General features: G+C 37.7%; 1 long non-coding RNA gene across 1 annotated transcript; it reads right to left on the reverse strand.

Annotated features, from left to right (window-relative positions):
• Window positions 1–43,186: 43,186 nt before the first annotated feature.
• Window positions 43,187–44,089, reverse strand: LOC309654425. Its single transcript, XR_014260242.1, has 2 exons — window positions 43,624–44,089; window positions 43,187–43,296 (listed from the first exon to the last, which is right to left on the reverse strand). It is a non-coding gene; the product is annotated as an uncharacterized lncRNA (long non-coding RNA).
• Window positions 44,090–144,179: the final 100,090 nt, after the last annotated feature.

Consider the following 144,179-nt stretch of genomic DNA (forward strand, 5'->3'; position numbering starts at 1 on the left):
AATCCCTGAATATAAAACTTTGACCTAGAGTACGTGTGGTCTTAAAAAGTGACTTTCAAACCCCACTCTCCACAGCCCCTGGATGCCTCAATGACCCCTCTAGGTTGAGTGGGGTCATAGCCTCTTTAAGCAAAAGGATACCTCCATGAGTTGTCACTTCCAGGAAGCTGTCAGTTAAATATAATTTCTGGTAAAATACGTTTAGGGACCTGTGCGCTTGAAGTTCAGAGTAAGAGGATTCTGACATAGGAAGCTTCACAGAGAAAGGGACTTAGAAAGACATAGGTTTGATTTGAGTGAAGTTAGAGCCAAGGAGGGTACTTCAGAAAGGGAAGAAAACCATATGGAAAGGAACAGGGATGGACACATGCATGACTTCTTACAGAACAGTGAAAATACAGGTCTGGTTGGGGGAGAGGGGCAGAACTACATCCTCTACACATCTGTAAAAGGCAGTGATAATGAGACAGGCTGGGACCTAAAACCTGGGACCTGGGACCCTTTGCTACAGTGCTTGCACCTGGGCAAACATCTCCTCGAGCAAAAAGATACAAAGACACTAAAAGAGACTAAAAATAACTGCGTGCATGTGCATTTGGGGCAAATTCTGGACAACAAGATACAAAAAGACCAAAAAGCAACCCAGCTGCCACTTCTGAAGAGCCTGGAGCAAAGACAGGGTGTTGGGAGCAAAAGCAGGGTACTGCACATGCCCCCTGCACTCAACACCACCTAAGGGGTGGGCAATCTACCTAAGCCACCCCTCCAGCCCGAGCCCCTGGACACACCCCTACCTACCCTCACCCCATATAAGGAACCAGCTCGCCCCGCCTTGGGGAGTGAACAAGGGAAGCTGTTACTTGTTTTCCACACCCCTCCCCCACCGGCTGCAGCAGGGGCCCCAATAAAGCCTTGCCTGAAATTCTTATCTGGCCTCTAGTCAATTTCTAATGCCTGGGGAAGGCCAAGAGCCCTGGTGGGTAGTATCATTAACAGCGCCTTCCTCGCAGGCTCATTGAGAGGATTAAATGAGATCACGTTTGTGGTGCTCTTGGTGTGGGTGCACAATGAATGACACTTTCAAGAAAGCTTTCAACAAATGCCAGTTATGTGTTAATTACCTAGGTTCTTAAGCAAGAGATGAAAGCAAAAGACTTGGGAAAGAACTGTACCCATGGCCCTGTTCCCGGGAATGCTCCTTTCTTAGGAAAGCACTCATGTTCCTGGGGACCTGGAATAGGAGTGGCAGTGACAGTCGAAATGAATAGGACTTGATGACAACAGAGGATGTCAGGGTCTAAAGTCAAAATTAAAAAAAAATAAAATAAAACACATGTATATTTGAATCAGGGGGAAACTTATTGAAGGAAATGGGTTTCATGGGTGATGGAAATTTTGCAAAGCCAAAGAGGACTTGGAGCAACCCAGAATTGGTGACAAGACAGGCAGCAATGCCACCCCTGGCTGGAGAAGCAAAGAGAAGAGGTACTCCAGAGCGAGCAGCTGGGATTACCCAGTAGGGGGCTTGTAAAGAGGACGCTGACTCTCTGAGAGGTTGGAGAAAAGGTGGCTGCTGCTAATGGTGTTTCCCGGATGTGGAGCAGAGGCCACGATGCCCTGGCTTCCCGCTTTTCCCACGCGCCAATCTCCCCGGCCTTCCAGCTTTCCCAAGGGCTAGCCCAGTCTGGAGCCAGTTGGCAGAAGAGCCTGGAAAGTGCAGTACATGTACGAGACGAGGTTCAGGCAGCAGAGCAGAAAGAGGTTTCAAGGTAAGCATCAATAGAAATTGATGAATTCTAGAAGCGAAGGGTAAGGGAAAATGGGTACATCCAGCCTGACTCTTGTTTCAGGCACAGGTGATCAAGACAAGGTGTTTTGCCTTGAAGGGGAAGAGATGGTGGTGTGGGGTCTGGGGAGATGAGTGGTTGACGAGCTTCACTTTACATCCAGCCCCTCTCAAAGGATGTTCTTTGTCACAGTGCTTCCTATGACATCTCCCTAGGTTCCTGCTGGGAGATGAGTGGGATTTCACCCTTCAGGGATCGCTGTGAATGTGTGTGTGTGTATTTGGGTCTTACCACCCACCTACTTCAGTTGGCACCTTCTTTCTTTAGATATGTTCATGACATTGATTAGTCTGCTGTCAAGGGCTCTTCAGCTTTCAGCTTTTGTCTCCATCCTAACCTTAGATGTTTTATTAGTCAGACTCTTCAAGATCAGCGTCCTTTCTACGACTCCTCTGAGCCCAGTGCCACCTCATTGAGTCCAACAGGAAATTTGGGGAAAACAACTAACTTAGTAGGACAGAAAAGGAATGGGAAGAGAAGATGGTTAGAACCAGCACAAGCGGATGTTTTATTTTATTATTTTTATCAAGAGATGATTGATATATAACACTGTGTACATTTAAGGTGTACACTGTATTGAGTTGATACATTTTTATATTGCAGTATGATTACCACTGTGGTGTTAGCTAAAATCTGCATCATGTCACTTAATTATCATTTCTTTTTTGTGGTGAGAACATTTAAGATCTAGTCTCTTTGCAATCCTGAGTTATATAATACATTATTATTGACTATAATCCCTATGCTATGCATTAGATGCCCAGAACTTATTCATCTTCTAGTTGTAAATTTATACCCTTTGACCTAGATCTCCCCAATTCCCCCACCTTCCATCCTCTGGTAACCACCATTCCACTCTGTTTCTTTGAGCTCAGCTTTTTTAGATTCCACATATAAGTGATATCATATAGTATTTGTCTTTCTCTGTCTGACTTATCTCACTTAACATAATGCCCTCAAGGTCTAGCTATGTTGCAGCAAGTGACAGGATTCCCTTCTTTCTCTTGGCTGAATAATATTCCATATTTTATACATATACCACACCTTCTTTATCCATTCATTGACAGACATTTGTGTTGTTTCCATATCTTGGCTATTGTGAATAAAGCTGCAATAAACATGGGAGAGCAGGTATCTTTTCCTTACCCTGTTTCCATTCCTTTGGATACATACCCAGAAGTGGGATTGGTGGATCCCACGGTAGATCTATTTTAAATTTTTTTTGGCCACGCCCCACACAGCTTGCAGGATCTTAGTTCCCCAACCAGGGATCGAACCCGTGTCCCCTGCAGTGGAAGTGTGGAGTCCTAACCGCTGGACCGCCAGGTAATTCTCTATTTTTAATTTTTTGAGGAACCTCCATACTGTTTTCCATAATGGTACCAATTTACATTTCAATCAACAGTGCACAAGTGTTTTTTTTCTCCATATCCTCACCAACACTTGTTATCACTTGTCTTCTGGTTGACAGCCATTCTAATAGATGTAAGATAATCTATTTTAAAAGATTTTTTGTAGTAAGAATACATCAGGACAACTAACTAATTTTCCTTACTTAGTTTTATTTGGTAATTGAATTAACAATTTGCTGGATTGAATTAGACAGTTGATTTATTCATTGTGCTATCACAGTGTGGACATAACTAGAAAGCTTATCTTCCTTGGCTTATGTATAAATAGCTGGAACAAGGAACACAGTGGCCTGTGCCATTCTCAGGTAGGATGTATCTTTGCCAGGCTTATGACTTTTAGAGGCTTGGGTGAAGTGCACATCTGTGTCCATATACCCTGAAAACACATTTCCTGAACTTAATGATATATTGGAAGATGATCAACGTTTCCTTTATACTTATAGCAGGAGCTTGCTAAAGAAAGGAGCAGCTCTATTTACAATAGCCAGGACATGGAAGCAACCTAAGTGTCCATCGACAGATGAAGAGATAAAGAAGATGTGGCACATATATACGATGAAATATTACTCAGCCATAAAAAGAAATGAAATTGAGTTATTTGTAGTGAGGTGGATGGACCTAGAGTCTGTCATACAGAGTGAAGTAAGTCAGAAAGAGAAAAACAAATACCGTATGCTAACACATATATATGGAATCTAAGAAAAAAAAAAAAAAGGTCATGAAGAACCTAGGGGCAAGACGGGAATAAAGACACAGACCTACTAGAGAATGGACTTGAGGATATGGGGAGGGGGAAGGGTAAGCTATGACAAAGTGAGAGAGTGGCATGGACATATATACACTACCAAACGTAAAATAGATAGCTAGTGGGAAGCAGCCGCATAGCACAGGGAGATCAGCTCGGTGCTTTGTGACCACCTAGAGGGGTGGGATCGGGAGGGTGGGAGGGAGGGAGACGCAAGAGGGAAGAGATATGGGAACATATGTATATGTATAACTGATTCACTTTGTTATAAAGCAGAAACTAACACACCATTGTAAAGCAATTATACTCCAATAAAGATGTTAAAAAAAAAAAACAAAAAGGAGCATGAACCAAAATGGAGTGAATAATACAGAAGGAATAAGAGAGAAAGCTGTGTGTGTGTGTGTGTACAGGTGAAGCTGATTCATATTCAGATACTTGGGTGTTCCTTTATGGACATACAAGGGCGATTTGGGAAGAGGGTATCATTTCATCCTAAGAACTAGTTTTTCATCCCAAGGGTAAAGGGCATATATTTCCCTGGCTCAGAAGTTGAGCTAAACGATGTTGTATGTTCCTCTTAGCCACCAGTGCACCTACAAATTATGATTATCTGGCCTCAAGCTGGCCTGTCTCCATCATAATAATGGGAAAATTCTTCTCAATCATCTCCAAACCACAGGTCTCAAAAGTAGACCACAGGTCTTTTCAGGAATAGATCTCTCTCAATGATATTTATGTGAATATGAATGTGTGTGGGTGTTTGTATGTATGATTACATATATTCTCTAAAAACGTAAAATAGCTTCAGCAATAACCTTAAATTTGCTATGCCTACTTCAATCAAATTCAGGAAACAGAATGGCCTGGGAGAGAGAAGCAAACTCACCTTCACTGCCAGTTTAATATTTGAATCATCTTCCAAATCACCTTCTAACATAAAGATGCTCAAGTGGGTTTCATTGCTGCTGTCCCAGATAAACATCAAGTCTCTCATAGCTTAGTTAGTTCTCCCAGGTGCTTTGCATTGTAAACTATAGAAAGAACAGCATCTATATGCCGCTTCCATTTTCTCCGCAACTCAACAACAACAACAACAGGGAAACAACTTGCAACTACATTTAAGGAAGCACAACAAGACTGGTTCTGGTAGACTGTAAGTGGGCCAAAGCAGTTCAGTATTCCATCCTGGTGTTCTGTCTGTTTGAAGAGTTTCATGAGGATCTTGTTTATAATCCCGTTGAAAATAAAGTGCTCAAAAATAAAAGCTGTTTAGTCTTTTCAAGCTCACCATCCTTTGTTCATGGTACATTAATGGAGCAATTTTTAAATAATGACAATTTTTTTTTCCCGTATGAAAGATGCTTCTGCAATCAAAAGCCGGTTCTTTATTTTCTTGCTTGGCACTCACATTCATTAGAACTAGTTGCATCCAAGTAGTAGAGGTTTATTTGTTTAGCTGGAAATGGGACATTAACATTTTAAGAGGATGATGCATAAGCGTTTAGAAATAATATTCTCTCTGCCCTATTCTGTTGATGCTGTCTTAGAATATGCAAAATGCAACATATTTTTTTCCCTAAGAAATGATGAGTTTATGATAAGCAGTTTATCACAAGGGCATAATTTTTGCAACCCCTCTCATTTTCAAAAAATCAAAATTTGGGGAACAAATGCAAGGTTTGCACATAAGAGAGATGCTCAGACTTAAGCATGTGTCAAGCTTAGATCAACAATAACTCTCTCTCTGTATGTAAATATCTGGCACAATTTATCAACAGCTCTGCTCCGTCTTGGTTGGTATGCAACTGGGATGGCTAAGTCCCATCATGCTCTCATTTCCTTCTTTCTTCCTTTCAGCATTAAATGCTCCTCCTCTTATTGAAGGGGTTCCCCCTCTGCTGACCTTCTCAAATATTTCCTCTGTCAATGTTTCCCCTTCTCTCCCACATCATTACTTTCTCCTCTCATCTGCCTCTGGATGACTCCCATCAGCCTACAACTTTCAGTATCTCAGCGTAAAATTGCCTTATCCAAGGACCATCACTCTTCCCTGTCCAAGCCATTGCTTCATTTTTCCTCTCTTTTAATAGCCAGACTTGTTTATACAGGCTGTCTCCACTTCTTCCTTTCCCAGGCTTTTCGATGCTTCCTCATCTGACATCAGCCCCTACCACTCCATAAAATTTTATCTTGCCAAGGTCACCAAAGAGCTGGGTTTGGGCAAGTACTGAAATTATTTCTCCTTTTTCATTTTATTCCACTTGGCAGGGCCAGCAAAAACCAACCACTCTTCCCTATTGGTGAGCAGGACAAAGTTCCCCTCCGTGAAAGGCAGAGGAGAGGACAAGTTCCCCCAACAATTCTCATTATTCTTGGCTTTGACTCTTTTCCAAACCCTCTTGCTCTCAAGGTCCAGACCACGGCACAGTAAATGCTGTACAGTCTTAAACCGCACTCAGTCATAACTTTAGAAAGATAAAGAGAAACTGGCCAGGAGTTACTTTGTAAGACTTTCCATGTGAAACTACTGATACGTCTCCCAGTATAAAGCTGCCTTTGGGTCAGTGTCCTATTGGAGAGTCCTAATGTTTACCTTTTGAACATGACAAGAAAAGACAATGAAATCAACTTATTTTTCCCATAAGCCTGGTCTTTTTCTCCTATCTTATGTACTGGGAAAAAAATGGAAACTCAAAGCAAATTTTATCCTTGAAATATCTTTATTCTTCAGCTTTTACCCCTGCAGAGTATCCTATAAAGGCTACCCCAGGAATGAATTCTGGTCACTTATCACAGACCGGTTGCTCTGTTTCTTTGCTAATTTTATGGATTTAAGTTAACTTATTAATGAAACAGATGGAGTCGTGGGTGTTTGAAGGTACTTTGCAGAGAGCAATGGGGAATAAACCAATTCATCAGCTCTTAGCAGCAAACCATCTGAGGACTTAATTGAGAATTGTCTTTGGAACTCAGAGTTGTTTCACTAGGGTATGTTTTCATGGTGGGCTAATCGTCCCGCGGGGAATTCATTCTCTGTCACTGTTTTTTCTTCACTGCCTGTCAGTGTTCTTCACCAGCTCCCCTCCCACTTACAGCTTGCCAGCAGTGCCTGCCTGATGTTTCCACTTATTATATACTTGTCCATCCACCTATGGATTTCTACCCTGCGGAGCACCAGGAATGACTTACACTTCTGCAGCAGAGCCAAATTAGCATGAACAGTAAACACAGGGCACTGCAACTTCCTGGGATTCAGCAGTCTGCTACCCTCAGAAGGAATCAGCATGTTGTACCTTACATCCCTCATATTATTTATCTTATAACTAGAAATTTGTAATTAAAAAAAATATTTTATATTGGGGTATAGTTGAATATAGTTAACACTGCTGTATGGTATATAGGGAAGTTGTTAAGAAAGCAAATCCTAAGAGTTCTCATCACAAAGAGAAAAATGTTTTTCTTTTTGCACGTCTTCTTTCTTTTTTTGTATCTATACGAGATGATGAATGTTAGCTGAACCTATTTCTATAATCATTTCACAATATATGTGAATCAAACCATCAAGCTGTATGACTTAAACTTATACAGTAATGTATGTCAATTATTTCTCAATAAAACTGGAAAAAAATAAAGAACAAGGGAAAAAAAAACTGAAAAAAAAAAAAAAGAAGGAATCAGCAAAGAAAGAGTCAACAAGGAGAAACACCAAAATGGAATAGTACTGCAATGTCTCTGGAACCTGGAGCTTGGGAAGACCAGAGGAATTCAGGCCCCAGGGCATATGTGAAAACTTGAAACCTGGGGCATGTCCTGGCTAGAGGAGTTTTTATTTTCTTGCAGCCACTGCCCGAGGGATCTGTTTAAACACATCCCTGGAACAACAGACTTCTGCTTTTGATTGACTGCCAGTGGCACGTCTCCTCCATAAGGGGTTCACAATCCAACACAGCCAGCTGTGAAGTCTATTTAACCGCAGTGTGAAAACTTTCAGCCTCCAAACTAGCAGCAGGTAGGTCAATGAGTGCCTAACTCCATTAGTCAGTGCAGCTTTGCATGAATACTCCATTAAGGAGTATTAAGAGAGGCCTAAGTGATGCCCAGGTTCCCAGACCTCCTCAGTTCCATTCACAGTTGTCAGAGGGGAGCCCTGCACACTGAGTAAATCCACCCCTCCCTACCAGTGATCAAGACTGTTCTGGGTGCTGACAAACTAAGAGCACCTCAGGGGTCTCCATCCACAGAGATCTGGAAATCCCAGCCTACAAACCTGTCTACCCAATATTCACCATCACCTACCTTGATGGATTAATCCATTAGGATTAATCTCTTGTTGCCCCATATTCCTGTTTCTGTTAGAAGTAAATTATAGGTCACCCCACCCCTTCCCTCTAATCCCTATAAGGTTCTGCATGCCCCCTCTTCTATTCCCTGTTTTTACTACTCCCCAACTTCTAAAACCATCCCCCTGCACCCTTTAGAATTCTCAGTCCCTCAGCAACTCAATCTCCTCCACCTTCCAATTATTCTCTGAATTTCCTCTTGAACTTCTCACTCTAACTGAAACCAGAGTCTCCCCAAGAACTACTTCCTTGAAGCCCTCTCAGGTGGTAGTTGTGTTACTGCCACAGCCCTACAGCTACTGGGCGTAGAGGTGGCAAGGTGTCCTTGTTCCTCACTGCCCTTCGAGACTATTCTCAATCCATCCCTCACTTCTCCCTCTAAAGCCTCATTATTTGAATCCCTTGACATCAGATTAGATCACGAACAATTCTTCTGTTTTTCAGTCATGTCCTGTGTCATTCCCCTTAGTTTCTGGAAGATTTTTTTTTTTTCCTCCAGGCTGACCTTCTTTCCAGCACTACTCTTATTAGTTGATAATTCTTTTTTAAAAAAAATTAATTAATTATTTTTTAATTTTTGGCTGCATTGGGTCTTCACTGTGGTGCGTGGGCTTCTCACTGCAGTGGCTTCTCTTGCTGCGGAGCACGGGCTCTAGGGTGCAGGTTCAGTAGTTGTGGCGCACGGGCTTAGTTGCTCCGCGGCATGTGGGATCTTCCCTGACCAGGGCTCGAACCTGTGTCCCCTGCATTGACAAGTGGATTCTTAACCACTGCACACCAGGGAAGTCCTTGATAATTCTTATACACATGCAATGACCTATCCAACACCTTAGTATCTCAATTCATTGAGCCTTTTTTCCCTTTGATTACATCCTTCACTCTACCTTAGCCACCCACTTCCATGTTCATAATCCAGACCCAGTCATTACCAATAACCGCAACCCTTCCACAATCATAGTTCTATGCACCCCGCTGTCTGACCACCACTTCTTATCATTCCAGATAATTCTTTCTTTAGTCTGATTCCAATAAAATCTTGACTGAACTTTTTCACTGTCTCTCTTCCTGATGTTCTTTCTACTCCCCATCCCAGTTTAAATTCCATTGTATTTATTAAAAATCACTCCATACATATACCCTTAATTTCCTTGCTCATCTTCCCCTTCATCACACACAATTAGCAAAAGCAGAACCCTAGTTAAGTCCCACTCTCTGCCTACTTCATGCATGTACCCTAACTAAAGAGCATGGCAGTTGGAAAACACACAAACACTCTTGACTAGTGTCCCTTGAAATAAGTACACATGAACTTCAAGTGGGCTCTTAATAGTGTCCAGAAATCCAGTGCCAAATCCTTGGTCCACTCACTCTCTCACTTCCAGCAGAACAATTTTATACGTTTTGCTGTTTTATTCAAACCTCTAACATCTCCCTAACTCTTTCTTTCAGCTTGTATTCTTGATTCCTACTTCATTAAGAAAAGTGATGCAATCATTAGAGAACTTCTCCACCACCGTACTTAGCCACTCTAGCATTTACACGCTGCCTTCCCACCTCTTACTATAGCAGCAATGCTCTTTAAGAGTTGCCTGTACTCATGGTCTCAAATACCTCTTCTTCAACTATCTCTTAAAATAACTCTCTTAAATTCAGTGAAGTATCTGCCCCCATCACTCCGCCAAAACCATGCTTCTCCAGGCCACCAATAACCTCTACATTTTTAACTCCAATGGCTAATTGTCAGCCTCGGTTGACTTGTCAGCAGCATTTAGGGAAGCTGATCATTCTCTCCAAATTCTTACACTTTTCCCCCTTCACTTTGCATCCAGAACATTACTTTCTTGGTTTTCTTGCCATTATGCTGGCCGTTTCTCAGTTGCCTTGGCTGATTTCTCCTCTTTTTTAATTTGGGTGATCTAGGACTTCATTCTCGTTTTTCTTCCTTATCTACCCTCACTTCCTTTGTGCTCCCATACTGTCTCATAGCTTTAAATACCATCCATATGCAATGACTCCAAAATTTATATTTCCAACATGAGCTTCTCTATTGAACTCTAAACTCCTGCAGCTACCTTTCTATGTCTCCATTAAAGATTCCCAACACACCTCAAACTTTTGTTTTTTTTGGCTGCTTTGGGTCTTCATTGTGGTGCACAGGCTTCTCATTGCGGTGGCTTCTCTTGTTGGGGAGCACGGGTTCTAAGTGCACGGTCTGCAGTAGTTGTGACTCGTGGGTTCTAGAATGCAGGCTCAGTAGTTGTGGCACATGGGCTCAGTTCTCCACGGCACATGGGATCTTCCTGGACCAGGGATGGAACCCGTGTCCCCTGCACTGGCAGGTGGATTCTTAACCACTGCGCCACCAGGGAAGCCCCACACCTCAAACTTAATGTGTGCTCCTCATATTCCCCCATCATACACCTGCTGCACCCCAATTTCCTCATCTCATTCATTCATCCCTTTTTAGGGCAAAATCCTTCCAGCCATTGTTTTTTGTTTTTTGTTTTTTTTAATTATTAGCACCTTTAATTATTATTTATTTATTTATTTGTTTGTTTATTTATTATTTTTGGCTGTGTTGGGTCTTCGTTTCTGTGCGAGGGCTTTCTCTAGCTGCGGCAAGCGGGGGCCACTATTCATCGCGGTGCGCGGGCCTCTCACTATCGTGGCCTCTCTTGTTGCGGAGCACAGGCCCCAGACGCGCAGGCTCAGTAGTTGTGGCTCACGGGCCCAGTTGCTCCGCGGCATGTGGGATCTTCCCAGACCAGGGCTCGAACCTGTGTCCCCTGCATTAGCAGGCAGATTCTCAACCACTGCGCCACCAGGGAAGCCCCAGCCATTGTTGATACTTCCTTTTCTTTCATACCCCATGTCCATGCTATTATTCAAACATATCCAGCAGATTTGCTAAACAATACCTTCTTAGTGACTTCCCTGTTACAAACTGTATGACATCTCCTCTAAAACTTACTATGTCTTCCCTTGGTTAATTTTTCTCCACATTTATCAAACATTTATGTAGAACACACTTATATATTCCTTTAGGTACCATCATAGATATTAACTCATATAAGTTTTGAATGTCCCTATGAGATAGATAGTATTATTATCACCCCCATTCTAGAGATGAGAAAATGGAGGCACTGAGAAGTTAATAACTTGTCCAAGTCACACAGTCGGCAAGAGACAGAGCTGAGACTGAAATCAAGGAGTCTAACTTCATAGTCTGCACCCAGCCATTACAACGTGCTGCCTTTCCAAAGTATTTATAACCTTCTGGCATCATTCATTTACTTACTGTCTGGCTCCCTCCTCTAGAATGTTAGGTTTATTAGGGTAGGGGTGTTTTGATGTTTTTGTCACTGCTATGCTCCCAGAACTCACAATAGCCTCTAAGACTTAGTACCAACTCAATAAATATTTCTTCCATGAAAGAATGGTGGTCTGCATCAGCAGAAAGCAATGTGATTCCAAAGTGAACAGAATATTCATTCAAGAAGTCTATGTAGCACAAAGCACTCTAATAAAAGGGGGGGGGCTTGAATTATTTATTTTAACTGGCTATAATTATTAAAGCTTGTTTTTTCCAACTGTGATCAGCATGAATATAAATAAGTGGGTGATATCTCAGTCATTCAATCTACTGTTTGCTAGAAGTTTTAGCAAAGTATAAGTAAATTTCAGCTCCAAAGAGCAGGGTTCAAGGGCTGGAAATCAGATTAAGAGGCTGATGAGAGTAGGGAGAGATTGGATAATCATTGATAAGATCAAGGATAGTTATTGATAGGCTATGCCCATTTTAATTTGTATCAACTCTTCCTCTTTAAATATAAGACAACTTGCTCCTGCAGGATACCATCTCAAGGAAATGGGTGATTTGCCCTCCATTTAAAAACAAAATAAAATATAGTTATTAACCAACTCCTACAAGACCCACACCATGCCAGGTGCTTTGGGTACAATGTTTAGGATTTGGAGTCAGACTGCCTGGCATTGCCAGTGAGAAGCTGAGTGACCCCAAGCCAATTGCTCACTGTCTCCAAGCCTTAATTTCTTTGTCTAGGAAATGAAAATAATGAGTAGGTAGGATACAAATCTGAAGAGAGTGTTAACTTAGTAGACACAGTAAGGTTATCAGCACAGTACCTGGGAAGTCATAGCATCAGTAAATATGAGCAATTAATATTCATCACACACCTGGCCCACCAGTGAGGTAGAGAGCTAAGGCACTTGTGCTCAAATAACTCAAGGTATTTACTCAGTCACTTGTGATTGACAGAGCTGGGATTCAGGTCTCAGTTGGCCTGACTCCTTGTCTACCATACGACACTATTGCCCCTTGGGCTACTTTCTTGAATTTAATAATAACAATATTAATAATTAGATCTCTCATGTGCTTGGAAATTATGATGTACGAGGCTTATTCTGGGGGCTTCCCATGTATTAAATCATTTCAACTTCACAGCAGCCTCATGGAGTAGACCCTAACCTTAGTCACCAAAATAGACACAGAGAGAGCAGCACATGACCAAGGTTACACAGCTAGTATGGGACAAATCTGCGAGGCCAGCCATGCAGTTTATCTCTAAACCACACATCCCAAGAAACTACCATAAGGTAAACTTTTGATGGAAAACGGTGATTTCAATTCCAAGTTTTCTTGCCCGTAAACTTTTGATGGAAAACGGTGATTCCAATTCCAAGTTTTCCTGCTCATAAACTTTTGCTATAATTAAACCTCAATTTTTTCCCCCCAGTTTCAAGTCCAGTTGTCATATGTGCCCTGCAACACAGTAATTAATAGTAATAATAGTAATAACATCTTGTCCTATGCTGGAAAATCTGACACTCACTAAAGCAGCCAATCTAAATAATTTATATTAATTGCATGAGGTTTTTAAGAATAATCTGCCTGAAACAACTCTGAAATGGGAGGATTAAAAGGCAGAGATAATTCTCAGCAGCTGCTGAAAAGGCATTATGCAGAGGCGTGCCTGACACCAGCCTGTCAGCTTCAAGTCAAAGCATGCTTTTTCTTCAACTGTTTAGCCTACATTTTGTAGCCAGGACAGTCAGTTAGACCATTCATTGGTCATCGAACAAGTTATTTTGACCAAGAATCTCCCTTTGTGTTTCTAAACTCTAGACCCTTCATAATCTAAGTATTTCTGCTTTCTCCTCCTATAGCTGAGCTTAATTTTACAGTTACAGAAATATAGGCATGGGTTTATGGTTTTGTTAGTTTCCTAGGGCTGCTGTAACAAAGTCCCAGAGACCAAGTGGCTTAAACATCAGAAATTTATTTTCTCACAGTTCTGGAGGCCTCACTATTCCTCACAATTCTCACTTCTTTTGAGGCCTTTCCCCTTGGCTTGTAGATGGCTGTCTTTTCCCTGTGTCTTCACGTGGTCTTCCCTCTGTGCTTGTGCTTATCTGAGTTCTAATCTTCTCTCCCTAGAAGGACACCAGTCATGTTGGATCAGAGCCCAACCTAATGATCTCATTCTAAGTTAATTCCTCTTTCAAGACCTAATCTCCAAATACAGTCACATGCTGGAATACTGGGGGTTAGGACTTCAACATATGAATTTTCAGGGGATGCATTTCAGCCCCTAAGACTGGTAGATCTCAATGTACTGAAGCCAATTTTTTTTTTTTTTCAGTCACCTGCATCATTAGCACCCTCTCCCCTGTCCAGGGAAGTCTTTGGGGGACAGTGGGAGCATCTGTGCATGTGGACAATTCCCATTGAGTCACACTGATTCCTGTTCTACAAGAGTTGAAACATCAGGCCATAGATGTCCCCATCTGTAGTCTGCAGTATAACTTTTTGGAAGGGAGAAGTAAAAACTAATTCACATATGCTCAGTACCTGTGAAGCCTAAGAAAAATGCAAGGCTGTGTCTTTTACATAGTGTGTTTCATTTGAAACTCTCAATAGCCTATGAGAGAGGTTTTATTATCCCAGTTTTAGAGATCCAAAAAAATGAACCTCAGAGAATTTAATAAGCTTGTCAAAAAGTCACATAATTAGTAATGGCAGAACTAGTAGGTATAAATTCAAGCCAGAAGGACAGAGAGAAAGGGAGGGAGAGAGAGAGAGAGAAAAGGAAGGAAGGAAGGAAGGAGGGAGGGAGAAAGAAAGAAAGAAAGACGGAAAGAAAGACAGAAAGAAAGAAAGACAGACAGAAAGAAAGAAAGAAAGAAAGAGAAAGAAAGAGAAAGAAAGAAGGAAAGGAAAGAAAGAAAGAAATCTGGGGATGGAGGTCAAAAGGGTAAGAAGAAAAAGGAACAAATGAATTATGTTGAAAACCACTAGCACAACGTTTGATCTCAGCAGAAAAGTTTAAATGCACATTTTCCCCCCAAATGAGCCATTTTATAGCACAATAAAAGACAGTGATACAATCTAATGCTATCCGTTTGTTTAATCCTTACAGCCTCCCCAGACACCAATCATGTGGGCCCCAGAACACTTTACAGGCCCAATCAGTGGCCTTACTTTCACCTAACACTTCAGGGAAGCCAACTGTGTGGTGATACAGGCTCCTTATTCTCCTGGGTTTGTGTACTCCCAGGCCTGTACGTCTTAGTATCAACACTTTGGACCAATTAATTCTAACTGAAGATAAAGAAATTTGTGTAAGAATCTACTGGGAGGGAGACACTGGCAGGGGTAGAATAGCAAACATCAAGGATTTTTGTGGTGTACAAAGAAACCAACTGAAGAAGAGGAAAAACTCATATAAGGTCATTACTTTGTTAGCTTTTGACAGACAAGATGGGCAGGAGGTGGCTTATTATATTTGCTGGTGGGCATAAGGGTCATGGAAAAGGTAATTCTTAGGAATTTTGATAAGTTTCTGGGTCCATAGACTGCTTCTGGGTTTCACTGGGTATGGAAACATCTGTGGTTGAGAAATACTGACTACGTTGGTACCCAGGTTTCCTTCTACCTTCAGAATGACTAGCTCTCTACAACCAGTGAAGCCAGTTTCCCCAAGAACTTCTGGATTATACCTGCTTGGCACACATGGTCATGTGTATGGGAGGTGGGTACCAAAAGATGAAAAACAGATTAGTGGACGGTTGAAGAAGTTTCTAGGAGCAAAAGCTAGTTGAAGATCCTTTCCTAATGTTAAGAGGGGCTCATATTAAAGGTCAGCTTTACAAGGCTCCAGAGGGTTTATGAATAAAACAGATGAACCAAAGATTGGATCATAATGGGACACAGATATGGGTCCAAGAGGCAGCCTGTAAAGACAGGCACCCATTTCAGAGAAGAGCATCCCTTGTCCCCTGGGGAAAACAAAACAAAATAAAAAATACAAAACAGAAAGGAAAGAACTCCATCTTTCTTCAGGACCAACCAAGTTACTCTGGCTCTGTTTATTATTTGTTTTTCAAGTGAAGAGGGGGAAAGAGAGGACGGCATTATGAGGCCATAAGCTCTGGAAACTCAAGCTGGGCCATGTTTTGGCTTGCCCTAAATTTAATGCAATTTTTATATATGGACATAAAAAGTATACATTTTTGTAATTTCCTCAAGATAACTACGTGGTAATCCCCACTTTTGAATTCTGGCTGAACTATTATAATGCTGTTGTGAACTTTATTTCCTACCACACCAAGGAGGGAGACAGAGAGGAACTGCGAAGTTGGAGTATTCAGATATTACATGTAATAATAGGGTCATAAAATCTATGTAAAATTTAATGCAAAAGGGCTGTGGGCACCCAACCATTCAAGTCAGGAGATAATGCAGATGGAAAGTAGTGTTGAGTTTCCGGAAAGTAGTATATTTTCTCTAATTTTACTGAAAGGTATACAATAGCACTCCTTTTTGCCAATCCATGTGTGAGTTTTAAACATGCTTTTAGCCATGTTTTGTAAGCCATTTCCCATTTGAAGAAAATAACCACCATCATAATAAAAGTAAAAATAGCTCTTGTTGCATTTGTTCTATGCAGTAGGCATTGTGCTAGGCAGTACTATTATCTGAAAATTCTCATAACAATCCTGAATGTTTTACCGTTTCTGTCTCACTGATGAGAGTTCATAGAGGTTAAGCTCTTAACCCATGTTGTACACTGAATTCATGACTATTTGACTCCAGAAGCCATGATCTTTCCAAAATACACATCCAGAAACAGCTTTTACATACACAACACTGTTATGGGCACTCCCTTTCATTGACTTAATAAATCCTGTGAAGACAAAATCATGGTTTCTTCTTTGCAACCCTGGAGTAAAACTCAGAACACTTTCATCGGCTTTAATGGCCTCTCCTTGGTTAATATGAAACGATTTACCTCAACACCTAGATTCTTCTTCATGTGAGTCACACAGTGGTGACAACACAGAGACAACATTTGTACACATGAAGAAAAAATAAACCCAAATCAATTTACTTTGGGAAATTGGTGATTTTTTAAAAATTATTAGAGAAAAGTCTAGAAAGTCTACAGTAGTGATTGGTAAGATGATCTCTAATGCATTGTCTAGCTTTAAATCTCATTTTGTCATTTCCTGGCTAAATGACCTTGAACATGTTCCTTAATTTCTCTGCACTACATTTTTTTTTTTTTTTTTTTTCACTTCTCTCTCTCTTCAGTGGTATCTGCCTGGGCAAGGTGGTTGCAGGGATTATATGATACAATGCTTAAAACAGTCCATGGTACATAGTAGGTACTCAATATTTACAGTTATTATTACTACTGTTAATATCATTAGCGTCATTACTTCTCTTGACTTCAACTCTCCATTTCATCAGGTGCCTGGAACATGAAATGGGACCAGTTAACTAGAGGCCAACTGTGCAGTATATGGGTCTGGGATGCAGTCACCTCTAGCCTTGATTTGACATCTGGTCTCTGTGTGACAGAGTTTTGTCGCCAGTAGTTTCCTAGATTCCTAAAACACCATATGTTAAAAATTAAAAGCAGAATAAGTCACATTTACAGATAATTGATTTTTGATAAGAGTAACAAGATGACTCAATGGGGAAAGGAGAGTCTTTTCAACCAGTGGTGTTGGGTCGACTGCATATCCACATGTAAAAGAATAAAGTTGGACTCATACCTCACACCATAAACAAAAATTTATTCCAAACGGGTCATAGATGTAAGCCTAAGAGCTAAAACTATAAAACCCTTAGATGGAAGTTTATGAGTAAATTTTAGGAACTAGGGTTAGTCAAAGCCTTGCTAGACATGACAGCAACAAGACAAGCTATGAAAGAAACAAATAGATAAATTTGACTTAATAAGAATTGAAATATTTTGCCTTTCAAAGAACACCATCAAAACAGTGAAAAGACAACCCACAAAAGGGAAAAAATATTTGCAAATAATAGCTGTATCTGGAATATACAAATAACTTTTAAACTCAATAATAAAAAAAATAACACAATTAAAAATGGATAAAAGATCTGAATAGATAATTTTCCAAAGCAGATATACAAATGGACAATAAACTCATGAAAACATTCTCAGCATCGCTAGCCATTAGGGAAATGCAAACAAAACCACACTGAGACACCACTTCACACTCACTAGGATGGCTGTAATCAAAAAGACAGATAGTAACAAATGTTGGAGAGAAAGTGGAGAAATTGGAACACTTATATGGTGTTGATGAGACTGTAAAATAGTGCATCTCCTTTGGAAAACAGTCTGGCAGTTCCTCAGAGGTTAAACATAGAGTCACCACTTGCCCCAACATTTCTAAGTTATACCCAAGAAAAATTAGAAAACATATGTACACAACAAAATGTGCACACATATTTTTATAGCCGCTTTATGCGTAATAGTAAAAAAGAAAGAGAGGAAACAACCCAAATGACAATCAACTGATGAGTGAATAAGTAAATGTTATATAGCAATGCAATGCATATTATTTAGTCAGAAAAATAAAAAAGAAAAAACGAAGTACTGATACATGCTACAACATGAAATAACCTTGAAAACATTATGCTAAGTGAAAAAAGCAAGTCATGAAAGACCACATAGTGTATAATTCTATATTTGTATGAAACATTTAGAATAGGCAAATCCATAGAGACAGAATTATTGGGTTAGTGTTTGCCTAGGACTGTGGGGCTTGGGGGTCAGTGATTGCTAACAGTTATGTAGTTTTTATAAGGGCGATGACGATGTTCTAAAATTAATTGTGGTGATGGTTACACAACTGTATGAATATACTAAAAGCCACTGAATTGTACAAAAAAAAAAAAATGAGAGATTGTGGCTTTAAAAGAATTAACAGAACAAATGACATGGACCAAATCACCTCATCATGAGGGAGAGTCCTAAGACATTAATATTGGTAAAGATGAAGTAAGAATGATCTCAAAATTAATAACCTGAGAAATAGGTGCAGTTGAGCACATGTTTCAAATCAGAAATCAACATAGTCCTAAATCTTTATAGAGAAATAAATCCTGCCAGAATCCCTCTCTTCTGGGTGGTATTATGTGGTGAAACCTACAGATAAAATAAATGTCTTGTCACACAACATTAACATCTAGGATTATTCACCAACAGTCTACCCATATCAAAAAATAAGAAAACTACATGCATGGCAATTGAGTTATTGTCATTACAAAACCCTGGAATAACTCTCTTCCTTGGTCTAAGTTCCAGACCTAATAAGAGAGCAAAGTTCTGTCAATTCTTCATCAGTAATGTTTCTTTCTTTTTTTAATTAATTTTTATTGGAGTATAGTGGCTTTACAATGTTGTGTTAGTTTCTGCTGTACAGCAAAATGGATCAGCTATACATATACATATATCCCCTCTTTTTTGGATTTCCTTCCCATTTAGGTCACCACAGTGCATTAAGTAGAGTTCCCTGTGCTATATACAGCAGCTGTCCCCGACCTTTTTGGCACCAGGGACCGGTTTCATGGAAGACAATTTTTCCACGGACTGGGGGTGGGGGGGGTGATGGTTCAGGCGGTAATTCGAGCAATGGGGAGCGATGGGGAGCGGCAGATGAAGCTTCGCTCGCTTGCCCGCCACTCACCTCCTGCTCTGTGGCCCAGTTCCTAACAGGCCACAGACCGATATTGGTCCGTGACCCAGGGGTTGGGGACCCCTGCTATACAGTATGTTCTCATTAGTTGTCTATTTTACACATAGTATCAATAATGTATATGTGTCAATCCCTTACAATTGTCCTTTCTTACCACCACTAGCATCTCATTACCTCATATCTATTTTGTTTCCATAGCTACCCAAATATTCTCTGTTTTATCTAGTTTACTTGTTTTCAATCTATTCAATATGCTGCTGTCAGATAATCATCATACATGGTTGTTATCATTTAATTCAACTATCCAGAAATATTCAGACAATTACCTGTTACTCCCTCTAGAAAAAAAAAGTCCAAGTTTCTTATTTTGGCCCTCAAGGACATCCTTCTTTATGCGCCAAACTTCTTATCTAAACTTACCTTCTGATTCTTCTCAAGTACTCTTTTCCAGCTGGACTTTCCCTAAATGGAAGATCTGTTGGTATTTACCTTTCCATCCTGTCTTATTCTCAGTATATCCAAGTTCTACCAACCTTTAAAAATGCAGCATCTTCTTACTTTGTCACTTAATGCTAAGATCAAATTCTACCTTCGATGAAGTTTGACCTTTTTAAAGAAACATTCCCTGACCCAAGCTACCATGTTTTCTGACTCATCCTTAACACTCATCATGTTGCAATTCATCAAGTATTCGTCATATCCTGCCTTGTCTACCCAAGTGAATTTTAAGCATTTCAATAGTATCATGACTTCAACTTTTTGGGAAAGCTTCTATAGACATAGTGAGTGCTCAATAAAAATAGCTCATGAATATATAAAGAGAGATATCATCAACAGAACTGAATCACAGGGTTGTAGAAGAATAAAAAATGTTGAGAGAAGGCTTTATATATCATCTAGCATAATCATTTTGTTGTGTAATTGAGGATGTTGACGTCCAGAAATGGGAAGAGATAGGCACAAGACCTAACATATGTTCAATGGGAGAGCCAAGACTAGACTCTGGTTTTCTTATTCCTACTCTACTTTTCCCCACTAGAATAGAATGCTTAAATCTCAGATTCTTTTCATATAGAATCATCTTAGAAGTGACTGTTTCTTCAGTTTGTTCACAGGTGGGTATGCAGTGAAGAAAGAGGGGAGAACCATCCTGCTCTTATATTGAGGTTTAGAAAAAAGGCTCAAGAGAAGTGAACACGGTACTTGTCCTATTGCAGTAGTAATTGCTCCAAAAGGAAGCTTGCCTTACAGCAAATAGATTTTGTGTTATGTAGGATAGCTCCAGAGCTAGACAACTTCCATTAAACAGTTTGGATGAATTCAGAGGGTGTCTATATCCTGGGCACACCCCTGCTCTGGCTCTCCTTGCACTCAAATTGCTGTGTAAATTACAAATGGCCAGGAAAACCAAGGAGCCAGTGGCCAATCACCCACTTGGGTATTCTCTCCTACCTCACCTGTTCTCAGAGCAAAGTGGACATATTGCAGACAAAGGCACTCTCAGGTCCATCCCACATCTTCAGGCTCAGAGACCAGGTGTTTCCTGGGGAGAAAGGCTCACTGCTTTCCAGGATATCTTGGAAGTAGGAGAGGAAAGAGCTGATATGTAATGTCGTGTTGCAAACGAAGGGATGTGAAGATGTGTGATTTAGAAAGGGAGTTACATGAACTACTGTCTCTTCATTATTGATCCTACCCATCACCATGGCATTTTTCTTCTGAATCTGTTGTCAACTCACTGTGTGACCTTTAGCATCTATCTTAAGCTCTCTGAGTCTTGACTTTATGATTTTAGAAACAAAGATGTTGGAAAATATTAATACTGGGGTTCTTTCTGATTCTAAAGTTGTATGGTTTTAACATCTACCTTGTACATAGAGTTTATGAGTTTATAAGGCTTTTTACAACATCTCAGGCCATCCTTACTACCTGTAGCAGGTACCACATGTATTATTAGCCCCATTTCGGAGGTGAGATTATGGATAAGGGAAGACCATAACCTAATAAGTAGCAGAACTGAAACCCAAATCTTCTAGACAAGGAATCAGCAAATTACAGCCTACAGGCCAAATCTGCCTCCCTGTCTGTTTTTGTAAGTAAAGTTTCATTGGAACAAACCCACACTCATTCTTTTATATCTATGTATATGTCTCTGCCTGCTTTTGCACACACTACAACAGCAGAGTGGAGTTCTTATAACAGAGTTGTATGTCCCGCTTGGCCTTTACAGAAAAGGCATGTTAATCCTTATTCTAGAGCATCGGTTTGTGCTTTTCCACTATAATATCTAGCTCCTAACTCTGCAAGACCACTCCAAGCTTTTCTTGGCATCCTTATAACTAGATCTTTACCCCCCTTTTGTGCTCATCGATCTCCCAAGTCCTAATTGGGTTGGGAAAATCACTTGTGGAATGAAATGCAGGAACTAAATTCATCTGATTCAGAAATCAGCATGTACATTATACATTTCTATTTTAAATGCAGTGGTGGAAACACCAAAAAAGGGAAAAAAGAAATCTTTCATCACTTACACACCTGCTTGAGAAAAGAGAAATGCTACAGTACAAATATGCTGATTTCCTTATTATTATTAGGTTGTTTAGTACTAGCGGCAATGAAACACGTAAAGCCACAATCACTAGCTGAAAGCCTTTCACTGAAGCAAAGCACACAGCTTACAAACAGAAGCAAGCTCTAGAAAAAATGGTGAAATCTCTGAGGTGTGACTCAACTCTCAGTTGTAAGCATTGAATAAGGATGCTCATTCTGTGTCACAAGCCCCACTGTCACAGAAATAGTCAGTGACTGAGTATTACGGGGTTTTCTAATTTGGTGCACACATATGTGTGTGATATTTCAATTGTTACAACTTCATTGCTTTTGTAACTGTTTTTAATTACTCATGAGACCATTTCTCAGTTCAAACTGAACATATGGGCATTTTGAATTTTTAAAATCCTACTTTTGGAGTTACCCATGGGCTGAAAAACCTGAGCGTTTCTTTGCAAGGGTAAGCAAGGTATTTTGGAAGCCTTCACAACAGCAACACGAGGGATGCAGCCTGCTGAGTCTCCACTGGGTCACTACCGCGAGTGCCCTATTCTGGGCAACTTTTCAGGCAACAGCAGGTTTCTAGTTGCTGGAGGTTCTCCAGTCACTCACTTGACAAAGATGAACCACTGTGAATGCAACATTGGATGAGTACAAGAAATACATGAAAGAGGATCCTTGTTTCAAAAATATCTGCACATGATAAGGTTGTTTATTGAATCATTCATTCATTTTGCAACTGTTTTATAGAGAACCTATTATATGCCAAGCACTGTGTCTGACTCTGCAGAGAGAATGTTTTTTTTTCCAAAGATATTTTCCCCGTTCTTACTGAGCTTAAATACTTTTTAATGTATGTAAGAATTTACAACATATATAGCTAATAAGGGAATCATACCAAGATTATAAGAAATTTTAACTCAATAAGAAAAAAGATAGAAAATCCAATAGAAAAATGGGCAAACTATGTAAAAAGGCACTTTACAAGACAGGATATTCAAATGACTAATAAATCTAGAAATAGATATTCAACTCCATCACTCATTAGAGAATTGCAAATTGAAACTAAAATATGATATCACTAAATACCTGTTTTATTTTATTATTATTTTTTTGGCCATGCCGCTTGTGGGATCTTAGTTTCCTGACCAGGGGTTGAACCCGTGCCCTCACCAGTGAGGGCATGGAGTCCTAACCACTGGACCACCAGGGAATTCCCAAAATATCCATTTTAGAATGGCAAAAATTAAAAATCCAGAAATTACTAAGTGTTGACAAGGATATGGAACAACTGAAACTCTAGTTCACTGCTGGTAAGAGTGTTGACTGGTAAAACCACCTTGGAAAACTGCTAGCTATTATCAACTAAAATAGAAGACACCCCATGACCGAGTATTTCCAATGCAGACCTATGTTCACCAAAACACAGGAACTAGAATGTTCATAGCAGCACTGTTTGTAATAGTTCCAAATTGGAAACTATACCTGAACACCTTTCAGGAATAAAATGAGATAAATAGACTGTAGGATTTTCACCCAATGGAATATTCTATAGCAAAGAGAGTAAATGATCAATACAAGTGAATCTTTAAAACATAATGTTGAATCCAAAAGACAATAGGAAGAAAAGATTAATGACTGTGTGTTTCTACTTAAGATACAAAAACAAAACTAATTTGTGATGCTGGAAGTCAGGATGGTGGTTACCCTCTAAGTGGGTATAAACAGGTTATAACCAGAGGGAGGCATAAGAGGGCTACTGGGGGGTGCTAATGCTTTCTTTCTTCCTTTGTGTGCTGGTTGCATGGAGGTATTCACCTTATAAAAACCTATTGAGCTGTACACACATGAGTTGTCTCATTAAAACTGAATATAAGACATTTCACAATAAAGAGCTAAAATAAATTCTGAAGCCAGTTCATGGGAAGGGACTATCTCTTCCCTGCAGGAAGCAACCTTTGGGGGTGGTGTTTGCACTAAACTCTAAAGATGGGAATGGTTTCAACCCACAGAAAGGGGATGATGCGTTCCATGATGGGCAAAATAGTCCTTTGCAGGTGGGTAGACATGGGAAAATATGGAACAATCCATGGAACATGAGATTTATAGAAGAAGGGTAAATAAGGCTAGAAAGGTAGGCCTGAGTCAGAATGCAGGGCACCTTGATAGAGGCATTTGGCTTTTGTGAAATAGGCAGTGGGGAGCCATTGAAAATTTCTAAGCAGGCCAGAGATGATCATAGCTGTGTTCAGGGAAGATTAACTTAGCAGTTGTATTGTAGAATGAATTGCAAAGCAAAGAAACTGAGGGAAGGGAGACCAATTTGGATGTAATTGCAATTGTCTGGGTGGTACATAATTAGGTCTAAACTGGGGTGTTAGTGTGGGCTGAAAAGAGGAGCTGTTTGTAAGAGGCATTAGAGGAGACAAACTTATTGGATTTTTTTGTCGAGGGAGAGAGAAGCCTCCAAGGAGGCCAACCTGGGCGACTGGAAGATCAATCATGCCATTAACTGAAATAGATAAATTAGGATCTCTTCCTCTAGGGCAATGGCTGAGCATGGGTGTTTTTTTTTTGTAGCTCATACACCAGAGCTATTCCCTTGGACATAGTACCTCCGTGCAGATCAACGTGGCATTTCGGGCCCTTAAGGAAGATGCCAGGGCACTTTGCCAGCCATCTACATATAAAATAAAATCTGACTTTCTTATAGAATGGAAGCTGCCAAGCTAAAAAGTGCACTTTCCAACCTTCTTGATGAATGAGGCTGGCAAGAGGAGTGGGTCACAAGAAGAAGTAAACTGTATAACTTTGAGTCTGTACCTTCGGGGAAATAGAATGTTCCTCCCCTCTTCTTTCCCTCATCCTGTTGGCTGAAATACAGATGTGATGACAGTACCAACAGCAACTCTCTAGGACTATGAGTGGCAGCTGCAGGGCAAGTCTTAGAGCAACAAGACAGAGACAGCCTGAGTTCTTGATGATTATAGAACACTTCACTAGCCCGTGAATCTCCCTGGACCTTTATGTGGCAGAGAAATAAATTCTTTCTTCTTTATGTCCCTGTTAGTTTGAGTTTCTCTCTTTTACTGTAGTTAAATTGATATCCTAAATAATTCAGACCCCAAGCTTGTGGTTTTGATCCCTGAGATATTTTTCCTTATATTAAAGTATCATTTTCTGCGCAATTATTAGGTACTTGAGACTATACCAGGTTCCAGTGATAAAACAACTCATAAATGCAGAGCATACTCTGCCAACACCTAGGAACCTTCCTGAAAATATGTGGCAATGTCTCAAAAGGGCTTAACTATAACAAACAATTGCCATTTATGAAGTACTTTCAAAATACAAACACTGAGTTTCTATAAGCATCGCAAGAACACTGTAAGCTAGGTCCTATTTTTATCCCCAATTTACAGATGAGGAAACTGAGACACCCAGAAATTATAAAACATCCCCCAAGGTCATATTGCTAATGACCATGTTTCTGTCTTCAAAATCCACTATTAAAGACCTGACACTACAAACAGCCTCATTGAAAGAGCAAAGAGATAAATCAGTCTGTATTTATCTCTACCACTGGCAAACAGTTGAAGAGTTTGAGATCAAGTCACAAAAAAGATCAAAGACTCCTATTTCATGGAATGCAGGCATTTGCTTTGACTTCTCATGATAAAGGATGATGGCTCCAAAACCTCTCCCACTTGTGACCCTGATCAGAGAACTTGGTCCATTGACTGACTATTGGTAAACATGACCTGAGTGAAGCAAGGAATAAGGCGTGGCGAGAAAAAGCAAAGAAGGATGTGAATTTAGAAAGCAACATGTAAAAGGAGACTCTAAGATATTTCTGGGAATATTGGGTGTTGTTGGGATAAAAGCATAGCTCATGAAAGAGATGAACTTGAAAGTCATTTTCATGCAAAACTGTTGAAGTGTTTGTTCAAAAAACGATAACAATAACAATACATCTTTCCATCTCTAGTGAAACAATGTGTTCAATCATGCTATGTGTCTGATAAAAGAAGAGAAAGAAGTTTAACAGCTGATTTTTTGTTCATATCATAGGTCAAGGAGCATATTGTCCCTGGGGTGCAAGGGATTTTTGATGGGGTGCAAGGGATTTTTGATTGTGTGACTGTGGAAGAAGACTTGTGGATGGCTGGCTGCTTTGATGCTGGGCCACCATTCATGTCAACGTGTTGATGTATTTGACATTCTCACCTAACCACAGAGTGAAGGATGGAAGATTGATAAACTTGGAGCAAATCAGGACTGGTGCCAAACTCTAAAGGTGAAGATGATTTCTGTTGCAGAAGATACTGCAGGGGATAGCTGAAGAGGAGGTTCCCCAAGAAACCAGAAAGGATCATTAGAAGAAGCCAGATGTCTTGCTAGAGGAATACAAGGAAAGAGCTAAAACAAATAGCAGTGAAAGACACATCTCAGGTTTTTTTGTTTGTTTGTGCATTTGTTTTTGGCGAAGCCATCAAATGAGGCTGATGCCTCCTAAGAAGTGTCCTGGAAGTTAAGATATTCTTGGAGAAAACCTTCAGAACCGGGTCGAAGTGAACTTCACCTTCTTGTTTGTCATCAGAGTAAAATACAAAGACAACAAGGACTCTCTCAGTGTAAATTTGAAGGTTTTTATTCAGCTTTATAGAAATTAAAACAAATCTTCAAGTTAGTAAATAAAATACTGGTCCATATTTTTCTTGTAAAATAATGAAGTAGATTTGGGCATTCTGCTCACTGACCAGGAATATAATTCCAAGCTTTTACTGTATCCATGAAAAATCCAATTCAAATTACAGCATGTTTTCCTCTAACATTATATGCCATAAATGTCTGCGTGCCACTATCTAAATAATATCCATGATCTAACCTAAGAAAAAATACACAAATCAATAGTTGGGACGTGTAATTGCAAAAGGCTTATTATTTTATATGCTCTTTCAGGATTCTTGAGAAATGACCAGAGGAAATGGTACAGGGCCAAACCTTGCAAATGTAAGCAGAGACACGATGCTAAATTTTCCCCATCTTACTGCTCAGAAATTGACAACTTCAGCAACCAAAGAAGATTGCCTGTATACACATGATATGACACACATCACCTAGGCAAATCATCACCCACACAATCTGGAAAACAGGGAAGGGTTAGATGTTATGAGAGCTGGCATATGAGCAGCATTAGATTATTATAAAAATAATGTCACCTTCTATGTAAAGAGTGCCTTGCTCCTGCCGAGCTCTACAGTACAACCATATCTTATTGTGAATTCTATTAATACATGATGTTCAAAGTCATCTTTCATGCACAGATCATTATTGGTTTTCATTCTCACACAGTCCCAGTATGGGGCTACCTAAAATTAATCTTGTTTCAGAAGCAGAGATTCTGTGTATGAAATGCTATGGTCATGCAATGCTGCTCGTACTAGGAGAATAAAAAATAGATCCAGCCTTGCATTATATCACAACCATGCAATTCTCCCAGTGCATGCTTAGAGTAAGTAATCTGGTAGCCCCCACAGCTCTGACTCCAGAATGATAATGATTCTACCTGTCAATAGAAAACCTGTCCCACCTGCTTGCTCCATCACCCATGTCAAGTGAGATGCCAGTAAGTTGGATAGACCGAAGGATGTGCTGGGACATTGAGTGACCTTAACATACGAACTGGGAATGTTTCTGAACATTTATGAGCCATGGTTTACTCATTCTTAAAGTGAGCACACAGGACTTCCATGGTGGCGCAGTAGTTAAGAATCCACCTGCCAATGCAGGGGACATGTGTTCAGTCCCTGGTCCGGGAAGATCCCATATGCCGTGGAGCAACTAAGCTCACAACTACTGAGCCTGTGCTCTAGAGCCTGTGAACCACAACTACTGAGCCTGCGTGCCACAATTACTGAAGCCCGCAGGCCTAGAGCCCATGCTCCACAACAAGAGAAGCCACTGCAATGAGAAGCCCGCAACAAAGAGTAGCCCCCGCTCACCGCAACTGGAGAAAGCCCACGTGCAGCAACGAAGACCCAACACAGCCAAAAATAAATAAATAAATAAATTTATAAAAAAAAAAAAGTGAGAACAGATGTTTGTACTTCAATTAGACCATCAGCATGATTAGCAATAAGTGACTTTGAGTCAATCTAGCTCTTACTGTTATGGAAAAAATGAGATTTTGGACAACAATGAGGAATATTCGAACTCTTCTTGCAGTTTAGAAATGGGATAGATTTTACCATGGAGATAAAGCAATAAATGAGAGGCCTTCTATCATTATCACAATTCAAGTTCTCAAGGAAATTCTTCAAATTTACACTTTACTTTTCCTCATGAGTTTGCTGTCTCCATCAGAAAATACACCTTCTAATTGAAAAAAGAAAGAAAGAAAGAAAGAAAGGAAGAAAGAAAGAAAGGGAAAGAGGGAAGGAAGGAAGGAAGGAAGGAAGGAAGGAAGGGAGGGAGGGAGGAAGGAAGGAAGGAAGGAAGGAAGGAAGGGAGGAAGGAAGGAAGGAAGGAAGGAAAAGAAACGCTCCAGACTGGAAATAACTTGGAATATGGTATCATGGGTGATCAGCCTCATCTGAAGTCTAGCGTCAAGCGCACCATCTGCTCCATTTAATTCTGTTCCCTGTCCTCTTAAGGAAACATGCTCTCTCAGGCTTCTGAGAGTTTACATAAACTATTCCTTCTTGAAATGCCCTTCATCTCCATATTTACTAGAACAACTGAAACCAGACATTCTCCACCTAGCACTGTTTATGTTACAAAAATCAAATCCAAACGTTTGAGAAAAAATATCCTTCCTGCCTTTCATTACCAAAACCAAAGACAGATTGTGGAGAGGATGGTCTTAGAAAGAGGTGAATGGGGAGAGAGATTTAGAGGAGGGTGATGACCAAGCACTGAGAGGAGAGAGGGAAAAGTGTTGTCCAGTGACTGATCTAGAGACCTTAGGGTTAGGGGTGAATGAACAACAGGAAACTTGCCTTCTTCCCCAGGGACTTAGCAAGAAAACACAGTGGCTGTGTCATTTGCCTAACTCAGAACCTCCCCTACTGCCCTGGACGCCAAGCACATCAGCACTTACCAGTCTGACCTGAAGACCACCAAACCATTTTAGAGAGTTCTGCTATGTGTAAGAAGCCACCTAATGTAAGTCCTGGTATAAGAAGGATCCCCTTTGGAATTCCTTCGTAGCCAGAAGGAAAAGGTTTAAAGCCAGGTTCAATCTTATTTTAGAGAACTATTGTGTCATTTTGTACTCAACTGATTTTTGAGATGAAGTTTTATATCTCTTAAAATCCTGTCTCGAGTGCATTTTCCATAGTAAACATTAATAAGCAAATGAGGATTCATTTTTGTACAATTATCCCCCTAAGTTCCTTGGAGGCCTAAGTCAGAACACAGTGTGTAAATGTTCACAGCCTCTGCCTATGCCAGTGTCATTTGTATAATTAACACAGGGAGGAGGGTGCTGATGTAGTCATACCTGGCTACCTCAGAATAAATCAGTCCCTAGATAAAGATCGCTTTCCTGTATTCTAAGACAGAGCCCTCTGTATGTTTACCACTCTACATTCCGCCCACTTAACAATTTGAACCCTTTTCTTTCAAACCCAATAATACCTCCTCCTTCCTCTTTCCCTTGTCTGGATGGAGGATATGAAATGGTTAGAACCTGCAGGAGAAAGACTGGGAGGAGGAGATGCCTTAAAGTGACTTACTTTCTTCAGCCTCAAAGTGGTGATTTTCAAGCCATGAACAACTAACCTTACCAAATCTTCCCCTGATTTTTCCCCCTATGTACTCATAGCATTGTTGGGAAAATTAAGAGTAATGCTTGGAAAGAGTATGAGATTTGTGAGTGCTTCAAGTATAAGCTGCAATTATGTTAAGTATTAATAATGCACTTGTTAAAGTCATTTATATTCCTCCTCATTTTTTATTCTTTTTTTCCTTTCTGTTATTATGTGCATGATTCTTTTTTTAAGGTCAGGCATTATATTATAAAAAATGAGATGCACCAGAAAAGAGTATTTTATGCAAATGCTAAGGGCTGCACAAGAGTAAATGAAAACAATTTATAATACGTAAAGTTCTAAATCAGCTGGTGTTTAATAAAAAACAAAGTTTAGACAAATGTTCCCCATAAATCACTTTTGAATTTATTTAGCATCCTTTTTCTTTACAATACAACAGCTTCTTAGTTAAGCTAATGCAATGACTTAGTAAAGAGTTGACAGTGACTCCCCTGTGTATGACACGTGTCCCCTCTTCTGAGCTTTCATTTTATTCTGATTTTATATTGTCTCAGCCAATCTGGACAGCATGTGTGTGTGTGTGTGTGTGTGTGTGTGCAGAAAATTAACGTTCCATGTAAGACAAATCTGTATCCATATTCCTATGCAATAACTCTGGTTATCAGCTTAGTTACCCAGTAGTTAAAATTCAAGATCTGACAGCGATCCTGATTTTTTATTTCTCTCATACTCACATATTGTCCATCAACAAGTACCACAAGTACTCCCTTCAAATGTAACCTAAATCCAACCATTTCTCATCATCACCACCCCTTCCACCCTAGTCCACATCAACCAACACACTACTAGACTATTGCAATATGGTCTCTCTCTTTTCACTCTTGCTTCTCTACTATCTAAACTCCACTAGGCAGACTGAGTGACATGTATAAAACATGTATCAGAAAGAATCTTTTTTTTCCTTTTCTGTTATTATGTACATAATTCTTTTCTAAACACCAGATAATGTATTATAAAGAATGAGATGCAACAGAAAAGAATCTAGGATGTGGAGAGCTAAAAAGAGCATCACCTCCACCTAAAGAACAAGAAAAAGTCAGCTAAACTATAAAACTACAACATTGTCTAAACCCATCAGATTGTTAAAGTCACAGGACAACCAAGTGAACTAAAATCCATGGAAGAAAATCCCTGCCTACCCCGCCCAAGGACAGATGAAATGCACAAGCACAGGATACAGATAGGTTCTGCAATAGAAGCAGGAAGAAAAAAATGAGTTAAACTATGAATAAGTTGCTAAAAGCCAAGTGTGGGCTAGCCTGTGAGTACAGCATTGCTGGTAGCTGCAGATAGGCAATGTTTACATCCACTCTCAAGCTCTTTGTCTGTGGACCTCCACTGGGTATGTTAGGAAAGATGAGACACACTAGGAAGCTAGAGAGAACTTATCAAAAGAGTACTGACATAGAGGAGAGAACAGGCTGCCACTGTTAGAAAGGCATAGAGCCTGTGCTCCTGTTCAGACCCATCTGTCTTCTGTCATGTGGAGCAAAAAAAGCCTTGAACCAGAAAGGAAAGAGCAGCAACACTGTCATCCCCAGAGTACAGGTAAAGACCCATTGTTGTGGGGGGGAGGAGGTTAGGTATGAAAGAAAATGGCATCCATCCCTGCAGGAGGGGTAGCAGATTGTTCTGAGCCCAGAATCCTAATCAGCACTAATAGAAGTTTTCTACCACTAGAAGAGGAGCAGGAAACTCCCACAAGACCTGTCATAGAAAGAAGACAGAGTTTGCCACCTGACACAGAGAAGATGGGAGACAAGCTAAAACTCTCTAAGTTCAGGCACATACAGCCTACCTAAGTGAGGAAGGATCAGGTCAAAATAGACCCTCTTCAATCAATCATATTATCCTAGCAAGCCAAGGTAACAAGTAAAAAGAGTATATAGCTGGGAGAGGAGAAATATCATGGAGGCTACCCCCTCTGTGATACAGACATACAGTGATGGCTAAAAGCTGAAAGTGGAGCACAAGCATTAGAGAAAAATCTTCTAGTAAACAGCTTCCACTTTAAGAAAAAGGCATCCGAAGAATTTGAAGATTATTATGCACTGAAATTAACCATAAATACAACAAAAAAACAAACCTATCTCAACTCCTAAGTTGAATCAATCTCCCATACTAACTGCCTGAGAAGAGATATGTCCATTTCCAGATGGAAATACTGTTGACTTCAGTCTCTTCTATTCTGCATGAGATATCTGTCACTCAGTGCCATAATATAAATAACATGCAAAGAGTAAAGGAAATGAAATTTTTTTAAAGAGACAAAGAAATCAACACAACTAGACTTACAGATTACACAGGCATTGGAACTGAATCTTAAAATATCTATGATTAGAATCTTAAAGGATCTAGTGAAAAACATAAACAATATGTGTAAATAAATGGAAAATTTCAGCAGAGAGATGGGAATTATAAAAAAAATGAGTCAAATGGAAATTACAAATAATAATACTTTTTAAAAGTATTATATCAAAGATAAAGAATTACTTGAATGGGTTTATAGTAGTCTCAATTGAGCCAAGAAAAGATTCAATGAATGTAAGATTAAGTCAATAGAAATTACCTAATCAAAACCAAAAAGAGCAAAATAAATAAAACAGCATCTAAGCCTGTATGAAAACACCAATTCTTCTAAAATGCATGTAATTGTATTCCCATCAATAGAAAAGAAAAAAATATTGGAAGTGAAGAGATACATAAAGAAATAAATACCAAGATTTTTCCAAAAATAATGAAAGATATAAAGCTACAGATCCAAGAAGTGCAGTGACTCTCCAAGATTGTTTTTTTAAAGACAAATTAAACACCAAGACATATTATTCAAACTGCTGAAAACCAAAAATACAGAGAAAATCTTGAGGGACACTTGTGTAAAAAGACATAGTACATCCAGAGGAACAAACAAGAATTATAACATACCTCTTAGCAGAACAAGGCAGACCAGTAGAAAAATGTAGTGATATATTTAAAATTCTGAAAGAGAAGACCTTCAAGATGGTGGAGGAGAAAGATGTGGAGATCACCTTCTTCCCCACAAATACATCAGAAATACATCTACATGTGGAGCAACTCCTACAGAACACCTACAGAATGCTGGCAGAAGACCTCAGACTCCCCAGAAGGGGAGGACACTCCCCACGTACATGGGTAGGGCAAAAGAAAAAAGAAAAAACAGAGGCAAAAGAATAGGGACAGGACCTGAACATCTGGGAGGGAGCTGTGAAGGAGGAAAAGTTTCCACACACTAGGAAGCCCCTTCACTGGGAGAGACGGGGCAGGGGGAAGCTTCAGAGCCACAGAGGAGAGTGCAGCAACAGGGGTACAGAGGGCAAAGTGGGTAGATTCCTGCACAGAGGATCGGTGCCAACCAGCACTCACCATCCTGAGAGGCTTGTCTGCTCACCCAGTGGGGCAGGTGGGGGCTGGGAGCTGAGGTTCTGGCTTCAGAGGTCAGATCTCAGAGAGAGGATTGGGGTTGGCTGTGTGAACACAGCGTGCAGGGGGCTAGTGCACTACAGCTAGCCAAGAGGGAGTCCAGGAAAAAGTCTGGACCTCCCTAAGAGGCAAGAGACCATTGTTTCAGGGTGCACGAGGAGAGGGGATTCAGAGCACCAACTAAACGAGCTACAGAGACAGGCATGAGCCACGGCTATCAGCGCAGACACCATAGACGGGCATGAAATGCTAAGGCTGCTGATGCAGCCACCAAGAAGCCTGTGTGCGAGCACAGGTCACTATCCACACCGCCCCTCCAGGGAGCCTGTGCAGCCCGCCACTGCCAGGGTCCCGTGATCCAGGGACAACTTCCCTGGGAGAACACACAGTACGCCTCGCTGTTGCAATGTCAGGGTGGCCTCTGCTGCCACAGGCTCGCCCTGCATTCCGTACCCCTCCCTCCCTACAGCCTGAGTGAGCCAGAGCCCCCTAATCAGCTGCTACTTTACACCGTCCTGTCTGACCGAAGAACAGAAGCCCTCAGGCGACCAACATGCAGAGGCGGGGCCAAATCCAAAGCTGAAAGGGAAATGTTCTTTCACAACAAAGGGAAATGTCTGTTCCCAGGAGCTGTGGGAACAAAGAGGAGAAAGGGAAATCTCTCCCAGCAGCCTCAGAAGCAGTGGATTAAATCTCCACAATCAACTTGATGTACCCTGCATCTGTGGAATACCTGAATAGACAACAAATCATCCTTAAATTGAGGCGGTGGACATTGGGAGCTACTGTAGACTTAGGGTTTGCCTTCTGCACCAAATTTGTTTCTGGTTTTATGTTTATCTTAGTTTAGTATTTAGAGTTTATTATCATTGGTAGATTTGTTTATTGATTTGGTTGCTCTCTTCCTTTTTTTTTTTATATATAGATTTTTTTTTCCACTTTCTCTTTTGGTGAGTGTGTATGTGTATGCCTCTTTGTGTGATTTTGTCTGTATAGCTTTGCTTTTACCATTTGTCCTGGGTTCTGTCTGTCTTTTTTTTTTTTTTTTAGTATAGTTTTTAGCGCTTGCTATCTCTCCATCTGTTTGTATTGTCTTTAATTTCTTTCACCAGTGTCTTATAGTTTTCTGCATACAGAAACCTACCTTCTTAGGTAGGTTTATTCCTAGGTATTTTATTCTTTTTGTTGCAATGGTAAATGGGAGTGTATCCTAACTCAAAATGGATTAAAGACCTAAATGTAAGGCCAGACACTATAAAACTCTTAGAGGAACACATAGGCAGAACACTCTATGACATAAATCACAGCAAGAACCTTTTTGACCCATCTTCTAGAGAAATGGAAATAAAAACAAAAATAAACAAATGGGACCTAATGAAACTTAAAATCTTTTGCACAGCAAAGGCAACCATAAACAAGATGAAAAGATAACCCTCAGAATGGGAGAAAATATTTGCAGATGATGCAACTGACACAGGATTAATCTCCAAAATTTAAAAGCAGGTCATGCAGCTCAATATCAAAAAAACAAACAACCCAATCCAAAAATGGGCAGAAGACCTAAATAGACATTTTTCCAAAGAAGATATACAGATTGCTAACAAACACATGAAAGGGTGTTCAACATCAGTAATCATTAGAGAAATGCAAATCAAACTACAATGAGGTATCACCTCACACCAGTCAGAATGGCCATCATCAAAAAATCTAGAAACAATAAATGCTGGAGAGGGTGTGGAGGAAAGGGAACACTCTTGCACTGTTGGTGGGAATGTAAGTTGATACAGCCACTATGGAGAACAGTATGGACGTTCCTTAAAAAACTAAAAATAGAACTACCATACGACCCAGCAATCCCTCTACTGGGCATATACCCTGTGTAAACCATAATTCAAAAAGAGTCATGTACCACAATGTTCATTGCAGCTCTATTTACAATAGCCAGGATATGGATGCAACCTAAGTGTCCATCGACAGTGCCCATATATATAATGGAATATTACTCAGCCATAAAAAGAAACGAAATTGAGTTATTTGTATTGAGGTGGATGGACTTAGAGTCTGTCATACTGAGTGAAGTAAGTCAGAAAGAGAAAAACAAATACTATATGCTAACACATATATATGGAATCTAAAAAAACAAAAAAAAATGGTTCTGAAGAACCTAGAGGCAGGATAGGAATAAAGACGCAGACGTAGAAATCAACTTGAGGACACGGGGAGGGGGAAAGGTAAGCTGGGGCAAAGTGAGAGAGTGGCATGGACATATATACACTACCAAATCTAAAATAGATAGCTAGTGGGAAGCAGCCACATAGCACAGGGAGATCAGCTTGGTGCTTTGTGACCACCTTGAGGGGTGGGATGGGGGGGTGGGAGCGAGACATAAGAAGGAGGAGATATGGGGATATATGTATATTTATATGTATAGCTGATCCACTTTGTTATAAAGCAGAAACTAACACACCATTGTAAAGAAATTATACTCCAATAAATATTTTTAAAATATAATAAAATAAAAATTATGGAAGAGAAAAGAAAACCTGTCAATCTACATAATTATACCCAGCAAAAACATATTTCAAAACTTAAGATTAAATAAATACTTTTTCAAAAAACAAACACATCAAACAAACAAAAAGCTGACTTTATTGTCAGCAGATTTAAGCTACACACAATATTGAAAATTTTTTTTCACTCAGAAGAAATATGATACCAGATAGAAACTTGAATCTGCAAAAAACTATAGTGAAGTCTGGAAATGCTCAAAATAAAGGTAAATATATAAAGACCATTTTTAAATTAGTAATGACTCCAAAGAATAAGTGACTATCTAACAAAAAAACAATAACTGTTTGGGGATTTACATAAAATATGTAAAAGTATCATCTATGCTAGCAATATCAAAAAAGTAGGGAGGAAAGAATTGGAAGTCTATTATTGGAAGGTTTTTACACCTTATGTGAGGTGATATAATATCATTTGAAAGTAGACTGTGATAAGTTAATGATATATATTGTAAATCCTGGAGGTAACATTAAAGAATATTTTAAAAACAAGCAGTGATAATAAACCAATAATAGAGATAAAATAGAATCATTAAAATCATTATGTTTGTCCTTAATTTGAATATTTCTGATATGGACATATTTTAGTTATTATCGTCTAGTGGACTCCCCCAGAACAAGTCAAATTGCAGTTATCATTGCATAATAACTGCAAATGATTGTATAAAGTAAAACCCTCAGGGAAAGCTTTTTTGTTTACAAATTACTGTGTAAAAAACAGATGTGCATCATGATCTGTGACCTAATCAAATCACTTCCTTCAAAGTCTGTTAGGGATTAGTTATTGCACATCTATTACTCAGCTCTTGCACAGACAGCAAAGTATGTAGTTTTGTTGCTTCCATGTCACCCAGTGATAAGCCAACATGACATTTTATAAAAATGGATAATCTAAAGAGAGAATTGGCCAAGAAAAATGAACATGCATCAAAGAAACAAAAAGTGATGATGCTATAAGTGATATTCAAATTGAACATAAATAAAGTTATGGAAGAAGTAGCTGATCATAGGTATAGTGATACCATTGTTGTCCAACAGACTGTAGGTATGCAGCCAGAAGAACTTAGGAAAAACTTACTGATGCAAAAGAGGGATTTGGTTGTGAAGAAAAAAATTAAAGTGTCCCAGAAGAAGTGATGCTGGTAAAAATACATTAAAGGAACTCTCAAAGATATTTCATGACACTGGAAGCACAAAGGACAAAATGTTGAAAGCTGATACAAACTTAGAAAAGAGTATGACAATTTGTCAAGAAATAGACAAGATGCTTACTCCATATGATATGTTCTATTATGAGGAGGCAAGCACTATTCAATCGACTCCTGATAACTACTTTACAAAGAAATAAAACCTTAATTCTTAATGTTTCTAATGTTTTAAATTACAGTATACTAAGGAAATTTTAGTTTTCTATTTATCATTTTCTATACATTTATAACATTAAGAGAGTATTTAATGTTTTGAAAAAAAAAAAAATAAGGGCCACAGAACAATCATAGACTATCCCATTGATTTTTACTATCACTTTGTGTGATTTCAGCTTGCATGGTCATTTTTATAGTCCCGCACTACTGTGTAAAGCAAAGGCTTCTTGTAATCAATCCCAAAGCAAGCAAAAAATGGAGAAAAGGTCAAGAAACAGAATGAATTTAAAAAAATAGCCAGGTGATATTTTTTTAAAAAAAATAACAATAATTTCATTAAATGTAAGTATTCTAAACATCTCAGTTAAAAGACAGATATTGCCATATCAGACTCTAAAAAAAGCAAGGCCCAAATTTAAGTATAAAATATAATTATAAGTAAGAAGATAGAAAAAGAAATGCTATGAAAACACTAAGCAAAAGGAAGCTGGAGTGGCTATATAAATATCAGGCAAAGTAGACATCAGAATAAGGAATATTACCAAGGATTAAAAAAAAGTATTATATACGGACAAAGAAGTAAAAAAAAAAACCCCTAAATATGCATGCACCTGACATAAAAACTTCAATATATATGAAGCAAAAACTAATAATTTGTGACTTCAGAAATCCTCTCAGGAATACATAAGGCAAGTAAAAATATACTAATATAGCTATGGAACACCTGAAAGAGAGTGTTACCCAATGAGACCAGGTGCCACTTATAGACACATCATCAAAGAGAAGAATTATATTCTATGCCATAAAAAAGCCTCAACATATTCAAGTTAATTTAAATTACATAAACTATGTTATCAGATTATGAAGAATTAATTATAAATTTTTCAATAACAAAAAATATCTAGAACTATCTCCCAAATTTAGACATTAAACACACACTTCTAAATAACCTATGAGTCAAATAAGAGGTTACAAAAGATATTAGAAAATATTTTAACTCAACGGAAATTAAAATAAAACATATTCAGATATGTGAGATGCAGCTAAAGCAGTGATTAAAGAAAAATGCATAGAATTAAAGGTATGTTCTGTTCGAAAAAAAGTAATGTCTTGAATCCATCATCTAAACTTTTACCTTATGAAACTAGAAAAAGAAGAACAAATTGTACTTATAGCAAGCAGGAAAGAAGGACATAAAAATAATAAGCAAAAATGAATAAAATTGAAAAAGAGAAACAATGGAAAGAGACTAATTAAAACAACAACTAGTGTTTTTAAAAGATTAATAAAATTGATAATCTCTTAGTCCAATATCTACAAACCACAGCCCATGGGCAAATCCAGCTTACTGTCTGTTTCGGTAAATAAAGTTTTATTGGAACATAGGTAAACGCACTTGGTTATTTTCTCTGGTTGCTTTCCACTACAAGAGGGTTCAGTAGTTGAAACAGAGACCAAGTGACCTGCATATACAAAAAATATTTACTATGTAGTCTATTATACAAGAAGTTTACCAAGTTCTATCCCACTCTCACCCAATTGAGGAAGAAAAAGAGAGAGAATAAATACATTTTCAATAATCGAAATTTTGAAATAGGGGATTTTATTACAGATCCCATAAATATTAAAAGGATAATAAAGATATAAAGCAAAAAACAAAGAAACAAAAACAAACCTTTATCTCACAAATTGGATAAATTAGGTGAAATGAACAAATTTCTTGGAAGACACAAACTACCAAAGCTCTCTCATGAAGAAATGGATAACATGAATAGTTATATATCTATTAAAGAAACTGAGATTGTGGCTAAAATCCTTCCCACAAAGAAAACATCAGACCCAAGTGTCTTCACTGAGGAATTCTACTGAACAGTTAAGAAAGAAATAACATCATTTCTACATAAGCTTTTCCAGAAAACAAGAGCAGAAGAAACATTTCCCAACACATGTTATAAAGCCAGAATTACGCTGAGATCAAAACAAAAACAATCCACAAACAGAAATCTGCAGAGTAATATCCCTCAGGATCATAGGAACAAAAATCCTCAACAAAATATTCAAAAACTGAGTCCAGCAAGATTTTAAAAAGATAATACCTCATGTCCAAGGAGGAATGCAAGTTTGGTTCAACATTAGAAAATCAATTAGTGTAATTCACCATACTAGTAGACAGAAGAAGAAAACTCATACAATTGTATAATAGATGCAGAAAAAGCCTTTACCAAAATTTGACATCCATTCATGATAAATACTCTCAGCAAAACTAACAATGAAAGGGAACTTCCTCAGGGTGATAAAGCTCATCTACAAAAAAACTTACAGCAAATATCATGCTTACTAATGAAAACTAACTGCTTTCCCCTTAGACTGACTCTGCATTAAACTGTTTCATTCCCTCATATTGGTTTAGCTATTCCAACCAATTATTTTCTTTACAAATTCCTAGTAGGGAGAAAGAAGGAAGCTTAAGTAGCACCCTCATGGTAGCTTTTGACCTAATTGAGGGGATGCGTTAGAAATTCATAAGTAGTGATACAGTAATAAAAAAGTAAAACTGATAAAAAATAAGACGTTTAGCATGCTGTTGAAAATGCCCTATCGCTATGTGTGCAAATTGTCATATTTGGGGACAGACTCAGATCTTACTTCAGAGGACAGGTGATCTCTATGTGCTAGGATTGTGCTGGCAGGTCTTTTGGTGGAAGGAGGATTTGACTGTAAAGCAAAATAACAGAAAAAACATTCCATACATAATCAACAACAAAATGCAGTTCTTCCTCTTGTCTCAAGAGGAAAATACATCATTTTCTTTGAGAAACAGAACTGGAATTAAGACTAACCAAAAGAAACCTGGTGAAATCAGTAAGGAGCCTCTAAACAACTGCTTTGTAGAATTTTCCAGCCACAGATTCTGTCATTAAAAGTACAAAAATGACTATGGTCCCATCCAGGCTTTCTGCTCTCCTAGAAGCTGCTTTACGGCCAGAGGTAAGAATTTGACACTGCCTTTGATCTTCTGATTTGAAAAGTTCACAAAGAACATGTAGAATGAATGACTGGCCTTATGTTAACAGACCATACCATTCTGTGCCAAGATCAACTTTTTGCTAAACCCTGTCCTGAAAAAACAACTTTTGGTCCATCAGCCAGGCTGGACAAAGGTCAAAGTTATATTCACCATGCATCTCTTTCTTACAAAAATATTTTGGGTTGCACTATCGCTAAGCTACATATAACTGATATAGCTTATCTGTGGTATCTTTTCTTTAATTCCCCCAAATCAAATACAAAAGGCTTTCTAGATTAGAGGTGCCTGTTCTCAAACAATAGGTGTTTGTCTAGCCTTAAATAGACACCCATGGGACCACCTTCTGATAAAAGGTGATCCACAGGTCCTAAAGCAGCAGCTTCCCCTAGGAAAGTGGTTGAGGCTAGCACTCACCCTTAAGGGCTCAGAACTTAGATAATGAACTTGGATAATGCTTTCCAAAGCCAAATGAGAGCAAATTGAAAGAGTTCAGCCCACCTTGGTGAGAAAGGACACCAAGTTTCACAGGGGGTTTTAGTCACCACATTGATGACATTGGTAGTGAATGAATTCTACAGTGAAAAAGCAAATGGTTGTATGAGAGAGGATGTGAAATAGTAGCAATCAGGAAATGTCACTGGGTCTAAGACTCCTTCCAGCGCTCTTTTCATCTCTGATGCAATACAGCAGTCATTCTCCCTGCCAAAATCCAGGATGGGATAAGCAAAAAAACCCCTATTCTTCCCCAGCACAGCTGAGTTCCAAAGGGGGATGATGCAAGAAAAAGAGATCAGAGGGAGGGGAAAAAGACAAGGAAAAGGAAACAGAGCAAGAACAATTACAAAACCGTATACGACAAGAGAGGTCATTGCCTGGAGAAGGAATGGCAGATTTTATAGACTTCTCTATTGCCTGCCTCCTTCCCATAGAGCAAAAGAGCATGAGATCAAAGACTTTAATCATCTCGTTCACTCCTGTTTTTTCAGTGGCTCATAGAGGGCCCAGAGTAAGCTGATGCTCAATAAGTACTTGCCCCATAAATGAATGAAGGAAAATATAATGAATACTTACGGTGTATTAAATAAACAGACTACTCATTAAGTTAACTCTCAATTAAATTGTTTTACTCTCCTATATTGGTTTAGCTATGTTCATCAATTATTTTCTTTACAAATTCTTAATAGAAAGAAGGAAGGAAGAAGAGAAAGAGAAGGAAGGAAGGAAGGAAGGAACGAAAGAAGGAAGGAAAGAAGGGAGGGAGGGAGGGAGGAAGGAAGGAAGGAGGGAAGGAGAAGAAAAACACTGTAGGCATTGTTGCATAATCATTATCACTATTTGGACTGAGTATCAATGAATTGAAAAACAAATTGAGATCTTAGTGGCCAAAGAGAGCAGACCAGTCTAACTGTGCCCCATACAAAAGAAGACATTTCTTCATTCTTCCTGATGGGCACCACTTCGAACAGATGTCTTCTACTGTAATTCAAGGCACTTTTCTGTCTCTAGGCTGACCTCCTCTGACATTAACTTTGTAGACTTGAATGTCCTGCCCTTGTTCCAACACGGTGCCTTTGCACATACTGTACTTGATGTTTGAAGCATCTCACCTCCCTTCTTCGGTTGGCAAACACTTACAAATGTCACAGGTGAATGAGTCTTCTCTGCACCTCCTCCCTGCTCTCTCTACACTTCTTTCAAGCTGTCTGTTGTCTAGCCCTTATGACTCGGTATGATGACATTAGTTTGCCTCTTAGATTCTCCCACCAGGATGTGAATGCCAGGAGTTGAGAGCATTAGTTTGCATCAAGCACAGTGCCTAAGCACAGAGGAGACAGTATATAAGTATTAAAGGTAAGAAGTGAGGGAGAGAGAGAAGGAGGAAAGGATGAAAAGAGGACATTTCTTTCTATAAAGAAACACAATATCTCCCTCTCTGTATGTTGCAGTAATTAAATCAGCCTTCCAGAACCAATAGAACTTCAAATTGTTTCCAAAAGTTGAAATTTCATTTAAGAAAGAGACCCTTCAAGTTCTACTCTTTTAGACAATCATATAACCATTTTAGATAGAAATCTAAATGTTTTATTGGACAAATCCTATGACAAATCCCCAACCCTTTCAATCACTATTCCTTCAAATAGCCTTTTTGAAGTTTGCTGACTTATGGCACCAAGGTCCTTCTTTCCTTTCCACGCCAAACCTTATAACTGTCTTCCCTCCGTTATGAGGACTCTCCTCCCCTGCTGATTACAGGGCAATTCTGGGAGGGGGCATTCAGTTATTTTAAATGCAAGGAGAGCATGTGATTCTGATGTGTAAAGGAGGGGTGAGGCGCACCAGCTCAGGGCTACCCAGCAGTTGCTTGCTCCCTTCCTAGAGACGTAGTGCTTACAAATAATAGACACTTATTTTAAATTTTGAGTCTACAAGGATTGTGTAAACCTAAGATAACTCAGGGTCCATATAACCTCTGGGGAGAATTGCTATCTGATGCCTTATTGCTGTCAATTTTCACCCAAGAGAAATATCCATATGTCAATATCCACAATGCCTAGGATTCAACTTCCCTATCCAGTTTTGAAACTCAGGATTTCCCCTTTTACCCATCATTAATCTTCTGATTGACAAGAATCCTCAAAGATTATGGTTAGTGGTGCCTAGATTACATTTGCAAGTTCCTTTTGCACCCCGAGATGGAAGTCATCTGGGCTGAGGATTTAAGCTTCTTTAAGCAGGTAAGCACTTGTTTCCTCCTTATCTATCCTGAGTAGTCATTGCATTTTTACATTGTTATCTTCTCTCTTACCATTTTAAAGCCTAGTTCAGTTACTAAGAATCTCATAGCAAACTAAGTTGGGAATAACTCTCTCTTCCCCCTACCACCTGTTAAATGGCATCACCTGCTTGGAATGGGCCTAAAGCCTTGTGCTATTGACAAAGCTTAAAAGGCCCTTTGTGTTCTATTTAGTACCTTTGCATGTTTCAATTCCTTCTCAACTTTCATCTTTTTTTCTTTTTGAATTTGATTTTATTTGGAAAATAAAATGTTTATTTCATTAGATTTCATTAGGTCCCATTTGTTTATTTTTGTTTTTATTTCCATTACTCTAGGGGGTGGGTCAAAAAAGATCTTGCTGGGCTTCCCTGGTGGCGCAGTGGTTGAGAATCCGCCTGCCAATGCAGGGGACACGGGTTCGAGCACTGGTCTGGGAGGATCCCACATGCCGTGGAGCAACTGGGCCCGTGAGCCATAATTACTGAGCCTGCGCGTCTGGAACCTGTGCTCCGCAGTGGGAGGGACCGCGATAGTGAGAGGCCCGCGCACCGCGATGAAGAGTGGCCCCCGCTCGCCGCAACTAGAGAAAGCCCTCGCACAGAAACGAAGACCCAACACAACCATAAATAAATTAATTTAAAAAAAGAAAATGCAAACCTTAAAAAAAAAAAAAAAAAAGACCTTGCTGTGATTTATGTCAAAGAGTGTTCTCTACGTTTTCCTCTAAGAGTTTTATAGTGTCCGGTCTTACATTTAGGTCTTTAACCCATTTTGAGTTTATTTTTGTGTATGGTGTTAGGGAGTGTTCTAATTTCATTCTTTTACATGTAGCTGTCCAGTTTTCCCAGCACCACTTATGGAAGAGACTGTCTTTTCTCCATTGTGTATCCTTGCCTCCTTTGTCATAGATTAGTTGACCATAGGTGCGTGGGTTTACCTCTGGGCTTTCTGTCCCGTTCCATTGATCTATGTTTCTGTTTCTGTGTCAGTACCCTATTGTCTTGATTACTTTGGCTTTGTAGTATAGTCTGAAGTCAGGAGTCTGATCCCTCCAGCTTCAGTTTTTTCCCTCAAGATTGATTTGGCTATTTGGGGTCTTTTATGTCTCCATACAAATTTTAAGATTTTTTTGTTCTAGTTCTGTAAAAAATGCAGAACTAGAACAAAAAAATTTTATAGGGATGGCATTGAATCTGTAGATTGCTTTGGGTAGTATAGTCATTTTCACAATATTGATTCTTCTAATCCAAGAACATGGTATATCTCTCCCTCTGTTTGTGTCATCTTTGATTTCTTTCATCAGTGTCTTCTAGTTTTCTGAGCACAGGTCTTTTACCTCCTTAGGAAGGTTTATTCCTAGGTATTTTATCCTTTTGGTTGCAATGGTGAATGGGATTGTTTCCTTAATTTCTCTTTCTGATCTTTTGTTGTTAGTGTATAGGAATGCAAGAGATTTCTGGGCATTAATTTTGTATCTTGCAACTTTACCAAATTCATTGATTAGCTCTAGTAGTTTTCTGGTGACATCTTTAGGATTCCCTATGTATAGTATCATGTCATCTGCAAACAGTGACTGTTTTACTCCTTGTTTTTCAATTTGTATTCCTTTTATTTCTTTTTCTTCTCTGATTGCCATAGCTAGGACTTCCAAAACTATGTTGAATAATAGTGGTGAGAGTGAACATCCTTGTCTTGTTCCTGATCTTAGAGGAAATGCTTTCAGGTTTTCACCATTGAGAATGACGTTTGCTGTGGGTTTGTCATGTATGACCTTTATTATGCTGAGGTAGGTTCCCTCTATGCCCACTTTCTGGAGAGCTTTTATCATAAATGTGTGTTGAATTTTGTCAAAAGATTTTTCTGCATCCATTGAGATGATCATATGGTTTTTATTCTTCAATTTGTTAATATGGTGTATCACATTGATTGATTTGTGTATATTGAAGAATCCTTGCATGCCTGGGATAAATCCCACTTGATCATGGTGAATGATCCTTTTAATGTGTTGTTGGATTCTGTTTGATAGTATTTTGTTGGGGATTTTTGCATCTATATTCATCAGTGATATTGGTCTGTAATTTTCTTTTTTTGTAGTATCTTTGTCTGGTTTTGGTATCAGGGTGATGGTGGCCTCATAGAATGAGTTTGGGAGTTTTCCTTCCTCTGCAATTTTTTGGAAGAGTTTGAGAGGGATGGGTGTAAGCTCTTCTCTAAATGTTTGATAGAATTCACCTGAAGCCATCTGGTCCTGGACTTTTGTTTATTGGAAGATTTTTAATCACAGTTTCAATTTCATTACTTGTGATTGGTCTGTTCATATTTTCTATTTCTTCCTGGTTCAGTCTTGGAAGGTTATACCTTTCTAAGAATTTGTCCATTTCTTCCAGGTTGTCCATTTTATTGGCATAGAGTTGCTTGTAGTAGTCTCTTAGGATGCTTTGTATTTCTGCGGTGTCCATTGTAACTTCTCCTTTTTCATTTCTAATTTTATTGAGTCCTTTCCCTCTTTTTCTTTATGAGTCTAGTTAATGGTTTATCAATTTTGCTTATCTTCTCAAAGAACCAGCTTTTAGTTTTATTGATCTTTTTTATTATTTTCTTTGTTTCTACTTCATTTATTTCTGCTCTGATCTTTATGATTTCTTTCCTTCTACTAACTTTGGGTTTTGTTTGTTCTTCTTTCTCTAGTTCCTTTAAGTGTAAGGATAGATTGTTTATTTGAGATGTTTCTTGAGGTAGGATTGTATTGCTATAAAATTCCGTCTTAGAACTGCTTTTGCTGCATCACATAGGTTTTAGATCATCATGTTTTCATTGTCATTTGTCTCTAGGTATTTTTTGATTTCCTCTTTGATTTCTTCAGTGATCTCTTGTTTATTTAGTAACATATTGTTTAGCCTCCATGCATTTGTGTTTTTTATGGTTTTTTTCCCCTGTAATTTATTTCTAATCTCATAGTGTTGTGGTCGGAAAAGATGCTGGATATGATTTTAGTTTTCTTAAATTTACCTAGGTTTGATTTGTGACCCAAGATGTGATCTATCCTGGAGAATGTTCCGTGCACACTTGAGAAGAAAGTGTAATCTGCTGTTTTCGGATGGAATGTCCTAAAAATATCAATTAAATCTATCTGGTCTATTGTGTCATTTAAGGTTTGTGTTTCCTTATTAATTTTCTGTCTGGATGATCTGTCCATTGGTGTAAGTGAAGTGTTATTAAAGTCCCCTACTATTATTGTGTTACTGTCAATTTCCTCTCTTATAACTGTTAACATTTGCCTTATGTATTGAGGTGCTCCTATGTTGGATGCATATATATTTATAATTCTTATATCTTCCTCTTGGATTGATCCCTTGATCATTATGTAGTGTCCTTCCTTGTCTCTTGTAACATTCTTTATTTTAATGTCTATTTTATCTGATAGGAGTATTGCTACTCCAGCTCTCTTTTGATTTCCATTTGCATGGAATATCTTTTTCCATCCCCTCACTTTCAGTCTGTATATGTCCCTATGTCTGAAGTGGGTCTGTTGTAGACAGCATATATATGGGTCTTGTTTTTGTATCCATTCAGTGAGGCTGTGTCTTTTGGCTGGAGCATTTAATCCATTCACATTTAACATCTTTGCATGTTAAGTGCAAAGATTTAACAATTGAAACATCTTTGCATCTTTCAGGTCCTTCTCAACTTTCATCTTAATGACATAAGAACTAGGATTCTATGTTTCACACTTCCTTGGTTATTGCCCTTCTCCCCAAAATTTGTTTTTTTAAAAATCTGTGCTTATCAGAAAATGAAATCTATGTGTCACAAAACTATATAAAGAGAGCCATATGGACATTTCTTTTTGGTAAAAAAGTAATTAAGTAAATAACATGGTGGTAGATAATACAAGTGCATGTTGTGATATCAAAAAGGGGCAAAGTGGTACCTCTTCATCAAGTCTCCCTCTCACCTCTGTCTTCTCTAAGCTCACTTCCCTTCCTTGGAGGCAACCACTCTGACAAGTTTCTTGGGTTAGGACAGTTCCTGCAATTAATCAGGCAACTCACCCAACTAGATGCAGTGGGCTTTGAAAATGCCATTTATCTTTTCAAAGAGAGAGAATATATAAAACTCATTTCAACAAAATTTCAAACAGCAACTACGTACAAGCTAAGGAAATTATAGTGGCAATTTTCTCACATTTCCTAATTAACTTTTCTTAGCTTATAGAACTGAGTAAGCTCTTCTAGAAAATCTCTGTATTTTATCCTTTCCTCATTTAAGATCCTTCAGGGGCTCCCCAACACTGACAAAATCAGACCTCTCCTCTTTATCATTCACCCTTTCTGCAATCACGCACATTTTCTAGCCTCCTAATCAAAGGTTCCCAGCTTACGTTTCATCCTCCAGCTCTCCATTGCCGCTTCTCATTTCTATGATTCTGCACGGGCTGGTCTCTGTTGCTAGAATGGCCTTAACCCTCCTTGACTTCTTAATAAGCATCCCTTCATCCTTAAAGACCCAACTAGATCTCACCTCCTCCGGGAAGATCGTTTTCCTCTTCCGAAGTTATTTTCTCTTCCGCTATCACATTGGTTTCTCTGTATTTATTACTGTACTTGCAGCACTGCCTCTTCCCTCATGATCAAAGACAGCCTTGCTTATTTCCAATGTATGCGATTCATCAAAGAGTTCTGTGATGTTGTTTATTCAAATCTGCTTACAGGCAGGCATACAGATGAAATTACCTCTTATTCTCCACTTATCCTCCTAAATTTGATTATGGGTTCCAGCAATAGAAAAGCCAACCACAGTTCTATGTTGCATTGTGTATATTAAATTATTTTTTGTCTTTCTGGTTTTACTGGTAGAATATATGCTGCTTGAGGTCCAGGACCTTGGTTCATTTGTGATATTGCCTGTCCTGTGTTTCCAGTTTCATCTCCCCTGTTCTCCAACCAAGAGAACAAGGCTCCCTCTTTGCTGTGCTTCATGTACATCTTCCTCCCTCACCTCCTGCCTTTGCATGCATTGTCCCTTATATCAAAAATTGTCCTTCTATTCCTTCCCTCTTTGTATCTAATCTTTTAAGGCCTGGCCAACCTGCACTGGATGTTCTTTGGGCTCTTCTCCCACCGTATATTAAACTTCAGATGAGCTCCCGCCACACTGTGTTACCATCACTTATGGATCTTGTTCCTTCCAGTTTGCAAGCTCCTAGAGGATGAAGGCTGTGTCTTCATCTTTGTAGCCACAAAAACTATTGTCGAGGCTGGCACAGAATAAGCCCTGGTGACTGCAGACCAAGAGAAGTGGTCCATGGAGTTTCAATTGCCTCCAGTTATCTGGCTCCCCCTTCAGTTTTGATCCTCAGTGGGCTGGGTGGGGATTCTTTCCTTCCTAACCCTTTCTTCTACCTCTAAACGAGACAGAGTTATTTCAGCAAATCTGCTTCGTCACGGATGAGCCATTGCAGGTCGAAATGAATTCTGTCCGTCGTAGCACACTGCTCAGCGGTATCTGCTTGACCTCACCCTTCATGTGGATTTCTCTCCTCTGAGTAACTGGAGATGAGAAAATGTTTTCTTAGAATTCTTTGTTCCATGGCAGCTAGCTCCAAGTGCTTTATCCCTCAGTCTTCAGGATCACCCAGAAGCCTCTACTGGGTCACCTCTACCCCCTCTCCCAAGGGCTCATGGCTCAGGTCCTTCCACATCTCTGAGACACTGACTCTTCTCAGACAGCAGTGGCTGCCAACCAGAGCATTCGAATTTAGATGTAATGCAGTGCCTTTGACCACAGCCAGATTGGGGCTACTCCCAGACACACATGCTAATTTTGAGAAAGGCTTTTGTTTTACACTAAAGCATGAGTCATCTAGCAATTATAAAGGGATTAATTATCCAATTTGGGGATACTCTAGCTCTCTTAATGCTTCATCAAAAGGATAACCATGGAAAATCAAAGCTGCTGAAATTTAAGGCCAATAAATTCTGTCCTTTGCTAATTCTGTTCTTTGTGTTCTCTGCCCCTCTACCTCTCCTTACATGTTTTCAAGACCTGGAGATCCTAAGGTTCAGAACAAAGCCCTCAGATTTTCTGCCTCTAAATCAATAATTTTCAAATATTGTTTAACCATAAACCTCTATCCAAAAAAAAATCTAATGCAGATTCTCAATATATACTTGAAAAAGCGTATATGTCCAGCATAGACATATTTTAAACTCCACATTATAGCAATAACTGCTTAAAAAATAAACCAATGGAACAATAAGATACATTTCAAGAAACTAAAGTGTTTACCAGATGAGGTTTGGGGCCAGACTGGGGGAGGAATGATTACATCAGATATAGCATAATTTATTTCTACACTCTGTTTTGTTAGATTCACCATATCTAGATAATCCTGATTCTCACAGATCAATTGTTGCAAACAGTAACAGTTGTAGGCTTTGTATTTTTAAACTGCTTTTTTTCTGAGTATTAAGTGTACTTGGACATTTTGTTCTACAGTTGAATTCCTTATAATATCACCCAAAGCTACCAAGAAGCATTAGAACTATTTACAACATAATACTAGCACTGTGGGGTGTGTGATTGAATTTGCTTGTACTAGTTCCCATGACTGGACACACGACTGCCTACATTGAGAAGGAAAATAAAAATAAATCCAAGGCTCCTATACAAAAGAATCAAGTATATACACAGAAACCAAAAAAGCTTAATCTAATGTCTGCACAAAATGAATTGTACTGGCAACATACTTAATGCAACAGCATGCTCCAGTATGCTGAAATTTGTTGTAGACCATATTTGATGGTTTGTTTTTAATTTTTTATTTGATTTTAATATTCCCTAAATAGTTAATAAAATATGAAACCATATATTAGAAAAATAATAATAACAGGTATTTGTAGAACTCCTGTATCTGTTTGCATGTTGTTTGATGGCCATTCTGCAAATGTATTTCTCTCATGCCCATCACCTCCATTTGGGGGCCAAGCATATTTCCATGTCTATTTCTGATATTGTCTGTTCTTTCATCCTGTTGAACTTCTCCATCTCCTATCCTGTGAATACCTCATATGATATGGATAAATGGGTGGGATGGGGGGGTGGGAGGGAGGTCCAAGTTGGGGGAGGGGATATAGGTATACATTATAGCTGATTCACTTCATGGTACAGCAGAAAATAACACAACATTGTAAAGCAATTTTACTCCAATAAAAAAAAAAAAAAAAAAGCTCTTTATCTTTCCCCTAAAGCGAACTTCCCAGCTGTTTTGAGAGGGTTTGGCACCTCTTTCTGCTTTATCTTTTATAACACCTGTTACTTGGAACAGAAATAATGGCAATTAATTAATTTTGTGATGCCAGTTCTATAAGTAATTTATGTTTGTAAATTTTATCTCTGAAACATTTTATGGAATGTGAGGGTAGGGATACCAGCCCACACTGCTCCCATTCACCTAGTCACAGTAGCAATGCTAAGTACAGAGGAGGCATTCAATACATTTTGTGAATTAAAGTTGGATAAGACAAGATTTTACAGTTGATCCTTATTCCCAGTATGCATGGACTGTAGTTTCTAATATAAAATCATAGCAATAGAAATGTCTCACTTAAATCTCTCTCTCTCTCTTTTTTTTTTTAATCAGCTCATAGTATTTCCCTGGTTTCATCATATTTTCCTTCAGAGGCTATCCCTAAGATGAGTAAAAAGCGACCCTTCCTGATATATAGAATAGAAACTCTACCAGCTGCTACCACAGACTGATTTTCAACTTTTGTGGTAAGGAAATGAGGTAACAGACAAAAATCCCTGGTAGCTCAAAAAGAATAATATTCCTAAATATCCATCCTTACCACAAAGGCCCGTAAGGCTGCCTGTGGGAACTAGGTGATGTCCAAGACTCCTTCCAACTGAAAAAGTAAAAGAAACATGCCTTCAGATTTGCATGCTTCTCAGTAAACCAAGATTAATGCCTTGGCTCTGGGTGATTCAATAACTTTATGCCCGTAGGCAAGGCATTTAGCTAGAGTGGGTTTCTATTTCTTATTTGTGTTTTGAAGTGAAAGCTAAAATAAATAGTGCCAAGCATTGCCGGATGAGAGGTAGTTGGATCCAGAAAACCCAAAACTAGTAATCCACTGAAAGAATCTGAAATAAAAGTGAATAAGAGTTATCAATTATTGTCTCTTGCTGTGTACCAGGCTAATACCCATATATTTCTAGTTAATACCCACAAATATCCTACAATTGATGTTGATCAGTGCCCATTTTTCTGATAAGGAAAGTAGCCATCTCTCCTATGGGGGACACCGTTGTCAGATGTCAGGGTCCGGACTTAGCCCTCACCTATGCAACTTCAAAATATGCTTTGTCCAGCTTTCTGCTGCACTGCATGCTATATGAGGCATCATTCCTGAAGAAGTTCCACCCTTCAAACACAGCAATGTTCTAGCCAACAGACTGAATGGTTAAGTAAAGTGCCAAAGTTTGTGGTTCAAGGGAGCCCTGGGTGGGTCAGACCCCAAATGAGATAGTCTGCTGGTTAAGATGGGCTTTTTTCAGAATGGAGAGAAATGTGAACAGTCTCATACACTTTTCAGATGGATAGCTGGGAACATAATGGTCTATTCACAAGAGGTGCAACTAATTTTAGAATAATTTTGAACGTAGGTTTCAGTTTCCTAAGTGAAAAGTTGAAGAAGAATGGGGGGAGCTCATACAGAGGGTATCTCAGGAGATGATGGAGGGACAGAGGAGGGCCACCTCCTAGCACTTGCACAGCTGCCATGCTTTATTAACTGTTTGTTTCTCTTTGCAAAATGGCCATGTATTTGGTATTTTAAAATACAGGCTCTTTTAATCTTCGGCTGTTTCATTTCATATGCATTTTAATGGACGTGTTTAACTTGATTCCTGCCTTGTAATGTGAATTAATCCCAGAGGGCACACACTTTATTGAAAAGGAAAAATAATAAAATAAAATGACTGAGTGGAAAAGTTATGCTGTTCCTGTTTCAGACTATTTGGTAATAACTGCTCCCCAAGCAATAACCTCTTCACCAGGCATGTCGGTACCTAAGGCCTTAGTGGGGCATCTACATCACACAAAAATCAAAAAAATTTTTTAAATTTTAAAAAGAGAGAGAGAGAAACAAAAATGTGGATTGCGTATGTAAGTATTTCAGGTGATTTCACAAGCTTAAAAATAAATACATAAATAAAACTCCTAGTTGGGAAAAGCCTATACAACTTCAAATGAAGTTAAATTTTGAAGTGAACAATGTCAGCAGTTAGCTCAGATAACTGAGACTGAATATTTACTTTGGGTCTTGATATGGATCCAAGGAGCCCCAGATAATACAAACCAGTCTTTTATTTTTATTTTTTTATTTTTTTAATTTTTATTGGCGTATAGTTGATTTACAATGTTGTGCTAGTTTCAGGTGTACAGCAAAGTTATTCAGTTATACACATACATATATCCACTCTTTTTTAGATTATTTTCCCATATAGGCCATCATAGAATATTGAGTAGATTTCCCTGTGCTATACAGTAGGTCCTTATTAGTTATCTATTTTATATATAGTAGTGTGTATCTTCCTGTTGTTTTAGGCAACTGAGTAAACTGAGAGGAATAAAAGTTAGAGATTGGGGGAATAAATTTCAGGCAATAAAGAATTAAAAACAAACAAACAAACAAATCCCAGGGGATCTGCCTAGAAAAGAGAGGTTGCAAGGAACCAGTGTGGTGGAAATTCAGTGCTCATCAAATATCCAACAAACATCAAACTGTTACTCTCCATTTCGATTGGGACAATATGACTGGTTAATGGAATGAGTGAAATTGATGCCAAGCACCTCTCAAATGACTCTGTAACTCATGCCTTTGGTCCTTACTTTGCTGCCATGATAATCTTGGAGACCACAGTTTCAAAACAGCATCACTCCAAGATGGAGGAAGGGTCACCTGAGATAGAGTAATCTTTGCTTGTGGCAAGAAATTAACTTTATCTGCATTAAGCCACTGAGATTTTGGAATTTCTCTGTGGCAACAAAGAGGATTCGTTTACCTTGGTTATTACAGAATTACTCAAGCCTTTGGATACTCTGAAGTTAGAGTGTAGGAATTAGCATAAACAGTACAGCTTCTCTGCTATCATTAAAGAAAAACAAGAAAAAAAACACAGAATAATTAAGATTTTAGAAAAGACAAACTAATCCATCTGAGACATGGAAATGATCAATCAATGGACAACTCTGGAGTTCTCCTTTTAAGGACAATTAGCAAAAGATCAAGGAATCTGTTATCAATAATAATATCACACTATATTGTACTGTATGTGTTCAAAGCATTTTCTTCTGATGTTTAAATGAAGTTCTTCCTGGGGCCTGAAAATGACCAGATTATGTCATGAGATTTGTTTCTGTCTCATAATTCTAGAATGAAAACATGCTCCATCATTGTCCCTTGAGCATTTTACCAGCAAGAGACTTGTCTCCATCCCATCTTCTACAAAAAAGCAGCATCCACAGCTGAAAACGACCAGACATACCAAAGAATGCCTGGATAATAATGGCCTTGGTTTATCTCATAGCACTTTTGTGTTCGCCCCTCTGGCAAGCAATTCATCATCACAATCTCACCAGTGAATCACAGGGCTCACACATTGCTACAAATCCTGCCTCTCAGCATGCCCAGAATGAACCATTACACTTCAACCTAGGATGAAATAATCCCAGTGAAACCAGCTGACCTGTCGGAGGGTGCCTAGATAACACTGAAATAGACAGCACTTAATGCAGTGGGGGATCTGTCAAAAACAATAAAGACTGGTGTAAAAACAAGTTGCAAGTTATTGATCTGCTCTATTACAGTTGCTTTGAAAATAACTGGATTTCACTTTTGCCCTTTAATTTATCCATCTTAATCACATTCTGTCAAGACCAAGGCACACATATTATGCTTAATAAAGGTCAAGAATACTCTTGTGTGCTGCCTGACCCAAAATGGAGATGTGTCCTGAGCATCAACACACATGCGTACAAGATTGTCCACTCACAGGCTCCTGTGAAATGGACCAACCAGAAAAATATAGCTGGATGGGACATGGATCTCTAGGCAAATTTACAGTCCAAGCCATAAAAGAAAAGGCATCAATAGCAATACACTCATTTTAGGTAATCTCCCTTTCAGTTAACTTAAACTCTAGATCCACACAAAGAGATGCTCTCTGGAATCTCCCAGGACACTTGGACCAATTTCCGGCCAGCCCTATTGGATGAGGGCGCACATTTTCACCACTCTGATCACTGGACTTTGACCTAATTATACATGTTGCTTCCATCTTTAGGGGGGTTGTTAATATTCAGGGGCTAATTCTTCTTGAGTCCTGCTGTCTTTAGGATTTATTGATCTTTATCTTTGTCCAATGGAACATTGGGGGTTGTGACCCCTGATGCTACACTTGGGAAGGTAGATCCTACTATCTTATATTTGCTGATTCTTAAATTCTCATTCTGGGCTCACTGTTGAAATTTCTCTTGGGAAAATTTGTAATTACCTTCTTTTCAAGGATCTAATATAAAGATTTTGACAGAACCATAAAGACTGTTAGTGTTTCTTAATGCCCTTCAGGGCCATTTTGTGAGTCTCACTTAAACACCTTCTTTTTGCCTTTCTTTTATCCTCTTGCTTTCTCTATACACGCACACACACACACACACACACACACACCGTTTATTATACAGACAGTATATTTCATAAAAATGTCCCCTTTTTACTAGATTTCATAAGCTCCTCTGAGTGGTCTTCCCAACCCATGTTATTCTTGTTCCTTTACTGATGTGGAAATAAACAATGACCAACCAAATGGGAAAAGCAAACACTATTTATTCTGAGCTTGCTGTAGCAAGAGAGCCAGCCACCGCCACTTGCCCATCTCTTGATGTTTTGGCAGAAACTCAGATGCAGGCAGAGGAGTGGAAATCTTTATAGTGGAAAAAGAGAAGGCAAGGCTTCAGATGTGCCCTGATTGGAAGAGTTGACATGGGGAAGTTTCAGGAAAGCTAACTTGAAGCCGGACATCCTATATGATTGGTTGGGGGTGCATATTTGACTTTTTCTGGTTGTTCCTAAATTGGAAATGGGAACAAAAAGTAGGGAAGCTCTCAGTTCTTAATGAATCCGTGGTAATTCGGGGCTGATCACTACAGAAGTCATTGTTTAGCCTCCTGGGTTGTTACTAGAGATAGCATTCTATCTTTCTGACTTATAGCAGGCTGGTTTCCCGGGTTATTTATTGTATATAAGGTGTTGGTTGCCCCAGGTTGTGTGTCAAAGTTCTGTTTTTACATAGGGTATGGCCATTGTCTATTTGTATATTCAGTCTCTCACTAAGTACCTACTATGAGCTAAATATTGTTCTAGACACTGGTTGTACAGACGGAACCAGAACAGACAAAGTTTTTGCTCTCCTGGAGCTTACGCTTCAGTGGGAAAGACAAATAGAGAAAAATAGACAAAAAAAAATGTATGTCAGGTTGTGATAAGAGCTATGAAAAACAGGGGAGGGTAAGATGATAGTGAAAGATGAGGAGTTTTTTACTTTAGAGAGACTGGCCAAGGAAGGCTTGTAAGAATTGGAAAAATTTATATCAGTAATCCACTTGACATACAATAGAGTATTTATACTCTATTTGTCTTGACATATCCCACTTGGTATATCTGATATATTGTAATCCCTTCTATGTTCCAGTAATATGGTACAAACCCTTCATAATCCAAAAATATTTAGCATAGGTCCCATCTTGCATCCCTTTTATTAATTGTAATAAACAGATGACCATCTACTGTCAATGGACAAAGCACCCAAGCAGAATTATTGCCTTAAGGAAGAAAACAAATAAATAAGGTGGCAGGCCAGGGCTTTATCCTTCCCAGCACGCTGTATTGTCTTGGACATATTTCTTAGGTAGTCAGAGCTGCAGGAGTCATTAACCCTTCCAGCAAGACTGGGAACTAATCTTTACCAAGTGGGTACCTCCTTCCAATGTCCAGACTTTCACAGAAGAAGACAGTATAGTTACAGTGGTTTATGGGGCATAAAGGCCATCACAGGACTTCATAAATACCTCTTTGCTGAAGAAGCAGGACTGTTGAGAAAGTGTAATTACCATGTCAGATGACCTCATAAATTTTAAATTGCATTTTTGGAGTCATATAGGCTCCTGGGATTCCCATGCTATCTCAAAGTTTTCATTCGCACGTGTCCTGTATCAAAAATCAGTAATTACGGAAACTATACCCTGTAGTGCTTCTCAGTCTGTATCGTGCAAAAGAATTACCTTGAGAGCGTGTTAGAACACCAGATCTAGGAGTGGGGCTGAAGAACTGGCATCTCTAACAAGCTCCCCGGTGATGCTGCTCCTGGTCTGGGGGCCACACTTTGAGTAGCACTGTCTTACAGACCTGCATGTAGGACACTCATAATCCTCAAAGCAAAAAGCACGAAAAACAGATTTTGTACAAAAAGAAACATGGAAGATATAGGATGCACCACTGAACATTAAATTTTCAGCATATGTCATAAATTTACAGAAACATTAAGAATGTATATTTGAAAGTGGCACTGTCCTAGAAAATCCAGCATGTGTGTTTCCCTGAACTACATGCCACTTTCCCAAATGGTCTAATTATTTCCACTTTCAAACAATGTTACAGAGAAAGAAGATTCTTTTTTTTTTTTTTTAATTAGCATAACCAAGTCCCAAAGAGAACGAAAACGAATACAAAACATCAGTGTAGATCATTGCTATCAACAGAGGTTAACAACATCTCCCCCTTTGCAAACCCCGACCTTGGCCCTGGCAATGGCTCTGCAGAAGTGTGCAGTGAGTTGAGGAAAGAGGAAACTCCAGGATTGTGATCTAAAACAATCCCGAACAAGGTTGTGATCTAAAAAAATCAAACAACTTGAAAGGAAGTAAGAGACTTTTGTCTTTGGCTGTATATTGCCAGCTTTTAAAAAAATTAATACTTTAAAGAAAATAGAAAAATATTAACTGTTAAAAAAGACAACAGGCCCAAAATGCAGTTATCTGTGCTAAGCCCAGATCACCAAACCGAGACAATACCTAAATTAATTGCAGGATCAGCTTCTTCCAGGAAAGTAAGCTTTAACCAGCCAATCTAGAATTACCTGGTCAGCCCTAGTGGGGTAATTCACTATTGTTCCCCTTAGGAGAATGACCTTTCCTGAAAGGTCTAATTTTATTGCTAATAATTTCCTTTTTCTGCCCTTTTTCTACCTTTAAAAATCTTTCCATTTCTGTAGCTCGGAGGAGCTCCTTTCTATTTGCTAAATGGGAGGCTGCCGATTCATGAATTGTTCAATAAAGCCAATTTAGTCTTTAAATCTACTCATTTGTATTTTCATTTTTGTTATTTAACAGATTTGGTGGCAGCAGTGGGAATGAAGGATAACATTCAAGGGCTTCAGGGACAATGAGAAACACAGGTATGATATCCCACAAACCCCTTGAGTTCACTACCTTTCTATTTCTGAGGGCCGTGGCTAAGTATCCTCTCAGTTCTGATCTCCACTTTCTTTACATTGAGTTCTCAATCTAATTGGCTTTCCAGTCAAGGGCTTAGCAAGTCAGCTTGAGTTGGCAGACAGTTCTATCTGGAACCCAAGACCATAGGCCTTGGTTTCCTCTACAATTCCCCAGTTGTTTGGAATGCCTTGCCTCATTTCCAGCCCACAGTTCCCATTTACTGGAGTTTGCTGGTTCAGTTGCTGCTGGAAATTGCTGATGGTGTGCATGGTCTTCTCTTGGTCAGTCTGCAGTAATATCTCTTGGTCACTGCTGGTGTGTTAAGGTGCCCATGTCCATTTGTCATGTTTTGTGTAGATAAAGGCTATTGCTAATGGAGATCTTAGAAGCAGAAAGAAAAGCCATAAAAAGTGGTGAGCATGGATCAGGCATTTAAGAGTTAGAGTTCTTGCCACCTGAATCAAAGATTCCTGTGTTAGGATAAATTGGTCATGGAATGGGATAGATTGACACCAGATCACCCAGCAACATCAAGAAAATTTCCACGCAAAAAGGCACACATTTGTGTAATGTAAACACCACATAATTCCCAACCCCACATCACATCCCCTTTAGGTATTAGTCTGGCTCTAAAAGACCCAAGGGCTCAGCAACAAACAAATATATAAAATGTGATCCTCAAAACCCAAAGAGTTTCATATGCCACCTTCTGACACACCTGCTTATTTTATGTCAGAGAACTGTGGTCCCAGAAGCTGTAAATATCTACACAAACAGCAAAATCTTACTAAAGACAAATTAGGATTACAATGGCCCTTATGGGGAATGATCCAATTAGACAAGACTGTTTGCTTAATAAGTGCCCTTGAAAGTAAGGGTTCCCATATCAAACAGACAGAATGCAATGCCTATTTTCATTGGTATGTAGATGCTTCCCAAAAGCTCCAAGATTCTAAAACAGCTTCGTTAAAAAATGTGTTGCAAAAGGATAGTGAAAATTTAATGACACAAGACTGTAAACAGCAGTCTGCCAATCCATTAACTTTACAGCTGCAACAGCTCCAAGTTCAGGCACCTAAAATAACACCTGGACCCCTCACATTGCACTTTCCTAGGGTTCATCATTAAAATGCTGGCCCAGGAAACAATGTCTCAGTTGCAATCAGCTGGAACACTGGAAAAGAGATAGGACCTCAAAGGGCCTATGCAAAATTTTTAACATCAACTCCAATGCCCTCCTATCTAACCCCTCAAATGGGTCCCTCCTAGATTTGAGGAGACTTTGGGAGATTTTCTGGTAAATTCCTACATTATTCCCTTAAACACCTAAGGAAAATTAAAATTATTTTTAAGAATGCCAAATTTAGGATACCAAAGGTATACCCTCTACTTTAAACCCCCTTGGAGCCTGTAGAGGGGATCCTGGAAAAACTGGCAGAAGCTGGCTAAGGGTAAAAATGCTCACCAGAATCAGCCCTCCTGGATCTCTGTCTATAATACCCAGTAGAGAGAGGAATATAAAATATATTTTGCACCCTCTTTGGGGACTGCTCTTACGTTCAAGGAAGGGTTATTTAATACTGCCAGAAATGTTACTGTTTGTCTCTGTTGAAAACTGACAAGATATCTAAAAGAATTTTTAAGTAGCTCTGTGATCAGAGATTGGCCAGATAGGAAGCTGATATTCAGAGCCCAATAGGAATGTTTTTTAGGTCTCCTCCCTTAAGCTAAAAATAAAACGATGTACCCAGAGGGAAAGAAAAACCTTCTGAAGCCTTTGTGAAAGGATTTACTAAAAAACATTCCAAGGGCAAACAGCTCTAAATCTAGAACACAGAAATCTTTTGATTTCCATCTTAGTTAGAAATCTTCTCCCTAACATATACATATTAAAAAAGCAAATTAAGGGTAATGTCATTGGGTGGGTGGATCACCCTATGATGTCATTTAGGCTGCAACCCAGTCCTCTGGGGAATTGAGAGCAACTGTCCTTATCTTACAAATCTCTACAAAACCAGAAATGCAGCTCTAGAGGCAATTCAAAGTTCAGCTATTTTTTAAAATCAATCCCAAAACGTCTCATATTTATCTTAAAATGGCTTATAACTGCATTTTCTCCCTGTGCCTCTGAGATGTAAATGTGAAAGTACAAACATCAGGGAGGTAATTTTTATCAAAAACAAAATAAAGCAAAACAAATCAAAATTGGAAAAGTCTTTTGAAAATTTTAAAAAACACTGAGATACAAATTCCTTTACAACTAGTGAGTTTTGTGTACCTGATTCAGTGCAGTAATTTTAGAAACAGAAGCTATAAGTTCTCTGTGTGCATCTGTCTATATGCTTATATATATGCATATATATATGTATATATATATATATGTTGTAGATGTATGGTATATGTCTACATCTGGATGGTATTGCCAAAATTAATTTGTAGAAAAATAACAAAACAAAACAAAATCTCTAACTGGCTTACAAATAAGTGCTTATAAATTATTTCTAAATCTCAGAAATATAATAGAAATTAACCCTAATGCCTTCAAGGTTCATGTGATCTGGGAAAATATTCAGTACTAAAGCTAGTTTAAGTTCGTTTGGTTTAATTAAAACAGGCATGTCTTTAGAATTATCAACATTAAATGAAATACCTTTATTCTACCTAGGCTTACTCAGTCACGTAAGTTCATGTTATCTCTTACAAAATCTGTCAGCAAGAAAAATAGTTCGTGATTATGGCAGACTTTGTCTAATGTCTTATGAAGTTTTTGTGGCTAATATAAATGTAATTCTTAAGAACAAGTAAATTAAATAAATGTAAGTAGGATAAAAAGATTTTAGGTAAACTTTTAATATAGTTTCCCAAATATTTCTGGTAGCCTGATAGCTTAAGTTTTGCTAAGTTAACTTCAATGGTGAGTTAAGTTAAATTCATTGAACATCCAGATTATTTCCAAATATGATAAAATAATGAAACATTAATTACTAAACAGATTTGTCTACTTTTGTCTTCTTATTACGAAGGAACCAGAGATGTTTGTTCCCGTTAGTAAACATGCTGTGTGCCACATTAAAAGATTGTAGTATGAGAAAGCATATGCTTCTAGAGATCATGAAATGTATTCATAAATTTGTCAATCTAAAGAATACTGTTGTAACAGATAGATTACAATTGCTTAATTCTTATTTTTCACTAGAAATAAACATTTCTAGGGGTTAAAATTCTAATTAATATATGCGATTAAAGTTATTAAAAATAATAGGAGAAACAACTGTTTACACAAAGCAAGTAGAATGTCTTTTGGGTTAAGAAAAGGTATGAGGTATCGAGATGTATTTTTGTTAAGGGAAAAGAAAGTAATTTTTGTCCTAAAGTGAAACTGGTTATTTCAGTATAAAAGAGGAAAAACATAAGACAAAATCTTAATGCAAAAAAGGAAGTTGTGGAAGCTTTGTGAAAAAAAAAAAAAAAACCTTGGGAAAGTAATTTTATGTGTAGTCAAGCTGGCTAAGATTGAAATAAATTTATTTAATAAGTTTTAATATCGAAAGTACATTGGTGCAAAATGAAAATTAGTTTTTTCTCTCTGCTAAAATGATAAAAGTTTAGAAAGTTAAATCTCTATTAAAAGAGCTAAGGTTTTTGGTTTCTTCGTTTGCTTTTTACAACTATTTAACTTTCTGTTTTGCCTGTGAAGTGTTTAGTTGTCAGTGTGGTTAAATGAATAACTAAGTATTGTTTCACAGTGACCCGTGATCCTATTTGACCAAGTGTTTTAAAACCTTTGGATACTTTTGACAAACTTCCCAAAAGTAAAATTCTAGATGAAGTCTTTTTGACGTAGAAGTAAACCTCAGGATTTTCTAGGGGGCTCCTAGAACATCTCAGAAGATTTATTCCGTCTCTCTTAAAAAAAAGAGATGTTAAACTAATTAGACTTATTTGATATATTAAATTACATGGAAAGCATTGTCAAATAAGAAGTAATATTAAGCATTCTTTATGTTATATTTGTATAGGTATATGTTATAAGTGTTCTAGAAATTCTGTGTAATTTCTGGAAATCCCATATGTCTTGTATATGTTATTAGTCATAATTCTGGTTATAATCTTAAAATGTTGCATGTTACAGAAATAACCAAATTTCCTCATCAATTCCATTATAATAACTCTGATCAGCTCTTTAATAATAAGCATCTTTAAGTCTTTTCATGGTTATTGTTTTACTTTGATGCTTTTACCAAAATGTTTCTGCGAAAATGCCTTATCTTCAAGGAGATTCATGGAAAGAATTTGGACAGATTCCTGATAAGTTTAAGATCATAAAACTGAACTGGGTAAGAATTTCTGGAACTAATGAAAAAACTGGATTCAAGCAGAACAAGTATGAATTACATGGGTCTGAATGAACTCAGTAGAATAATTATAATTTTAATGACTTTTTGTTTGAAACATGGGTGGTTCCTTAATACGGAAACCTTTTATCTTAAACTATCTATGACATACAACAATTTGGTAAAGTATACCTTTACAAAGAAAGATGAAACAATTATTTTTTTCTCTCTATCTGATCCCTCCAGAATTTGAAAACTCTTGAGTATTATTTTTATGGCAAAATGTTACTTAATTAGATAAGTTCAGTAAGAATCTGTTCTCCTTCAAAAAAGAAGCACACTCACAGATATAGAGGGCGAACTAGTGGTTACCAGTGGGGAGAGGAAAGGGGGGAGGGGCAATATAGGGGTCAGGGAGTAAAAAGTACAAACTATTAGGTATAAAATAAGCTACAAGGATATACTGTACAACACAGGGAATATAGCCAATATTTTATAATAACTATAAATGGAGTATAACCCTTAAAAATTGTGGATTTCAGAGACTGGCACAACATTGTATTGGTAAATTAACGATACTTCAATTAAAAAAATAAAATAAAAAAATAAAAATATGTTAAGATTTTAAAGGGCAAAAAATAAAAATTTAAAAAAATAAATAAAACTTGTGAATCACTATATTGTACACCTGTAACTTATATAATGTACAGCAACTATACTTCAATTTAAATTTTTGAGTAATTAAATTTTAAAAATAAATAACTAAAAAAAATAAAAAGGAACCTGTTCTCGTTGTAACAGGACACAACTGGAAACATCGATTATATTACCAAATCTTTGATCTGAATGTCGTATTTAAGAGAGCTGTTCCTAGTCTCAGATATGACCATAGTTTTAAGGAATTAATTGACTTTACAGAGCCAATAAAACCCCTTTGAAGAAATCAACCTGGTACCTTGCTTGCAAAGCTCCAGCAAAGCAGTCTTAGAAAGAGTTCATATGGTCAATCACTATTCTTACTGCACTTATATAAATATTCAAGCCACATTTAATGCAAACAAATCAGTCTTACTGTGGTCATCCTTGGAAAAAAGAAATGGGAATAACTGTAGAAAGAAAAATTATGTTTGCTCATTTGTCTATATTAGATTCTAGTCCTGTTAATTATCTCTGAGGTTTTGGTATATACCTGTAAGTTGGACTGAATCCTGAATTCTTACAGTTTCTTCAAATGTCTGACTGTAACTTCCCAAACTAATATTTAGAATTTTCTCCTACCCTCTCATTTGGAATTAGTAAGAGCAAAGATTACCCTTATATTTCCTTAAAAGGGACTAACTAGATCTTCCTCCCTACCCAGATGACAGCCAGACTTCAGGGACTTGAACCTTGGTATGCATCTCACAGCTGAAGAGGGCTGCACCTGACATTTGGTGCCGTACAAATGATGGAGACCTCCAGCTAAAATTGACTAGGAAGAGAAGTGGCTGACGGCACAGTAGATTGCTTCCTCCCAACACGCCAGAATAAGACTTTATACTTTAACATAAAATACTTTTTTTCTTCCCTTTTTACCTTTACTCTGGCATTGGCCTGGAAAGATAACACCATCATTCACATCCCCCAAGGCATTGGTAAAAGCTGGTAAACTCTGAAATTTAGAACAACTTTTTATTTCAGGCTAGGAGAAAATCTAACTGATCCCTGGCTTAAATGGGCAAATGCAACAATTCCTGCAAACGAATTTATTAGCAGTGTCATCTTAGCGGAAGTGTTTTGTGCTCAGGAAGATTAATTGTTGTCTGTGGTGGTTATCATTCTCCTTGGCCTGGATGCCTGGTGGATAACCCAGCAATGTTATTAGGTTACCTAACTGTCCTAACTGTTCACAGTCAGACTGAGGCACCTCATTGGTCAACCCCCCTGAATTCAAATAGTTTAATTAGAAAGGAATTAGCAGAAGGCATTCTTGACTAAGGATCAGCTTCCTTTGGCAGGGCTATACTTCCCTAGTTAGGAGTAAATGTAGAAGAGAATATGATCAGAAATCTCTCCTTCACTATTGAGAATATTGCAGAATCCACTGCTAAGACGTTAGCTGACAAAAAAATCCTTAGATTCTCTGGTAAATTTGTTCTTGGTAACAGGATCACTCTTAATTCTCTTTTAGCTGAGCAGGGAGGTGTCTCTTCTGTGGGCAACACAGCCTGCTGCACCTGGATTAACACTTCTGGGAAGGTTGAAACTCAGTTACATAAGGTCACTGAGCAAGACACTTGGCTTAAAAAGGTGACTCCTTCCACAGGGTCTTTCTCTGACTTATTTGATTTTTGACTGGTTTGGGTTTGGGCGACCATGGCTATAAAGTGCACTCCAAGCAATGGGGATTATTCTGCTTATAATAATCAGAGTAATCTCCCTGGTGTGTTGTAGTCTCTCAAAAGCTTTAAATACGTGTTCACAGCTGCTAACCACCAAGCAAATAATCTCCCTAAGGCTGGAATATTAGAAAAGAAATGAAGAGAATGGCCAAGTTAAAAATTGTGAACCTGAAGTTATGGCCCGTGAATATTATAGACATTAGGCAAAAAATGTCATGATGTGTGAATGCCACACAAAGGATCAACAAAAGGTGCAAGAACTACAGAGCAGTAACTGAGAGTAGTGCTACCTAATGCTTTAAATTTTTATCACATCTCTCAGCTAAGCTAAGAGTCTAATCAAAAGGGGGAAATTGTTAAAAAAAGAGACAGCAGGCCCAAAATGGAGTCACTCGTGCTAAGACTTTATCACCAAATTGAGACATAATACCAAACCTAATTGCAATTTTAGCTTCTCTCAAGAAAATAACCTTTAACCAGCCAATCTGGAATTACCTGGTCAGAATTATTGGGGTAATCCACCCTATAGAACCCTCCTATTCCCCTAAGGTGCGCAACCTTCCCTGAAACAGCACATTCTTCACTAATAATTTCCTTTTTTGCCTACTTTCTACCTTTAAAAACCTTTCCTATTCTGTAGCTTGGCAAAGCTCTACTTGCTAGTTGGGATGCTGCTTTATTCATGAATTGTTTGATAAAGCCAATTTGATTGTTGAATTTACTCAGTTGAATTTTTGTTATTTAACACAACTAATCCACAGAGTTTGGTCCAGTGGGGCCTTTTTCAAGGGTTGCAGACAGCAATTAATGAGGCCGGCTTGACACTGTCAGGAGCAGCTGCTCTGTCTCCTTTGAGGATTCGGGATTATCCCTTCATTTCCCTTAATCACTCAATCAGTATTAAATCAATCAATGAAATTAACACCATTCAAGTTAGGGAGATACTATTGAGATAAAAATCATATATTTGTAACTCTTCCATCTCCTACATCTATCTAATAAGGGTTTTATTAAAAATCTAATTTGTGGGGCTTCTCTGGTGGCGCAGTGGTTAAGAATCCGCCTGCCAATGCGGGGGACACGGGTTCGAGCCCTGGTCCCGGAAGATCCCACATGCCGCGGAGCAGCTGGGCCCGTGAGCCACAATTACTGAGCCTGCGCGTCTGGAGCCTGTGCTCCGCAACAAGAGAGGCCGTGATAGTGAGAGGCCCGTGCACTGCGATGAAGAGAGGCCCCCACTTGCCACAACTGGAGAAAGCCCTAGCACAGAAACGAAGACCCAACACAGCCATAAATAAATAAATAAATAAAATTTAAAAGAGATAAGCAAAACATTCTCTCTATAAATTTGATCTTTAAAAAAAAAAAAAATCTAATTTGTTTTTTGTCTCATTCTATTTGCTGAAGTTGTTGGTGTCCCCATCCCACAGGCATACTGGTGGCTTAGATGTCTGAGTCATCTTTCTTGCCTTGGTCTCTTGCCTCCTGTACAGCAGTGGTGTAATGTTGCTTTTCCCTGGTTCCCCACTTCTGCCTCTTCGGGGTGTATCCTAGTAACTATATTTTGCTTGTGTAAGCCAGAAAACGAAAAAAAGAAAGAAAGAAAGAAAAAATCCCTTACTTTTTATGACAGAAAGAATGCTGAATTGGAAGTCAGGACAACTGGGTTTGTACCCTAATTGTTCAGCTAACTAGGGACGTGACCTTGTACAAGATACTTGACTTCCAGGTTTTTCCCTTATCCATATAAAGATGTACTTGATGTCCTTTTGGTTCTAAGTATGTTTATTTGGCAAAAATTGTATTCAACTCATGGAGAAGGAAATAGCATTTATTAAGTTTCTGCTCTTTGTAGCAACTTTCTCTGGTGTTTTTATTTCTCTCTAGGTGATGCCCACCATTCCTCCATGACAAAGATAATTTCTTGTCCCTAAAGGGATTCTTCACATGGTCTCATAAGCTGTGTACTGTATACAATTCATTCATTCATTCATTCACTTCCTGTTTCCTGTATGTCTGACACTGTATTTCAGAGACAGATATAGACAAGAGCTTAGCATTTATCTGTGGCCTGAAAGTAAATTACAAAATCCAAGATATCCTTTTCCTCTAGAGAGTTGTGAAATAAACCATGTCCCATTTCTAATGTCCAAACTTCTAGTAATATAGCTTCCTGGTTGAGATGAGATTAACAGAAAAAAAATAATAAGGCAATATTTGAAATTGCCCATCTAAACATTGACTCATTTTGCGGGCACTGTTGTAAGCAGCTCTTTGCAGGAAAACTGCCCTCAGCATGAAGCCCCTTTTCTTCTCACTTTAGCAAAGCTGTATTGTAACTCACTTTTAAAACTAGGCACCCCCGTGCTCAACTCATCTCCAGCCCAAGCACACCTTTCAAGTCTTTTGATCATGCAATACCTTGCCTACGTGGTTGGTTCTTTCTATAGATCAAAGAAGTAGAAATGAAGAATTAGTAATTAAAAGATGACCAGATCTCTTCCCTAGCTTCCCCTTCAGTAATCTTGTGAACAAACTGTGTGAACAAAGCAGTGTGAACGAGATAACATCTAGAGGAAGACCACAAGAAGTCAACCAGCCTACACTCAGTGGGGGATGGTGATGACTGACGCCCTATCTCAGTGACTAACTGAGATTACTTCCCCTTTTCCTTTGAAAACTTTCATGGTCAAGCAGAATCTTCAGAGGTGGTTTTGGGGGGACACTGCGTCCACCATCTACCCAGATTGCCGGCATTCTGATGAAAAGCAACTTTCCTTTCTACCAACATTTTTCTCTTAAGTATTGACTTTGGAGGGGCGAGCAGCTGGACCCGATTCAGTAACACTGTCTTTTGTGCCCATCGTTGACTGCAAATATCTGTGCCTCTGAGGCAGTACCCACCTGTTCTGGACCTTCTCTTTCTTACACATATGCAGTAGTGCTTCCATAATTTCTAAGGAAAATAATCTGGAAATGGCAAACTTGTTGGAATGGAAGAGTTAGGAATTTGTGCTGAGAATCAGATAAAATGTCAATACGAATAGCTATTTGTTAAAGCTGCTTTATTTCAGGTTTCATAAAGTTTAAAACCTGCTGAGAGATTTATGGGAAAGTGGGACAAGTGGTGATAGGAGCATATCTCCTACACTGTATGTTGAAGAAGGGCAATATGTGCATCAGATCTGATAATATCAGTGATAGAATATTAACCTGTTGGAAAGATAGGCTCCTTTGGGAGTGCCCTGGAACGAGGGATGAGGAATAAAACCAAGAAGCTTAGCTTAACAGAGGAAACACTTAGAGAGGACATGATGGCTTTGATCAAACATATGAAGGGCTCTCAAAGAGAAGGAAGATTTGAGGTGAAATAGGACACATGAAACAAAGATAAAGACGTATTATGTCTCAATACAAAAAAGAAGAGAAACTTTCATCAGTTAGAATTGTCCCCTAAAGAAATAAGCTACTGTGCAAAGTAATAAGTTCCTTGTCACTAGAGATGTTCAACATAAGACCAAGTGTCAATTTTATGGAGAAACCCACGTGTAATGACAAACGACTTTGATTACTGCTTTTTTTTATTTCCCTAAATCTTATGTTTTTTATTAGATTAAATTTCGGTGACATTTTATTCTTTGGAAACTCTTCTCATTCTTTGGAAACTTCTTCTCACTATGACTGTTTTCTTTCACAGTTGTGAATCACCTTCTCAACATCACTTTACCATTTCTTTTCCTCCTCTCCCTTTTCCCTGTGGGCAGTGGTGATCTTCTTATGACAGCATGTAAATTATATTCAATTAAATTTAGTTTAATGAATATTGGCTGAGCTCCCGTTATACTTAAGTTCTGTGATATGTATAATGGCAGGGAGAGGGTGGGTGAAGGGGATGGCACAAAGATGAATAGCATAGAGGACTGGGCTTAAGGGAATTTGCAAGATTCTAAGAAAAGGGAGAAGACAAGCCCCAAAATAGCTATTGTATAAGACAGAAGATAACCATTGCTATTAAAAAAGTTAGTGGAGAGCACATTTACTGGAATTGCTTCAGGGAGGAGATAGCATCTGAGAAGAACATTAAAGATCATGGAAGATGGATTTCAACAGCCAAAGATAAAGAAAGCTGGGCATTTCTGAAATAGTTACCAGCTTGAGTATAGGCATAGAAGCAGAAAATGGCTGGATGTTTGGGACCAGCAAATAGCACATTTGGCAGGACAGATGTCTTTGGCATGACAAGGTGAACAAAGTAGGTTTGGAACATCTAGCAGAGAACTTTGAAGTTCAAGAAAAGCATTTTTTATTTATTATAACTCAAGAAGCAATTGCGGAGTATTCAAGAGTAACAGAAAAATAATACGGTAAGAGTTCTTCTTCTAGGGAAACTAATGTGCTAGTTTTATTTATGAAGGATTGGTATAGAAAAAGTCAAAAGTGGGAGAGTCAGCAGATCACTATGATGGTTTGAGAAATAGTAAGATTTCAAAGATTTCTGTGATAGTGTGAACGAGGTATGGAATCCTGGTTGGAGATTTCATTTTTAATTTATGCATTTATACTCACTGGACAGAAACTTAGAAAATACAAAGTACAAATTAAAATAGCCAATAATTCCACCAACCAACCATAAAGACTAACATTTTGTGTATATCCATTCTTTTATTTCTTATACTTTTTCTTACAAATTAGGATGATACCGACCATACCGCTTTATGCACTGCTTTTCTCAATCAGTAAAGCCTCACAATTATTTTTCCATGTTTGTTTTATGTACCATGTTAATGACTGCAGAGTATCTGATGTACATGTGTATTGCATTTATTAAATAAGTCCCCTATTGGAAGTCTTAGATGATTTCTAATTTTCTCATATTATGGTAGTGCTGCAATAAATATCTATACATGTATATATGATTATTTTTTCTGATTACTTCCTAAGATAAATTCATAAAAATGAAATGGGTCACAGACGGTTGCTAAGCTATCCCCAGTAGTTGTTCCCTGCTTTTCTTTTACTATTTGAACCTTGAATTTTTGGTGCACACGCAGATGTTTACAATAAAAGCTACATTTTTCAGACATCTTTTCAGCCAGAAGCTCTAGGCATTAGGATCTAAGTGGAAGTGTAGTGTGTGGCTTCTGCAAAGTGCTGTCTAAAGGTAAAGTCTTCTTTTTGTTTTCCTTCTGGCAGAGTGCTGATAGGATGGCTGGAGCTGAAGGAGCTCCAAGGACATGAGAAGAAACCTTTGCTGAGGCTGGTCAAGCAATAAGATAGGTTTCTTCTGGGTCCATGGCACTGTCTATGGAGTACCGTACTCGCCCTGGATTGCCTACCTCCAGAAAGAAAGAGAAATACACTTTTATCTTGCTTGAGTCACTTTAGAAGTTGGTTTTCTATCATATACAGCTGAACTAATCCTAACTAAAACAATGGCTTTGAAAGTTTGCACATTTTTAAGGCTCTCTGTACACATTACCAAATCTGAGAGAAGAAAGGTTGTGCTGATGAATATTCCCACCAGTAATGTGTAGAGTAGAGTACCAGTCTCCATTATCCTAGGTAACACTAGGTATTATAATTTGTTTTAAGTCTTTGCCAATTTGGTAGATCATACATGATATCTCTTTGTTTTAACTGGCATTCCTCTCTCATTCTTCTGAATATTTTCCCCATTTCCTTCTCAATCCCCTTGGCATAATCCTCTCTTTGACTAGGAATTCAGAGACATCATCTATGTTAAAAACACAGCCCTGATGATGTACCAGTTGGCTTTTGCTGTTCTTTTAATATCTTTCTGCCGTCCGTTCCAGAAAGCAGGGGTTCTGATCCAAAGACAATACACCTAGGGGCTCTTTCCTTGTCTCACACTTATGATTTTCTTTCCTTGTCTACCTGATCTATTCCAGCATGGCATGCTCGGCCATCCCTTTAGAGTGCTCAGGCTATTTTACTATTGCAACAGAACATCAGGATACAAACTTCAAGTAAATTTGGAAATTACAAATAGACAGAGAATTTCAGCATTTACGGCCACATTGATTTCTCCTTCCCCGTCCACTTTTTTGTGTGCCTATCTGACTAGTCCTCTTTTTCTATATGTTCTTTAAGACCTCTTTTTCTATGTACTCTGTGTCTTTAGGGAAGCAGGTTCTCTTCTAACTGGACAAAATATGTCCTTCTGTTTTCAATCAGAATTGTTCTCCTTGCATCCAAGAGAAGGAACCCTATCCTATAGCCACTCTAGATGTTTCCCTTAGTCTCTCCCTGCAGTAAACCCCTTTCTCTTCCCATAAGGATCAGCTCCCTTGAATATAACCTGCTTAAAAGAAAATCAGCTCCCTTGAATATAACCTGCTTAAAAGAAAATGACAAAACAACAAAAACTTTGAGAATAAATAATATTTTAAAAAATGCATTGAATCTCTCAGATTCTAAAATTTCCGTCATGTATGTCAATCATCTTATCACGTTTTCTCCCCCAACCTAGCCTTTCCCCAACATCGGTTCTTATCAATTCTGCCAATATCTGTTCTTGTCGATTCTGCTTTCCTCCACAACATTACCATCCCCCCACAGAAAAGATCCTCTACTTTCCGCCAAAGGGTCATTTCTAAATGCACATCTGCACACTTATTGCCACTTCTCATTACTTATATTGCCGTAACTATTAACATCCAGAGAATTCAATTGGATTCTGAATACCATGTCCCTGACCAACATGGACTTCTTCCAAATTCAGTTACAAGTTTAAGAAAGGGGTAGAAAAAATGATGGTATACTGTTTTTCCCCCATTATCTTTCTCATTTAGGAATCAGGTTCCTTAGAAATTCCTGTTCCATCATCTTTTCTGCTGACTGCAGGTGTAGTTCATGAGAATTTACATTACTCCACTCCATATTTTATTAGAGAGTCTTCACCTATTTGCATTGTTTTGACTACCTCTTAATATGAAACATTTATTGAGTGCCTACTATGTGTCAGGCACTTTTCATGCATCATCTAGTTTCATTCTCAAAATAACGTTATGAGGCAAGTGCTATTATTAGTCCCCTTTTAAAGGTGAAAACATTAAGTCTCAAAGACACAGATGGTGTCTGTGTAGTGGAAACAAGATTTAAACACTGACAGCCTGAAACTCTTTGCATCCTTGTCAATAGCACTCTGCTGCCTCTTTCTAAATTCCTCCAGCTTTTCCTCATTTGGCCTATTTATTCTCTTTCATTGTGCTCTGTCACTCTGATACCCCTGCCTGGAGCTTTTCCTGCCATCTGCATTGCATATCAACTTGAATTCCACTAAACTCTTGACTCAACAGGGTCTGTAAGTTTATTAGTAACAAAGCAGCTGTACCTCAAGACTATTCATTTTGGCCATCTCATCCCTTAAGGCTGGGAAGGCTAAACAAAATCATAAGTGTTATCATTTGTGATGAGAGTCAAACTGCAGCCATCAGGCTCTTTGATAGTTTGCTTTTTTGATGACTATAGCTAATAATAAGTTAGGGCTTAATAATATGTCAGACACTGTGCTAGCTCTTTTGCATCACAACATTTGGTCCTCACATCAACCCTAGGAAAGGGGCACTGTTACTGTCCCCATTTTACAAATGAGGAAACAGAGGTCAGGAGACTCCTAGTAACTGGCCCACCTCATACAGGGATCAGCTGGCAGGCACAGGATTTGAGTCCATGTCTATCCAAATTCAGTACATACATTCTTCACCACTATGGTACAATGCTTCATCTTTTTAATAATATTGCTGATATCTTATTAAAATATCAGAAACCCATGGGAAAAATAATTCCCCAACAACCTAACCCCAAATCCAATCAATTTTTTCATTTTATAGCATCCAATACATGACCATGTACATATCCTTTACCTATTTACATTAAGTAACATTATGAACATTGTATTTGTCTACATTTTCCATTAACATTTTGTCAAGCATGCAACTCTCTGGTAATAAATTCGAAAACCTGAATGAAATAGATGATTTCCTAGAAACGTATCAATTACCAAAACTGACCGATTAAGAAGTGGAAAATTTGAGTAGGCTAATTACTATAGAAGGTCTAACAAAAGGCACCAGGACTAGGCGAATTTCCAGGTGAGTTTATCTAATCCTTAAGTAAGAGATAATCCCAATGTTATGTAAACCAGCCATAGATAAAAAGATAGATATTTATCCAATTCATTTATGTGTACAGTTTAACTTTAATACCAAAACATAATAAAGATTCTGCAGAAGACAAAAATACTGTATAATCTCAATTTAAACAGAATATTAGAAAACTGACCCTGCAAAATTATTAGAAGAATACTACATTATGACTAAGGAAGGTTTATTCCAGGAAACCAGGATGGTTGATATCAAGAAATCTATCTGCGTAATACATTATGTTAAGAAAATAAAGATCAAAACACGTGCAAATAAATCAATGCTGAAGTGATGCTTAATAAAATTTAAATAAAATTTTAAGTAAAAAATGGAGGAAAACAAATAAAATACAGACTACCAAAGATAGCAGAAAGTATTACCTTAAATGAGTGATATTTAATATTTAAATTAAAATAAGAAATCAGAGAGGGACACCTTCTATCAGCATTATATTTTAACATTAATTTGACTCAAATACACATAAACATTGGAAAAGAACTGAAACTGTTTTATAATGATCACATTTCTTACTCAAAAATTCCAAAAGACTGAAAAAACACAGAATTTATAACAGGATTTATAAGTTAGCAATAGGCAACTACACACAGAAGTGGCAAAAAAAATTTCCAATCATAAAAGCAAAAACAAATTATAAAAGACTTAGAAATAGGGCTTCCCTGGTGGCGCAGTGGTTGAGAATCTGCCTGTTAATGCAGGGGACACGGGTTCGAGCCCTGGTCTGGGAAGATTCCACATGCCGCGGAGTAACTAGGCCCGTGAGCCACAACTACTGAGCCTGCGCGTCTGGAGCCTGTGCTCCACAACAAGAGAGGCCGCGATAGTGAGAGGCCCGCGCACCGCGATGAAGAGTGGGCCCCGCTTGCCACAACTAGAGAAAGCCCTGGCACAGAAACGAAGACCCAACACGCCAAAAATAAATAAATAAATAAATAAAAATTAAAAAAAAAAAAAAAGACTTAGAAATAAATGTAACAGAAATGACATTAGACATAGTTGATAAAGCTATATAATCTCTTGGAAGGTGTAGAACAATATCTAAACAAATGGAAAGATCTGCCATCCCTTTGGATAGAAGACTTAAGGTCATAAAATACAAAATCTTTCTAAATTAATAAATATAATAACATTTCCATTAGAGCCCAAGAGAATCCTTTTGATGATTATATAAAATGCTCTTGAAGTTTACATGGAAAAATAACTTTCAGGTATTAGCTAATTTTTTTTTAATGGGAAGGAAGAATGGAGAAGGAGGTACTGGCCATGCCAGGATGCAGACTATTCTAAAAAGATGAACCTGTTTGAAAGGCAGAAATAGAAACACAGATGTAGAGAACAAATGGATGGATGCCAAGGGGGGAAAAGGGGGGTGGGATGAATTGGGAGATTGGGATTTACACATATACACTAATATGTATAAAATGGATAACTAATGAGAACCTGCTGTATAGCACAGGGAGCTCTACTCAGTGCTCTGTGGTGACCTAAATGGGAAGGAAATCCGAAAAAGAAGGCATATAAGTATACATATAGCTGATTCACTTCGCTGTACAGCAGAAACTAACACAACATTGTAAAGCAACTATACTCCAATAAAAAAAAATAAAAATACTGTAATCAAATCAATACGGAATTGGCTAAAAGAGACAATGGGATTAAGAGGATTTTATTGGCTGAGGTGTAGAAAGAGAATAAGTAAAAAAGACAATAGAAGATTACACTAAAAATAATCTGTATGTTAAGTTTATTTTTTGCGTTTTTGGTAAAAATCGATGCCTGTGAGTATATGTATAAAGAAGGCACTTAAAGAAAGTATTAAAATGTAAAAGAAAATCATTCATGCTTCCCTAAATTAATTTCACTATCATTTGTGTTGTCTCTGTTTTACCTCATTTCATTTCTCCTCTTAGATTTCTCCTCCAAGAAAGGTTAAAACCAGTAACAGCACTGTGCGTATCTTTTTCCTTCTTCTCTACCAGCTACATTGTTATTTATTATAGTGAAAGTAGAAGAAAATAAAAACTACCTGTAAATGTACAGATTACCACCATTGGCATTAGGAAATTGTTCATCTCTTGGAGCTGTTAATTACCGCTCTGGAGGCTGGAAGTCTCTCCTACTGTAATGCCTCAGGTCCTGCTTAGTTTCCAGACGGTGCTGTCTGTGGATGAGTAATTATGAAAGACTTAACTATCAGAATCCCAGCTCAGAATTTGCCAAGCCTAGTCTCAGGGGCTGGGCTTCCTCGGATCCCAGTCTATATAGAGAGGATGTTCCCATGGAAATAGTCACTGGGCTAGCGCCAAGAGCAATCTCTTTACACTCCATCATTCTAGCCAGTTACACAGGACATCAGTCACCCCCAAACAACTGTAAACCAATGAGGTTAACTTGCAAAGAGGCTAGTGATTGCACCAACATCCTATCTATCTTCTAAAAAATGAAATAAGTACAATAAAGGCACCCATGCGCTTCCTATGTGGCAGGGACCCATGCAAACCTTTTACTGACATCAAGCCGCAGAATCCTCATGGTAACTCTCTCAGGTAAGTAAGATTTTCATCTGTGTTTACAAATGAGACACATAGAGGTTATGTAAATCTCAAACTCAGTCTCCAAACTTCAGTGTCTGGGCACTTATCCATCACCCAACACTGTTTCTCAATCCCAGGAAAAAAATGGAACCAGATAGAATGCAAGTTGAAAGATGTTTAATTGCAGGCATGTGAGGGTTGGTGTGCAATGTTGTGGTCTGTCTCAGCTCCTCAAGGTCCAGCAGCAATGTTCCCTGAATATCTGAAGACTATGAGGCAGGTAATTGTTTCAGATTCAGAATGATGAGAAATTTGCTTTGTTTGGGGGAATGGATGCTCTATAATTTTATTTATTTTTTACAGTAACACATACATTCAATGCCACTTTTATTGTTTTCCCCCAATCCCATATTTGCTATGAAACTGATTGTATCAGCAGCAGTTTTGCCAACCTTGGTGTTTCTTTTTTTTCTTTTAATAATAAATTTATTTATTTATTTATGTTTGACTGCGTTGGGTCTTCATTGCTGCGCGCGGGCTTTCTCTAGTTGCGGCGAGCGGGGGCTACTCTTCTTTGCGGTGTGCGGGCTTCTCATTGCGGTGGCTTCTCTTGTTGTGGAGCACGGGCTCTAGGCGCGTGGGCTTCAGTAGTTGTGGCACGTGGGCTCAGTAGTTGTGGCTCGCAGGTTCTAGAGCACAGGCTCAGTAGTTGTGGCACACGGGCTTAGTTGCTCTGCGGCATGTGGGATCTTCCCAGACCAGGGATTGAGCCCATGTCCCCTGCATTGCCAGGCGGATTCTTAACCACTGCACCACCAGGGAAGTCCCAATCTTGGTGTTTCTTAAGATTTGGCTAGGGATCGCTGCACTGAGATTTCCCCAAAGTTAACATGTCAGCACTGATTGGGAAAGAAGTGATCCGCTTGGCTGGCAACAAGCTGTGAGGGGCTCCAGGAGCGGATGCTGGGAGTTGGAGGAAGCATAGGAAGCACATGACCCCAACTGGTCATATATTACCATGGGCCTGCACAGAAATAGAACATAACTCTGTTGGGATGGAGTCTCTTGTGATCTTCACACACAACCCTCAGAAGAGCCTTGAGCATGTAACCCCATCTACACAAAATGAAACTGAGTTTTCACTGAGGATTTTCTATCAGTATAGACTTTTTATAAGGTAAATGTATTAGTCTGCTCAGGCTGCTATAACAAAATACCATAGCCTGGGTGGCTTAAACAATGGACATTTATTTCTCATTGTTCTGGAGGCTGAGAAGTCTAATATCAAGGTGCTGGCTGAGCCAGCTCCTGGTGAGAATGCTCTTCCTGACTTGCAGATGATTGTCTTCTTGCTTTGTCCTCACATGGCCAAATTGCAGAAAGCTCTGGTGTCTCTTCCTCTTCCTATAAGGGTACTGATTCCATCATGGGGACTCTACATTTATGACTTCAGCAAAACCTAATTATGTCCCCAAAGCCCCATCTCTAAACCCCATCACTTTAGAGGTAAGAGCTTCAACATATAAATTTTGGACAGACACAATTCAATCCATAGTAACCTAAGACACAGCATTTTACTTTTCAATAAATCCCCCCTCAAACTTGTCTCTTCTTTCCCAGTTTCTTCTCTCTTACTGTTCCTAGGTCTCCCATCTGCCTGGGAACCCCCTTCCACCAGGCAGCCCCTACCTTCTCCCATCCTTCAGAAACTTCTTCTCTCCACCATGTTTTCTTATTTCTTATAGAGAGCCAACATTTCAGCTCTAAGAAAAAGCCACCACACACAGGTTGGCTTTGAGCTCAAAATAAAACAAAAGATTCCCCACACCATTCTCCCTAGAAAATGGTAGGGCAAAATCTAATTTTTCCCTGCTACAAAATGTATTTGGTCTTGTCGCATATTTTTATATCTAACAAGTATTCATTTATATATGTTCAACTGATTGAAAAATGAATTCTGTGTGTACAGGTCTTCCACTGTAACTAGTATTTCTCTTAAAAAGTCTCAAGTTTTAAAATTTAGGAAAAAAAGGAATGAAGTACTGATATATGCTACAACATGGATGAACCTTGAAAATATTATGCTTAAGTGAAAACAGTATGCCAGTCACAAAGGACCACAGATTGTATGATCCCTTTTAAAGGTAATGTCCAGAATAGGTAAGAAAGTAGATTAGTGGCTACTGGGGAGAAGGCAGGATGGATAGTGACTGCTAATGGTTATGGAATATCTTTCTGGAGTGACAAAAATGTTCTACAATTGACTGTGGTGGTGGTTGTTCAACTTTTGACTATACTAAAAACTTTACACTTTAGTATATTAAAGTGTACTAAAAAATGTATACTTTAAATGGGTGACTGTCAGGTATATGAATTATATCTCAATAAGCTGTTTTTCTAAAAGTCCAAAGTTCTGAAAAGTATAATTATCTCAAGGATGGGCTCTAATAATGCTGGGCCCCTGACTGGGTCTACCATTGATTATTATACAGAAACTGTGTCTTAAAAGTAATAAATCACATTTGGCTCTACCCAGCTAATCATAGTACAGATCTTCACTTCACTTTTTGCTGGGAATATTGGCCGAGTCCCAAAGTAGATTTCGAAATATATGTTAAGTACTAACTACGTTATTGGAATAAGTAGAACCTCAAATTAGTCTTGTACACCCAACACATATCTGGATGTATAGTGTCCATTTTGTTTCTTAATAATCTCACAGGTTGTACATTTCTGGTGGGCAGTGAGAAATTAAAAAAGAGGTAAAATACATGGCCATTTGCTGTTAGGAATTTATAACAGAACAGAGTAAAGAGTATGAAAGCATGCATAATTATCCCTAGGAACAGAAAAAAATAAGAAAAATTCACAACCAATTAGGTGTCTGCATACATAGTAATTGCTGTCTGTGAGAGGTGTCCCATCAAGAATGGCAGCTTGTCTCTGTCAATGGGGAAAGTGTGAATGATTGAGCATGTTGGTTCAGAGGTAGAACAAATTCTTATCTCACAGGTTCAAATTTTCCAGGCTCATGAATATGACACATTAATATTCATTAAGTGGAACACATTATCATTTTAGAAGGAGATTACTGGGGACTCACTATTTTCATTCCATCACATTTTCCAATTAGGAGTCCCAGTTTTGCAAATAATCAGCTCTCCTTTGCCAAGGGCTTTTTAGCCGCTTTCTGGCAAGGGGCTTTGGAGCTCAGTTCGGCATCCATTTAAGAAACAGGAGAAAACTGAAGTACAATTATATCTTTTTAATGACAGGTTAATCTTGCTGCAGTGAACCTGATCAGAGAGGAGCCATACTCTAAAGGGAGAAGGCATGAACTCCTCTCGGGGAGAGGAACTCAGACAATGAAGTTTGAGAAGGAGTTGCCTGCAGCTGTGGAGAAATAAATACACCCTGGGAAAGGTCTTGGAACACTCATTAAGCAAGAAGCAGCTGTGTAAGGGGAGACCCTCGTGGTGTGGAAGTGAACACAAGGGGCAGTGCTGGTAACCATCCCTGGAGGCTAATAACCAAGCAGGAAAGGAAACAATGAACAAATTTGTGCATTTTCTGCAGATTAACATTGCAATTCTAAAAGTTAGATTTTTTTTTTGTTAAACCTTCACATTTTATTAATGATTTTACCAGATGAAACACTAGTCTAAGATTGGTTTGTTTTTGAAAAATATAAAATAAATGTGGGATAATCCATTTTGATATTATATATAATTTATTCTATATTATGTAATATTACACATTATATACATGTTAACATATTATATAATTATGTAATATGTATGTAATATTACATAATATATACACATTACATGTAATACATATATAACATATTATATACTATATAATATATAATAAATTACATATACAATGCATTATATAATACATTAATCTCCACTAGAACAGAATTTCTAAATGAAGTAATTTAATTCCCATTTAAAATACACATTCATAAAATTAGTATAAGGAGATATCTAAGAGTCTTTTTCTAATAAAAAGAAACTCAATGGTTATACCCTTATAAATTTAGGAAGAATTGCACACAAATGGCAAAACTAAATATACGTAAAAATAGTAAGCAAGGAAAAGTGAATTAATCTTCATAACAGCTCGTCAGTTCTCAGTCCTCCTTCCTACAGGCAACTTGTTTACCAGTTTCTGTGTCTCTTTTTAGAAATCAGGTAAGCACATATAAGCACAGACGGACCACTTGTTTCCACCTACATAATTGGGAATATGCTCTGTACACTCTACTTTCACAATCTCACTAAAAATCTATCTTGGACAAAGTTATATACCAACATTTATAATTTAACTCACTGCAGGGGAAATAGACTTCAGCAAAATAATCCAATCAGTCACTAAAAAGTAAAAAATAAATAACAATAACAAGTGCCAGAGGCAACGGGGAGCTAGAATCCAGAGTTGCTACAATGCATTATCTAAAATGTCCAGTTTCCAACAAAAAGTTAAGAAACACAAAAGTCTGATCCGCACAACAGGAAAAAGAAGAACAGATAATAGAAGCACAGTGAGTAGATATACGATTTAACAAACACTTCACAGTAGTCGTTATAAATATGTTCAAAGAACTAATGGAATGGAAGCCATGCTTAAATAATTAAATGGAGATACAATGACAATGTTTTATCAAATAGCGTACATCACTAAAGAGTAGAAAAAAAAATTTTTTTAATTGGACATTCTGGAGTTTAAAAACACGATAAATGAAATGAAAAACTCACTAGAGCGGATCAACAGTATGTTTGATTTGGCAGAAAAAAGAATTAGTTAACTTGATAATAGATCAATAGAGGTTATACAATCAGAAGAACAGAGAGAAAAAGGAATGAAGAAAAGTAAACAGAGCATCAGAGAAATGCAGGACACTGTTATGCACAGCAACATACACTTACTGGCAGTGTATCTTTCATAAATGAAAGTAAAATAAAGACATTCCCAGATAAACAGAAACAGAAAATTTATCCCTGGTAAATCAGCCTTACAAGAAATACTAAAGGAAGTTCTGCAAGCTGAAATAACATAAATTTGGAAACACAAATATGTGGAAATTAAACAGCACACTCCTAAATAACCAATGGAAAAAAGAATAAATCACAATGAAAATTAGGCTATACTTTGAGACAAATGAAACAAAAACACAACATACCAAAACATATGGGATGCACTAACAGTAGTGTTCAGAAGAAAAAATTGCAACAATTATGGTTGTTAACCACCATATTAAAAAAGGAAGCTCTTGAAAGAATAACCCAACTTTCCACCTTACAATTCTAAGAGCAAAATAATCTCAAAGCAAGAAGAAGAAAAAAAAAAGCAATAAAGATAAGAAAGGAAACAAATGAAATAGACAATAGGAAAAAACAGTAGACAAAATCAATAAAATCAAAGGTGAATTCTCTGAAAAGATCAACAAAATTGACAAATCTTTAGGAGACTGACCAAAGATAGAGAGATAAAGTGAGAAAGAGGGTGAGAGAGGGAGAGAGAAAGAGAGAGACGCAGAGAGACAGAAAAGATTCAAACTACTAAAATCAGAAATAAAACAGGGGACATTGCTACCAACCCTATAGAAATAAAAAGTATTATAAGAGAATAACACAAATAATTGTACACCAACAAATTAGATAACCTAGATGAAATGATTCACCTCCTAGAAAGACACAAACTGCCAAAACTACCTCAAAAAGAAATAGAATATCTGCATAGACCTATGAAAAGTAAAGAGATTGAATGGGTAATCAAAAAAAAAAAAAAAAAAAAAACCTACAAAGAAAAGCCCAGAGCCAGAAATCTACTCTGGTGAATTCTACAAAAAAAAAAATTTAAATAATTAATCCCAACTCTTCAAAAACTCTTCCAAAAAAATGGAACAGGAGGGAACATTCCTAACTCTTTTTTAAATTACTATTACACTGATGCCAGTATCAGAGGAAGACACAAGAGAAGAAAACTACAGACCAGTACCTCTTAAGGGTATAGACACAGAAATTATAGCAAACTAAATCAGCATCATATAAAAAGTATTATACACTGTGCTCAAGTGCAATCTATCCCAGAAATGCTAGGTTGATTTAACACTCAGAAATCAGTTAATACCATGGATCATATCAACAGAATAAAACACACACAGTAATCATCTACATAGAGACAGTAATCATCTACATAGAGTCAGAAAAAGAACTTGGCAAAATCCAACAGTCTTCCATGAAAAAGACACTCAGCAAATGAGAAACAAAGGAAACTTCTTCAGCCTGAGAAAGGGTATCTTTGAAAACCCACAACTAACATGATTAATGATGAAAGACTGAATGACCCCTAAGCTTAGAAAAAAGAGAAGATTGTCCATTCTCACCATTTCTATTCAACATTGTACTGGAGGTTCTAGCTAGACCAATTAGGAAAGAAAATGAAATACTAAACATCCATATTGAAAAGGAAGAAGTAAAACTATCTTGATTTGTAGATAACATGCTACACTATATATATATATATATATATATATATATATATATATATATACACACACACATATATATATACACATTTATATATCTCCATGCTAAGGAATCTACTAAAATCTCTACGCAAAGGAATCCACTAAGATCTATTAGAACTAAAAGGAGTTGAGCAAGATTGCAGAATCAATAAACCAAAACCAGTTTTGTTTGTTTTGTTTCATATACATTACTCTGAGATATTTTCCAGTATCAACAACCGATTCCCTGTGGACACCAACTGGGTGGGTAACCTACATATCAATTCAATTTGACACTAACTACCTGGGGTTAGCACAGTTCCTGTAAGTTAAAGGCTCAGTCCCACAACGCTAATCCTATATCAGATGTCAGTTGCAAATCCTGAAGCCACTGGGACTTTGAGCCAACTGGCTATCAAACCACAGGTTCCCAAAACCCCCTCCTAAGGTTCAAAAATTTATTAGAATGGCTCACAGACGGGGAAACACTTTACTTATATCTACTACTTTATTATAAAGGATATAACTCAGAAACAACCAGATGAAAGAGATGCATAGGGAAAATTATGGGGGGGGGGGCGGTATTCTGTGCAGAACTTCTATGCCCTCTAAGGGTGTGCCACAAACATAAACACGTAGTTCAATGGGATAGAATTGAGTTCAGAAATAAACCCACATTATCTATGGTCACTTGATTTTCAACAATAGTGTTGAGGCTATTCAATGTAGGAAAACGGTCTGATCAAAAAATGGTGCTGGGATAACTGGATATGCACATAGAAAAGAATGAAGTTTCACCTGTTACTTTACCTTATATAAAAATATTATCTCAAAATGGGTCAAAAACATAAATGTAAAAGCTAAAGCTATAAAACTCTTAGAAAAAAACATGAGGGTAAATTTTCATGACTTTTTATTTGGCAATGGATTCTTAACTATGAAAACAAAAGCACATCTAAAAAAAAATAGATAAATTGAACTTCTTCAAAAGTAAAAACTATTTTTGCTTCAAAAGACACCATCAAGAAAGTGAAAAACAACCCGGAACAAGGAAGAAAATATTTGCAGATAAAATAAGGAACTGGTATAAAGAATATATAAAGAACTCTCACAACTCGATGATAAAAAGACAAAGAATCCAATTTAAAAATGGACAAAGTAACTTGTTAAACATTTCTCCAAATACAATATACAAATGACCAATCAGCACACGAAAAGACAGTCAACATCATTACTCATCACGGAAATGCAAATCAAAATTGTATTAGATATACCCCATACTCACTAGATAGCTATAATCAAAAAGACAGATAATACCAAATGTTGGCTAGGATGTGGAGAAACTGGAACCCTCATACATTGCTGGTGTAAATGTAAAACGGTGTAGACATTTTGGAAAAGAGGCTACGGGTACTCAAAAACTTAAAGTTTACATTTGACCCAGCAATTCCACTCCTAGGTATATACTCAAAAGAAATTAAAACATATGTCCACATTAAACATGTACATAAATGTTCCTAACTGCATTTTTCATAATAGCCAAAAGATAGAAACAACCTACATTGTCCATCAATTGATGAATGAATATACAAAATTTGGTAAATCCATGCAATTGAATATCAGTTAGCCATAAAAAGGAATGAAGAACTGATACATGCTACAACATGGATGAACCTTGAAAACATGATGCTGAGTGAAAGGAGTCAGTCACAAAAAAACACAAGTTGTTTTATTCCATTTATACAAAATGTTCAGGATAGGCAAATCTTCAGAGACAACAGAAATTAGTGGTTGCCTAGGACTGAGGCTGTTGGGAGAGGCAGGGAGAAGATGGGCAGAAACTACTAATGCTTACGGAGTTTCTTTCTGGGGTGGTGAAAATGTTCTAAAATTCATTGTGGTGATGGTTGCTGCTCTGTGAACATATTCGAAACTACTGAATTGTGTATTTAAACCAGTGACTTGTATGGTATGTGCACTATATCCCAATAAAGCTGTCATTTAAAAAATTATATAAATTAACTCTTCACCACAATTTTTCTGTCTTTGATCTGTACTTGAATATCTAGGAGAAACATGAAGTTATCAATTTATTTAATTTAATTTATTTATGTTTGGCTGCCTTGGGTCTTCGTTGCTGCGCACGGGCTTTCTCTAGTTGCAGTGAGCAGGGGCTACTCCTCGTTGCGGTGCACGGGCTTCTCATTGCAGTGGCTTCTCTTGTTGTGGAGCACAGGCTCTAGGAGCACAGGCTTCAGTAGTTGTGGCACATGGGCTCAGTAGTTGTGGCTCGTGGGCTCGGTAGTTGTGGCTTGCAGGCTCTAGAGCACAGGCTTAGTAGTTGTGACACATGGGCTTAGTTGCTCCGCAGCATGTGGGATCTTCTTGGACCAGGGCTTGAACCTGTGTCCCCTGCATTGGCAGGCGGATTCTTAACCACTGCACCACCAGGGAAGTCCCTGAAGGTATCAATTTCTAAGGAAAGAAGAGCATCACTATTTTCACCTAGACGTGGAAGAGTTCTACTCCAGATTTAAAACTTAAAAGACATTTTCCTTTTGGTTTTCAAGTCCAACACTATGAATAAATTTCACGTGTGAATAAAGCATTCCATGTTTTGTGTGTCACTCAGTTAGGCCTGCATGTATATGCTAAACAGACTAAGGATGCAGTTCTAAATTAGGCAGCTAATTATTTATTTAAGGGGGAACCTAAGCAAATACAACACAAAGAAAGAATTACAACTATTTACACAGAATCTATCAAAGTTTCATTGGATAATTAAGAGTTTGCCTATTCCACTGTGAGGTAAGTTGATTAATGGAATCATGGAAAATTAGAGCTGGAAGAAACCCTAGAGATCGTCCAATCCAAATGATTAATTTTAAAACAATAAGGATACTGAAATCCAGAAAAGGGAATTGTTCTGCTCAAGGTCATTTGGGCAAAGCTAGGCCATGTTTTCAGACTTTTTTTTTTTCTGAGCTAGATATGCAGCTATAGATGAGAGAATTTCAAAGTTACGTTGATTAAAAAGAAGGCTTTTGGGAAAAGACTGTAGACTATTCCAACACAGGGAAAACCTACCTTCAAATAAAAATTATTCATACATTTAAAGTCTAGGTCTAATATTAACAGAGGCCATATATTTACACTTATTTGTGTTCTAAACAGAATATTTCAGTTAATGTTCATGCAGAGGAAATAGGAAGGAAAAGAAACCTTGTATTAGTGACTTTGGCAGGGGGGACAGTTGAAAAGGAACCTGGAATATTTAGAAAAACTATGAATTCAGCAAGGAGGAATAGAAGCAGCCTAGGAAAGCTGATCAGGAGCTGATCGTAGAACATTCTAATTATTAGAAAGGTCAGCCTTACATTGATTAAAAAGCTGCTTGCCTGAAACTTTCCGCCATTAATCCTAGTTCTTCTCTCTCGATCAATGCAGAATAAATTTGTTTCCTTTTCCACAAAATAGCCTTTAATATTAAAATATTTTTTCCATGTTTCCTTTAGTTATCTTTTCTCTAAATCAATCATCTCCTGGTCTGTCAATAAATCCTCATACTTTCAGAACAACCACATTTTCAGCCACCCTTCTGTTATATTCTCATTTTACATTGTGACTTGCAGGCGTTAATTGTAATTTTTAGCCCAAATATTCCACCCTCTAGTCTAGTGCTCTCTCTCACCCTCTCTCTCTCTTCTATCTCTATCTTTCTTCCTACTTCACAGCACTATTATAAGATCAATTAAGATCATGTATGTGGGGCTTCCCTGGTGGTGCAGTGGTTGAGAATCTGCCTGCCAATGCAGGGGACACGGGTTCGAGCCCTGGTCTGGGAAGATCCCACATGCCGCGGAGCAACTGGGCCCATGAGCCACAGCCACTGAGCCTGCGCGTCTGGAGCCTGTGCTCCGCAACAAGAGAGGCCGCGATAGTGAGAGGCCCGCGCACCGCGATGAAGAGTGGCCCCCGCTTGCCACAACTAGAGAAAGCCCTCGCACAGAAATGAAGACCCAACACAGCCATAAATAAATAAATAAATAAATAAATTTATTAAAAAAAAAAAAAAAAAGATCATATATGTGAAATGGCTTTGAAAATTACCAAGGTATATACATTTACATTTATTTAATAATCCTATCAACTCCTTTCATTTTTGGGAATTGCAAATTCTTATCTCAAGAACTACTCCTTTGATACATAAGGAAATGGTGAAGGGAATCCTTAAAGTGAAATTGCCAAACCTCAACTTGTTAAAGTCTACCTTCACTATTTTTGCCATCCCTGCATAACACCTGTATAATTACTTATATTTTTCATTCAATTCACTTTTCTACATAAGTAATAATAAACATAAGATCAATCATTATTTTGATGGGCTTAAGTTCTTTTTTTTCTGATAAATAATATTAAATGTATAACAATTAAAACCGAAAGTATTATTGACATACAATGTAAAATCAATTTACATATCCCTAGTTTAAGTCATCTGCATTTTAGGAAGTACTGGTCAACTGAAAAGTCCTGGAGAGAGAACTCTGGGGTGAGTCTCCACTCTCCTGTCATTACATTAGCTTATTAAAACAGATTAGAATAAATTCCTCATATTTATTACCTGGATTCTTGGAAGTAACAATGACCTGACCCTGTAAGTTTTAAATATTTGGGGAATCGCATTGGTCGTGCCATTTGTCTAGAGGTTGGGTATGGGGCCACCATGTAAGAAATGACAGAAATCAGGAAAAGGGGAAAGCTAGAGTCATCACGTGCAGCGAGGCAGTGACCTTATGAGGGCAGGACCTTATATTTATGTTGTTCTCCACAGTATCCTAAATCTGTTCATTGCTCTTGGCATGTAATCCATGCCCACTTTACATGGGGTAGATACCATTGTTTTCTCAGAGATTTTATTTATTTGCTCAGGGACCAATGACAAACAGGTGCCAGAACTAGGTCTCAAAACTAGCTCTGTATGACTCCAAAGTTCTTACTGTTTCTCCAGTTATACGGTGTTCAAGGCCAGCCTTTATCTACATGGATTAAGAAGAACCTTAATCCATTATCCTGCTGCCAATGGAGAGACATGAATGAAATGGTGTTGTAGGCTAGGAGAGACTCTGAGTCCAGTCATGAATCTGCTCACTGGACATTTTTGGGGCATAAGACAAACTATGATTCTACCTAAAGTTAACTTCTTTCCTAGCAGTTGCTTCAAACTCACGTTTCTGAGTAGAAAAGGACTGACTTGACAAAGGGAAATAGGAGGAAACATTTCATCCTCATTGAATTAACTTAAAGAAAACTTCCAACTCTCAGATCATCTTAACAGTATAAAATTATAACGGGCATATCACGGATAAACTGCTAATTTTATTTGAGCAAAGTTTTTTTCTTGAACATATAAAGGTTTGTAATAGTGAGAAAGGAAGTAAAGAAGAAAGGGAGGAGGGAGGCTAAGAGCGGGATTCTGGATAAAGAACACTTCTGAAGAACCCCTCAGCAACCATGATCTCATGTCTTCCTCCTAAAAGTTGTGCACTTTGACATGACCACTAAAACACAGTCTGCTTTTTATCCCTGAGTTTATGAACACATTTTAGAGTGATTATAATTGATATTTGTATTATTGAAAACTTTCAAGGTATTTTCACACTATGTGAGCCTCAGGGAAATCCAATGATATAGGTGGACCAAGACTTATTATTTTTGCTTTTAGATAAGGTATCGGGGTCTCAGAAAGATCAAGTGTACCCCACCCCGAACCAACACACATATCACGCTTGTGACTCTCAAAGAACAAGAACCCTTCTGACTCCAGATTCAGTAGTATTCCTGTTACTAAATCATGTGAATTGTTCTGTTTTAAATAAATTTTTTTTTGGTATCTGTCATTTATTTAAACTTGAACAAATATGTATCAAGGAGATACAGTGTTCCAAGGTTACTGGAACAAAAAAGAGCAAAGTTACAGTTCATTACATTCTAGTGTAGGAAGTCAAACGATAAACAAAAAACCAGATGAAAACGTAATAAGTCAGAAGGTAATAAGTGAGATGAAGGAAAAAAAAAAAAAAAAAAAAAGCCAGGTAAGGGGATAACAAGACCAGAGAGATGGGAGAAGTTGTAATTTTATATATTTAGAAATAGAATATATTTCATATGTTGATGGAAAGAACCCATTTAATATAAGTTGGGGAAAGAATATAGAAATGCTATCTTTGAGTCTTACTAGTATAGTGAAACAAGCTGGCAGAGTAGGAGTACAGCGTTTGTTAAGATCCATGGATCCGGGGCTTCCCTGGTGGCGCAGTGGTTGAGAATCTGCCTGCCAATGCAGGGGACACGAGTTCGAGCCGTGGTCTGGGAAGATCCCACATGCCGCGGAGCAACTAAGCCCGTGAGCCACAACTACTGAGCCTGCTCGTCTGGAGCCTGTGCTCCGCAACGGGAGAGGCCACGACAGTGACAGACCCGCGCACCGCAATGAAGAGTGGCCCCTGCTCGCAGCAACTGGAGAAAGCCCTCTCACAGAAACGAAGACCCAACACAGCCAATAAATAAATAAATAAAATTAAAAAAAAAAGATCCATGGATCCTACTATAATGCGTAAGAAACTCATATTTAGAGTGGACCATAGTTCCAATTCTGAATGGATCCTAATTCAGACCTCCAGAAAGATTCATTGCCTATCCTGCATTTTACTTCTCATATTTGGGAAGAATGCAGTAATGATAAGGAATATCCTGGAAACTAAGGCTGTGTCTAGATAGAGCTTTCCAGAGAGAAATAAATCATCCATAAAAGAAGTGCTTGTCATAAGAAGAGCAGACATGGGATTCTGGAGCACACTGAGGTTTACATTACCACTGTGGCTCAATGCATCATCTGTCACTTTCTAGGGGAAGGCAGGCATCAAGGGGTGACAGATTACAGGACCTTAGAAAGCCCTCCAGCTGACCAACCTAATTACCCTCAACCCTCTTGCAGCCATCTGTCAAAGTGTTCTGAAACAGGCACCTTGGAGCCTAGGAGACAGCACTTTCACATTCCATTTTCTCGGTCATCCTCTAGCAAGTCATGTTGAAGTCTCTATATTCTCAACGGAGAAGTAGAGAGTCTATTTCCAAGCCCTCCTGATATATCACAAAAATTCAAGAGATTAAATAACACAGAGAAAAGAAAGGAAAGGAATTGATCTTCTCTCTTTAAATTGGACTCAGCCTGTAATTGATCAAGAATCTGCTAAACTCAAAAGCACCTACTATGTACTAAGTCTTCATCTAGATATTTTCCACAGGACTCCTCTACCTTGTCTCCCTTTAAAAGTCTATCTACCTCTTCAATTTGTATTCACCAGGGCAGTTTACTTTTTAAAACATAGACAGCAAATACTATGTTCAATTTTCCTGTTGACTTTGGTCAATTAATCATGCCTACCTGGAGTACCAGGTGGAAGAGTATGGGGTTCATTCAGTTCATTGGAAATTAGTGCCGTGATTGATTAGCCATGTCTACCATGGCCTCAGGAGATAAAAGATTCAGAACTAGTGCTGTGACTGAGAAGAGTGTTTGAAGAACAATAACAACAACAAAAAAAAATTGCAGGTACTTGGGTAGTTTTTAAAGTACTCAGAAACATTTCAGTGATCACGGTCATTTTGGATTTCAAATCTGGTTAAGGGCTCAAAATAAGGCTAAGCTTAATCATCACACATTTCAGGCATGAAAATAACTCAGGGGTCTTTTTTGGTCCTTCAAATAGAGTTCACATTCTATTTCTGTGACTTATCAGCTGTGAGATTTTGATAACTTATTTATTATCTGTGCTACTCAATTCACTCATATGCTAACTAATAATATGGAAAATACCAGCCTTTCACTGATGTTCAGATTAATTGAGGTCATGGATATACATATTCAGCACAGAGCCTGGCAGAGGTTAGGAAATGGTGGTTATTATTATACTTAAACATAATTTAAGGTACAATAAATCATTCTTTTTTCTGTACATTTAAAACACTGTTTATTACTCTACTGTGGAATTAGTGCACTGTATTATAGTTTTATTTTTTAACACTTATAAATGTATAGGCATTTATAAATGTATGGTCATCAATAACAGCCGGCATGCGTTGACTTGCTCTCCCATTCCTGATAAAATTACTTAAAAGCTTTCCACTTTCCTGAAGACTTCCATGTTCTCTTCCCTTTCATTCAAAACATATCTTTGCCTTTTGTTTCAGAGGGATAAAGAGAGAGAGAGAGAGAGCGCAAACATGAGAGAGAGAAAAGAATCCACTGGACAAGACATTTAACATCTCAACTCAACAACTACCTGTGCCAACACCTATATTTCCTCCTTTATTTCTGTGATAAACAAAATCTAAAGTCAAAACTCCAGCTGTGCTCTGGATCCTGTCCATTCCATCAACCTGGAGGATTTTACTCCTTTAGTTATCCTTTCTCCTATGTCTTCAAGTTCTCAACCATTACTGGATCTTTTCCATAAACCATGAAACACACTCTAATCTCTCCCTTCCTATAAACAATGAAAAAACAAAACAAAAAACCCAAAGTCTTCCCTTGATATCCATCTCCTCCTTGTGTTGCTACTTTATGTTTCTCCTTTCCTTTATACAATTCTTCTTAAAATAATTATCTATGCTTATTGCCTATGTTTTTCACCTCTAAGGAAAGTTTGGTAAGGCTACTGGGGACTCCACCATTAGTCATTAGCTGAGAGCAGCCCCAGGGAAGTGTGCCCTTGGTGAAAATGAAGCCATAGATTTCAGAGAACACCAGCTGGAGCCCTTGGTTCCCTGAAGTCAGAGGTCTGAGATGTGGATTCCCATGGCTGTCAAACTCAGAGATCATATTAAGTGCTTGTTAATTTTTGACTTTAGAAAGATACGCAGACTATTAAAACAGTGTGGCATTATATAGAATGTGACTTGGTGGCTACTTTAGATTGAGTAGTCATTTAAATTAAAATCTGAAGAAGCCAATCACATAAAAGTCGGAGAGAACAGCATGCCAAGAAGAGTATATCAGTTGAAAAACCTATAAGGCAAGAGGAGCTTGATATAGTGAGAAAACAGGAAAAAATGTTAATTTGGCTAGATCACAGTGAGCAAACAAAAGCAGAGTGCAGGATGCAATCAGGATGGAAGAGAGGCAGCAAATACTAATGGCATTATAAGCTAGGATAAAAAGCTAGCATGACAACTTTGGATTTTTTTCTAAGTACCATGTAAGAAGCCACTTAAGACTTTTAATTAGAGGAGAGATGTATTTGGGATTTACATTTTAAAATATCATTTAATATTAGAAACCATATAAATATCCATGACTAGAGGACTGGTTTAGCCATACAATAGACTGTATATAACTGTTCAAAAGGCTGGCGAGGCCCCATATGCACTGGTATAGAATTATGATTGACATATAATGCTTAGTCAAGATTTGAGATATGGAACAGCTTGAATAATATGATATCACTTGTGTAAAATATTAATATGCACATGCTACTCTCTGGGAGTTTGAACTAGAAACTGGTAGCAGTGATTGATTGTCTCTGAGAAGGGGCCTGGTTTAACTGGATGACAGGGATTGAAGGGAGACTCACTTTTTTTTTTTTTTTAATTCAAACAGAAAGTCACAAAAATTATAATCATCCTCATCAGTGCACTCAGTCCCATGTAATTAATTTTCTTTTTCATCTTGATCTTTTGTTAGCACTTTTATGAGTTCATCAGTTTTCCATTAGAGTTCTGAAAATGCTTATTCATTCAGTTCAGCAGTACAGTCAGTTACCAGAAACCTGTACTTGTCAGAGGGAGACTCACTTTTTAACGTACACCCTTTAGTGCTTTTTGGATTTTGCAAACATGTTCCTGTGTTAGTAAATCAATTAAATTAAAATTTAACATGCTAGAATAATAAATTATTATCCAAATGGACCACCAAATATGCATCTACAATAAAGAATCTTATCTTAAGTTCTAGACACGTTTATCTGATAGGCTACTGGTGTCCACACTTGGAAGGAATTTATCAAGCTCAACATAACCAAAACTAAATCACGATCTCATTTTATCTTTCAATTTTTGGCTAAAACATCACTCATTCAGAGGCTTCTTCCGTGGCTTGTTATGCCCTGGGACTGTGGGGTTTCTGTTTATTCCCCCTAGAGTGTACATTTCACAGAGGATCAGCCATGACCCACCTGTTAACCCCTGCATCCTCACTGCCTAACACAGACCATGGTTCAAGAAATATGTGTGATTTAATAAAGACAGTCTTTCATAAATCATATGCTAAGATAACCAACACATCATTAACTGGACTGAAACACCGCTTAGAGAAGTATTTTATAGGTTTGCTACCTGTTGGGAAAAGTAATATATTTTCTTTCTTTCATTCTTTTTTTCTTTTTTTTAAATTGAAGTATAATTGGCTTACAATATTATTTTAATTGCAGGTGTACATCATAGTGATTCAAGATTTATATACGTTACAAAATCTTCACCATGGTAAGTCTAGTTACCTCTCACTATACAAAGTTATTACAACATTACTGACTATATTCCCTTTGCTGTACATTACATCCCCATGATTTATTCATTTATTCATTGTATAATTGGAAGTTTTCCTTCTTAATCTTCCTCACCTATTTGATCCATCTCCCCACACACCACCACTCTAGAAACCACATTTTTTAATGAATCTATGAGTCTGTTTCTACTTTGTTATGTTTGTTTTGTTCTATTAAATTCCACATATAAGTGAAATCATACGTTTGTCTTTCTGTCTGCATTATTTACTTAGCATAATACCCTCTAGGTCCATCCGTGTTGTCACAAATGGCAAGATTTCATTCTTTTTTATGGCTGAGTAATATTCTAGTGTGTGTGTGTATGCGTCTGTGTGTGTGTGTGTGTGTGTGTGTGTGTGTGTGTTCCACCTTTTCTTTACCCATCCATCTACTGATGGGCACTCAGGTTGCTTCTATGTCTTTGCTATTGTAAATAATGCTGCAGTGAACATAGAGGTGCATAAATCTTTTTTTTTTTTAACTTCTTTATTGGAGTATAATCACTTTACAATGTTGTGTTAGTTTCTGCTATATAACAAAGTCAATCAGCTATATGTATACATATATCCCCATATCTCCTCCCTCTTTCATCTCCCTCCCACCCTCCTCATCCCAGCCCTCTAGGTGGTCACAAACTACCAAGCTGATCTCCCTGTGCTATGCGGCTGCTTCCCACTAGCTATCTATTTTACATTTGGTACTGTACATATGTCAGTGCTACTCTCTCACTTCGTCCCAGCTTACTCTTCCCCCTCCCCATGTCCTAAAGTCCATTCTCTACGTCTGTGTCTTTATTCTTGTCCTGCCCCTAAGTTCATCAGAATCATTTATTTTTTAGATTCCATATATATGTGTTAGCATATGGTATTTGTTTTTCTCTTTCTGAATTACTTCACTCTGTATGACAGACTCTAGGTCCATCCACCTCACTAAAAATAACTCAATTTCATTTCTCTTTACGGCTGAGTAATATTCCACTGTATATATGTGCCACATCTTCTTAATCCAGTCATCTGTCGATGGACACTTAGGTTGCTTCCATGTCCTGGCTATTGTAAATAGAGCTGCAATGAACATTGTGGTACATGACACTTTTTGAATTATGGTTTTCTCAGGGTATATGCCCAGTAGTGGGATTGCTGGGTCATACGGTAGTTCTATTTTTAGTTTTTTAAGGAACCTCCATAGTGGCTGTATCAATTTATATTCCCACCCACAGTGCAAGAGGGTTCCCTTTTCTCCACACCCTCTCCAGCATTAATTGTTTGTAGATTTTTTGATGATGGCCATTCTGACCGGTGTGAGGTGATACCTCATTGTAGTTTTGACTTGCATTTCTCTAATGATTAGTGACATTGAGCATCCTTTCATGTGTTTGTTGGCAATCTGTATATCTTCTTTGGAGAAATGTCTATTTAGGTCTTCTGCCCATTTTTGGATTGGGTTGTTTGTTTTTTTAATATTGAGCTGCATGAGCTGTTTATATATTTTGGAAATTAATCCTTTGTCAGTTGCTTCATTTGCAAATATTTTCTCCCATTCTGAGGGCTGTCTTTTCGTCTTGTTTATGGTTTCCTTTGCTGTGCAAAAGCTTTTAAGTTTCATTAGGTCCCATTTGTATATTTTTGTTTTTAATTCCATTTCTCTAGGAGGTGGGTCAAAAAGGATCTTGCTGTGATGTATGTCATAGAGTGTACTGCCTATGTTTTCCTCTAAGAGTTTTATATTGTCTGGCCTTACATTTAGGTCTTTAATCCATTTTGAGTTAGGATACACTCCCATTTACCATTGCAACAAAAAGAATAAAATACCTAGGAATAAACCTACCTAAGAAGGTAGGTTTCTGTATGCAGAAAACTATAAGACACTGGTGAAAGAAATTAAAGACAATACAAACAGATGGAGAGATATACCATGTTCTTGGATTGGAAGAATCAACACTGTGAAAATGACTATACTACCCAAAGCAATCTATAGAATCAATGCAATCCCTATCAAACTACCAATGGCATTTTTCACAGAACTAGAACAAAAAGCTTCACAGTTTGTAAGGAAATACAAAAGACCCCAAATAGCCAAAGCAATCTTGAGAAAGAAAAACGCAGTTGGAGGAATCAGGCTCCCTGATGTCAGACTATACTACAAAGCTACAGTAATCAAGACAGTATGGAACTGGCACAAAAACAAAAATATATATCAATGGAACAGGATAGAAAGCCCAGAGATAAACCCATGCACATATGGTCCCCTTATCTTTGACAAAGGAGGCAAGTATATACAATGGAGAAAAGAGAGCCTCTTCAATAAGTGGTGCTGGGAAAACTGGACAGCTACATGTAAAAGAATCAGATTAGAACACTTCCTAGCATAAATCTTTTCAAAGTAATGTTTTGGTTTCTTGGGAAAAATACCCAGATGTGGAATTGCTGGATTGTATGGTAATTTTAATTTTTTGAGGAATCTCCATGCTCTTTTCCATAATGGCTCTACCAATTTACGTTCCCATCAACAGTACAAGAGTGTTCTGTTTTCTCCACATTGTTGCCAACACTTGTTATTTGTTGTCATTTTAATAATAGGAATCTTGACAGGTGTAAGGTTATATCTCATTGTGGTTTTTTTTTTTAACATCTTTATTGAAGTATAATTGCTTTACAATGGTGTGTTAGTTTCTGCTTTATAACAAAGTGAATCAGTTATACATATACATATGTTCCCATATCTCTTCCCTCTTGCATCTCCCTCCCTCCCACCCTCCCCATCCCACCCCTCTAGGTGGTCACAAAGCACCGAGCTGATCTCCCTGTGCTATGTGGCTGCTTCCCACTAGCTATCTATTTTACATTTGGTAGTGTATATATGTCCATGACACTCTCTCACCCTGTCACATCTCACCCCTCCCCCTCCCCATATCCTCAAGTCCATTCTCTAGTAGGTCTGTGTCTTTATTCCCGTCTTGCCACTAGGTTCTTCATGGCCTTTTTTTTTTTCCCTTAGATTCCATATATATGGAATCTCATTGTGGTTTTGATTTTCATTCCCTTATATTAGTGATGTTGAGCATCTTTTCATGTTGCTGTTGACCACTTTATGTTTCCTTTGTAAAAATGTTTATGCAAGTCCTCTGCCCTTTTTGTAATCAGATTGTTTGTTTTTTTTGATGTTATGTTGTATCAGTTCTTTGTATATTTTGGATGTTAACCTTTATCAGATATACTGGTTGTCAATATCTTCTCACATTCAGTAGGCAGCCTTTTCATTTCATTGATATTTTCCTTTGCTGTGCACAAATTTTAAGTTTAATTAGGTCTCATTCACTTATTTTTGTTTCTGTTGCCCTTGCCTGAGGAGACATGCCTGCAAAAATATTGCTAAAACCAATGTAAAAAAGCATACTGCCTATGTTTTCTTGTAGGAGTTTATAGTTTCAGACCTTACATTTAAGTTTAATCCATTTTGAATTTATTTTTGTATATGGTGTGAAAAAGTAATACAGTTGATTCTTTTGAATGTAGCTGCCCACTTTTCCCAATACCATTATTGAGAAGACTGTCTATTCTCCATTTTATATTCCTGCCTCCTTTTTTTGTAGGTTAATTGACACAAGTATGGGTTTATTTCTGGCTCTCTATTCTCTTCCATTGTTCTTTGTGTCTATTTTTGTGCCAGTAGTACCATACTGTTTTGATTACTATAATTTTGTAGCATAGTTTGAAATCAGAGAGTGTTATACATCCAGCTTTGCTCTTCTTTCTCAAGGTTGTATTGGATATTCCGGGTCTTTTTTATTTCCCTACAAATTTTAGAATTATTTGTTCTTGTTCTGTGAAAAATGCCATTGGCATTTTGATAGGGATTGCATTGAATCTGTACACTGTCTTGGGTAGTGTGGTCATTTTAACAAGATTAATTCTTCTAATCCATGAGCATGGTGTATCTTTCCATTTGTGTTTTTAGTTTCTTTCATCAGTGTCATAGTTTTCCAAGTACAGGTCTTTACATTCTTGATTATATTTATTCCTAGGTTTTATTCTTTTTGATGCACTTGTAAATGGGATCATTTTCTTAATGTCTCTTTCTGATAGCTTGTTGTTACTGTATAGAGATGCCACAGCTTTCTCTATATTAATTTTGTATCCTGCAACTTGTACTGAATTCACTTATTCTAATAGTTTTATGGTGTCATCTTTAGGATTTTCTATATATAATATCATGTCATCTGCAGTGACAGTTTTAATTCTTCCTTTCCAATTTGGATTCCCTTTATTTCTTTTGTTTTTTTTTCCTTTTTCTTTTGGAGTGGTTGCTATGGCTAAGACTTCCAATACAATGTTGAATAAAAGTGGCTAGAGAAGGCATCCTTGTCTTTTTCCTGATCTTAGAGGATATCTTTTCAGCTTTTCACCACTGAGTATGATGTAGGCTATAGGTTTGTCATATATGGCCTTAATTGTGTTGAATTATGTTCACTATATCCCCACTTTGTTGAGAGTTTTTATTTACCATAAATGGATATTGAATTTTGACAAAAGCTTTTTCTGAATTTATTGAAATGACCATGTGATTTAATTCTAAAATTTGTTAATTGGTGTATCACCTTGATTGATTTGTGGATATTGAACCATCCTTGTATCCCTGGGTTAAATCCCACTTGATCATGGTGTATGATTGTCTTTTTAACATATTGTTTAATTCAGTTTGCTACTATTTTGTTGAGGATTTTTGCATCTATGTTCATCAGTGATATTGTCCTGTTATTTTCTCTTTTTTTGTGGTGTCTTTTGCTGGTTTTTGTATCAGGGTGATGCTGGCCTCATAGAATGAGTTTGAAAGTATTCCTTCCTCTTCAATTTTTCGGATAAGATAAACAAAAGAGTCAGTTTTTAATTAATATTTACTGTTGTTTTTTAGTTTTTATTTCTTTCATTTCTGCTCTGATATTTATAATGTCCTTCCTTCTACTAACTTTGGGTTTTGTTTGTTCTCTTTCTAGCTTGTTTAGATGTAAGTTTAGCTTGTTTCTTTGAGATTTTTCTTGTTTCCTGAGGTAGGTTTATATCACTATAAACTTCCCTCTTAGAACTGCTTTGCTGTGTCCCATCTTCTAATCTATTGTTGATTCTTTGTAGTGTGTGTGTATAATACAGTTATTGTATTCTTCAGCTCTATTTGTTTCTTTGTATTTTCCAACTCTTTGTTAAAACTCTCACTGTATTTATCCATCTTCTCTCAAGTTTGTTGAGCATCTTCATGTTCATTACCTTGAAATCTTTCTTTTGTAGACTGATTATTTCCACTTCTCTTAGCTCTTCTTCTTCTGGGGCTTTGTCTTGTTCTTTCATTAGAAGTATATTACTTTGTCTCCTCATTTTGCCTAATTCTCTGTGTTTATTTCTGTGTATTAGGGAGGTCAGTTATTTCTCCTGATCTTAGAGAAGTGGCCTTATATAGGAGACAGCCTATGGGGCCCAGCAGCAACTCAACTATGGTGACCAGAGCTATATACTGTATCAGTACCACTGTATGGGTTGTGTGGGCCCTTCTGCTGTGGTTGGGCCAACTGCTGTGGGCTTGCTGGTAGGTGGGGCTGTCATTGGGCTTGGCTGGCTGCCAGGCCCTGCCTTGTGCGGTGGTTGCTGAACCACTGATGGGCAGGGCTGGGTACCAGGGCTGCTGGCTAAGGGGACAAGGGCTTGTTCTGGCCCACTGGTGGGTGGGACTGATCCCCAGTGTGGCTCAATATGGGGGCTCAGGGGCCCAGGGCTTGTGCTGGCCCACTGTTAAATGGGAAAGCTCCAGGCACTAATAATCTAGAGTGAGGACTCCAAACTGGTGCTTCGCAGCACCAGTGTCCTCCCAGCAGAACAAGCCCCCAGAATGGCTGCCACCAGTATCTATGTCCCAGGGGGAGTCTCATTGCCTCCTGCCTCTCTGGGAGGTTCTCCAAGATCAGCAAGTTGGTCTAATTCAGGCTTCTTTCAAATTACTGCCTCTGAGCTGGGACTCCAAGTATGTGAGATTTTGTGTATGCCCTTTAAGCATGGAGTCGCTGTTTCCTACAGTCCTTTGGCTCTCCCATACACAAGCCCCACTTGCCTTCAAGTCCAGACATTCTGAGGGCCCATCTTCCCCGTGCATAACCCTTAGGCTGGGAGGTCCAATGTAGGGCTTGAAGCCCTCACTCCTTGGGGGAGAATCTCCGGAATTGTTATTATCCTCTTGTTTGTGTGTCGCCTACCCAGGGGTGGGGTCTTGACTATACTGCATCTCCACCTCTCCTATTTATCTCGTGTGGTTCCTCCTTTACATATTTAGTTGTGGAAAATGATTTCTACTTGGCTTCAGGTCATTCTCATGGATAGCTGCTCTGTAAATCGTTGTAATTTTGGTGTGCCAAGGGAGGAGGTGAGCTCAGAGTCTTCCTACTTGGCCATCTTGGATACACCTCCTCCTTTTCATTCATTCTCAAATTGCTCTTTTGATTTTTATCATCTGCTTCTTAATTCTAGTCTTCTGAGATTTTATGAACAAGCCATAATTACTGTTTCCATAATGTCAATTATTTTATGGATTTCAAAGTGGAAGATTAATATTGAGAAGTGATGTGATTTGGGACACAGGGGATAGATAACTATTTAATATGGCTGACTAAGAAGGAATTCCCCTTCCTAGTTTAAACCATAAACAGTTGGGTACCAGACATTAAATAAATGAATGAATGAATGAATATATGAATAAACAAATAAATAAATAAATATTTTAAAAGTTAGAAACATAGACAGCTGAGCCAGAAATCAAGAAATGGAAATCCTCAAGTGCCTAGTGAAAGAAATCTGTAAGGAATTAGAGTTTGGGCTATAAGCAACAGTTAACACTGAGTCCTCTATTAGCAATTATTTTCCTATTAGGTTTGGGGGGTAAAACTGTAGAACCCATGTCTACAGGGAACTGAAACTACTGAATAACATAAAACTGGCCTTTACAAAGGATTCTTCCATACCTGATATAAGATTAAGGAGGAAAAAAAAAAAAAAACTACTCAGTTAGTAGCTTAAGTATGAGGTAAGGAAATATCTTGCAGGAACATCTTGTGGGTATAAAAAAAATTAACTGCAAGAAATAGGGAGTTGGGGATTACATCATACATAGCTTTGAGGTTTAGATTTACGCTATCCATAATAAACCATATGCAGATAAATTAACATAAAAATTTTCCGAGGACTTGGAAATCCATAATCTTCTTTCTCTTCTCCCTCTACCCCCCAAGGATACACGAGACAGCCATAGAAAACTGCTAAAGCAACAACTGAGTTTACATTAAAAAATTTCATAGCCCATAAGTAAAGCAGCTACCATGAGGAAGAGTCAGCAGAGAAAAAAGAGAACATGCACTCCAAAACTGAGAGGAGGATCAGTATGAAAAGGCTTTTTTATAAACATAATTAAAACATTCAAATTGATTTTATAATGGGGAGGAGGAAAACAAAGCCAGAAAGCAAAAACAAGCAGATTATTATAACAGCCAAATGGCTCTCTATAAGAAAAATACAGATATTAAAAACAAAACAAAACTTCTGTGATCAGCTTGAATGGAAGACTAGATATAGCTGAAGAGATAATTAATGAATTGCTTGATTTGAGACAATCACCTAGAATGTAGAACATTCTCCTAAAACATTTTACCAAAATACAAATCAATTTCCAATCCCAATTCTCTTACTCAATAGAATTGTGACCTTGGACATATAATAACCTCTAGTCTCTTTTTATCTCTAAAATTAGAGCTAATAATAGATAACTTAAATCTCATTAAGTCATTGTGAATATTAAATGACATGATGATTATGACCATTTTATTCAAAAGGCACATATATAAATATTATCATTATTATAATCTATTATTAATAAGTAGTTTTAAGATACTCAATTCATCTACTTACTTGTCTCTAGATTTCCCACAGAACTAATTCTTTTTTTAGTAAAAAAATTTTTTTTTACTGAAGTACAGTTGATTTGCAGTGTTGTGTCAGTTTCTGGTGTACAGCAAAATGTACACAGAAAATATATATATTTATATATTCTTTTTCATATTCTTTTCCATTATGGTTTATTACAGGATATTGAGTACAGTTCCCTGTGCTATACAATAGGACCTTGTTGTTTATCCATCCTGTACATAGCAGTTTGCATCTGCTAGTACCAAACTCCCAAGCCTTCCCTTCCCTGACCTCCCTCCCCCTTGGCAATGACAAGTCTGGAACTATGTCTTTTTAACATTTTTTGAAGAATACCAGATACACTAGGCTTTGTATTTAGAAAGATTATGTGTTTGTCTAATTCCAATATGTTTTGATCCATTTAGTGAATATTTAGAGAATCTTATAAAATAGTTATCAGGATTTCTATTCCCAGAGTAATTCATCGCATCTGAATGACACAAGTTTATGCAGAGAGGGATGGAGTGTAAGGTCAGGTTGACTTTGTAGAGACAGAGGAACATGTAGAAGTAGGTGGAAAGAGAAGAGAAGCATTTCCCACTTTTTATTTTTTGAAAATTATCATTAGTGTATGAAAATTTCAACCAAGTCAGTTTTCTGAATTCAAACACATTTAAGTTAATGTGAATGTTCATTGTACATTAGCTGATTAAAGTCTCTGAAAAGTCTTGCTCTACAGACATTTGTTTAATTCCAATTCAGCATTATACAAATGAGTTGACCATTGATCCTATGCTTTTCTTTTTTTCTGCAAAACACTCATTTCCCATCTTCACAGGCCCATTATAGAAAACTCTAAAGTTTTCTTCTGCAAGTACTGACAGCCTCTCCCCATGCCTCCTTCGGTCTGATGTCCACATTTTGCTGCTCTGACCTTTGACTTCTGGGCACGTGGAACTTTCTTAGTGACCTGAAGTGCGTAGCCCAGTGCAACATGCCACCCTCTGAACTGTCCTGATGGTTTTAGATAGAGTACTAAGCAGATCTAGACCAAAAGGCTGCTCGGGTATGGATGGGAGGCCACCTGTCATGTACAGGGTGTATCTTTGGTCTTTAAGTGCCCGGAGGTTTATCGGCTTATGGCAGTTTCTCAGAGAAGTGGAACAGGGACAATCCCGGTATTTTGCCTGCCTGGACTCCCAATGGGATGGGTGATAAGTTCTTATACACATACACAAAGGAAAGGGGCTTTGGAGTGGGGCATCCAGGGTTCTAACTTTCACTTGGCAAAACACCAGCTATATGACCTGGCAAGTTAACTTCCAAGAGTTAAGTTTCTCTCCTGTAATATAAGGATGATACGTGTACTTCAGAGTTTTTGTGGGGCTTTGAGATAATGTAAGTGGAGTGTCTGGAGGACTGTTGATTTTCAATAAATAGTAGCTAAGATTAATTTTTCTAATTAAAAATACATACACATATATGATTTTATATAAATGTTTAAATTAGTTATCTATTGCTGCACGTGAAATGCCAGAAATTTAAAACTTAAAGCAATATTCATTTATTATCTCACAGTTTCTCTGGGTCAAGAGTCCAGGCACAGCTTAGCTAGGTTATCTGCAGTCAAGGTGTTGGCCTGGCGGGGTTCTCATTTAAAGGCTCAACTGAGTAAACTCATACCCAAGCTCCTGTGATTGGTGGCAGGATTCAGCTCTTTGCTCTCTAGCATTTGGAAGCTTCCCTCAATTCCTTGCCATGTGGGCCTCTCCACAGAGCAGATTACTTCACTCAGGCCAGCAAGGGAAAGTCAGTAAGGAGGGTCTTCTAGGTAGATAGCAGTGACAAGATAGAAATAACAAAATCATGAAGGTGACATTCCCATCACCTTTGCCATATTCTGTTGGTTAGAACCAAGTCACAGCTTCCATCCACACTCAAGGGAAGAGACTATACAAGGTATGAATACCAGAGAAAGGGAGTAATTAGAGATGATCTCAGTATTGTCTGGCACAAACAGGGTCAAACCACACCTGTTGAGTTTTTATTATATTCCCCCCCTTTTTTGACTGTACATCCCCCTGAGCCCTTCAGCTTTCTATGCCCCTCTACCTACATCACCCCCCAGCTCTACTCTCAGTTAATCCATTTTAACAACCTGGTTTGTATAATCTCATCTTTTTCTCCAATCAGATACAGATGTAGATAGACAGACAAAAAGATAGATAGATAGATAGATGGACAGATATAGATGCACATAGATAGATATAGATGCACACACATATATGTACAGACATATGCATGTGCATGTTTATTTTTTTTATTTAAAAATGTGAGCATATTACACCCACCTTTTTACACTGTGCTTTTCCCACTCAGTCATATGTGATGGAAATTTCTTCAAGTCAGGAGATATGGTACTAAGTTGTGTTCTGTTGCATTCTGTAATATTCACACTATTCAATCATTCCACTACTAATAGGAATTCACTAAGTTTCCACTTTTTGGCACAAAAAACAGTGATGCAATAAAAATCCTTTGTGTATGTATCCTTACCTACTGATGCATTTATTTTTCTGGGATAGTTTCCCACAGTGGGATGTCTGGGTCAAAGGATATTTTTAATTTAATAGATATTGCCAGATTGCTTTCCAAAAAAGCTATAATGAAGCACATTTCCACCAGCAATATATTAAAGTGCCCCTTTTCTCTGTATCCCGCCAGCAATAGGTGTTATTGTTTTGTTTAGTGCTTGCCAGTCTGATGGGCATAAAGGAATATCTCATTACTTTAATTTGCATTCACTGACGCTTGGTGAGGTTGAGCATCTTAATGTTTGTTTGGCCAATTGGAATTGCCTTTTTGTGCATTGCTTCATCATGGTCTTTGCTAATCTTTCTATTGGGATGTTTGAAAGAGCTATTATATAAAATGGATATTAACTCATATTCTTTGCATTATCATTTTTTGCCCAAATCCATTATTGTTTTCTATGCACTTTATTTATGGAATATTTTCCCATACAAAAGTCTTAATATTTTGTATGGTCTATATACATCTAAGTCTGATTTATTCTATCTCTAGATAATAGATGAAGTGGACTAAATTTTCATTTTCTAATATTTTATGATCTTATTCTTTTCTCATTTAATCTTTAATGCTTCTAGAATTATTTTGTGTTTGGGGTAAAATAGGGATTAATTTTACTTTCTTCTGGAAAGATAGCCAATTATGCCAGTACCTTCTATAATTAATCCAGTTTTCTTTCACAGTTATTACTGTCATTGGATATTCAATGCTCATTTATCCTTAGATATAGCTCTGGATTCGCCAATCTGTTTTACTAATCTATATCTATTTATATGCCGATACTATGATGAACTGACTTGAGTGGCTATTTCAAATGATGTTTTATGTAAGTCAACTTCTCCCTTTCTGTTTTTTCTTTTGAATGCTTTTCTTGACAATTCTGTGGCATTTATTTGTTCATATTAACTTTTAGGATAATTCAATTTCAAAAGAAAGATATGTTAATGTTATACCCAGAATTATTTAAAACTATACATTGATTTCAGAAGAATTAGCATTTTATTTATAAACAATTGACGTCTTACAATTTGTTCAGATCTTGGTTTATATCCTTTAATACAATTTTGTAGAAATTTTATTTATAGAAGTTTCTGTTATTTCCCTGTTATATTTATTACTAAGATTTTATTGTCCTTTTTCTTACCATTGTGAATATGTTTGGTTCCAGTTCAGTTCCTAAGTGCTTATTACTATATCAGAGAAAAACTTTTCCTTTTGTAGTTTTATGGTACATCAAATCTCCTCACCAAATTCTCTTATCAGTTGAAGGACAGCTTTGTTTTCATTTTTAACTATGGGCTTTTTGTGTTTTCTAGGTGTAAAATAATTTTATTATCCAAAAGAGATAGGTTTATCGGTTTTCTTTTTAAATTTAAATCCTTGTTTAAAATTATTTTCTTATTGTATTTCTAGAACTTTCAAGAAAATATTGACTAACAATACATATCCTTATCTAGTTCTTGATTTAAATTGAAATGGTTTTAGTGATCTGTTATTAAAAATAATATTTCTTGCTGACTTGGTAAATTTACATAACATGGTTTTATTCCTACTTTTGCTTTTTCAATAGGGGCTAATGACTTTGATTATATGACTTTTCATTATCTGTTAATGTGATCCAATGTTTCTTCCTCTTTAATTTCTCAAAGCAATGGATTATGTTAATTGTGTATCTGATATAGGGCCACTCTTGCTTTTCTGGAAGGAATGTTATTTAGTCATGGCATATGTATACTTCATGAATTCTTTTATTTAAAGTTTTATTTAGACTTTTGCATGTATATTCATAAATGATAGTCTTGATTTTCCATATCTACTATTTATTTACTTTTTTTAAAAGAGCTTTATTGAGATATAATATACAAACTATAAAATTCACCCATTTTAAGGATACAATTCAATGACTTTCAGTAAATTTACAGTTGTGCACCATCACCACAATCCAGTTTAGAGCATTTACATCACCTCAAGAAGATCCTTTATGCCCATGTGCAGTCAATTTCTGTCCCCAGCCCCAATCCCAGGCAACTACTAATCTGCTTTTCTGTGTCTATAGACTATTTTAAATGAACATTTTATATATAAGAATCATACAATATGCGGCCTCTGTGTCAAACTTCTTTCACTTGACATATTGTTTTTGAGATTCATACATTTTGTAGTATGTATCACTACTTCATTTATTCGTACTGCTGAATTTGTCTCCTTATTAAAATGTATCTATTTGAATTTTGGAATTAAAATTAAGAAATTTTCTTAAAATCATTTGGAAAAGATTAAATATTTTTGGTGGTGTGTAATAGTTTTGTAATATTGAAATTATCTTTTTCTTAAAGATTAGTTAGAATTAACTGTGAACCTACTGGTGCTTTTTTTCTGTGCCGTATATAATCGTTTTTACATTCTTTTTTATATTAATCAATTTAAGTTTCTACTTCTTCTTGGATTAATTTTTACTAATTTATATTTTGCTAGTAAATAATCCATTTCTTCTAGGATTTCAAATGTTTGGCATGTATTCTCTTGTATCTGTCCTTTACCAATATATTAGTAAAAATATGTCTTTTCTAATCCTTAGTCTTATATTCTATTTCTTCTTCTTTCTCCTCCTTATTCTCCTTCTCCTGTGCCTTCTTCTCCTTCTTCTCTTAGGTCTTTCATCAGGCTTATGAGATAGTTAATGGTCTTTTCAAGCAATAGCTTTTTTATTTCCTATAATCTTTTTACTACTTTTAATATTAATTTTCATTAATTTCAGGTTTTCATTTTTTCCATTCTTTCTTCCCAGTCTCTTTTGTTTTGGTTGTTGTTTTGCGGATATTCTTTTTCTAAAATCATGAGACGAATAGTATATTCTATTTTAGTTTTCATTATCCTTATTTGAAATTCATCAAAGTGTAGATTTTACATTATGCTAAGTTTTGTGGGGTTTTATTTTTGTTGTTGTTAAATATTATTTGCATTCCTTCCAGGATAGTTTGTATTGTCAGGTTTGGTTTACTCTTTGATTCCAGGAATATCCATTAGCTTATTTCTCAGTATTGAAGTGGGTGAGCTAAATCTGATAATCTTTTTAAGATTTCATTTAATTTTACTGAATTTCAATCAGAGCTTGTGGGTTATCAAATCATCTTTGTAATCAAGTTCAAATCAATTTATATGAATGCTCTGTGGACTTACAAAAATGTATATTATTTCTCTTAAGAATATATGGATCTATACTATTAAATAAAACTATTAAATAAAATACTATTTATTTTTGTCTGCTACATCCACCTAATTTTAAAATAAGTGTATTGAAATCTACTATACTGCATGCTTACCAAATATTTCCTGATTTTCTAATACATTCTATATTTAGCTTTTATGTTATTTAGTACATACAGGTTTATGACAGTATTATCTTCTACATCAGTTGTGTCTATTACCATCATAGTGTGCCCCTCTGTTTGGTATTTTTAATCTTGAAGTCACCTTGATTAAATTAATATTGCCACCTCTGCTGTGAGTTTTGTTCTCATTTGCTTATATCTCTTTTACATATCTTATTTCCTAACTTTTTAAAACACTCTAAAGCTTACTTTAAAAAAAAGGTATGATTTAACCCAGTTGTAACTCTATCGATTTCTTGCTTCTAATGGAAGATTTCAATCCATTTCCAAATACAAATATTAATTTTATTATTTTCATCTTTATGTCTACTAATTCAATGTCTTTAGTGATTTCTTTTTCATTTTTCCCCCTTTTCATTTTTTCCCCAGTTTGATGAAGTTGCTATTCATTTCACTTCTTGGCTTTTTAATTTGGAAGTTCTAGTACACTTTTCCATATTCTGGCTGATTGTTTCTCTCTCCAAAGACTCATAATCAGACTCTATTTATTTCATAAAATGGTACTAACTTCTTCCATACTGAATATTTTATTAACCCCATTTCCTTGCCCTTCCATGAGATGAGATCTCAGAATACTTTGACCCTCCATTTTTCCTTTCTTTCTTACCAGTGACTAACCCCACCTAGGTGATATCTTTAGAATGCTTCTTTTTCCCTCTCCCTCGCAACTTCTACTCAGCTCTGCTTTCACAGAGCTAATTATGCTCACGTGTAAGTTATGACAATTTTCCTTACAGATACTCCTTCTATTTTAATAATCCATATTAGTGCTCCGTTACATTGCACCAGAGCCTGTCATTATCCATTTAGGTATATATGTGTAAACTAAGGTTTGTTGCTCTCCACGTGTTCCTCTCTTCCTCATTGCTCCTACCTTGAGATCTCTATTCTGATGGATCTGTTTGTTGGAGTTGGTCTTTGAGCATTTTTCCCTGAAAGAGTAAGTGAACAATCTACTCTCCAAACCCTGATGTCTTTGCAACTATATTCCTTTGAGCCTTGACAGATGAATCATGACTTGACTAGGCATAGAATAATTAAGTTGCAACCCTTCATCTCAGTAGTCTTTAAATGTATCCTACCATCACGTAGCCTCCAGCCCTGTAGACCATAACAGTACTGGCTGTATGATGCTTTTTCTCCCTTTTAGGTACTGTTATGGGCTAAATTGTATCCCCTCAAATTCATGGCCCTAACACCCATATATGGAGATAGGGGCTTTAGAGGGTTATTAGGGTTAAATGAGGTCGTAAGAGTGGTCTGTAATCTGATAGGACAAATGTTCTTATAAACTGAAGAACAGGCACCAAAGAGCTCTTTCTCTGTCTCCACACACACAGAGGAAAGGCCTTATGAAGACATAGGAGAAGCAGGTTTCTGCAAGCCAGAAAGAGAGGCCTCATCAGAAACCAACCTTGCTGGCAAGTTGATCTTGGACGTCCAGTCTTTAAAACAGTGAAAAATTAAACTTCTGTTGTTTAAGCCACCCAGTCTGTGGTATTCTGTTATGGCAGGTCAAGCAGGCTAATACAGGTACCTGTATTTTTACCTGAATGTTTGTTAGATTTCTCTTTGGCATTGGAGCTCTAGAATTTTATCAGGATGGATCTTGGTGTGTCTTTCCTCATCAGCTCCAACTAGAACTTGTTATTTTAATTTTCAGATACGTCCCCACCAACACTACTCAGGGAAATTTTACTTTCTTATTGGCCAATTATTGCCTCTCCTCACTTTTTCCTTTATAACCTCCTGAAATTACTTTATTTGCATTTTTGGTGTCTGAGATTTATTATCCAATTCTCTTATCTGTTCTATCATATTTTCCCAACTCTGTGTCATCTGAGATATTTCTTTTACCTGGTATTCCAGGTTACAGATTTGGGCCTCAGCAGTGACAATCTGACTATACTCTCAATCAATCTGCTTACTATTTTTTTTTTCTTACTTCAGAAATCATGACATAGGATATCTAGACAGTTTTAGAATATGAATTATCTTTTGTTTTATTCAAGAAATTCAAACTTATCTGCCAATTCTCTACCACCGTTAAACAGTTCACTCAATTGGCAGCAAAATAGTCCTATAACCTTCATCCAAAAATGAATGAGGGAGCATAAGCAAGAATAACTACAATCCTGCAGCCTGTGGAACAAAAACCACATTCACAGAAAGATAGACAAGATGAAAAGGCAGAGGGCTATGGACCAGATGGGGGAATAAGATAAAACCCCAGAAAAACAACTAAATGAAGTGGAGATTGGCAACCTTCCAGAAAAAGAATTCAGAATAATGATAGTGAAGATGATCCAGGACCTCGGAAAAAGAATGCAGGCAAAGATCGAGAAGATGCAAGAAATGTTTAACAAACACATAGAAGAATTAAAGAACAAACAAACAGAGATGAACAGTACAATAACTGAAATGAAAAATACACTAGAAGGAATCAATAGCAGAATAATGGAGGCAGAAGAACGGATAAGTGACCTGAAAGACAGAATGGTGGAACTCACTGCTGTGGAACAGAATAAAGAAAAAAGGATGAAAAGAAATGAAGACAGCCTAAGAGACCTCTGGGACAGCATTAAATGCAACAACATTCGCATTATAGGGGTCCCAAAAGGAGAAGAGAGAGAGAAAGGACCCGAGAAAATATTTGAAGAGATTATAGCCGAAAACTTCCCTAAGATGGGAAAGGAAATAGCCACCCAAGTCCAGGAAGCGCAGAGAGTCCCATACAGGATAAACCCAAGGAGAAACACACCGAGACACGTAGTAATCAAATTGGCAAAAATTAAAGACAAAGAAAAATTATTGAAAGCAGCAAGGGAAAAGCGACAAATAACATACAAGGGAACTCCCATAAGGTTAATAACTGATTCCTCAGCAGAAACTCTACAAGCCAGAAGGGAGTGGCATGATATACTTAAAGTGATGAAAGGGAAGAACCTACAATCAAGATTACTCTTCCCAGCAAGGGTCTCATTCAGATTCGATGGAGAAATCAAAAGCGTTACAGACAAGCAAAAGCTAAGAGAATTCAGCACCACCAAACCAGCTCTACAACAAATGCTAAAGGAGCTTCTCTAAGTGGGAAACAGAAGAGAAGAAAAGGACCTACAAAAACAAACCCAAAACAATTCAGAAAATGGTAATAGGAACATACATATCTATAATTACCTTAAACGTGAATGGATTAAATGCTCCAACCAAAAGACACACGCTCACTGAATGGATACAAAAACAAGGCCCATATATATGCTGTCTACAAGAGACCCACTTCAGACCTAGGGACACATACAGACTGAAAGTGAAGGGATGGAAAAAGACATTCCATGCAAATGGAAATCAAAAGAACGCTGGAGTAGCAATACTCATATCAGACAAAATAGACTTTAAAATAAAGAATGTTACAAGAGACAAGGAAGGACACTACATAATGATCAAGGGATCAATCCAAGAAGAAGGTATAACAATTATAAATATACATGCACCCAACATAGGAGCACGTCACTAAATAAGGCAACTGCTAACAGTTATAAAAGAGGATAGCACAGGGAGATCAGCTCAGTGCTTTGTGATCACCTAGAGGGGTGGGATAGGGAGAGTGGGAGGGAGGGAGATGCAAGAGGGAAGAGATATGGGAACATATGTATATGTATAACTTATTCACTTTGTTATAAAGAAGAAACTAACACACCATTGTAAAGCAATTACACTCCAATAAAGATGTTAAAAAAAGAAGAGGAAATTGACAGTAACACAATAAGTGGGGGACTTTAACACCTCACTTACACCAATGGACAGATCATCCAAAGAGAAAATTAATAAGGAACACAAGCTTTAAATTACACTATAGACCAGATAGATTTAATTGATATTTATAAGACATTCCATCCAAAACCAGCAGATTACACTTTCAAGTGCACACGGAACATTCTCCAAGATAGATCACATCTTGGGTCACAAATCGAGCCTCAGTAAATTTAAGAAAATTGAAATCATATCAAGCATCTTTTCTGACCACAACGCTATGAGATTAGAAATGAATTACAGGGAAAAAAACGTAAAAAACACAAACACGTGGAGGCTAAACAATACATTACTAAATAACCAAGAGATCCCTGAAGAAATCAAAAAATACCTAGAGACAAATTACACTGAAAACATGACGATCCAAAACCTATGGGATGCAGCAAAAGCAGTTCTAAGAGGGAAGTTTATAGCTATACAAGCCTACCTCAAGAAACAAGAAAAATGTCAAATAAACAATCTAAACTTACACCTAAAGGAATTAGAGAAAGAAGAACAAACAAAACCCAGAGTTAGCAGAAGGAAGAAATCATAAAGATCAGAGCAGAAATAAATGAAATAGAAACAAAGAAAACAATAGCAGAGATCAATAAAACTAAAAGCTGGTTCTTTGAGAAGATAAACAAAATGGATAAACCATTAGCCAGACTCATCAAGAAAAAGAGGGAGGGGCTTCCCTGGTGGCGCAGTGGTTGAGAATCTGCCTGCCAATGCAGGGGACACGGGTTCGAGCCCTGGTCTGGGAAGATCCCACATGCCGCGGAGCAACTAGGCCCGTGAGCCACAATTACTGAGCGTGCGCGTCTGGAGCCTGTGCTCCGCAACAAGAGAGGCCGCAATAGTGAGAGGCCCGCGCATCGCGATGAAGAGTGGCCTCCGCTTGCCGCAACTAAAGAAAACCCTTGCACAGAAACGAAGACCCAACACAGCCATAAGTAAATAAATAAATAATAATTTAAAAAAAAAAAAAAAGAAAAAGAGGGAGAGGACTAAAATCAATAAAATTAGAAATGAAAAAGGAGACGTTCCAACAGACACCGCAGAAATACAAAGCATCCTAAGAGACTACTACAAGCAACTCTATGCCAATAAAATGGACAACCTGGAAGAAATGGACAAATTCTTAGAAAGGTATAACCTTCCAAGACTGAACCAGGAAGAAATAGAAAATATGAACAGACCAATCACAAGTAATGAAATTGAAACTGTGATTAAAAATCTTCCAACAAACAAAAGCCCAGAACCAGATGGCTTCACAGGTGAATTCTATCAAACATTTAGAGAAGAGCTAACACCCATGCTTTCAAACTCTTCCAAAAAATTGCAGAGGAGGGAACACTCCCAAACTCATTCTATGAGGTCACCATCACCCTGATACCAAAACCAAACAAAGATACTACAAAAAAAGGAAATTACAGACCAATACCACTGATGAATATAGATGCAAATATCCTCAACAAAATATTAGCAAACAGAATCCAACAACACATTAAAAGGATCATACACCATGATCAAGTGGGATTTATCCCAGGGATGCAAGGATTCTTCAATATACACAAATCAATCAATGTGATACACCATATTAACAAATTGAAGAATAAAACCATATGATCATCTCAAAAGATGCAGAAAAAGCTTCTGACAAAATTCAACACCCATTTATGAAAAAACTCTCCAGAAAGTGGGCATAGAGGGAACCTACCTCAACATAATAAAGGCCATATACAGCAAACCCACAGCAAACATCATTCTCAACGGTGAAAATGTGAAAGCATTTCCTCTAAGATCAGGAAGAAGAAAAGGATGTCCACTCTCACCACTATTATTCAACATAGTTTTGGAAGTCCTAGCCATGGCAATCAGAGAAGAAAAAGAAATAAAAGGAATACAAATTGGAAAAGAAGAAGTAAAGCTGTCACTGTTTGCAGATGACATGATACTATACATAGAGAATCCTAAAGATGCCACCAGAAAACTACTAGAGCTAATCAATGAATTTGGTAAAGTTGCAGGATACAAAATTAATGCACAGAAATCTCTTGCATTCCTCTACACTAATGATGAAAAACCTGGAGGAGAAATTAAGGAAACACTCCCATTTACCATTGCAACAAAAAGAATAAAATACCTAGGAATAAACCTACCTAGGGAGACAAAAGACTTGTATGCAGAAAACTATAAGACACTGATGAAAGAAATTAAAGATGATACCAATAGATGGAGAGCTATATCATGTTCTTGGATTGGAAAAATCAATATTGTGAAAATGACTATACTGCCCAAAGCAATCTACAGATTCAATGCAATCCCTATCAAATTACCAATGGCATTTTTTATGGAAATAGAAAAAAAACCTTAAAATTTATATGGAGACACAAAAGACCCCGAATAGCCAAAGCAGTCTTGAGGGAAAAAAATGGAGCTGGAGGAATCAGACTCCTTGACTTCATACTGTACTATAAAGCTACAGTAATCAAGACAATATGGTACTGGCACAAAAACAGAAACATAGATCAATGGAACAAGATAGAAAAGCCCAGAGATAAACCCACGCACCTAAGGTCAACTAATCTATGACAAAGGAGGCAAGGATATACAATGGAGAAAAGACAGTCTCTTCAATAAGTGCTGCTGGGAAAACTGGACAGCTACATGTAAAAGAATGAAATTAGAACACTCCCTAACACCATACACAAAAATAAAGTGAAAATGAATTAGAGACCTAATTGTAAGACCGGACACTATAAAACTCTTATAGGAAAACAGGAATAACATTCTTTGACATAAATCACAGAAAGATCTTTTTTGATCCACCTCCTAGAGTAATGGAAATAAAAACAAAAATAAACAAATGGGACCTAATGAAACTTAAAAGTTTTTGCACAGCAAAGGAAGCCATAAACAAGACAAAAAGACAACCCTCAGAATGGAAGAAAATATTTGCAAAAGAATCAACAGACAAAGGATTAATCTCCAAAATATATAAACAGCTCATGCAGCTCAATATTAAAAAAACAAACAACCCAATCCAAAAAATGGGCAGAAGAGCTAAATAGACATTTCTCCAAAGAAGACATACAGATGGCCATGAAGCACATGAAAAGCTGCTCAACATCACTAATAATTAGAGAAATGCAAATCAAAACTACAGTGAGGTATCACCTCACACCAGTTAGAATGGGCATCATCAGATAATCTACAAACAACAAATGCTGGAGAGGGTGTGGAGAAAAGGGAACCCTCTTGCACTGTTGGTGGGAATGTAAATTGATACAGCAACTATGGAGAATAGTATGGAGGTTCCTTAAAAAACTAAAAATAGAATTATCATATGATCCAGCAATCCCACTACTGGGCATATACCCAGAGAAAACCATAATTCAAAAAGACACATGCACCCCAATGTTCATTGCAGCACTATTTACAATAGCCAGGTCATGGAAGCAACCTAAATGCCCATCGACAGACGAATGGATAAAGAAGTTGTGGTACATATATACAATGGAATATTACTCAGCCATAAAAAGGAACGAAAATGGGTCATTTGTTCAGACGTGGATGGATGTAGAGACTCATACACAGTGAAGTAAGTCAGAAAGAGAAAAACAAATATTGTATATTAACGCATATATGTGGAACCTAGAAAAATGGTACAGATGAACCGGTTTGCAGAGCAGAAATTGAGACACAGATGTAGAGAACAAATGTATGGACACAAAGGGGGGAAAGCGGCGGGGTGTGGGGGGGGGTGGTGGGGTGAATTGGGAGATTGGGATTGACATGTATACCCTGATGTGTATAAAACTGATGACTAATAAGAAACTGCTGTATAAAAAAATAAATAAAATAAAATTCAAAAATTAAAAAAAAAAGAATGAGGACTTCCCTGGCGGCACAGTGGTTAAGAATCTGCCTGCCAATGCAGGGGACATGGGTTCGAGCCCTGGTCTGGGAAGATCCCACATGCCACGGAGCAAGTAAGCCTGTGCGCCACAACTACTGACCCTGTGCTCTAGAGCCCGTGAGCCACAACTACTGTGCCCATGTGGCACAACTACTGAAGCCTGCATGCCTAGAGCCCGTGCTCTGCAACAAGAGAAGCCCCTGCTAGCCACAACTAGAGAAAGCCACAGTTCACTTAGTTAAAAAAAAAAAAAAAAAAAAACTGATTTAATTATTACCCTCACTGAGCTTATAGTCTAGTGGTGTAGACCGGCAGCATAAAAACCCATAAATGAATATATGAAAACAAAATTTAAGGCATACTATGAAAGAATATAAGAGTACCATAAGAGAAAATAACAGGTCAGGATGGAGGTGTAGTGATTATTGTACATAGTATGGTTGGGAAGGCTTCCTTGGAAGTAAAATTTATGCTGAGAACGAAGGATGAGTTGACCAGTGCAAGATATAAGTGGAACATTGCTCCAGACAGAAGAAAACATTTATAATAAGAGTGATCTATTCAAGGCATTGGAAAGAGGGCCACCACAGCTGAAGCAAGCTGGGCTTTGGAGGTTGTATAAAAATTTAGTCTTCATTGTAAGAGCAATGAAAAGACATTGTCATGTATTAAGAAGAGAGTAATGTTATCCAACTTTCATGTAAAAAGGATGATCCTGGGTGTTATTTGAAGAATAGATTGAGGGCAGTTGGGTCACAGGTACTTGTACAGAAGTAGAAATTGTTAGTGTCTTCTAAACCGGGGGTCAGCAAACTTCTGTAAAGGACTAGATAGCAACTATTTTAAGTTCATGTAGTCCCTGTCATAACTAAACTATCACTGCAGCATGTAAACACCCGTAGACAATACATAAATTAATTAGCATGGCTGTATTCCAGTAAAGTATTATTTACAAGTACAAGTAGCGGGCTAGATTTGACTTGCAAGCTGTAGTTTTCTGAAATTTAGATATTTCTCTTCACTCAGCCCAAAAGATCATCAGGGAGATGCTAATCTCCAAGTTCTGTGACGTATCCCATCGACTGGTCACAGTGACTGTCATATAGTAGGTGTTCAGTAAATATTTGTTTAAAGAAAAAGCAATGTAGAAAGCCATGATATTTAAACTTGTCTAATCAGAAAAAAAAAATTAATTGATTCATACTCTTGGCTTGGTGTCACTAAACTAGCTTCCTGCCCATAACAAAATTTATTGCAGAATGACTCATAGTAAGTGATACTGGTCAATTAACTTAGTGGAGAAGGTATTTCAAATTTGCCTTGACTTTTTTTTTTTTTTTAGTTTGGTGATATGCTTTTTTTTTTTTTTAAACATCTTTATTGGAGTATAATTGCTTTACAATGGTGTGTTAGTTTCTGCTTTATAACAAAGTGAATCAGTTATACATATACATATGTTCCCATATCTCTTCCCTCTTGCATCTCCCTCCCTCCCACCCTCCCTATCCCACCCCTCTAGGTGGTCACAAAGCACAGAGCTGATCTCCCTGTGCTATGCGGTTGCTTCCCACTAGCTATCTATTGACTTGTATTTCTCTCTAATAGCCTATTTTTTTTTCTTATTAATGGAGAGAATCTACATATGATAGATTTCATCCCTTCTTGTTTCGGAATATTTTACAGTCTCCTTTTGGTGTTAGTGTATACTTAAATAGATTCAAGGTTTTTTATTTATCCTTACTTGATGGATAAGATTTATGTATTTATGATATTTAATCACGTGATATTTGGATGTTGGATATTGGAAAGCCCATGTATCTAAGCAGTATCCCCAACACCAAGATGTTGGGTGAGCATGAAAAACCTGGTGCATTTTTTATTACTAGTGAGTAGGAGGCATAGAATTTACATGACAAGACCCCATAAACAGAAAAGATTAGTAGATAGAAACCTGAGCTTGAATTAGTATGAATTGGGGATGATTTTGGCATTAACGTGTCCATTATCTTTGTTTCCTTGAAAAAGCCATCATTGTGCTTCTTATGGGGTGCTAGTTTTGATGGTGATAGGTGTTTGCTAATTTGAAATGGGGATTGGGTAAGGTATTGCAATGTTTAAAAAAAAGCTTAACCCACGTAAACCTTTCTTAAAGTTTATTTCTTTTTAGCTCAGCTTAAGATGTCATATAGGAGGCAACACATGGTCAATAAAAACTCCTTGGAATCTGCCAGCCAAGCTGTTCTTTGTCCTCATTATATTCCCTGTGAGACTCCAGGGATCACTGCTATGAGCATTGTTTTCTTGTAAGAAAAATATCATGACTGATTCATGGTAAGTTAGTATAGTTATAGTAGCTTATTTTTAAAGCTTTGAGAAGGTTTTTTCTTACATATATTTTTAGAAAATAAATGTATAGTCAGTGGAAAACTTGAAAAATACACAAATTAAAAAAAATAAATAAAGCGATGAAACCACTCTGCAGGGAGACCCAGTTGTACATAAAATTGGGATCATGCTGAAAGCATTGCTTTGTGACCTGTTTTTAAAAACTTTAAACATAGCATATACATGACATTAGCAAGTCTTCTTGATATGGTTATTATTGGTCCTATCAAAAAGTATTTGATAATTATATAACTTTGGACACATTGCTTGACTCTAAGTTTTCACTATTATAAGTAATAGTATGAAGAATGTTTTTCCACATATTAATCGTGTTTTCTTAGTTTAAATTACAAAAAGTATAATTTAAAGTATAAAACATATAGATATTTTTAAAGTCTTGACACATACCCCTGAATTACCCTTCAGAGAGTTAACGACATATTTGCTACAGCAGTGCAAGATATTAACAGTTTTGGTATATCTCACCAATACTGAATATTGCCTTAATTTTTTTTTTCAAATACACAGACAATGAGTATTTAATTTTAATTTCTTTGGCTTTGATTTTTAATTAGTTTAATTTTAAAAACTGTCATTGATACTTCCTACTTTATAAATTATTCATCACACTTTTTCTCAATAGCATACTTATTTTTATATACTTATAATTCTATTAGCCTTTTGTCTAAATATGTATTTATATGTAGCAAATATTCTTTCAGTTTGTCATTTATATTTTAACTATGTTTATGAAGTTTTCATTACACACAAAATTTTAAATTACATTCAATGATAGTCCACGTCTATTTAGTTTTACTACATGTTCCAGATTGTACTAAATTATTGACACATGCTATTCTATTTAGTCTGTAAATCACCTCTAATGTGCATATAATTATTCTTATTTTCATATGAGGAAACTGAGGCAAAGGGAGGTGGCTCAGTGTCCTGCCCAAGGTCACACACCAACTAGTAAGCAGCAGAGCTGGTCTTTAAAGCCAGACAATCTGACTCCAGAGCCCACTTTGTTAATTACTATATTTTCTTTGAGGTTTTTGCCTCAAAGAGCCTGACCCCCTCTAAATTGGATAATTTCCCATTTCTGACACTCCTCTCTTTGCCTAACTCTCCATTTTCTTCTTTTCCTTTCTCTTTCCCTTCCTCTTTTTCCCATTTGCCTTCCTTTTCTCCTTCTCCACATCCTATATTCTCTTTATTCCATCTGGAATTTATGTTGAGTTATGGTGTGAGGTAAAAATGCAAGTTAGGTCTTCAAATTGTTAAACGATTACTCCTATACTACTTATTAAATAATCTAGCATTTTGCCAATTATTTATAATGCCATCTTTATCATATGGGAAATAGTCATACTCGGATGTGTATTTTATTTCATTGTTCTGCTATTATTGTAGTTGTTTATGCTGTTGTTGTTGTTATAGCAATACCACATAGTTTAAAATGTTTTAGTTCCGTAATGTTTTATTATCCGAGAATGCAAATACTTTTTCACAACTATCTAAACAAATGGACAGTAATGATTATATGCTCTGCTATATAGACTTTTTCTTGCGTTAGTCTTTCCCCCTTTTTTCTTTACACCAGTTTTCAAATAATGTGTTGTTCCCTAGCACTCCAAAGTAATCACTGGAAGTATTTTATTTTTGTTTTTCTATATCATTGTAAACTGATGGATTTAAACATACTGATGTGCCCTAATTAACCATCTTTGGTCAGTGGAAACTCTATGTTGTACGATGGATCATTTTCAATCAAACACTAACAATCTTTGGTAACTTTCATACTTTCTATGATCCAGACTCATTTTCCACATTTCCTACCCAAAATCAGGAATCAACCATATCTTCAAGGATCACTGGTTAATTTTGTGGTTAAGTAGTTCAGGACCTGAGTGTTAAAGATGCTCATTGCTATTGCTTTGGTCACAGTTTCTAGGTTTTTTTCATTGAACAAAAAAAACTATATTATGAGTCCATGCTGATACTTCCATTCCAATGAAGGATTATAGTCTTTGGCATATATTATTTGATTTATCCTTTGACGCTAAAAATCTTCATTAACATAATCATTTACTTCATACATACACACACACACTCACAACTGATTATAATAATTTAAGATGTGTGCGTTTTTTGTTTTAGTTCTTTTATCTTTAGCATATAATCCATTAAGGGTGTACAGTGAAATGACTGTGTTTTAAAGTCATTTGAAAAATCTTACCTCTGTATTGTTATTCCAATCACTCAATTCCAAGATTTATATGTCAATTTTACATTTAATAGTTAGCAATCCCTTATGTAATTTTGTTCCAAAAATAATATGTATTTATATGGTGTTTATGTCACAACAAAACAAAGTGTATTAGAGAAGTCTAACTTCTACCCCTGTTTCTGCCTCTCCCTGTAGAATTACACAAAATACGGTTTTCCTTCCATTTTCTCAAGATAGGAGATTCTATCTATCTATCTATCAATCTATCTATTCATAGATCTGTCCCCCTCTCTTTGTTAAACGGTGGTATAATATGCAAAACTTTCTCTCTCTTGCTTTTTTTTAACTTAACAATACACCCCAGTCTCGTAAAGTAGCATATAAATATAAATTTTAATTATGTAGTAGTTCATTATGTATTCATAATTTATTTACCTATTTCCCTTTTGATGGAAAAATGGGTCAGTCTTTTACTATGATAAATTGCTAAAATGAACCTCTGTGAATATGTCTTTTTGTATTTTTAGAATGCATCATTGTGATAAATTTCTAAAACAGAGATTGCTGGGTCAAAGGGTATATGCATATATACTTTTGCTAGCTATTACTAAATTGGTTATGCAATTTACCTTTCCACTGGTAATCCATGAGAGTGTCTAAATCTTTGCCGGCTAAACAATAGGGTATTTTGTCAAACATTTGGATTTTGTCAATTTGAAAGGTATTTCAGTATAGTTTTTAATTTTCATATTTCTTACTATGAGTGAGGCTGACATCTTTTCATTTGTTAAGGACCATTTGTTTTTTAGTTTCTGTAAACTGATGTCTTTATGTATCTTGCCTATTTGTGTATAGGGTTGTCTTGTTTTATTTTTTAGAGTTTCTTTTATTATTAAGATTACTAATATTTTTGCTGTTATTTACAAGTAATTTGCAAACTGTTCTGGTACTTGAAAAATTATATTTTATATAATTTTATATTATATTTAATTTTAATTGATTCTAATATAAATATTTCTATATAATAAGATATATATTATATATATAAAGTTTAGACAGATAGATAAATAGATAACTAGCCAGATAGATAGATAGATAGCTCTCCCCCATGATTCTGGATTTTTGAATTATCGTTAGGTAAATTATCTCCATTTCCACATTATTATATAATTAATTTATATTTTCTTCCACTATATGTAAGGCTTCATTTTTCACATTTAAATCTCTGATTCATTTTGAATTTTCTTTTTGTATGTGGTATGAGGAATAAACCAATTTTTAGTTTTGTATCCATATATTTGATTTCCATTTATCAAGAAGTTTATCTTCCCTCACTGCTATGAGATGCTATGATATTGCATATTAAATTTTCATATGAAAGTTATTCTATTTCTGGTTCTGTTCACAATGTTTTAATTATAGAGTCTTTTTTGCTAGTTTTGATTTCTGTTCTTGCATATTAACTTTACAATTACCTCGTCAGGCTCCAGAAAAAAATACAATTTTTTAAAAAAATTGAGATCCTATTTATTCGTATATTAACTTACAGATACTACTTTTTAATGATGTTGAATGTTCCTTCCAAGAACATGGTATGCCTTTCCATTTGTTCAAATCCACTTTTCTCTCTGTCAGGAGTGTTTTATAATTTTCCTCATATAATTTTTGTACATTTTTCTCGGTTTTTCTTTTGCTGTTATAAAGTCTTCTCTTTTAAAATATCTTCCAGATAGCTTTGTTTGTATGTTTGAAGTTTCTAGCTTTTATGTATAGATATCCACGCTGCATATTTATTTAACTTTGCTTATTTTTGATAATAGGACTTCTATGGATTTTTTTAGGCTTTCCAGATAACTAATCATTTTATTATCAAATAAATATAATTTTACTTCTTCCTTTTCAATTCTTAAGGCTCTCGCTGCATTCCTGTCTAATTCCATTGCTAATACCTCTCACACATGATGAATAGTTCTGAGCATAATGGACCCCTTTATCCTTTACCCAATGTTAGTAAGTCTTTATTTTTCCCCATTAAAAATAATGTAGGATTTGGGATTGGGGTAAATATATTTCATCCTGTTAAGGAACTGTATATAAAAAAAACTGTGTTTTTTTAAACATGGATGATTTTGACTGAAAAAATTTTTAAACATTTTGTCATATTCCCCAAAAAAATGTATTGAAACTGTCAATATATATAAATTTTAGGAAGGAGAAGAGGCATGTTTATATCTCTCCATGTTCTTTAGTAGGGTCTTGTGGTTTTCTACACGTAAAGTAGGGTTCTTTATTTTGTTCACTGGTGCCCATCAAGGCCATTAGTCCACATCTGGCACAGTACAGATGCTCAATAAATACTTGATAAAAGAAAGAATGAAAAAATAGACACGTGTATTTCTTTTTGTATAATTATGAGCATTTACATTGCATTCTGCTTTTAGTGAGAGATTTTTTTATGCTTTTCACATCATTGCACATATATATGTATATATAAATACACACACAAGCTGTTGCTTTGTTAAAGACATCTTTATTGAGGCATAATTCATATTCAATAAAAGTCAGCTATGTAAATTGTACAATTCAATGCCTTTAGTGCATTTACAGAATTGGGCAACCACCACCATGACCTAAGTTTGGAACATTTTCATCACCCCAAAAGGAAAACTCATGCCCACTGGCAGCCACTCCCTGGTTACCCCCCTAAAAACCAGTAATCTACTGTCTGTTTCTATAGATTTGCTTATTCTAGACATTTCATATAAATGGAATCATACAATATGTCGTCTTTTGTGGCTGGCTTCTTTCACGTAGCATAAGATTTTCAAGGTCCACCCATGTCATCGTACCTATCAGTACTTAATTCCTTTTTATTGAGAAATAATATTCTTTTGTATAGATATATCATCCTGATTTATCCATCCACCAGTTCATGAACCTTTGGAGAGTTTTCAGGTTTTGATTATTATGAATAATGTTGCCAGAAACATTCATGTTCCAGTTTTTTTAGATATGTTTTCTCTTCTCTTGGGTACATGCCTACAAGTGGAATTGCTGAGTCATATAAGGTAGCTCTATATTTGACATTTAGAGGAACTGCCAAGCTATTGAACAAAGTGGCTGCACCATTTTAGATTTCTACCAGCAATGTATAAGTGTTACAATATCTTCACATCCTTGCTAAAACTTATTATCTCACTTTTTGATGATAGCCATCTTAGTGGAGTAGACATTCTATCACCTCATGGTTTCGATATGCATTTCCTTAATGGTTAATTATATATCTTTTCATGTACTTTTTGGCCACTTGTTTATCTTCTTGAGAGAAATGTCTAGTGGAATTCCTTTGTGCTTTTGTTTTCCTTTTTTATTATTGAGCTGTAAGAGTTCTTTATATATTCTGGATACCTGCATCTTATTAAACATTACTTTGCAAATGTTTTCTCTCATTCTGTGGGTTGTCTTTCCACTTCCTGAGGGTACTATTTGCAGCACACACATTTTTAATTTTTATGAAGTCCAATATATCTATTTCTTTTTTGCCCCATGTGCTTTTGTGTCATATCTAAAAAGGGTTTGCTTAATCTAAGACCAAGGAGCTTTATTCCTATCATTTCCTCTAAGAGTTTTATATCAATAGTTTGGGCTCTAACTTTTAGGTCTGTGATTCGTTTTTGAGGTAATTATTGTGTGTGGTATATAAGGAAGGGGTCCAACTTTATTCTTTTGCATCTGAATATTCAGTTATCCTAGCACCATTAGTTGGAAAGACTATTCTTTTCCCCCAAGAAATTGTCTCAGCACCCTTGTCAAAAGTCATTTGACTATGAAGATAAGAGTTGACTTCCAGACTCTCAATACTATTCTTTTGATCTATATGTGTATCACTTTGTCTTGTTTACTAAAGCCATGTAACAAATTTTGAAGTTGGGAGGTTTGATAGCTCTAAATTTGTTCTTCTTTTTAAAAATTCTTTTAGCTATTCTGGGTCCCTTGTATTTCCACAGCTTTTGCTCTTGAATATGTAGTTTGAAACCAGCCAATATTCCAAATTCTAACATTTGCTTTACTAGAATTTTTAGTTGTTCCATTTGGTTTTATCAAGAGATCAATTATGAACTTTCCCCTCTCTACTGCTTCTTATAACTCTCTCTAATTTCTCCCTGTCATTTTCATCACTAAAATTTCAGATCAATGTTAAATAATAGTAGTGATTGAATGAATCCTGTAGCATTCCTGACTTCAATGAGAATTATTTTAAAGGCTTACTGTTAATTATGATGTTGGCTATTAATTTTAGATAATGCTCTTGATCAGATTCTTCCTGGCTCATTAAGACCTTTTGATCAAGAATGAATACGGGTTTTCTCAAATTTCTGAGTCTTAATTTTCCGATCTAAGGAATGAGGGAATTAAGGCCAGATTGGATCACAGAGACCAGAGAAATATTTTCTGGCTTTGGGGCTAGACACAACTGGGTTTCTTTCCAGCTTTTCTGACCAGCTCTGGGATATTGGACCTGTTCATCATTATTTCCAAGCCTAAATTCCTCATCGATGATGAACTCTGTCTAATCATACGTACATTGTAGATTTTAAGGGTTAGAGCTAATATATTAAGTAAAGAGTCTAACATCTAATAAACAATCAAGACACAGTAGCTTTTATTGGTTTTATGACCTACAAGTCCTTTCTAGCTCTAACGTACTATGAAGTATTCTGTACTTACCTTTTCACAACCGGGACTCAACTACACCAGAAACTGGACTGCCAAGTAATTATACCTAACTTGAAAGGATTGGAGTTTTAAACTTAAGGTTGTTAAAGGACAGAATGAATTTTCCCAGTTAGATCCCTGATGTTTTTCTTATGGCATATAGATCTGCCACATAGCAGTCAACATAAGGAAACACAACAGTGGAATTGAGGTAAGGTTTTGTGTGTTAGTTGCACAAAGTAACATGAAAGTTAGTTGACTGCTTCACAGAGATTCAGACAGATCTTAGAGTTAGAAGGGCTATCAGCAGGCAACTAATTCAATCTCAGACACAAAGCACCACTATTCACTCTGTGACTTCACTGTGACCCCGTTTATCATGCCATTTATCACAACTTTTCACCAGTGTATCTTTTAAGGTAACTAATAATCTTTTACCATGAATTTAGTGACTTAAGGTGCATGTCTCATGTCTGTCGAGTCAAGCACCATGTGATAGTCAAACCAGTACTGAATTCTTAGTAAGTACAGTTAAGTGAATAAATAGATCTATAGTTGAAAGGATAAATGAAGGGATGAACTAAAAAGTTAATTAACAAATTAATCACCTACCTTTGTGCTTTTCCCATTCCATTTCCATTCATTAAGTTTAAACATATAGAAAAAAATAATTCATGTGCAATCATGTAAATAGGTAACCTAGGAATCACATTTCCCTGCAAGACCTAATTTTATCACTGATATCATTTCTAAGCACTCTCCATTAATTAATTAATTAGTTAATTAGTTTAGCTAAGGCAATCTGATTATGGTATGCTTGGAAGGGTGTCCAAAGATTGAAACACTATATACTTATAGGTATATGTATGTGTGTGTGTGTCTGTGTGTGTGTGTGTGTGTGTGTGTGTGTATTTTTTAGGGTGAATTCCAGAATTGCTTTTCTGGAATTTGTAGCTTACTAATCCATCTTGAACAACTAGTTCATGGAAGGAACAGTGTGGAAGAGTCTTGCAGTGTCACCGGAGAAAGGATTATTGGATACCTACTGCCCATTTTCCTTTTTTCCCCCAAACACCTGAGTACCCTCAAATTCCACTGCAGGTTGTCCTATGGCATGTTTAATCAGTATGTTTACAGATGCTCTAATTAATTCTTTGTAATTGCATAGTATTTTCTGCCTCTGTTTCTCTCCACTGTCTCAGCCTTGGAAACAAGATGTTCCACCCCTGGAGACTGCCCTGGTAAAAGCCTATTAAGTTTGGAGACTCCTGCAGGGGTGAGTCAGGACTGAAGATCCTGTGGAAGCCATCTCCATGGTAAGGTACCAACAGGAACTGAACTGCTCTATTTCTCTTTTCCTGAGTGTGGAGAGACTGGGGGCAAAGGCTTAGATAAAAAGAGATTTGTTTTTGGATTTTTTTTTCTTTTTAGTTTTCTTTTCAAAAAACCTGCAATTGAATTCAGAATTCGAGAAAGGCTATGTTTATGGCAAATGAAATATGATCCACAACCAGGTGCAAAACCTTCCACTACTTCTCTTCACCATTCCCAGCTCATCTGTTCTCTCCAACACCTGCCTCTGGCCCATCCCAGCCCTATCATTCTATGTATACTATCCTTTGCCATGAAGTTGGTACTGAATGTCCACTGCTTGCTCTGCCACTGGCTCCCATCTAAAAGTCTGCTTACATTTCTACCCTTCCCTTCTTAACGTGCTCTGTAATTTGAACTTACATTCTGTAGAATAGAAAGAAAATGAATTTTGGAGTGAAGCAGTCCTGGGTTCCATCCCTAATCTCTTCTACTCACTAGCTGTGTGACTTTAAAAAAGTTACTAGACCTCTCACGATCTGTTTCACTGCCCATGAAATGGAAAACATAACTCCCTTGCAGGGTTGCAGTGAAGCTTCAAGAATGTAGCATAAAGTAGGGGTTAAGAACGTAGATTTTTGCATCAGATTGTCTGGATCTGAATCTTCCTTTGCCTTTTAATCACTTTTAGGACAAGTTACTTAATTTCTTTTTTTTTAATTGAAGTATAGTTGATTTACAATATTATATTAGTTTCAGGTGTACAACATAGTGATTCAATATTTTTATAGATCATACTCCATTTAAAGTTATTACAAAATGATGACTGCATTTCTCTAGGCTATACAATATATCCTTGTTGCTTATCTATTTTAAACACAGTAGTTTGTACTTCTGTATCTCGTACTCCTATCATGTCCCTCCCCACTGGTAAACACTAGTTTGTTCTCTATATTTGTGAGTCTGTTTCTGTTTTGTTATATACATTTGTTTGTTTTATTTTTTAGATTCCACATATAAGTGATAACACAGAGTGTTTGTCTTTCTTCATCTGGCTTATTTCACTGAGCATTGAGAGCTGCTTCCATATCTTGGCTATTGCAAATAACGCTGCTATGAAAATTGGGGTGCATTTATATTTTCAAACTAGTGTTCTCATTTTCTTCAGATATGTACCCAGGAGGGTAATTGCTATATCATATGGTAGTTCTATTTTTAGTTTTTTGAGGAAACTTCATACAGCTTTCCATAGTGACTGCACCAATTTACATTCTCATCAACAATGCACAAGGGTTCCCCTTTCTCCACATCCTCACCAACATTTGTTATTAGTGGTCTTTTTTTTAAAAATTAATTAATTAATTTATTTATTTATTTATTTTTGGCTATGTTGGGTCTTCGTTTCTGTGCGAGGGCTTTCTCTAGTTGCGGCAAGCGGGGGCCACTCTTCACCGCGGTGCACGGGCCTCTCACTATCGTGGCCTCTCTTGTTGCACAGCACAGGCTCCAGACGCGCAGGCTCGGTAGTTGTGGCTCACGGGCCTAGTTGCTCCGCAGCATGTGGGATCTTCCCAGACCAGGGCTCGAACCCGTGTCCCCTGCATTAGCAGGCAGATTCTCAACCACTGCACCACCAGGGAAGCCCTAGTGGTCTTTTTAATGACAGCCAGTCTGACAGGTGTGAGGTGATATCTCACTGTGGTTTTGATTTGCATTTCTCTGAAGATTACCAATGTTGATATCTTTTCATGTGCCTGTTGGCCATCTGTATATCTTCTTTGGAAAAATGTCTATTCAGGGCTTCTGCTCATTTTTTAATCATGACTACAATTTACTATTAACGCCTGTACATAGCTACTGGAATCTTGGCCTTTTTCATCTTTCAATATCACCAATGACGATTATATTAAGAAAACTCAAGCATCTCACGAATGGCTCATTTACTGTTGAGAACTGTCCAAATTTTCTTCCCCAAATTTATTTGAAATTTGTGGTTACAATCATAGATCACAGTCACTGATGCCACAGGAGGCAAACTTCAAAATAATTCTGGAGTAAGAAATAACTGCCTACAGATTTTGAAAAGTCTCTAAACCAGAAATATTGGCAATAATGTCTCAAGATCACCTGGAACCACTGGCCCCTAAGCAATGAGACTTGCCGCCGTACAACTCCTCAGCTGTATCCTAGACTCACACAGCAGGTAAACTCTCTGCAGGCTGTTCTCTCACCCCTTTTATGAGATAGGAGTTTCGTAGCCACAGTTAATTTTCTGTTCTGCCCTCTAGATATCACTTCCATCTTATTTGTGTCATATTAGTGTCTGCAAATCCTACAAGAGAGGACAACTCAAAAAAACAAAACAAACAAAAAAAAACTTCCATAAGATCCCTGTTTTTTTTCCTTTCAATCTCCAAGAATATTTCATTTCCCGCTTTGGGAAGCAACCTCTTGTCTCTTCCTGCCATCTGGACTTTTTAGTTTATCACTTTGGTCTTAGAAACTTATCAAGTCCCTGTGTTCTCTGTTGGGCAGAGCTTTAGCCCAAGTGATGCGTTTCTCTATTCCACATGTCTACAGCCCTGTCTAATGCACTCTCCTGCCTTGGCATTATCTGTGATCTCTGAGTTCTTCTATTGGCTTTCCTTCCTTGTTAGTCACTGTGTATTTTATAAACAGCTTGACTGATGGGTTTCACTTAAAGTAATGTGGTTTCAGCCCAAATGAATGCTTAGGAGCAGCAGATGAAATTTTAGTTTCTGAAATGCAATGGATGTAAATCAGATTAATTGTCTCACTGACTCTGGGAACATCCGGGGATCTCATTTCCTGCCTAAGTCTCTGGAGCTTTCACATTAACTTCTGGCAGGTAATGTGGTTGGGCCCAGTCACTCATCACCAACTACACTGAAAACACATCAGGTTGAAAATTTTGACAAGTAGATTGGGTTCTGCTTTCCAGTAAAGCAAATTTCAGTAACCCAGCACATTTGGCATTTTATTCTTTTACTCTTTTCTCTACCCCAGAAAGAATTCCACATGTGAACATTGGGTATAGAAGGGGATCTTTTTCTTCTGCCATTACTCTAGAAAGAGGCAAGACCACGTGGCTACAGAGTTCTTTCCTGAACAATATGCAATTTCAAGAAAGGAATTTCATGCTAGGCCACCACTTCTTAGTTCTCCTAAGGTTTATTGAGCTTTTCTCAATAACAGAGGTAGGCATTATGGAGGTTTTGTGATGAAAAGCAGGGAAAACAAATATCCAAATAAATATTTGTTACTAATGTTCACAGCAACTTTATGTACACTAGCCAAAGTCTGGAAACACCCTAACGTCCATCAACAGGTGAACGGATAAATAACTTGTAGCTATATCCATATAATAATATACCACTCAGGAATAAAAAAGAATGAACTATTGATACACACAACAACATAGATGAATCTCAAAATAATTATGCTAAATGAAAGAAGTCAGACAAAAAAAAAGTACAAACATATATGATTCCATTTATATAAAATTCTAGAATATGCAAACGAATCTGTAGACTCAGAAAGCAGACTGGTGTTTGCCTGGGGATGTAACAAGGGGCTGGGGTACAGACGGAGAAGGGCAGGTGGGAAGGAATGCAAAGGGGCACGAGGAAATTTGGGAGCTGATGGAGATGCATTCATTATTTTAATTGTGGCGATGTTTCCACACATTTGTTTCTTATAAGCCAATTGCATACTTTAAAGAAATTGTTTATTGAATATCCATTAGGTCTTAATTAAAACAAAACAAAAAACCGAAAACCAGGGATCTGGAGTCAGATTTCTTGGGTTCATATTGTGTCTCCAACACTCCTGAGATGTGTGGTGTTGGCAATTTACCCATCTTCTTTATTCTCCTTTCCTCAATCATGAAAGGGGAAACATATTAACCTATCTAATAGGGTTATCGTGGGTATTAAATTTGTTGATCATGTGAAGCACCTGAAGCAATGTCTAGTACCTCATAAGTGTTCAATAATGTATTATCATCATGTTTATTGTATATCTGGCACAGTGTTTGGCAATTTACAGACATCATCTCATCCGATCCTCCCAAGAATCTGGTGAAGTGCTCGTGTTCATCACACCTAGAGACAGAAACTGATGTCCCTTGTCATGTAGCTAATGACAAAGCTGTAATTTACAGCTTTGGCCTGTCTAACTCCAAATCCTTCATGCTGCCTCTCAGTAAGCCACAAGTCCAGCCCAAGGCTCAGGCCAATCCTTTTAATGCAGTCTCTGTATCCTTAGGAAAATGAGGAAGTAAAAGAGAATTGCTGAGGGCTTTTGTCCAGTGTTCCCCTTTGTGGGTGCTGTGAATTTCCGGGTTATATTGGCTAAAAGACTTCCTGGCCTCTAGGTAACTCCAGCTAAGCTCTCTGCAGGTTGATCAACGGGTGCCCCTCATAACTGGGCACCCTGTGTAAGATTTTCATATCTTCAAACTTTTTTTTACTTTTTTCTTTATTTCTTCCTTTTTTATTTCTTTTCTTTTGTTTCTTTTTTCATTTTCTTTTTTTTAAAGTTTTCTTGTATCTTTTTTTAAGGATAAATGAGCACTCAGGTGAGTAGAATTAGTGTGCAGTAAAGATCCACAATAAGTAAGGAACATGGAGTCCAGATTAGGGATATTTCACATACAAAAGTCTACAGAACCTCATCCTTACACTCTGTCCAAGACTTGCTTTCAGGAAGGAGGTAACATGGTGATGGGAGTGGAAGAACACGGGACAAAGAAGGAGGGCAGCTGGAGGTAGGTTCACATACCATCACTCATTATCCTTCTGGTGCTGGACAAGTCTCTACATTTCCCTGAAATCCAGAAGGTTCTGTACAACAGCAATAATAACGCTCCTTGAACGTCACTTTCTAGTTCCATACAGGATGCTTGCCTGGCTTGTTTCTTCTGTTTCTTATAACAAGGTAAGGATTATTATGTTCACTAAGGGAAATGGAAGCTCAGAGAGGTTAACTATTGCCTTTTAAAGCTGGTTAGTGGCGAAATGTTGATTAAAACCTTGCACACAAGGCCCCCTACCTTACAGAACTGATGTGAGAATCAAGAAAGATATCTGGACAAAAATGTATCTGTGGGGTTGCAGAAGACTGACTAAGAAAATCATTTCATGTTTGGAGGATGGTATGTAAAAGAAAGGAAGAGGCCAAAGTTCATTATGACATTCCCAGATGAGCAGTCTTTGAAGGGTCATTATAAAAAGCCAGGAAAAAGAATACTATTAGGTGACATGAAAGCAAGGTTTTGATTAATTTAGAAACATCTTTAATGTACTTGATAAGGTAGAAATTAACCCCCACCCAAAGGCAGTTCCAAACCCTGATGGAAAACTCTTGGTTGCATAGAGATGAAGAGGGCACAGGAAGGAAGATTTTGACCCTAAAGAGATGTCTTTTGTCCCTCAGATAAAAGGAAGCAATGATACGGAAGGTTGACAAGTGTTTTGTTAAGAACTACAATGGGAGTGAGATATAGCAAACATAAAGAACCTCTTAAGTGAAATACACAGAAACCATCAATTCCAAAGTATCTTAATCTCAGTAAGAAAATCTTTTTGCTGAAGCCTTATTAAGGGGTGCAGTGTTTAGCCTTAGGGGATGCATAGGGAGTGATGCTCTATGCTCTCCTTGGGGAAAGAAAACAAGTGTGGCCTTCTCATCTCTATTTTCTTAAATGTGTCCTAGTTCTTGTTATGGGATCCCTGAATATTTTTCTAATGGCTTATTTCTCCCAAAATGCACTATTTGAATTTTTCCAAACTGTATTTTTTTCTTCGTATTTCCTCACTATGTATCTAGACCCTCCAAGTTCACTCTGCTAACCAAATCAGCATCCTTGTCAAATTTAATTATTACACTGTGTGCTCCCCCTTCCACATCATTAGGAAAGATGCTGAATAAGACAGGGTCCATGTCGCTGTCTTTTCAGAACGCTGTCATTTCTACTACCTTCCCTTCTCACGTAACCAGCCAGCTCTGGGCTGCCGCAATTCCTCACCTCCATGCTGATTTAAATGCCCTGATGGGCTATCATTTTGTGAAGGGCTCTGTGCAATGTGTTAATAAAGTCAAGACCAGGGACATTCACTGTATTCTGTTTGTCCTCTCATCTTGTAATTAAAGCCAATAATGAAGCTGAAATTTGTCTGGCAAGATTTCCTTCATTATTAGTTCTACAGTTAGGTTCATATTTCTCTTTCTCATTTAGATGTTTACACACACACACACACACACACACACATACTTCTTATAACTTGAACATATTTTTTATTTGCTGTTAAGGAAATTAAGTTCAACTTAGAGCCTGCTGATATAGATCATATTCTGGAAGAATCATCTGGAAATCAATGACTAATGTCTTACTTTTTCAACTCCAAGAGGAGTCAAAGCAGGCCCTGGCCTGTTTGCCAGGGTTTTGTTCTGGGTGGGGTTTTATGGGGCTAGTAAAGGAGTTGAGGATTCCTACCAATCCTACTCCAGTTGCCAACAACAGTCAGAAGTTCACTGTGAAATGCTGAGGTTTAAATAAAGGGGTAAAAAAAAATCCAAGTGTCAAATCCAGGAATCATAGGCAAAAGTCAAAGAAGGCATGATAGAGGCAAAACGGTGTGGACATGAGATCTGAATAAGAGACTAGGAAGGTACTAGGAGTGGAGATTCGGGGAGAACTTTCATGAGCACCTGACCAGAACATAAATGGGTTGGGGAGTTTCTATCTTATCAGCAGCTGGAGCTTGCTGATGCAGTTAAAGGGTGGACCAAGACCATGAATCATTGGCATCATCTTCACCAACCTAGGACGTAAGTACTTTCATCATACAATGTGAGAATTTAGAGCAAGAGGGCGTCTTAAGATAATCAACATCTCCTTTGGGTTCCAACACTCTTGCATCTCACATACTTCATTTTGCATTCATAGTGAGAGTGTTCCAAGTGGAGAGCCTATCACTGGACAGCGCTCAGAGCAGGAAGACACAGCTGAAGAACCGAAGGGAGGTCCAAATCCATGGAACACATGGTGCAAGGAGGGTGTCACTGAATTGAGACTTGTCTAGGTAAACAGGGGCCAAAGGAATATATTCAGTATATAAAGCAATTTAGACCAGAGCCTAAGGACAAATGGAAGTCACTGAAGGTTTTAAGCAGGGCAATGACATTAATCCTCTCTGCAGTTTGGAAAGGTAAGTCTGGAGGCAAGCTGCACTCTGGGTGGGCAGACTGGAGACAAGACACCTAATAGGAGACGATGGTAGGAGTCCAGGGAAAAGTAAACTGTGGCCTAAGCTGGGTGGTAGTAAGAAAAATGTGGTCAATTCTAGGTATTAGAAGGCATGGAGGATGAGACAGGAGGGAGAAGTCAAAGACGATTCCGAGGAGTTTCATTGGAGTACCAAGACTAGTGCTACCATCACTAGATAGGGAGCAGCTGAGGACAGTGGATTCAGGCAAGAGATTAATAAATTAAATAATAAATATAATAACCACATTTATTGATGTTTCTCTCTTTGCTATTCATATATATTTATATGAACAGAATATCAATATGTGATATGTGAATATCATATACACTTCCAAATATTAATCTCATAGGTCTTCACACTGATCCTACGAGACAGGGGGAAAAACTAAAGACACACAGTCAGTCAAGCATGGAACCAGGTTCAAAACCAGTGGTTCGGAGTGCAGAGTTGAGTTGAGTCTGCAACAGGTCCTTGTGGAAGTGCCCTGCAGACCTGGATCTCAGGAGAGAGATCTAGGTCAGGTATAGAGAGAGAATGCAGTTCTCAGTATTTACATCCCCAACAGATTCATCCAAGGAAAACTAATTTTTGTTCCTGGACTTCAACCAACATTTGTTTAATGCTAATGCGTGGAAAGTATTATATTGCAGGCACAGGAAAGAGCGTTTACTCTTATCCTTGTCTCCTTAGCCATTCTTCCTGCCCAGTGAATAGCATCAGACAACTGAGAAGACACACAGTGATTCTCTTCTTCCCTCTGAGCCTTGCCCAGACTCATCTTTCGTAAGCCTGGATGCACATGAGAATCACCAACATGGCATTTGAAAAATACAGATGCTTAAGCCACACTCCAAACCTACTAAATCTGCATCACTGGAGTTTTTGTTGTTATCCTTTGTTTAACAGACATTGCAAGTGCATAGCCACAGTTGAGAATCACTGTTCCATAGACCCAAAACACCTCTGAAAGTGAAGGTACTAAGGAAAGAAAGCCAAACCACCAAGAGTCCAAAGATGCCTGGAAGAAATAAGACCATCTCTATTGATCTTAGCTTCTATCCCAGGCACTGAATGAGCTACTTTGCATATGTTATTTAATTTCACCTGGGGCAAGACAGTAGTTTCAATAATCAGCATTTTATTATAGGGAAACAAATTCATAGAGAGATTAAAGATCATTCTTATCTGCTGTTTTGTACTACTGTGTGTGTTCATGTGTGTGTGTGCATGTGTGTGTGTGCATGTGTGTGTGTATTCTCCCTCTCATGCCAGTCCCCAGGTGCCTTCTTATTCTTATCAAAATAGCCTACATTAGACGGCAAATTGGTGGTACATTGCAGGCTCAGAAGAATGGAGAAACTGAGGCAGACCAGATGGAGAGACCAGGGTCCTATAGGAGTCAACTGAAAAGGTCCCACTGAAAAGTGTAACTGAAATGCCCAGCTGTATTTGTATCTGTATAGGTCACAACTCCAAGCACCTCAGCCCAGAGCCATCAGCGCTGACTATGCCTAGTTCTCTCTTACTGGTGCAATTAAGAGCCCTGAAGAATGAAGCCACCTCTCAGCACCTGAAACAAAAAGCCAAATTATTGCTTCTGTGTGCAAGAAAGGGTTATATGTATAAGATGCAGACTCGGGGAGTGCCATTGTCTAAGTGTTTATGTCCCCTACAAATTTATATGTCAAAATCCTAACTCCCAATGGGGATAATATTTGTAGATGGGATCTTTGGGAGGTGCTTAAGTCATGAGGGTGGAACCCTCATTAATGGCATTAGTGCCCTACAAAAGACGCTCCAGAGACACCCCTCTCCCTTCCACCATGTGGGGACACAAAAGTCCTCTATCTGGAAGAGGGCCCTCTCCTGACCATGCTGGCACCTGATCTGGGACTTCCAGCTTCCAGAACCATGGGAAATACATTTCTGTTGTTTATAAGCCACTCAGTTTATGGTATTTCATGATAGCAGCCCTAATGGACCAATACAGGGAGTAAAGCAGAGAGCTGAGTTTCTATAGGATTTGGGAAGTATGGAGTTTGTGGGCTGGAAGACATTCAGAAGAAGCAGCATCTGGGGACTGGTTGACGTTAAGTAGGGGAAGGTTGGTTACTCAAGTGAGGCTAGTTCTGATTGGCTGATTTCATAAAGACAGCCCTGGAGTAAGGGTGTTGCCAACTGGCTGATTTCAGAAGCAGGAGGCTGTCACTGGTGGGACAGTCTTCAGAAGTTCGAATGTTTAAGCTTCTTTTCACTGATCAGGTAAGCATGTTTAAAACCAATTTTTATAGTTACTTCTGCTTTGCTCATAGAACTATCAGACTTTCCCTAAGAGGATAGGAACTTTTATTCTCAAGAGTTAATTAGAGTATGGTAGTGTAAGATCCATTGGTTACAAGGCTGGGTGAGGCATTTGAATCTTTCACTGGCATTAACTGGAATTGGGCTACAACTAAAACGAACAAGTAGATGTAAAATCTACACAGATGATCATTCCTAATCAGTATTTCCCATGAGGGCATTATTAGACTATGCAGTTGATCATTCCAGTTGTGTTTTTATACAAACTAAAGCAAACAAACCAAAAACAATCCAGTTACACCTGTTTGATTCCTTAAAATCTTACTGTTTATACATATATTCTTTAAACACGTAGGGTGTTTTACTGTTGCTGTGTTAGCTGTTTTAATAAAGTGGTCCACTCTGGTTATAAAAGGAGGTTACCAAGTGAGAAAGCCTGCTAATGTCTGCTGGTTAGCCTGCCTAGGGCGGAAGCCTAGTTGTGTGGACTATGAAGTCATAACCACATCCCCATTAGTCACCAGATCACTGCTTGAACTAAACCATCTAGGTGGAATCAAAACAGTGGCGGGGGGATGGGATAAATTGGAAGATTGGGATTGACACATACACACTACTATATATAAAATAGATAACTAATAAGGACCTACAGTATAGCACAGGGAACTCTACTCAGTACTCTGTAATGGCCTATATGGGAAAACAATCTAAAAAAGAGTGGATATATGTATATGTATAACAGATTCACCTCGCTGTACACCTGAAACTAACACAACATTGTAAATCAACTATACCCCAATAAAAATTAAATTAAAAAAAACTCTCGAGTATGCTCTTGTCATCAGTAAACTAAACCTCCATTGCAGCTTTACCATCACAGCCTCCTACTCCAACCAGTAAGCTCTGGACCTGCCCCATGTACCACTCCATCTACCTGCTCCCACCCTCACAAGAGAAAGAATAACCATTTGAGTATTTATTTTCTAGATTGAGGGTCGTGAAGACAAATTGCTCATGTGTATATTTGATTTGGGCCACATCTACACAGGACTTAACTGGCTTATATTTTTATTTCGGTGAGAAACAAATATCAGACATACTTGCACGGAATTGTGTGGATCACACAGTTTATTTTTTAACATCTCATTTTATTTTTATTTTTTTACTTTTCAGATGGCTGCTTCTGTGTTGATGCAGAGATGCAAACTTTATTATTCCTCATTCATTCCAATTGAATTACAAGGCCTGAGACTATCTGAAGAACTCCAACAATCTGACTGTTTTTTCAGTCAGTTCACTGATTTCTGCCAGGAGGGCAGCCATGTGCTAAACTGGCTGATAACCACTAGACTCCCTTCAGTCCCTAGGCTGATGCCATCAAGATTGTCTCCACCGTTTGAATGAAATGCCACCACTCATTCTGAAGCACCCATTGCAGGCATATTGGATATCATGGGTCTCCCTCTCAGTTTCTCCTTTTGCACTATTGTGATGTGAACCTCGGGGCCGTAAAAAACTTTCAGAAATGAATTGATGAAAAGTCCTTTTTTAAATAAAAATGAAAAAAAAACCTCTCAATATTCCCAACAACCTCCCAACTTGTCTTTGTCTTAATCTTCTTGGAGATATGTACTCCTCTCCGTGGTGAGCTTCTCCCCCGATGCTCAAAATCCCATTTATTCAAACTTCCTTTGAGTTCCTTGTCCATCAGACAAGCCCTCTTTCTCTGACCGTTGTCTTGCTTCCCCTCACTCCTTCCCCTTTGCCTACAACTGTTCTCAAAATGACTGTACCTATCATTCTCCCTCCCCTCTCCTTCTCTTCTTCCTTTTATCGTCTCCTAGTCACACCTTTGCTCACCTCTTGTCTGCAGCCGTCACCCTCCTAGATCATCAACATCATTCTAAGTGTCAAATCCAGGAGGCAGCCTGCATCACTTCACGGTGGTGTTTGACTCAGCTGTTCACTCCCACCTTCTCTTAGCTTCTGGAAACTTCTATTTGGTTCTTGCCTCTCTGATTCTTCCCTCCCAGGCCCCTTGGCTTCCTCTGCTGGCACTAAGTATGCATGTCCCCAGAATCTCACATGCAAAAGTCTTTGCTTCTTATTCCACATCATTCCTACTTCATGCCTCACACAGTGACCCTTTATCATGGTTGATTCCCAGTTCAACCTCTCTCTTGGGCAATAGGTACACATGTCTATCTGGCTACTAGACATCTCCAGATGTCTAGCACACCCAGAAAGCACAACGATTTCAAAATATTAAAAACTGAACCTAGATTCCCACCTACCCTCCAAAATCAAGTTCTTCTACTGTATTTCCTCCTTTCAGTAATGGTACCCACGTTCACCTAGTCACCAGATCAGAAACTTTACAGATATGCCTTCCTCTGCCTTAGATTCCAAAGTCAAATTGGCCACCACGTCCTGTGACTTTTCCTCAAAAATAGCTCTGCTCTGACTGCTACCATCTCAGGCAGGCTCTCAGCATCCTCCTGGGCTCCTATGTTAACCTCCACACTGGGGTTCCTGACCCCAAAGCCTCTCCTTTCACTCCAGCCACAGTGGATTAAAGCTTGTCACTTCCCTACTTAAAATTCCTCTGTGGTTTCTCATTTCCTTCTTTAAGAGGTTACAAGCTATTTTTAGCAGCGTGACCTCTCTCTTCAAAAGTATTTCTTACATAGAACTCCATTGTGTGAAGCAGAAACACTCTGTGCTGCTCTGGTTTAGGTGAATCCACAGGGTCCAGGATCTTCCCCTGATCAGCTGCTCTGCTCCTGCCTGGTGGCTCCTGAGTCACTTCCATAACCTCAGCACTAAGAAAGACTGGTTGAAAATCAGTGATAACATAAAGTCCGAATGACATGAACTGACACACCAGGGTATTGAGGTAGAATGACCACTACCACCATGATCACTACTGCTATTATCTGAGCAGCTGGCACTTGAAGTCTGTTTAGGGAGGACACATTTTGAGAAAATATCTGTTAAGTCCTTAGTGAGAAGTTGTGATCCCCAAGGCTTAAGCACTGCCTGTTGCCAAGTTTTCAGAGGATTAACCTGATCTGCTTGTAAAATGAGGAGGGATTTCTGTTTCTTTGGGGAGGGCAAGGGCAGATGAGAAGAGAGAGGACAGACAAGAGAGGGCAGAAAGAGGATCTGGAGGAGGTAATGAAAGGGAATGCAATGCAAAAAACAAAAATTGTATAAATAAAATCCTGGTGACAGAGTGTCTGAAAAGGGAGCTTGGAGAATAATAATATCCAAGATGATGTTTTGGAAGATTTTGAGTTTTCTCTTTATGTTTTGCTATTGAGTGCATGGTGGGAAACCCTCCCCAGTTCATTATATAAGAACTTTGTGTGAGTGGATTATCTTTGGAAAGTGTAAAGTGCTGAGTTTTGCATCTATACCCATGGAGGGAGTAGAAAAAATAGTATATACAGATATAGGAGGTCAGAGTATAATGGACCTTGGAGAATGTAAGCCCCAGACACTCACAGAAAAAGTAGAGAAAGATGGGGTGATCCCCAAATGATGGTATGAGGGATTCCTCAAATAGATGAATTTCTAGTGCCCCCGAGGACCCCACTGAACATCATTAATGGTGTGATTTCTTAAATTTATTAACCACATTCAGAAAATGTCGATGACGAAACTAAACGCTCCTACTAAAAGTTAGTTCTAAAAGAACAATGCACCAGGGGATGTTCAGAGCTCCTTAAGTTGCCAGGGAGATCAAACTCATTCAGAATTGGCTCCGATAAAACGTTCATAATACAGATGCTTATTAAGATGAAGGAAAGAGTCAGGATTTTACAATACTAAAAAGCTTTCAAGCAGAATCTCTCATAGCCACATGGATTCTAGATGCTGCTTCTCTCCAAACACCTCTCCTAACTTTCTGCACAACAGTTTTCTCAGTTTCCTTATTACTATTCACATAATTGAAAATAGTTACCAGGCCCAAGTTTCCATAACCTTCTGGCTTCTGTACTCACAACCACTTGACTGACTTGATGTCATTTAATTCAAATTCGATAAAAGGAAAATATTTTTGGCATGACCCACCCCTAAACCGGTTCACTGTGTCCAAGAGAATGAAGTCCCATCACAAACAAGGCCACTTTGGGCAGTGACAAGAAGTATAGTTAATCATATACTTCCACTTTCTTGATTCTGTTGTCCTGGCTGGGTATCTGCTTGTGGAGAAATGCTTAGGTATTTCCAGAAGATGCCAGTTTGGCTTTTCTTAGTTTGGTGGTACATGAAGAAACTGGAGACAAAGTCTTTGGTTATAAGTGAAAGCTACAATAACTCTGGGGGACTCAAGCATTTCACAACTGGATCTCAGATTTGAGGACAGTTTTCCTACTGAGAGTTTGTGTCACTGACATCATTCTCTGCAAGGCAAGCGCACTGTCTTTTACATAATACATGTATTCCTAAAAGGTTGTGTGTGAATCAAACTTTTATGCTGGGAAGACAGATCTAATCTCAATTTCTTCACCTCTGCAATGGGGAAAATCAAATTCCATTTCAGACTCACCGGGAAGAATTATTTTATTTAAGGAGCCATGCTGTGAATTTTCTCTGTGGTTGGACTCCTGCTCCACTAATTGATTTGTTTTGCAAATTTGGATTCTCATTCATCAGGATTTCTTGAATCCATCTTAGAAAGCCAAACAGTAGCATTGGAGAGAGTCAAAGTGCCAGAAAAATAAAAGTAGTTATAAGCTGAATGTGAAACCCAGAACTCTAAGCTCCACTCAACAATTAAAGTAAATTACATAGATTCAAGGATGATCATCAGTGATCCAAAGCAACTGAGTTCTATATTATTCAAGTTCTTTGCATTTTAATAGTCTCTGCCTTTGTAAGTAACAAGCAAGACTCTGTAAAGAACCTATTTCAAATCTTTGCTGAAAAGCTCTGCTCTTCACCTTTGAAGCAATGGAGCTCATGAAGCTAAGTAAACGAATTGCAGATGACATACCACATTCTCTCAGAAAACATACTGATTACTCAGCAATATGGCATTTAGCGCCACAAAGAAACCAAGAGCTGAGCTGCTACAACAAATTCTCAAGGGAATCCAATATCCCCACCTGTGGGATGCCTAGAGATAACAGGCAATTGTGTCCAGAAATGCAATTACCAGAAGGGAAGAAAAAAGGTTTACTCTCTTTTGTGAGGAAAGGAATCATGAAAAGGGCTTTTCATCACGGACCAAGTATATACTCAAAGCGTGGTTTATATCATCTTGATGCCCAGTAATGGTCTGATCCTCCCCACTATATACTCGCTGGGTACAAGATGGCTTTATCATTTGCATCTAGAATAGCATCTTACTCATCTCTCCTAGGCAATCACCTAGCCTGTTGTGTCAGCACTAAGATAGAGCTACTGTAAATAAATAGGACCCATATTTATCTTTTCAGAAGGATGAGCCTTTCAGAATCCTTCTCTCCCCCCAACACATTATTAAGGATGTTATTGCCATCATAACAATAACCTGAATGAATTAGAATTAGTCATTGAGAACCATCAAAATACTCCAAACTTGGAGGAAAAGGCATACAGTGATCAATAAAAGTCCAAACATTTTGTTGACTATCTTCACACATTTGCAGATAGTTAGAAAATATTGCCCCTGTTTAATTGATGAGGAAAGGAAGACTAACAACTGTTCCTGCCTAAAAGGTAGATTTATAATGTCTATGTCATTGCTTTAAAATATCCATCAACCAGTTGTCTTCTGTGCATGCCATTGACATGGTTTCAATGACTGAGTCTGCCCCATTGATTCCCCAATATTCAAGATACCAAAGGTAGCTAAGACTGCTCTTCCTGGGAAAATGTCCGTGATGATGTAGGGGGAGGAAAACCTTCCTTTTACCCTTTTAGGTTCTGTGACTGGGTCTGGGAATTAAACTAACATAAGACAGATTCATAGGAGAAAAACATACAAGTTATATTTAATATTTTTACATGCATGGGAGCCTTCATAAGAAAACTGAAGACCCAAAGAAGTCATTAAGCCCAAAAGCTTTGTAAACAAAGAACAATAAATTGTGACAAGACAAAGTGGCTTGGGCTAGGAGCAGTAAATTGTGGCACACTGACTAGGAAATATATGGGGGAAAGTAATAGAAGATAACGGTTACTTTAGTAGATTTGTTTGTACAGATATATTTCAGCATTGACTCCCAGTTTCCAGTGATAAGAATGTTCTCTTCCTGGTACAGGGAGGTGACCTTTCTCATGAGAAATTTTATGACCTGATTTTAGGTAGAAAGGCGGAGATCAGAAAGCCGTTCCTGTATCTGCTGTTTCTCAAGTGTCTTCAGCTCAAAATAATCAATATGCCAATGTGGTATATTTTAGAGTGGCGTGTTCTGAACCCCTTCATTGACAAGGGACTCGATACACCTTAACGAGTGACTAGGATCTATTCTCTTCAGCTCCAGAGTGGAGGCGGTCAGGGTCATCATAAGCCAATAGGAATATAGTTAGATGCCCCCCGTCTTCCCTTCCAAAACACTCAGGTTAGAAGACAATGATGACTGGGTCAAAAATAGTGTAGAAAGATTTCAGAAAAGATGGTGACTTACAAGTTGAGGAAATATTTGGCAGAAGGGAAAACCAAAAGGCCTCCATGTGTATAAAATTCACAAAAGACATGGCAGCCAGTATGGTTTCAGATAAAATAAGATATACGCAAGAGAAGTACAACCCCATTTTCATCCCCCAGATCTCTGTGACCTTGGGCAAATCACTTCACTGCTCCTGGACCTCAGCTCTCCGATATGTAAAATGTTTTAAGAATAACTACAGAAACCTCTTTAATCCACTCTTCAGGTTCTGGGTCCAGGAGAGAATGAAACTTGAGGAATTGGTGAGGCTGGGGTCCCAGGGGAAGAATCCCATTGCCACTAGTCAAGGAGTAGACTGAATAGAGGTGATAAAAACATTTACCATTTGCAAATATAGAAGCACCCTCTACCAACCAAAGGAGAGACCACTTGCAAGCATGCATGTATTATTTAGGTAGCATGTATTTTATTTATAAGTGTCTGTAGACTTAATAAGTATCCAGTGGCAGATAGATACAGAATTATATCCCTTTCTTCACAAACAGACCTCCAAGGAGGACTCAAAAGCTGTATTTCTCCATTCCTTGCCTGGCAGGTCTCAGAAGGTCAAGGTTTTGTGTTGCCCTGGCAACAGTTGATAGCATCACTACCACCTGAAGCCACCCAGGGGGCTGCCGGCTCAGCAGCACTATAAGCAGTTATGATGTTATCCCAGTTGCTGGGGAAACGCACAAGCTTGCACCAGGCAGGTGGGTAACCGTGGAGTCAATTTCCAACCATTTTGCCTTTAACAGCCTATACTGGCAAATGCATTCATCTCCACATAAATTTTGTGAACAATTGGGGATCTTAAAGAGTTTTGGTTGTGTGTTCTCTTTTTAAAAGGCTCTTAAATGGTTCACCTTTACCACCTGAAATACAGTGCTTATCTATGAAAAAAAAACAGGTTTACTATTGCTCTATTTTAAATGAAACTGCCACCCACACTGAAGTACGTCAGAGTTATGCTTCTAACTCTTCCCTAGAGTATCTGCCCCCCTAATCAAGCCTTTAGATTTTTCTTCATGTTGCTCTCTGCTATATCTGCAGGAAAAAAAAATGTCTTAATATTGGATCTTTCAAAGTAGATTCATAAAATCAGAGAAGTCCTGTTCACCATTTGAGTCATCCTTGATTGGCTCTCTTTTAAAATGCATCCTCTGTCTTTCTTATAACCAAGGGTTTTAAAATTCAAATGTTCATGAACACCGGCTTTATTAAAATTAGGGCTTGGGGAAATGGCTCAGAAAAGGGAGAAAAGAATATTACCCAATCATTTAAGAGATGCTAATTAATGAAGTACTAAAGCCCAAAGAGGACATTTCATACAGCAAGGGTTTCTCTACCAAGGAGGAATAGAACTCATGTAAAAACAAACAAAAAACAAAAAACCCAGAATAAAATAAAATTGAGGTAAAGATGGGAATAAAGACACAGACCTACTAGAGAATGGACTTGAGGATATGGGGAGGGAGAAGGGTAAGCTGGGACAAAGTGAGAGAGTGGCATGGACATATATACACTACCAAATGTAAAACAGATAGCTAGTGGGAAGCAGCCGAATAGCACAGGGAGATCAGCTCTGTGCTTTGTGACCACCTAGAGGGGTGGGACAGGGAGGGTGGGAGGGAGGGAGATGTAAGAGGGAAGAGATATGGGGACATATGTATATGTATAACTGATTCACTTTGTTATAAAGCAGAAACTAACACACCATTGTAAAGCAATTATACTCCAATAAAGATGTTAAAAAAAAAAAATTGAAGTAGATTAACCAAAATCTTCCCCCAGGTGCTGGGGTGGCCCTGGGAGCTCTGTTAAATTGCTGGGGTGGCCCCAGGAGCTCTGTTAAATTGCAAGAACTTGAGTTTGCCTGCCTTGCAGCTGAACACACTAACATTTTCTGGTCCGATTCCATGTCGGCCTTTTAGCTGTTGTAAACCTCTCTGGAATGTTCCGTGGAGGGCATCTCACCAACTCGATTTTCATCCACTGCCTGTCCTCAGCAGCTATCACATACTTAGCCCTGGTGGAGGCAGTGAATGGCAGAAGACAGGCTACCCAGATGGATGGCTCCATTCTGCCCCATCCTTCTGAGCCAGAAGCTCCTTTCATGTTTAATTATGGAGACAGGAACACATCGTCCTCCCTCCACTTCGCACCTCTCTTTCCTCATTCATTCACTGCAACTTAAAATTGGGAGCCTGTAGCAATATTTCCCCCTTCCCCCCACCATGTGTTAAACATCACTGGATCCTTTCAAAACGCCCACAGCTAAGCTTGTATCAACCTCACCAACGCTTCGCCACGCTCAACAGCATAAGTTATGCTTGATTTTATGTTTTTATTACTGTGTGTTATGGTAGCCTTGTCCCACATTCTACAGGAATCTCTCTCTCTCTTTCTCTCTCTCTCTGGAAATTGCTGTGGGCCAAAACAAGGAAAACCTCCATCGAGTGAAAAATAGATTCCTAGGTACACAAATAAATAAATAACCCCTCCTCTATAACAGAAAATCATTCTCTGGGGTCTGATAATGATTTTCTAATACTGAGATATCAGTCAGATGATCCATCGGTTGCCTAATAAAAGTGCTGGGATTAGAGGGGGGCTTAGCCCTTGAAAGAGAATGGGCTGATCCACTGGGTGAGGGCTGGGGAAGGTGGGGGGAGGGGACTGTAGGCTGGTGGTCAATGTCAGGCCTCTGGAAATAGGGTTTGAAAGACTTAGGTGATAAGTCTGCTGCTCCTGAAATACCCAAATGCCCCTCCCTGTCATTGTTTCACCTTCCCTAGACCAGGGCTGGGTCTTACATTTTGTAGCTCTATCAGTCCAAGGGGGTTGCATGAGGGGAAGGGGTATCCCCATGCTTTTGTATATGCTGTGCTGTCTTCTGGAATACTCTTCTCCTTCCTGCCCACTCACTTGTCTTTTGGGAATAATAAAAACAACATTAATATCAAAAGTAGCTAAGATTATCTTGTATCAGGCACCTTGCTAAATGCTTTATAGATTTCATTCCTGTTCTTTACAATCCTATGAAGTAGGTATACTATTTCCTGCCTTTCAGATGAAGAGTCTGGGTCTTGGAGAGGTTAACTTACTGGCACAAGGACACAAAGGTTAGGGGCAGCAGAGAAGGGATTTGTCCCTCCAGAGCTTGTGTGCTTAACCACCATAATAGATGCAGCCCAAAAGTTACCTGTTCTAAGGATGCTTTTCCCAACTCACCAGAAAGGATGTTCACAAACAACCCACCACCACTGTTCAGATATCTTGCATAAATTTCTCTTGGAGCAATTAGTGGATGGACTATTTTAAATATTTTCCTCTCTACTGGAAAGTGTGCTACATGAAAACACAGGAACTACATCTGACATATATTCACCTAGAAAATTACCTGGAACACCTCAGTGGCTCCATAAATGTTTGCAGAAAGGAAGAATAACTGATTGAATGAATAAAGGGTGAGACAAAATAGCACAGCCCAGAAGCATTTTGGATGTAGAAACCTGGATTCTTCCTTTTCAGCTGATTAAGATGAAGATGTAGAACATTCCTTTCATCAAGGGGTTCAGAAAGGTTAGCCAGAGAGTCTGTTTCAGGGCGAGTGCAGGGGAGCTGGCTG

The sequence above is a fragment of the Balaenoptera physalus genome (assembly GCF_965194825.1).
Source record: "Balaenoptera physalus genome assembly, chromosome: 2".
NCBI lineage: Eukaryota > Metazoa > Chordata > Mammalia > Artiodactyla > Balaenopteridae > Balaenoptera > Balaenoptera physalus.